The sequence below is a fragment of the Nuphar pumila genome, chromosome 8, assembly GCF_984573655.1.
Source record: "Nuphar pumila chromosome 8, dmNupPumi1.hap1.1, whole genome shotgun sequence".
Classification (NCBI taxonomy): Eukaryota; Viridiplantae; Streptophyta; class Magnoliopsida; order Nymphaeales; family Nymphaeaceae; genus Nuphar; species Nuphar pumila.
The window spans coordinates 799,960-944,138 of NC_143256.1; the positions used below are offsets into that span (position 1 = coordinate 799,960).

Here is a 144,179-nt window from a genome sequence, read left to right on the forward strand (position 1 = left end):
GTTTAGTTCTTCTATGCTTAATTTGTCATGTGATTATTCTTATTAAGTAAAACCTTCCCATGGAGTTGAATCTTGTGCTAAGGAGATATCTTGTTTTAGTGTTCACCCGAAAAGAAAATGTATATATATATATATATATATATATATATGCATGTGCTTTGGATTATCCTTAAAGATTTTGGTAGCCATTCTTTGTGTTGAAAGAAAAATCCATTAGTTTTAATGCATGAATAATGATGAAATGCCTAGGAGTACATGTGTTTTTTTTGTACAAATGGGGAAACTCGGTTCCTTTATCCACCGTTTTACCCTGGTAAGAAGTTATTCTCTAATCTACCTATGAATGAAAACAATATGTAGACATATTCCAAGATGAAATGTTGCGCTTTAGCCAAAATTTATGTGAGGTTATAGCCATCATTTTTACTTTAGTTTTGACCACCACAAAACCTCAATAAACTCTCTATGGATCTTATAAATCGGTTGTTTTTTGTAAATGAAAAATATATATTTTGTTTGCAAAATGTGATCCATAAAGAGATCGTGCTTTTCTTTTTTTTTAAAGCTCATTTTTATCAAACCTTGGTGTCGGTCTAGGAGGCTCAGACCAGGGTCTGAACCATATGGTTTAGACCAGGTCAGTCTGACCAGACTGACATGACCCTGGTCTGATCCCATTTGGGTCAGACCCGGGTCCATTCTAGTGACCGGGTGGCTGCCAACCTACTCGGCTGGGCAGAGTTGGGTGCAGTCCATCAAACTGACACATTGAAAAAGGTCTGCCCTAATATACATATGTATATATGTATTGAAAAAATATATATAATTCAAAATAAAATACATTTTTTTATCAATTGTGATGTTTGGAACAAACCAGTTTTAGTCAATGTTTGGTTCGGATCAGGTCTGACCAAACCAAATCAAACTCGAACCCAATCTAGGTGTAAACCTCAGTTGAAAGCCGACTGGACTCATTCGGTCACACTTTTTCTGGACCCAAGGTGAGATTTGGACCAAATGCATGTGTGTGTGAAAAAAATATATACATCCTAAAAATTTGTGAAGCGGTTTGTATGGACAAGAGTTCCAAACTCTTGTTGAAACACCTCAATCAGTGAGCTCGTGTCTAGCTCAGCCGTCTAATCCTCTATGATTCAGCAAGGATGACTTTATCACAAATTTCTTATATATATATATATATATATATATATATATATATATATATATATATATATATATATATATATATATATATATATATATATATATATATATATATATATATCTTGCACTTCCTTAATAAAGCAAATTGGTTGTCACTCAAGTGTAACCAGGGTGTATGTATATGTGTGATAAATTCAAGTGATTCGGTTGGTAATGAATCCGTGTTTGGAAAAATTTAGTGTTGACAACCAGTTAAGCTGTTATCATTGTAAAATTTTACTTTTTTAAGTCAAACTGACCTTTTGAAAAAGTTTTGAAAATAACTCGCCTTTGTTTTAAAATGTGAAAAAATTGAGAGATTGGGACTTGCTTGTCGGTACGAGGTTCAACCGTTCCTAGCGCCATAACCAGGGATAATCGAACCAAGGATCAATCATGTGTTTTGTTTTGTTTTGCTTTGCTCAACTGTCTAAATCGTTATTCTATTCCTAAATATGCAAAGAAGCAGTCATGTGCTATGACTTAGAAAAATGCAGATTGAAAACATGATGTATGCTTCAAATATCTGAAAATATCGCAAAAAAAAAGAGATGATTGGAAAATCATTTTTTAAACTTGAAAAACACTTTTGAAGAAAGAAAAACTTTGGAAAATCGTGAGCCAAACTTGGGAAATAATTTTGAAGAAAAGGAAACTTGAAAAATCATGAATTGGACTTGAAAAATATTTGAAGATTTTGAGAAAATTGATTTTGAGGAAAAGAAGGCTTAGAAAATGATGTTGACTAGCTTATATGATGAATGAAATATGGCTTTTGGAAAATCATATTTGGAAAAAAGAAATCCGAAACATCTTTGAGAAATCCTCTTTCTTCTCAGAAATCAAATTTGTATAAAATAAAGGGATTTTATGTGCCTTATAGAATTTGAACGAAATAAATTCGCTACATATCCCTGACTATGGCCACGAATATGTATTTAATATATCTCATTTGATTCTAAAAGAGAAAATACTTGGAAAAGCTTTTAAAAATATGCAATAGTTTTTTAAGATAGCCTAAGAGTGTAGGCCGTTTGTAACTTAAAAGAAGATGATAAATCTGAGTTTCGTTCATATTCTGACTATGGTCATGAATACGAATTCCACTGAGTTTATCAACTTCTTAGAAGAAGGTTCATGTGTCATTCGTATTGACCATTATGAATTTGAAATATGTGCATATGAATAACAGGCAATAACAGTGATATATTAAAATCAAATTATATGCAAATGCATCCTAAGCTAAGCAGAAAATAAAATGTTCTTATTTCAATATTACAATTATAATTTACATCAATAACTGAATAATAAACTGAAGAAAAGGAAAAGAGAAATAAAAAATGCAATCTTAAGCTTTCCTGCAAAATTAGCAAACTTGTTAGTAGACAAATGTAGGCTTTTCTGAAATTATCCAACAATATTTGAAAATTGAGGGATTTATCCGAATATAAGCCTTTTTCTATGCTTTCCTAAAATAAAACCAACTAAATAACATAATGGATAATGCATAACTAAATGAATAATAAAAATAAACAAATTGGAAATTCAGAAGTGGGGGGAAATGGCTAAAATACCCTTAAATTTTGATATTATGGCAAAATACCAAACCCTATCAGGAAATAAAAATCACATAATCGACTTAGATCACATAAATCAGGATAACTTTTCAGAAATTTTAGACGATTCACAAAGCAGATCACAGAAATCAGGATAACTTTCCAAGAATTTTAAATGATTCATAATGCAGATTTAGGCAAAACGTTTAACATAAAAGATGTAGAGCCAGATCTTATCTTTCCAACAAGCTATGGCTCATAATTTTATGTTTTGTCGTTTAGGAGAACATAATGAAATATTGAACACTACCAAAAGGCTTGGCCAAACGATTTTGACCAAACAACGAACACCGAAACTCAAAAATAAAAAAAGAATCTTAGATTTAGAAAAGAGGAACTTCAACAAGTAATGATTTCGATTTCAACACAAGCATCACTTCAATAGTTTGTAAACCAAACCAAACTCAGTTCTGAGCAACAAATTTCCAACAAAAATCAACACACGACCATACATTAACAGAAATGCTAAGAGAAACAAGTTTGTAAAAATTAGATAGATGTATCTGTTTGCAGCCAGCAAGACTCGCACTGCAGCTGCAACACCACACGGTTCAGCAACAAAATACCAAGGTTCATGGCAGCAACAAGGTGGAATCGCAGCAACAATATTCTCAGCCCACCAAGGCTCCTCATGACAACCTCAAAGATTGAACTCCACCACACGACTAGAGTTCTTCCAAGAAAACTGACCTCCCTTCTTTAATTTCCTCCACACACTCGTTCTCTTTTCCAGAATTTTCTTTTTCTCAAAACAATAGCCAAAAGTTGTTGGTCGACCTCCCCTCTTGGACTCTTAAACCTCAAAAATTGCTCTTTATTATGGAGGGGAGACCTTCCCAAGTCTGTAGCCAAAAAATAGTCACTCACAAGGCTAAATTTGAAATGAGCATTAAAACACCTCCAACAGCCACTTTGACTCCTGAGTCAAAGTTGGAATTCAAATGATGGCTAAATTTGTCCTTCAAAAATGGCACCACATAAGGTCTAAAATGGGTTTGGATCTTAGACAAGATCCAAACAATTTATGAACTAGACCCAAAACAAAAGGCCTAATATTTTTATTAAGGCAAAAAGAAAAAAGCTACCCTGCAACCTCGTACACCCTCTAGTGCCATAAAAAGATCCTACAAGGCACTAGAAATATCCGGATTCGTAGAATCCTGCACCTAAAAATAATAAAAATAAAATAAAACAAGAAAAAATATCTGATATGATTTCTCAATTTAACAAAATGGAATCAAAAATAAAAATTGTAATTTCTGAAAAGTAAAAGCAAAATTCTCATACATTGAAATATGATAATCAAAATGGATTTAGTCTCTCGGAGATCCAATTGGACTCAGATAGTCCTGCATGTCATTGGATCCGCGAGGTATTGCATCTCAGATCGGGTCTGGTGAGTTGGATTGGGATCCAACTCATCTTTATTGCTTTGATGATCTAGATGCTCTACATCAGTTTGGGTTAGCCTAACTAAGAAGGGAAGGAGGTGGCTCAAGGAGGGGAAGAGAAGAGGAGTCTAGGCTAAGGAGGAAACCACCACAAGGAAGGGGGGTGGGCTAGGGGGCTGGTGCTGAGAGAGGAGAGCAAAGGAGAGGAAGAGAGAGGCGAAGTTGAGAATGAAGAAAAGGAGAGGGAAGGGGGGTATTTATAGGGAGGAGAGGCAAAGGAGATCTTGCCAAATGGCAAGATCAACTTACCACTTGGAAAGACCAAGGGGGGGCACCCCTCTCTCTTTAAAACATAAGGCTCAAAACCATGAATTGCCATATGGTTTTGAGAGGTGGTTTAGTTAGGATCTAACTAGGTTAGTTTGCTTTTTGGTCTAGTTAGCTAGGTTAGTTTAGTTACATTTTTCTTAGTTACCATTTTTAAATAGATCCCTAGTCAAAATTTTATTTCACCTTTAGGTTTTTAATTAAGATATGATTTTAAATAAACAAGAGTTCTATGGGGTTTGACTGAATCTGGTCAACCAAGAGTGGGACAACTATGACCTTTACGTCATATTTATCCTTGAAATTCAAAAAAATTATCACTATGCCCCCCGAAACTTGCCGGGAGTGCTCCGGATGCATTACAACTCCGATTTTTTTTAAATCAAGACCGTTCTTTTTAGAATATCGATACAAATGCATTCCCATATTTAAAATTCTAAAAATAAATTAGAAAAAATATGATTTTTCCCTTAACTCTTTTTTTTTCCTCTAAAATGACATGTGTATATATATATATATATATATATATATATATATATATATATATTGACTCAATACGTTGAAATAAGAAATTTCTCTCTTTTATTTATTCAGAAATTTGTGCAGTTCTAACGAGATTCTTCATCAGTGTTGGATCACACATTAACATTGACTTATAATTGTCGTTGTTATTACTCAACTAAGGCCAAAAATTGGTGACCATTTTCTGTCACCGTTATAGACCTACAGCAGTGAGAAAGGTCGCCACTATTAACCCTCACCCTTATAGTGGTAGGTATGGCAGGTTGAGCCAGCGTGCCGGGTGTGGTTTCTTTAGGTTATAAATTCAAAAAAAAAATAAAGATAGTTAATTTATCTTGAATCGAAATTTCTTTTCTACGGTGAGTAATGAGTTTGAAAGTGAAACCCATGAGGGGCATCCCTTGTAGCAATGCTGAAGCTGGGCGTTCTCTCGGATGGGCAGAGAGACCTCAAGTTTTTTACCAACGGGAGGCCAGGCAATGTGTGGTTAGGCAATGGGAGTGTTTGGCCTAAAAAAAATACATGCATAATGCAGTCCTGTACATTGAAATAGGACCTCATGAGGAATGACTTGTTTTAGTGCATGAATTCTATTCTTGGTAAAGAATTAGTCTCTTAACCAATGCGAAAAATCGTGAGTTCGTAACTAAACATTTGAGCACATATTCGGTTTCAGTGTATATATATATATATATATATATATATATATATATATATATATATATATATATATATATATATTGTTTGAGAGCATACAAAGACATGACTTCATGATGAATTCCAAGATCAACATCAGATATATGCACCCTACACATACCCCCAAAGAGCTACAATCTTTCTTTCATTTTTGCTCTTCCATTTGGAAATGCTGATTCACTTTACCGGTGTTTGAATCCTTTGGATCTCAAATTCTAGGATATGAGGTGACGTGGGCATGCTGATGTGGTGCAGGCCACATTCCAATACCTTGAGTGATTCAAGCACCAATATTATATCAGGGAATCCCTGACATAAAGGGAGTGAAATACAGATCCGAGGATCTGTTGTCCTGTTCGGGGGAGAGGCTTTGTGTTTGTGGGGTTCAGACGAGAGTTTCTATGATATGAGATCCAAGGATTCAAATTCAGCTTTCTGCACTCATGACTTGAACTAAAATGGTGTCATAGTTGCTTTTTGTTTTGTAGCCCTTCAAGCAGTTGCTTTGTTGGACAAGTTCTTAATAAAATTAATGCAACTCTTACCACAGCGGTGGTTACTGATGTGGGTCAGCAGGGTCCTGTGTCAAGCTGAAGGCCCAGGATCGAAACCTGCTGGCTCATGGGGGCTGTCATTGCTTTTGTCATGGTTGGGGCACGTAAGGCTGGGTGGTCGTGTCCTCAGCCCGGAGTTTTACCTCTCAGGGAGGCTGGCTGTCCTTGGTCATAAATAATAATAATAATAATAATAATAATGCAACTGTCCATGAGTTTATGCTTGCATATTTCATGGATGAGTATTAAATGTTCTAATGATTTAATGCAATTTTGTGCACCCCTATCTCAGTCCTGGCAATATAGGCCTATCTGTCTTTGACACACCATGATCAGAGCTTGACCTGCACCAGCATGCTAATCAACATTCACGGTCTGATCCTTTTTTGGATCTAGCTGAGATGTTCTGCTTGAGTGCATGTTATCCATAATCAACTCTCAACAGTGATTCTAACTATCCAGACCTCAACATTTAAGCCTCATAGCGAACTTGTCTACAGTACATAATGAGCAACTTAAACTCATTGCATAAAATTGCAGATTTTTTTGTCAGTGTCAATCAGTATTTCGTTGAATTTTTTAATATTTGAGATTAGCTCCATGAAAGACCTTTTTTTCTTTGATGAAGAGTAAGCCAACCAGGATCAAGCCTCATTTGGCCCCCACCCTGGGTGCTTAACTTCCAAGAGTAAAATTGGCCCCACAATTGCACTCGTGATAAAGTCACACGCACGCCCTTCTGTGGTTCAACTTTTGAGATGTCGAGGGGCTCCAGACTCTCGACCCTCTATCCCAGACGAGATGGCCTCAGCCGCAAAGGGCAGGCCCATAGAAGACACGAACCTTGAAACACTTCAAGCAATTCCAGCTTTTAACTTCTGCCACATCTGGAATTGCAACTTAAGCTATGTTTGGGAGCTTTGCAATGGGATGGAAACAGGGTTTCAATGTCTTGCCAAAAATATTGTTTTGCCAATGTGAAGTAGAAAGATGGAGTTGACAAAAACACCTGATCCTGAAAGGTGTTGAAATGTGGTGTTGGGGCTGCCAACACCATTCCCAATGCATTGTTTCAGCAACACAACTGCTCCCAAACAGCAAGAGTATGAGAGCATGACGGAAACTACAACGCAACCTCTGATTCAATTCTCCCAAACATAACCTTAATCTAGTTATAAAATAGGTGGAGCTCTGTTACAAATTTTGAACTACAAATACTCGTTATCATCTATGGGAAAAGCAAAGAAAGAGACGCCAGTCAAGCACAACATATTAACATTACATTACAAAGGCTGGAAGCCCCCTCCCAACCTAATGAATAAATACAAATTACAATGTTTATGGCCAAAAAATGTGGCTGCTGATGTAGCTACTGTCATTGGACCCACAACTTACAAGAATCAACCACTTCTCGATTGCAATACTAAAAAATACAATACAATACACCAAACTACATGAAAGACCATCTTGATGAATGGGCGAGCTGAACTTGCATAACCAGCAAAAGAAATTTTCCGAGCAAAAGCTGTACATGGTGCAGTCTTTCGGCAAGGATCAAGATCTTTTAAATATTAATTTTCACATGCACACACTATATCTATGGGAGGATTACGTGGGACAAAAGATTCCAACCACCCGAAGAACTGACATCCAAGAAAAACCAAACCAATTCTATGGGAAATGAAAAATAGATGGGAAGATGTCATTGGGCCTTTGGACTGGAATGAGGGATTCAGAAAATGTGGAAAGACCGTGATGAATTGTATTCACAGGTGTTGCTAAGTAGAATTGGACCATGAGAATTTATGAGATTCTGGGTGAAAGGATGAAAAGGCCATTAAGAAAGTCTTCTTCGGGCTCATTCCTTACGTTGCAATAAGAAGACAAATCCTGAATTCTCACGGATCAAGGGTGGTGGGTCAACATCTGATATATCGATCTGCTGCATTGACTTGGAGATTTCATCAACCGAAAACGGTATGCTGCATAAAGTTGATATTGTAAGAAAACATTACCCAGATAAGGTTCAGACAGATTTATAGGAAAGCACTTACCTGGAGTCATCATCCAGTAGAAAGGAGCTGCTGACAGCATTATTAGTGTCTTCAGTCATCAGTATTCGCATATTTGAGATAACCTACCACAACAGAGGACCTTTTCATGAATCCTCAAAAATATTGGTATCGTCATAGGCGAGGACACGCATGACACTTGAGATTGATCAAAACTCAAAAATTGATAGTTTGAGATGTAAGGGAAGACTCAGAACAACTAGATATTTCATAATCAAAAGAGTGAACTCACTCTAGCTGCACGAGGAGTATCAACTAGAATGAAGATTTGAAAATTTTAACATAGGGAAGTACTGGAAAAGCTACAACAAATAAACAGTATAAATTTGCAAAATAGGGATGAGCCAACACACGAGCCAGGATGCAAATCTTGACTCAGAGACCAAGTTCAGGTCATTGGTTGCCAGGTGCTCGAAGACATGGTAGAGAAAGGTAGACCTCCGCGTTCTAGGTTTCTTTGATCCCATGAGTCACATTGTGACTTAAAAGAGATAATCAGGTGATTAGAGGTGCATGTCAGCTGATCATGGATCAGAGATGGGCAACAACAATTAGACCGCAGGTTCTAGAACTTACATCTGAAGACACACTATGTGTGCCATATTTGTCGTCCCAGTACATTGTACTAATTCTGTACAACTGTTGTATGCTCAGTACCTGATGTTGGCATGAGAAACAATGAAAATGAGATGAGAAAAAGAAACCGAAGAAAAGAAGCTCTATGTTTATATATTAAATTAAAAAAAAAGAGATAAAATTAACTCACTGGACAAAGATCATTAGTGATTTCTTTTAATGTCTTCTTTGGCTTTTGATGTATAACCTAAAATAGTTCACGATTTTAGTAAGTGATGACCCAAAGCAAGACATCCTTGCACAGAGCAATACAAGAAGAAACTCACAAGGAATCCAACTGCTTGTCTTATATGTTTGAGTTCATCCCAGGCTGAGCCTGCATACTGCATTCATTTCATTGTTACAAGTGACCTCTTAAAAATTGAAAAAAATAAATCAAAAAAACAATGCCAACCTCTTCTGTGGCATCATGACACCACTGTTCTAATTCAGCAAGTCCTGCCTTCACATATTCCCCATTGCTAAATGAGCAACACTCACGCCGCAAAAGAAGACTGCCACAATGAAATAGAAGTTAAATACACGAGTTTAAATTTGCAAATTATTTAGGTTATCTTTTTGGTACCTGTTGAAAAGTTGAACATTGATAAATGAAAATGTCTGGGTGAAAACCTTCCGTACTAGGAATGGAGGTACCTGTAAGTTCCAGGGTGAGAGGTTGATGAAAGAGTTTGTCAAGATCACTGAAAAATAATAAGCTACTCACATAATTAGCCCTCAATATTTTCAAGAAATTGTTCAGGTTTTTTACTATGCTTTGCCAGTGAGCAATCAAAGCCTGTTGAGCAACAGCATTAGCTTGAAAACGAGAACCTTTCACTAGACTTGCTCTAGATGTCCTTGGTGCCTGTAATCAATCTGAAACATATAAGCAATGGGAGGAAGACCATCCCTACAAACTAGAAAGTAATAGAAAGTTTGCAAAGATGTTGAATCACAAAGGCTTAGATGCATTGAATCACCTGTATACACAGACCTAGCAAGGGAGAGCTTTCCTTCTTCAGATTGTCACGAATCATCCCATAGATTTTCTCCAGATAAGCAGTAAGTTGTTGTTTGAAGAGCAAAGCTGGATACTTGGCTTCAACCTGACGTAACTCATTCAGGCCACCAATCATCCGACTGCTTAGATATGATATCCCAGCACTCTGAGGAGAAGCACGAATACCCTGAAACATTTTCAAATAAATGAAACATTACATGCATGAAGTACTTTAAAAGACAATTTATACTCGATCAAATAAAAAGGATTCTTACTTGAGACATTCTACCAAACAAGGAAGCAGCTGATCTCCTTCTCTGTGGAGTCATGCTAGCTGCTCCACTTGCTTTGAGTGTGTGTTGAAGGAGTAACAATAAAGTGGATGAATTGGACAACCAATATGCTAATGTATCATTGTTATCTGGTGCCTTAAGTACACAAATAGCAAATGTCAACAGATGAAATATTGAGATTGGAACTACCAAGAATGTAACATATTGTATCATACAGTACAGAAACCTATAATACCTCAATAGCTGAGCCTATTGTCTGAATAATGCGATCAAAAACACTAGTTCTCTCAACTTCAAAGGACCTCCAGTGTAGAAGGCATTTGTATATAACACAAGCAGCAATTGGTCTGGCCCCCGTGAATCCCAAGTCTTGTGAGATGCATTTGATCAACAAATCCTGGTTTTCCTGCACAATGACACAGAGAATCAAGAATAGGTCAAAGTGGTAGACAAGAAAAGACTACTCGTAAGGTCTCATGTATTAAAACATGTTGCATCAAAATTCTGTATTCACAATGACAACTAATGCACCAACTTGCAGCAATGTGTAAAATGATTTTATATCCTTTATCAAAGGCACCAACCTGTTGTTTTTCATTAAGAGACTTTTGTGGCTTCTCCTCAACTTCAAGATCCTTCATGTTTGGCACAGCATGGTTTGAATCCTGACAAAATTCTTAAGATTGTTCATAAGAGGCTATAAATTATCATTTAACCGCCAATTTATCTATTTATATTGTAATGAAACAAGGTGTGCACAAAAACAATGCCACCAAGGGGCTACAAGATGCACAATCACAAAAGCCACTTATGAGCAAAATACACAAAGCCACAAAGGGCTAACACAAAAGATAAAAATATAATCTTTATTGAGTTTAAATGCACACAAAATGCATCCATTACAAGGGACTCAAGGTCTCATATTTATACACAACATGGGGAGTGAGGAGATCCCAATATAGCTGTTGGGAGTGTTTATATATATATATATATATATATATATATATATATATATATATATATATATATATATATATATATATATATATATATATATATATATATATATATATATATATATATATATATATTCTTCTTCATGTATTTATATCAAAATACCCGATAGGGGTATTTTGGTTATTTTATTGTACATTTTATTTTTCTTAGGATTTTCCTTTTCTTAATTTTTTGTATTCTTTTTAGTTTTTTCTTTTTTTACTTTTAATGTATTGGGACCCCAATTATTTTGGGATGAAGGCGTAGTTGTTGTTGTTGTAATGTATTGGGACCATTGGGGGGGCCCACTCTTATCCCAACCACTATAATGGGAGCCCCAGTGGCCCCCCTCTATGAGTTCCTTTTTTCCTATAAATTGAGGGTCTCTCCCTCATGTAATCAAGCTTTGTTCTCTCTCTTTTTTTACTCATCAATAATATTTTCTTTGCCTTTTGGCATTTGCCTCTTAGTGGGCTTGTGTATTGTGCACATTATGTGCTTGTGCTAGTTGGCTCTTTGTTAAACTCTTCTAAGAGTTCTCTTGTAATTTGTACTTCTGCATTCTTCATTACATGGTATAAGAGCCAATTGGTTTCTTTGTAATCTTGAAAGTATTTTTAAGATCCTTGTAAGTTCTTTCTCATCTCTACCTCTCTTCTTCACCATGGTGCACGAATCAAGAGTTGAGCTATCCTTCAAGCTCAATGGTTCAAATTATTTGATGTGGGCATCGGCTATGGAGAACCATCTTCGTGGAAAGAAACTGTGGGGCTTCATGATGGGGACCACTCTTGAACCAACATTGAAACTCACCAAGATCGAAGGTGGTGTTGAAAAGGCTCTTGATGGTGAGGATCGCATTAAAGCTATCAACAAACATCAAACCAAGGTAAAAGATTGAGAAAGTAACCATGCCAAAATTTTGGCGTTATTCATGAACAATGTTGACATAAAGATTTGTGCCAACATTCTCAAGTTTATAATAGCCAATGAAGCTTGGTTCTTTCTTAAGAGTATGTATACCTAAAAAGGATCTAGCTAGACAATTTTTTTGTCAAGAAAAGATTACATCCACTAAACAAAGGGAGATGAGTGTCCGTGATTATTTTAGTGTTTTATCTTCCCTTTGGGATGAACTTGCTCTTCTTGAGCCCAAGTGGGTGGCTCCGAAAGATATTGAATTAAGAAGGGAACAAATTGAAAAAGAACATTTCTTTCAATTTCTTCATGGGCTTAGACCAGAGTTTAAACAAGGGCATCCCTTCTTCATAGAAGGGAGGCCTTACCTATTGAAGATGCCATTGCCGAAGTGTGCCAAGAGGAAACTCGTCTTGATATGACTCATAAAAGTGATGAAATCTTGGTCGTTACAAGGCCGGGATCCAATGTTAAGCCCTATAGGCCTCCTCACTTTGCCAAAAATAATGGCTTTAGAAAAGATGTTATTTGTCACTATTGTAATGAACCGGGTCATATCAAACTGGTTTGCCCTAAGCTTAAAGGAAAGGTAGTTGCGGTTGGTGAAAATGTCAAAAATAAAGAAGAAGCAACAATGGACGAGACATTAAGGATACTCTAAATCAAATCTCGAAGGCACTTCAACATCTCCTTAAGTGTTCATCTACTTCGGGTGCCGCCATCGCAACATCTTCATGTCCTCCAGGTATGTGGATTTTGGACTCCGGTGCTTCTTTTCATATGACACCATATAAAAACAACCTTTCTAATGTGTATTCCACCCCCACAACATCTTATGTATCAACGGCTGACGAGACTTCTTTGAAAATTAAAAATATCGAAACACTTGATTTAAAACATTCTCAAGATTTTTTTGTTCCAAAAATCAATTTAAACTTATTTTCGGTCTCTCAAATTACTGATCATGGTTGCAAAGTATTTTTCTCACCTAAAGATTGCACCATGCAGGATCTCCAATGGGAAGCTGATTGGGCAAGGCCATAGGAGGGGTGATCTATATTTTATGAATTTTTTGACTTTTCCATCCAAGTCTTTTTGTAATTTTGTAAATGTCAAAAGTATAGAAGTTTGGCACAAGAGACTTGGCATCCAAAATTTTCAAAGATGTCTTCTTTCTCTTTTTTGGGAAATTCTTGTAATGAAAAGATTATGACTTGTAAAGATTGCATCTTTGGTAAATTAAAAGTCATTCCATTTCCTCAATGAAGTTTTGTCTCTTCACGACCGTTTGAATTGGTTCATTTCGATGTTTGAGGTCCTTCTCCTATCATGTCTAAGGGAGGTTTTTTATACTATGTAATTTTTGTGAACGATTTCACTAGATACACATGGATCTTCTTTCTAAATAAAAAATCCAATGTGTTTTCCGTCTTTAAAGATTTTCATGCAGTGGTTAAGAATAAATTTCTAAGTAATTTATCTATTATAAGATCGAATTTTGGAGGTGAATATATGTCAAATGAATTTAAAACTTATTTACGACAAAATGAAATTTTTCATCAAAGATCTTGCCCTAACACACCGCAACAAAATGGTCTCGTGGAAAGAAAACATAGGCATATTATAGAAACAACTAGAACTCTCTTAATTTCTAAAAATATTCCAAAGTCACTTTGGGTTGAAGCCGCTTTAACTTCAACATATCTTATCAATAGAACTCCTTTGTCATCTTTAAAAAATGTTTCTCCTTTTGAAAAACTTTATAATATGTCTCCAGATTTCAAAAGGCTAAGAATTTTTTGTTGTAAATGTTATGTTCTTACTTACAAAAATGATAAGCTTTCTCCAAAGGCTATTGAATGTGTTTTTTTAGGTTATGGTGAAAAACAAAAAGGATACCGATGCTTTGACTTATTAAATAATAAACTTTATATCTCAAAAGATGTTACTTTTCTTGAATAAGAAAACGATTTTGCAAACAATGAAACAAAAGAAAACATTAACTATTCTTTCTTATTTGATTTACTACCCCGAAAAGATGAATCAAATCTGATTGAGACTCTTGAGTCTTTCAATAATGTTGAAAATCAAAATGAACAAGCTTTTAACATTGAAAGAAATGACTCTAAAGAAAGTTTAGATGAACATGTAAATAATACTCAAGTTTATACTAGAAGTGAAAATCCTCATCCATGTACTTTTGACAAATTTTCTCAAAACATGTCGTTAGAAGAATCATCTCAAAGAAGGTCAAATCGTATCTTTAAAGCACCAAATAGATTTGTGTCTTGAGTCTTTTTCACCACATTTTAGAGCTTGTTTATTAGCCATCCACTCTTTTTATGAACCATCTCATTACAATGATGCTAAGCAATATGCACATTAGAATGAAGAATGCACTAAAAAAAAGCTCAAACTTGGGAAATTGTTAATCCTCTTCAAGGAAAGAAACTCATTTGATGTAGATGGGTTTTTAAAGTAAAAACCAAAAGTGATGATTCTTTAGAAAGATATAAGGCTAGATTGGTAGTCAAAGGATATGCGCAAGAGTATGGGGTAGATTATAATAAGACTTTTGCCCCAGATGCTCGAATGACTAGTTTTTGAGCCCTCATTGCAATAGCATCTATTACAAAATGACCTATTTATCAACTTAATGTTAAAAATATTTTTTTGAATGGAGATCTTGGTGAAGAAGTTTATATGGATCCTCTTCCTGACATGAATTTAAATGAAAAAGTTTTGAAATTAAAAAAGACTTTATATGGTCTTAAACAAGCCCCAAAAGTTTGGTATGATAAATTTAACAATGTATTAATTAATTTGGGTTTCGTCTCTTGCTATACTGACACTGCTCTCTTTGTTAAGAAAAGAGGTGATTCTATTGTAATTCTTCTTCTTTATGTTGATGATAAGATCATCACGGGAAGTGATAAGCAGGGAGTAAATGACATTAAGTCTATATTAAAGAAAACTTTTGATATGTCGTATTGAGGTGGCTTATTCAACTTGTGAATACATTTTATCCCAAATGAAGCTGGTCGCGGACATCTTCACTAAGTCGGGGATTTCAGATAAAAAGAAAGTAAACACTCTCGAAGTTATAAATGTTAAATTAAGACTTGAGGATAGTGTTCTACTTGATAATCCTACCCCTTATCATCAATTAATTGGATCTCTTACTTACTTATTCATCACCCGACTGAACATTGTTCATGCGGTTCATGCAGCAAGTCAGTTTTAGCAAGCTCCTACTACAATTCATATGGCTGTTGTCATGAGAATTGTACGCTACATCAAGAACATCATCTCAAAAGGGCTTTTCTTATCCTCTTCTTTATCTTTTGATTTAACTGCTTATACTGATGCAAATTGGGGGGTAATCCCAATGATCGAATCTCAACTACTAGATTTTGCATTTTCTTAGGGGATTCGCTTATTTCTTGAATATGCAAGAAGCAGCAAAAAGTTTCATTATCATCCACAGAAGCTGAATATCGTGCCATGGCAATGACAACCATGGAAATTGTATGGCTTAAAAGTCTTCTCTGTGATATAGGGATTCTCATCTCAACTCCATCAAAGATGTGTTGTTACAACAAGAGTGTGATCTACATTGTAAGCAACCATACTTTCCATGAGCGCACCAAGCATATTGAAATGGACTGTCACTATGTTCGAGATGAATGCCTCAGGATAACTATTACATTACCTTATGTTACATAAGAATATCAGTTGGCTGACTTCTTCACCAAGGCGCTTTCGACTCCTCGCTTCTTGTTCCTCCTTAGCAAACTTTCGGTTTTCTCCCTGTAAAGTTTGAGGAGGGGTGTTAAAATATACCCTATAGGGGTATTTTGGTCATTTTGTTGTACATTTTATCTTTCTTAGGATTTTCTTTTTCTTAATTTTTTGTATTCTTTTTAGTTTTTTTCTTTTTTTACTTTTAATGTATTGGGACCATTGGGGGGCCCACACTTATAGTTGTTGGGGCTCCCCAACGGTGATTAATATGATCGTTGGGGCTCCCCAACGGTGATTAATATGATCGTTGGGGCTCCCCAACGGTCATTAATATGATCCCCAATGGGCCCCCTCTATGAGTTCCCTTTTCCCTATAAATTGAGGGTATCTCCCTCATGTAATCAAGCTTTGTTCTCTCTCTTTTTTACTCATTAATAATATTTTCTGTCTTTTGGCATTTGCTCCTTAGTGGGTTTGTGTATTGTGCACATTAGGAGATTGTGCTACTTGGCTCTTTGTTAAACTCTTCTAAGAGTTCTCTTGTAATTTGTACTTCTGCATTCTTCATTACAGGGAGATCCCAACGGTTAGAATTCTAGTTGTTAGGAGCTCCCAATGGCTATATTGTCAAGGACAATAATGCCCTTGACAATAAAGCAAATGACAAATAGAAAAAATAAAAATAGAAAAAAAAACAATTTAGCCCCTAATGGGCTGTTCCTATTATAAGTGTCAAAAGGCCAAAATACCCTTGAAAGGTAAAACATATTACAGACACAAATATATATATATATACCCATATTCTAACACCCCCTCAAACTCACGGAATCACAATCAAGAGTTTGCCAGGAAAAAAGTGGAATCTGGGAGAGGGTAGTGCCTTAGTGAAGAAATTCGTCTCAGAGGGTACATACGGTAAAGTCATGGTCTTATTCAGGAATTCTTCACGGACATAATAGCAATTCATTTCAATGTGCTTTGTTTGCTCATGAAATGTATGATTGCTTGCAATATAGAGAGAGTTCCTGTTATCACAACATAATCTTGAGAGTTTAGTTACGTAAACTCCCAAGGGTGTCAACGGACCTGATTTACCCGGACCTGACCTGAACCAAACCCTATAGGGTTCGGGTATGGTGATAAATAAGGAGACCCGATTAAGACCAGGGTCCAAACCCAAAGGTAGCCGGGTATAGTTTGTGAAATTTTATACTAGAACCGGATCTGACCCGAGTTTCAATCAAGATCCGCAATTTCTTAACATAAAAATGACAAAAAATATGGTTTTATAAGGTATGGTCTGGTTTTGCTTCATGTAGTTCTTATTGGGTCCGGGTATAGTTTTTCTTATAGTGGACCCAATTAGACCTAGGTTTGGACCCGATACCATACCCGAAAATATGATCCAAGTTTGGTTCCACCTGGGTCCGAACTAAACCTGACCCGTTGACATCCCTACTCCCAAGTCTTCTAGTAATTGTCTCAACCACACCAATTTAGAAGTTGTAGTGACCATAACATGATATTCGGCTTTTGTAGAGGACAGAGACACCTTTTGTTATTTTTTGTATCTCCAAGATATCAAGAAATTACTTACAAAAATATAAAATTCTATGGTTGATCGACGATCATTTACATCTTCTCCCCAATAACATCTAATGAGGATAAAGACGATAAAAATAAACCATGGTTAATAGTATTTTTAACATATCTAACTATCCTTATTACAACACTCATATGTGCTATAATGGAAAAATGTTGAAATTGACTAGCAGTATGAATAGCATGAGCAATATCAGGCCGAGTAATAGAAAGGTAAGTTAGAGCGCCAATCATTGTGCTATATAGAGTTGGGTCTTTCAGAGGTTCTCCATCATCTTTCTTTATTTTTGCATTGATGACCTCTGACATGTAAACTCTTTTTTCATCAGTAAGACCTGACCTTTCAATTATCTCAGTTGCATACTTAGTCTGAAACAAAACATACTCACGGGGTGAATAAATCACTTCTATTCCAAGAAAATATCGAAGAAAACCAAGATTTGTCATATCAAAGATGTTTTTGAGAAAATCTTTGATATAATTAACTCTCTATTTATCACCTCCTGTGATAATCTCCATGTTTATCACCTCCTATGATAATCATATCATCCAAATAAATGAGTAAAATGATAATACCTGCATCAGAAGACTTAACAAACAATGCAATATCAGTATAACAAGATCTAAATCTTAGTTGAACCATTACATTGTTAAAACAATCATATCAAGTCTTAGGAGCTTGTTTTAGACCATACAAAGCCTTTTGGAGACGAAGAACTTTCTCATATGTCAAACCTAACCCAGGAGGTAGTTCCATATAGACTTCTTCATTAAGGGTTCCATTAAGAAAAACATTTTTAACATCAATTTGAAAGATAGGTCATTTTCTAATAGATGCTATAGTGATGAGAGTTTTAATTGTGGTCATCCTTGATACTGGAATAAAAGGTTTTCTGGTAGTCTATTTCATATTGACTAAACACTTTAACTACTGGCCTAGTGTTGTATTTTTCTAGTGTTCCATCACTTTTAGTTTTGATTTTGTATACCCATCTACACCCTATGGTTTTGTTTCTTGTAGATAAGGAATGAATTTCTCAAGTTTTAGCCTTTTTTAAAGCTTCTAATTCATTATTATGGTTTCAATCAATTTATGATGATTTTTTGCCTCACTATAGGAGGATGGAGGATGATTCGACATAGGAGTGAATGGCCATAAGACAAGCTCTATAGTTGGGTTCAAATGACACATAGGATACAAACCTACTAGGTGCTTGGGATATTCCCGTAGATCTTCGAACACTAGATTTATCTATGTCTTGACTTTGAGAATACCTCTCTAATGCACATGGTAGATGGTCTTGAGCACGACGAGAATACATTTGTATTTCATTGTGAGGTTCAATAATAGGAATATCCAAGGTTGTCCATATCATACCGTATCATATGATACATATCGTAACTATGAAGAAAATTTATATGATATGCACATGGCGTACTTAAAAAGGAGCCAAAACGTAATCTTTTCATTTTTGGGTTTTAAAGACCTCTTGAGGGCCAACTCCCTCATTTGTGTAGAAGCTATTAGAGAGGTATCCACACACCCTAGGACTCGTGAGAGCAATTTGGGGATCAACCTGTGCGCAAGGATGAGGGATTTTGTGATTTCATGAAGAGTGCATTTCTACCATTTTTCCACTCAAGGAAGTGGGTTAAAGTAAAAAAAACTCATTCTTTGCTTCTTATTGAGCTTTTTGGGGGGAAGATGAAATCAAATGGTCTGGCATGGCAATGGGGCACTCAAATAATGAGTGAAAACCTGTTGAAAATCAAGTGCAACTATTGCCATATTGTTATTCAGGGTGGTATCTCTCGGTTGAAGCATCATTTAGCTGGGACACATCTAAATGTTGCGGCTTGCATGTCAAGAACTTTGAAGGATGCCGTGAAATGGCAATACCAGCAATTACTTACTGGTTTGAGAGAAAAAATATAAGAAAAAGAGATGAGAGGTAGAAATGAGGTATGTACAGCCCCAAGAGGACAAAGATGAGCTCCCTACTTCTGATCCTACAGACCCTAGCATAGCATTATAAGTAAGAAGTTCTACAGTGAAGAGAAAATGTGTGGTTAGTGCTAGTAGTAGTGTTGCGGGCAAAAAAAAAAGAGAAGAAAGAGTACGAGGGAGTTCTTCGAGAGAAAGTAGATCTAGAGGATCTATTAAGAGCTTTTTTCATCCTAGGACTGCTCCTATGGCACAACCCGGCATTCGTATTGCTATGACTCCTCAGCATTTAGTCGAGCAGGCGAATGTCGCGGTTGGGAGATGGTTTTATGATGCATGCATTCCTTTTAATGTAGCAAATTCATTTCATTTTCAGGTCATGGCAGATGTCATAACCAGTATTAAGCCTAGATACAAGATTCCTTCATATCATGCTTTGAGAAGAAAGATTTTATATGCTAATGTGAATGAAGTGAAGGCTTATTGTGATGAGATGAGACAGTCATGGAGAGAGACTGGGTGCAGCATTATGGCAATTGGGTGGACAGACAAAAAGTCGAGAACTTTCATAAATTTCTTTGTCTACTGCCCCAAAAGAACCATATTTTTAAAATCAATTGATTTTTCTGATACGCCCAAGACAGCATATATATTGTGGAGGGTTTTTTAACAGGTTATGGAAGAGGTTCAGCCTCTAAACATTATACAGTTCATTACTGATAATGCAACGAATTATAGTGCAATAGGTAAAGAACTAGCAAAAAATTATGTGTCATTATTTTGGACCCCGTGTGCTACCCACTGCATAGACCTCATGCTTGAGGACATTGGCACCATGGATGAGAATGAGATAGACATACAATTGAATGCGGCCAAGAAATTACAAAAATTATTTATAATCATGAATGGCTTTTGAACTTAATAAGTATACTAATGGTGCTGAGTTGATTCGCAGCACAGTTGCTACGAATTTTTTGACAGTACAGAGTCTTGTAAAGAATAGAAGTGCACTTAAAAGATGTTTTCTTCAGATGAGTGGAATGCATATCCCCATTCCAAAAAAAAGAAAGCCAAGAGAAATTGTAGATATTGTATTTAGAAATGAATTTTAGGATTCATGTGTTAAGTTGTCAAGAATAAATATATCTTTGGTGAAGGTGCTTCGAATGGTTGACAGTGAAGAGAGATCAGCTATGGGTTATCTCTATAAGGCATAGTTGGCAAACCCGACGAGTCGACTCAGGAATCGCCCGAGTCGACCCAGATAGGACCCCAACTGGGTCACGATTCAGGACTACCGATCCAACCCATTAAATAAATCTTTTTATCATGTATTTTATTATTTTAATGCATAATTCTTATATAAAGTCACTTATTATGAAGAATTTAATATTGTTCAATGGAAAATTTTAATAATCACGTATAATTATATGTTTTTGCAACTTATCTATTGACATATTAGCTTGAAGTTTAGTTATTTTCATGTCTTATTCATGTGTTGTCACTATAAAATATAGAGTCCCGACTCGTCCGAGTCACCGAGTCAACCCGCTGATTCGATGACCCAATAGGAGTCTGATCCGAGCCCGAGTCACGAGTTTGCCAATTATGCTATAAGGCAATGGATATGGCAAAAGAGGTCATTAGAGATAATTTAAATAGAAAGAAAAAATTGCATTTTCATATATGGAACATCATTGATCATAGGTGGATTGGGCAAGCTTCATCAACCACTTCATGCTGCAATGTATTATTTAAATCCTGCATTTAGATACTCCCCTACATTTAATGTGAACAGGGAAGTCAACAAGGGTCTCTTGGATTGCATTGAAAGGTTTAACCCTGATTATGGCACTCAAGGTCAGATTCATAAGGAAATAAAATTTTACGACAATGCATTGTATGATATGGCGAGACCTGCGGTAATGTGAAATTGTACCACGATGCGCCCAGGTAATTTATTTGTTTATTTCAATTTTAATTTCATATTGTTATTTAGTTATGATGTTTTGTATGATTTGTATCAGTTATTGTCCTATTGATTTCTCATTTTCTTGTTTTTTTAGATATGTGGCGGGTTAGGTTTGGAAGTGGTGTTCCAAACCTAAGAGCTTTTGATATTTGAATCCTAAGTCAAACATGCAGTGCAAGTTGATGTGAAATAAATTGGAGTGTCTTTGAGTAGATTCATACAATGCAAAGAAACATATTAGAGCACAAAATGCTCAATGACCTCATATGCGTTCACTACAACCTAACGACCGAGGCAAAGGTAATTTTAAATTTATAAAGTTTATTTGTTATATTCATGTGTTATTTAATGTTTTTTTATGCATACAAAACTCAACTAATTTTAAATTTTCATGTTATCTTTTTAGGTAAATACAAAAGTTGTCATCAAGGACACATAAAGAACAGTTTGATCTCATCAATTTAGAGAACTTCGATGTATTTGATGAATGGGTTCAAGAAGAAGCAAACCTCTTGAATGAAGAGGACATTCAATGGATAAATGTGGAGGGAGCTCAGAACGTAGATGACGAAGACACCACGTATATTGGACATGATTTGAATGTCGAAGGAGAAGAAGAAAATGAAGATGAAGAACAAGAATAAGATAATGATGATAATGATTATTGATGGTATTTCTTAAAAAGTTGGTTATGTATTGTAATGTGTAACTCTTAAGTATTCATAAACTTGGTTTTTTTGCTTTTTGATGAATCTTGTGGCATATTCTTAATTAAAGATATTACTAATTTGAATTGTTCTTGTGAGATTTGATGTGTTATGATTTTTTAGAATTTCTTATGATTTTTTTAGAATTTTTATGTTTTTTTAATTTATGATTTTTTGCAATACGATACGATACAATATGAAAAGTAGCTTATTTTGGGCCCGAACAATACGGGTTACGATACAATACATACAACCTTGGGAATATCACTTTCATGAGCATCATGAGTGTCATCATTGTCACTCTCATGCATATCATGAATATTATTATTTTCATTCCCATAATCATCAACAATAGCATGATCAACAACATTATCATATACTAAATCAAACAAAAAAGAGTAATCACATGGTTTCTTAGACTCACTTTTTTCCAAAACCATTTTCTTTTCGAAAAAAGTTACATTTCTTGCAACATAAAGTTAGTCATTTTCAATATCATAACACCTAACACATTTTTGGTTTTCGGCATAGCCTAAGAAAACACAGGACAAAAAACATTTACAACAAAAGATTATCAATCTTTTATATTCATGAGAGATTTTAAATAATTTTTCAATAAGATAAATATTTTCAAGAATAGTAAAAAGCATTCTATTAATCAAATAGACCGCAGTAAGAGCGGCTTCAGCCCAAAACCTTCTAGGAACATTTTTGGATATTAGAAGACTCCTAGTGGTTTCAATAATGTGTCGATGCTTTCTTTTGGCTAACCCATTTTGTAGTGGGGTGTATGGGCAAGATCTTTGATAAATAATCCCTTATTTATCAAAGTAATTTTTAAAATCATTTGATAGAAATTTTCCTCCGGAATCAAATCTAAAAATTTTAATGGAGGCTTTAAATTGATTTTTGACATAACTATGAATTTTTTTGAAACAATCAAATATTTTAGATTTGAGTCTAAGAAAATAAATCCACGTGTTCCTACTATAATCATCCACAAATATAATATAGTTAGAAACTCCTCCTTTAGACATAATTGGTGTCAGTCCCCATACATCTGAATGTATTAACTCAAATGGTTCTTTAGATACAAAATGGCAAAGTCTAAAAGGTAGAGATTTCATTTTTTCGAGAATACAATCTTCACAAATTAAATCTCTTTTATTACAATTTTCAAGAAAAGGGAATAAATACATTTTTGACATACTTGGATGTCCTAATCTCCAATACCAATTTTCAATATCTTTCTATTTAACAAAGTTATAAAAAAATTGATTGGATAGTTCTAAATTGTCCATGTAGTAGAGATCCCCTCTTCTATGGCCTAGCCTAATCGGCTTTTCGGATTGAAGATCTCGTACCACGCAATCATTAGATAAAAAGGTTGTTGGGGTGACGTGCTTTGTCTTACCACATAAGACATGGGACTACTTAGAGTCCCTCTCCTATATTACTAAGGAAACCCCAAATAGAGTTTTTCTGCTATGTTACCAAGAAAACCTCACTGACGGTTTCTCTCTTTGTTTTGGAAAGTTAGTGTGAGTCCACTATGTAAAGAGGTATAGAGGGTGGTTACAAGGTGTAAATTTAAAGAAAGGTTCTTTAAGGGTTCTTTTCACAAGGGTGAAGAGTTGCTTGTTCAGATTGCAACAAGGGAGGAGAAAGAAGATGGTGTAGATTTCTATTTCGACTTGTAGGGTCGAGATAATCCGTATTAGTTGCATATTAGTGTATTTTCTCTTGTTCTTGAGAGCCCTCTAACATTACATACTTGTCAGTTTCAAACTCGTACTCTCCCCATAGACGTAGGCAGGTTTGACAAACCACATAAATTCAGTGTCTTGATTGCTTGATTATTTTCTTATTCTTTTATTACATCATGTATTTGCATGCTTTCCCCTCCCTCAAACTAGTATCAGAGCAAGACTTGATCTTAGGGTTTGTTTACGATGGCAACGAAATAATCAAGTGTGAAGTACGAGATTGAAAAGTTTAATGGGAAGATGAACTTTGGGTTATGGCAACGTAGAGTGAAAGATCTTTTGACCCAACAAGGGCTGATTAAAGCCCTCCATGAGAAAAGTAAGAAACCCAAGAATATATCTCATGATGATTAGGATGATGTATGTGAAAGAGCGGTTAGTACTATTCGACTTAATCTTGTGGATGATGTTCTCTATAATGTCATGAATATAGACGCTGCCCTAGACCTATGGTTGAAATTAGAGAGCTTATACATGACAAAATCATTAACTAATAAGCTTTATTTGAAAAAGCAAATATATGCTCTTCAGATGGTGGAAGGGTCGAATTTGCAAGAACACTTGAATGTCTTAAATAGGATCTTGACTTAGTTGTCGAGTCTTGAAGTAAACATTGAAAAAGAATATTGAGTTTTGTTACTTTTGGCCTCTCTTCCTCCATCCTACGATCACCTAGTGACCACTCTCTTATTCGAGAAGGAGACTTTTGAGTTGGATGAGGTTATTGTGGTTCTTTAAACGAATGAAATAAGGAAAAAGTCCAGCACCAACTGACCTCAAGGAGAAGGGCTTATGGCAAGAAGTGATTTGGGTCAAGAAAGAAGTAGATCGAAGTCACGGGCTCCTGGAAATAGGAATCAGTCAAAGTCGAGAAGAAAGAGCACTCTTGCTATTACTGCAAGAAAAAGGGACACTTAAAAAGGGATTATAGGAAGCGCAAAGAAGACATTGAGAAGAAAGAGAAAAAGGGCAAGAGATTAAAATAGGCAAGTGTGGCAGCCGACATAAATGAAAGTGATGGTACAGATCTTTCAGTTTTTGCAGGTATGAATCAATTCTCATATCACTGGATTTTGGATTCTGGATGTTCATACCATATATGCCTGCATAGATATTGGTTTGATACCTATCAAGATTACGATAGTGGTTTTGTTCGTATAGGTAATGATGTTGTGTGTAAAATCATAGGAATAAGAACAATAAAAATCAAGATGTTTGATAGGGTGATAAGAACCTTGACTGATGTGAGATATGTCTTTAAACTTAAGAAAAGTTTAATATCTTTGGGTGCTTTCAGCAACAAATAAAATTCTTAAGGTAACTAAAGGAGCTTTGACAGTCATTAAAGGCCAGTTGATAAGGAACACAATTTCAGGTGGAGCAGTTGTGACCATCAATGAAGAAGCTAGTGCAGATCAGACCACTCTTTGGCATATGCGCCTAGGGCATATGAGTGAAAGAGGTATGATGCAACTTCATAAAAGAAACTTGTTAAATGGTGTCAAGTCATGCAAACTAAATTTCTGCAAATATTGTGTATTGAGAAAATAATGTATGGTGGCTTTCAAATTTGCAAAGCATACGAGCCATGGCATCTTAGACTATGTGCACACAGATGTATGAGGGCCAACACTGGTTAAATCTAATGGTGGGGTTGCATATTTCATTACCTTTGCAGATGACTACTCAAGGAAAGTGGGTCTACTTCATGAAGAATAAAGCAAAGGCAATATTTAAATTCAAGCAGTGGCAGGCTGAGTTAGACACACAGACATGAAAAAGGATAAAATACTTGAGGCCAGATAATGGAGGAGAGTATAAGTCTAATGAGTTTATAGAGTTCTGTAGAAACGAGAGAATCACTCGTCACTTTACCACACTAAAGACACCTCAACAGAATGGTTTGGCAGAAAGGATGAACAAGACTCTTGTGGAAAGGGTCTCGCACTGTGAGATTGAATGCAAGATTAGAAAAAAACTTCTGGGCAGAAGCAGTTAACATGGCTTGCTTTATTATCAATAGGTCACCATCTAAAAGAATTGAGTGTAAGACTTTAGAGGAGATATGAACCGGTAAGCCAGCTGATTATTCTGTTTTGAAAGTCTCTGGATGTTCTGCTTATATTCATGTGCATAGTGGACAATGTTCCAAGTTAGATGCTAAGCCTAAACGATGTATCTTTCTCAGATATGAGAAGGGAGTGAAGGGTATAAGTTATGGGATCTTAATTCCTATAAGGTCATCATAAGTAGGGACGTTGTGTTTGATGAGGAGCATATGGTGAAAATAAATAATAAAGATTACATGCAACAGAAAGATGGTGAAAAGAAACTGGTAGTTGAGGTGGAGGTGGATGGGACTAATCCACCAACAAGGGAAGATGTGATTTCTTCTCAAGAAGCTTCTAGCACGGTTCAAGAGCAAGAACAACCCTATAGCTTGGCAAGAGATAGAGAAAGGACCCATAAAGCTCTAACTATTGGTGTAGGTGATTCATCATGCTATAAAAATGCTATCAACTCAAATGATAGCAATAAGTGTATGTTGGTTATAACAGAAGAGATGGAGTCACTCTATAAGAATAAAAGTTGGGACTTGGTGGAGTTACCCAAGGGCAAGAAAGCTATAGGGTGCAAGTGGGTGTTTAGGAAGAACGAGGCTGCATCAGAAAAATATGGTGATAAGTTCAAGCATTGCTTGGACTTGCTTAATGTTTCAGATTAGAAGCATGGGCCTCAGGGAGAGGGGGCATTGAAGGTGAAAGATTTTTTTTTCAAGGATTATGGCAAGCCAAACACAAGGTAGAGATTGTTGGGGTGACGTAGCTTTGTCTTGCCACATAAGACATGGGACCACTTAGAGTCCTCCTATATAACCAAGGAAACCCCAAATAGATTCCTCCTATACTACCAAGAAAATCTCACTGACGGTTTCCTACTTTGTTTTTGAAACTTAGTATGAGACCTCTATATAAAGAGGTTCCAAAGTCTGAATTTTAAGAGAGGTTCTTTAAGGGATCTTGTTCAAAACGGTGAACCGCTGCTTGTTCATATTGCAACAAGGGTGGAGAAAGAAGGTGGTGCAAATTTTGGTTTCGACATGTATGGTCGACATAATCCGTATTGGCTGCATATTAGTGTATTTCTTCTTGTTCTTGATAGCATTATAACATCGCATACTTGCTAGTTTCAATAAAAATTTCTCTCGTACTCTCCCCATGGAGGTAAGCAGTTTTGTCGAATCACGTAAATTTGATGTCTTGTGTGCTTGATTACTTCCTTGTTCTTTTATTGCATCGTGTGTTAGCATGCTTCCCGCACCCGCAAAGGTAACCTTACATCCATGGTCAGTTATTTGATAAATGGATAGGATATTTAAATTTAGTTTAGGTACACTCTAATGTTTGGGACATAAAACTTTTGATTTTCAAAAATGTTTCATCGATGGTTGAAACATAAGAATCATTTGAGAAAATGTGACATTTGTATAGTATGAACTCATTAGGAGTCATATGGAAAGAAGCACCGGAATCAAGAATCCAAAAATTCTAAACGAAGTCTACAAGTTGAGACAGCCGCACCAGAAAGAAAAGAAGCTTGAGCCTTCAATTCCATAAGTTGAGAAAGTGACACTTTTTTAGAGCATTTATCTACACCACTTTTCTCGCTAGACCCCATAGAGGCCACTTTTTTCATCTTTTCGATTTTCTCTTTGAGCAAAATGGCTTGATGTGGCCCGGCTCATTGCAAAAGTGGCATTATCTTACCACTCTTGTATTCATGGTCATTTGAGCTTCTTCTATAGTTATTTGAACTTCTTTCAAAGTGAGGAGGCTTGTAAGTCTTTATGTAATTTTCGGGCCTTGACATAGCAAGCACCAATTCTTCATCCTTGACAAAGAAGGGTTTTTTCAATCTATTATCTTCTATAGTTAGTTCTTCTAAATATTCAACTATGAAAGGAACATCTCTATGAAGAAAGGCCGATTTTTTTCCTTCACATTCGAGTCTAATCCCATTTACAAAGTGATAAAAATGCTCTATGTTGATTTGTTTTTCACGAAGCTCTATGTCTGGACAATGCCACTTAAGCTCTAGAAGAGCTAACTCATCCCAAAAGAGAGAAAGAGCATTGTAATATTCTCTTATACTCATGTCTCCTTGGGTCATGATCCTCACTTTCTTTTGGAGGTTACAAACATGGGCTATATCCCTTAGGGAGTATATATCTTTGAGGTACTTCCAAGCACCACTAACAAATTCAAATTTTTCCAAACTATAGCACTTCTTTATTTTAAAACTATTAATGAGTCATCCCATGATTTTGGAATGACCCATTTTCCACTTCATCCATCTCCTTTCGTAGTCGGCAATGGTTTGTTCATTTCTTCTCCTTGAAGCGTTATTTCTTTGTCATTTTTATTCTTGGTAAGCACAAGCTTTGGTTTTTTCTCGGATCCGTCCACCAAGCCCCATAGACCCTTTTTCCAAATTTTATGTTTCATTATGGATGCCCACATCACATAGTTTGTATCATTGAGTCTCACGGGTACGGTGAGAGTCACTTCTCTTTCATCCTCCATAGATACAAGAAGAGAGAGAGAGATAGAGAAATATAGAGAGATAGAGATTGAAAAGAAGATAATGAAAGCGGAGTTCTTTTGGACACCACAAGTTCACGATCATATGATCCACGATCTCACGTCCACTCAAACAAGCTTCACCAAGATCAAAATTGCGACAAGCTTTAATGCCATGTAATGAAACAAGGTGTGCACAAAAACAATGCCACTAAGGGGCTACAAGATACACAATCACAAAAGCCACGTATGGGCAAAATACACAAAGCCACAAAGGGCTAACACAAAAGATAAAAATATAATCTTTATTGAGTTTAAATGCACAAAAACTGCATCCATTACAAGGGACTCAAGGTCCCATATTTATACATATGGGGAGTGAGGAGCTTGTTAAAACATATGTAATAATACCATAATACCCGATAGGGGTATTATGGTCATTTCACAAAGTACCCCATAGGGGTACTTATTTTGTTTCTCGTATTTCACTATTTTTTATTTTTATTTTTATTTTTTATTTTTGTATTTTTTGGATACCGAAAAGGGGCCCCACAATGGAGTCGTTGGGGCCCCCAACGGTCACATATGTGACCGTTGGGGGCTCCCAACGACTCTATTGGGAGCCCCTTTGGTCTCCTCTTCTTATAAATAGGGGGAACCCCCCATGTATGTTGTATTGCTCTTGAGAGCTCCTCTTCAATAATAGTGATATTATTTTTCATGTGTGTAGCCTTTTTATAAGGCCCTTTGTATATCCCTTAGTGGATTTTCTCTCTTGTGCTTGTTGCATTTGTCCGTGTGGGACATAGTGAATGCTTTAGCATTCTTGGTTTCTTCCGCTTATTTCATTACATGGTATCAGAGCCATAAGATCTTCTAAAGGTAAAATCTTGTCTCTCTCTACTTCCTTTCTTTCTCACATCTTCCTTGTGTAGCAATGGAAGTCAAGATCGATCTATCATTCAAACTCAATGGAAAAAATTACATGATGTGGGCATCCGCAATGGAGAATAATCTCAAAGGCAAGAAGCTTTGGGGTTATGTAATGGGAACCGTTCCGGAACCCCAACTTAAGCTCACAAAGATGGAAGGAGATCAAGAGAAAGCACTTGAAGGCGATGCTCGTCTCAAGGCCATTGAAGATTATAATCATCAAATGGAAGATTGGGAGAGCAACCATGCAAAAATCCTTGCATGGTTTATGAATAATGTCGAACTTAAGGTATGTGCAAATATTGCAAAATTCCGCCGAGCAAATGAAGCTTGGTTTTTTATGAAGGGTATGTTTACCCAAAAGGATCTTGCAAGAGCTTATTTCTTGCAAGAAAAAGTAAGAACCACAAAACAAGTCGACATGAGCATACAAGATTACTATAGTGCTCTAAATCCTTTGTGGGATGAATTGGCTCTTTTAGAGCCTAAATGGGTATCTATGGAGGATGTGGTTCTAAGACAAAAACAAATGGAACAAGATAGATTGTTTCAATTTTTATTTGGGCTTCGTCCCGAATTTGAACAAGTGAGATCCTCACTTCTCCATAGATCCACGTTTCCTCCCTTAGAAGAAGCTATTGCCGAGATTACTCAAGAAGAGACTAGGCATAGCATGGGTAAAAGCATAGAAGAAGTTCTTGCCGTATCTAAACCCGGCAATCATGTTAAAACATACAAACCACCTCATTTTGGTAAGCAAGGGAGTGGTGGAAGAAAAATGATTATATGTCACCATTGTTATGAGCCGGGACATATTAAACCCGTTTGCCCAAAGCTAAATGGGGCATTCAAGCCAAAGGTGGCTTCCGTTGAAGAATCCACCACCAAAGAAGATGACGGCAAGAACGGGGATCTCAAAGACACTCTTGGACAAATCTCCTTGGCTCTTCAACAAATCTTAAAGGTCACTTCTTCCACCTCCGGTGCCGCCATTGCCTCATCATCACCTCCCGGTACGTACTCTTGGATTTTAGATTCCGGAGCTTCTTTTCACATGACCCCTCATGAAAATGCATTAACCAATGTGCACACCAATTCAAAAATGTCTTGTGTCTCTACGGCCGATGGAACTTTTCTCAAAATAAATGGTGTTGGAACTCTTGATTCTAAAAATGTTCAAAATTTCCTTGTTCCAAAAGTTAGAATAGTTCCAAAACTAAATCTTAACATCTTTTCCGTTTCTCAAATAGCCGACCATGGATGTGAAATATCTTTCTCATCCCAAGGGTGCTTTGTGCAGGATCTCCGGTCCTGGAAGCGGATTGGGCAAGCCCATAGGAAGGGAGACCTTTATTTTATGGATAATTTAATGCTTCCAAATACCTCATTTTGTACTTATGTCCAAGACAAAAATATTGAAACTTGGCATAAAAGGCTTGGACATCCAAGTTACTCTAAAATGTATCTTTTTCCTTTTAGACACAAGTTTTGTAAAGAAAAAGATATCAATTGCAAAGATTGCATTTTTGGCAAAATGAAGTCTACTCCTTTTCCTATTAGATCCTTTGTGACAACAAGACCTTTTGAATTGGTGCATTCCGATGTTTGGGGGCCATCTCCGGTTCTATCTAAAGGTGGTTATTCATATTATGTTACTTTTATTGATGATTATACTAGATATGTATGGATTTATTTTCTTAACTTTAAATCGGAAGTTTTTAACTTCTTTAAAGAATTCCATGCAAAAATTCAAAATCAATTTCAAAGTCAAATATCCATTCTTAGATACGATTCGGGTGGAGAATACTTATCAAATGATTTTCAAGCATATCTAAAACAACATGGCATTTGTCATCAAAAATCTTGCCCAAGAACTCCTCAACAAAACGGTCTAGCGGAAAGAAAACATAGGCATATTTTGGAAACCACTAGATCCTTACTCATTTCCTTACTCATTTCTAAAAATATTCCTAAAAATTTTTGGGCCGAAGCCGTGTTAACCTCCACCTATTTAATCAATAGGATGCCATCTTCAAAATTGAATAATATCTCCCCTTATGAAAAACTTTTTAATATGACACCCGACTACAATCGTCTTCGGATTTTTGGGTGTAAATGCTTTGTTCTTTTACATAAAAGAGATAAATTGTCACCTAAAGCAATAGAATGTGTATTTTTAGGATATGGTGAAAATCAAAAAGGCTATAGATGCTTTGATCATAAAAACAATAAGTTATTTGTCTCCAAAGATGTAACCTTTCTAGAAGATGAAAATGGATTTGACATATTGGAAAAATCAAATGAAATTGATTATATGTTTATCAATGATCTTTTAGAAGATTCAAATGATGACTCTTTGAGTCATCCGGAAATTTTAGAAAATACTCATGATTCTCATGATGATGGTGTATCACCAACTAATGGTGACAATCTCCAAGTATACACTCGGCGTGAGGAAGCCCAACCTATTAGTGCTTTAGAAAAATTCTTGCGGCTTAATGAACCCCTAGAAGAAACCTCCCTTAGGCGTTCTTCTAGAGAATCAATTCCACCTAATAGGTTTGTCTCATATGAAACTCTTTCACCTAAATATAGAGCTTGTCTAATAGCCTTGCATTCTTACTATGAACCCTCCCATTATAATCAAGCAAAAAGTATACCTCATTGGGTTGAAGCAATGAAAGTTGAACTAGATGCTTTAAATAAAGCTAAAACTTGGGAAATAGTTCACCTTCCTCCAAATAAGAAAGTTATAGGATGTCGATGGGTCTACAAAGTCAAAACAAAAAGTGATGGTTCCCTAGAGCGCTATAAAGCTAGATTAGTTGCTAAGGGATACTCACAAGAATATGGCATCGATTATGAGGAGACTTTTGCTCCCGTGGCTCGCATGACAAGCGTTAGAACTTTAATTGCGGTAGCATCATCTAAGAAATGGCCTATATTCCAATTAGATGTTAAAAATGCCTTTCTTAATGGTCAGTTGAATGAAGAAGTATATATGGATCCTCCGCCGGGAATCAGTGTTAACCAAGGTCAAACCCTTCGGTTATTAAAAGCCTTATATGGTCTTAAACAAGCCCCTAAGGCTTGGTATGATAGATTTAGTGCTATCATGTTACAATTGGGATTTCGCTCATGTTATACTGACACTGCTCTTTTTGTTAAAAATGCAGGTAATAGTATCATCATCCTTCTGCTTTATGTTGATGATATGATCATCACTGGCAATGATGAAAGCGGTATTCTTAAAGTTAAAAATATGTTAAAACATAATTTTGATATGTCTGATCTGGGTTTTCTCAGGTACTTTCTTGGCATAGAAGTTACATACTCTCCTCGAGGGTATATACTGTCACAGATGAAGCTTGCTGCAGACATATGCTCCAAATCTGGGATTTCAGATGATAAAAAGGTGGAGACTCCCGAGGTTATCAATGCTAAACTACGACTGGAGGATAGAGTTCTGCTGGACGATCCTACGCCCTACAGGCAACTCATAGGCTCCCTCACCTATCTGACTATCACCAGGCCCGATATTGCTCATGTTGTGCACTCTGCAAGCCAATTTCAGCATGCTCCTACATCTGTGCATATGAGTGTTGTGCTTCGGATCATTCGATATATTAAAAATACTTTGACTAAAGGGCTATTCTTATCCTCAATCTCTTCCTTAGATTTACTAGCTTATACTGATGCTGACTGGGGAGGAAACCCAAATGATCGAATCTCAACTACTGGCTTTTGTGTATTCCTAGGAGATTCGCTAATTGCTTGGAGGTGCAAGAAACAGCAGAAAGTCTCATTGTCTTCTACTGAAGCAGAATACAGGGCTATGGCAACCACTATAATGGAGCTGGTGTGGCTTCGAAGTCTTCTTCAAGATATGGGAGTCGAAATTACCGGGGCTTCGAAGCTTTGTTGCGACAACAAAAGTGCTATCTACATTGCCAGCAACCACACTTTCCATGAGAGGACGAAACATATTGAAATGGATTGTCATTATGTACGTGATGAATATCTTCGTGGGACAATAACACTGCCATATGTCACTTCAGAATATCAACTTGCTGATTTCTTCACCAAAGCCCTGCCTGCTCCTCGCTTCTTGTTCCTCCTTGGCAAACTTTCGGTCATTCCCCCGTAAAGTTTGAGGGGGGGTGTTAAAACATATGTAATAATACCATAATACCCGATAGGGGTATTATGGTCATTTCACAAAGTACCCCATAGGGGTACTTATTTTGTTTCTCGTATTTCACTATTTTTTATTTTTATTTTTATTTTTTATTTTTGTATTTTTTGGATACCGAAAAGGGGCCCCACAATGGAGTCGTTGGGGCCCCCAACGGTCACATATGTGACCGTTGGGGGCTCCCAACGACTCTATTGGGAGCCCCTTTGGTCTCCTCTTCTTATAAATAGGGGGAACCCCCCATGTATGTTGTATTGCTCTTGAGAGCTCCTCTTCAATAATAGTGATATTATTTTTCATGTGTGTAGCCTTTTTATAAGGCCCTTTGTATATCCCTTAGTGGATTTTCTCTCTTGTGCTTGTTGCATTTGTCCGTGTGGGACATAGTGAATGCTTTAGCATTCTTGGTTTCTTCCGCTTATTTCATTACAGAGCTCCCAATATAGCTGATGAGGAGCTCCCAATATAGTTGTTGGGAGCTCCCAACGACTAGAATTCTAGCCGTTGGGGAGCACCCAACAGCTATATTGTCAAGGACAATAATGCCCTTAACAATAAAGCAAATGAAAAATATAAAAAATAAAAGAAAAATAAAAATAGGAAAAAAATTGTTTAGCTCCTAATGGGTTGTTCCTGTTACAAGGGTCAAAAGACCACAATACCCCTCAAAGGTAAAACATATTATAGACACAAAAAATATACATATACATATGTATCATAGTCACTTGTATTGTTAAAGGTAATTTCTCGATGAGGGTATTTCTCGGAGAGATTTTCAAAAGTTGATAAATCTCGACAATATCTCAGGAGTTTAAATTTTAAAAATATAAATAACAACAAAAAAACTAAGAAAATAATAAGTTTTGCATCATTTTTCTTCAAAAAATATAAAGAAACATGTTTTAAAATATAAATATATATATATATATATAGGAAATGCAAACTTAAAATTTAAAAAAAAAAAAAGAGTTTTTCCCAAAAATATCATGATATTATCGTGATAATATTGCGATATTTTGTCTTCTGGCAATATTTTGAAAATATCGTGAGATATTACCTTTAATATCAGCTACCATAAAATATCGGTATTTCTCACGATATTTTCAAATTATCGCTGATACCGATGATAGTGATACATATTAGGACACACACACACATATATATATATATATATATACACACCCATATTCTAACACATATAGCTAATAAAACTAACTGCATATATAGACAACACACACACAATATATATATAGGAAAAGTGGTAGTTGTCTAACACTTTTTGAGCCTACCGCCAGCCTATCACCAGTGAATAGGGGTTTTCGGGTTGTTTTTTGCAAACATGACCCTGCAGATGTGTTTGGCATGGTCAATTTGCTAGGAAATGACACTTGGATCATTTTTTCGATAAAAAGATGATTTTTTAAGCAGTGAACATTTTTTTAAATTGTAGACCGTTGATTTTTAAATCTTATAAAAACAGAATCAGATGATCCAAGAGTCGATTCCTATAAAATCAAGCATGTAGATCATATTTTAGAAAAAATCCTTCCCAATCCTGGTAGGGTTACTGTAGGCTCAAAAAGTGTTAGGCAGCTACTCTCTCTCTCTCTCTCTCTCTCTCTCTCTCTCTCTCTCTCTCTCTCTCTCTCTCTCTCTATATATATATATATATATATATATATATATATAGATAGATAGATAGATAGATAGATAGATATATTAGACACCATTACTGGCAATCTGATCGTGCGGATGTGTCAGACATGTTACATTTGTTACGAAGTGACCCTTGGTTCGTATTTTTTTGAGCCAAAAACATGATTTTTTATCAAATTTGAAATTTAAAAAACTGTGGGCCGTTGGTTTCTTAAAAGAACTGCTTTTGTTGAAATTGGATGATCCAAAAGGTGATTCTGACTAATTCAACCATGTAGAAGACATCTATAGGGTCAGAATTTTGAAAAAAATAATAATTAAAAAATGGTAGAAATTGGAGTGCACACTGTGCTCATGGAATAATCCATGGCATACCAGCCCCCTTACTCTATGTGTGTGTGTTTCTAACTGTGAACTAGTTTGCTTATCAAAAAAAAAACTCTGACTAGTTATGTAAACAGTAACAACATTAAACTGATTGAATGACCAAAACACACCCTCAAAAGCAATGTCATTTTTTAACATACAAAGTTACCCATTGGGGTAAAAAAGTCACCCACTTTTCATATTCAAATTAATAAAGTACATCTTGTTACTTTGAAAAGTGTGCTCAATCATTTTAAAACAAATGAATCATTCTATCTCTAATTATGTATTTTCAAAATGCCATTGCTTTTAAGAAATTTTGATAATTTGAACCAGTTGAATGTTGCCATAAATCCATATATACAGATTGAGAGATAGGTCTTTACCATTAACTAATTTTATGTCCAAATATCAGCATCACTGGCATAAATATATGGAAATTAGATCAACTTACTGCTACAATCTTCATTTCACCATTCGCTGGTGCCCTCTGTCATGTGACAGAAAAAATTAACGTTAAGTGCCATCAAGGGAAAGCAGATACTATACATGATACCAACAAGTGCCACATCACAGTTCAAATACCTGAATAATAGTTGTTTTTGGTCGGGCTGATGAAGCTTTTCCAGTAGGTGAAATGGCTAGTGCCTGCTGACGAAGTACTTGATTCTCTGATTCTAGGTTTGAAAGCTTATCTTCAAGCCTACATTTTGCAAGGAAGAAAATTTTGATGAATGGGCTAGAGAGAACTAAAAGGCATGATCAATACAACACTTGTAACAACTTAAAATGACTAAACACATAATAGGATCAGAAATCATGAAGCATAAAATTGAAAAAAATAAAAGGTTATAAGGGCACAGGAGCTTCGTTGCACTTCCAAGTATAGTGTGTGCCTATGTATCCAATTAAGTTACTTGTGTCATTCAATGGAATGATTTGCTTACAAAAGAACATTAACATAATAAACATGGCTAGAATATAAATGAGGGAAACCATTAACTGAAGATATAGTATAGGAACACATCATACCTTTGTAGTGAATCTTGAAGTTGATCAACTTTTCCTTCAGCATCCTCAAGCTTTTTAATCAAGTCCTCATTTCTCTGCTGAGCTTCAACACAAGCCTTTTGGGCCTCATCTGCTTTCTGCTTCTCTGACACTAGAGAAGCCTGTAATACCAATAATATAAAGGTCAACATGATGCAATAGCTGAGATCTCCGGTTAGCCAAAACAGAAGTGACTGAACTCTAGAGCTTAATATTTACTAATAGTTACACTATTATCGACCAATATAGAGCTACATTTGTTCAGCACCAAAAAATGGCAGTTTCTTGAACAGATAATGCTTAAGGGAAATAAGAAAAGAAAAATTGCATCTCCATCTATCAATTGAATATTTTGCAATTATCTGGCTCATACATTAGTCTCATTAGCCTCTTTTCATATATCAAAATAAAAACTGGACAAGTTTTCAATATAAACATTGAAAGAAAACTCTATCCATTATCCGGTTAATTAAGCCCAATGGCAGTATCACCACTACAATAGATATAACAACATATGTTAAAGGCTAGGATGCTGTCTTTCACAAATAAGAAACAAACCACCAAGGTGACCAGCTTTGAAAAATTACGAATGGATATCACACCGCATGATTGCATCATGAAAATATCCCCTGACAGATGACCATTTTGCAGACCATATCATATTTCATAAAATACATAAAAGCAGTTGGAAAGTCATGACAAAAAACAATCAGCATCATGCAAATGACATCAGACTTCAAGTGATTACTTATGGAAGTCAAAATTTGCTTTGTCCTTAAGGTTGTTTAAAGGAATTTCGCTATCCAAATTTGTGAAACACTAGCTAAATGATGCTTAAATAACTTTCCATAAAATCCTTTTTACTTATTTTAACTGGAAATTTTTTAAAGATAGGTTTGAAAGATGCATCATCTATTAGTATTTACTTATTTAACTGTGATAATTTTTCAAAGATAGTTTTTAAAGACAACACACCCTCAATTTCATATATTCCCCCACTTCCCAAATGATAATCGATCTTAACAGTTCTTAACCATAACGGAGATTGAAATCTCTCTCTCTCTCTCTCTCTCTCTCTCTCTCTCTCTCTCTCTCTCTCTCTCTCTCTCTCTCTCTCTCTCTCTCTCTCTCTCTCTCTCTCTCATACATGAATATCACACACGCATGCATTGCATACGTATATACACACATACAAAATGACTCTACTGATTAATCTTTTATACAGCTTTCTTCTTCAAAAAGGTATTTGCATTAATACTTTTCTTAGTATTGGTATGTTTTCATTTAAGCAAATAACAACAAAAATATATAATTTATTTATCTTTTGTGTATAGTATACCTATTGATCTCAATATAATTCTAAGTATAAAACCTCTTTATCAACTATATAATTCCACAGGGCCTGGACAATATTGATGAGCTGTTAGACTAATTCTGTATAAAGTGGTGAATTTTGGAAATCTCTGGTATTTGATATTGAACCACTAAAAACTATTATGCCAATAAAGTTAGATTTTTTATGTATTAAATGGAACAATAAAGCTTGAAATAGCATAGATATCTGTCTTTAATTATGACATGTAGGACTACCTTCAAGCCTTCCACCTCTGCAGATAAAGCTTCAATCTTTTTTGTATCTTGAACAAGAACATGTGTTTCTTTGATGACAGGAGGAGCATCTTCTATAGCTTTCCGAGCTGCCTCACGTTCTTTGATAATCATTGAGTTTGCTTCATCCAGTTGAATTTGCATGGTTTGTAAAGCATCATTTAACTTGGATACTTCTTGGGCTTTCGCTTCCTCAAGATCCACCTGCATGTTTGCATGACCATTGGTCATTGTTACAGTTAACTTCATAAGCACTGACAAGAAAAATACTCGTGATCCACTAAGTGACAGTTAAAAATTGAAGAAAATGGAGATAAACACTGAATATTATAAATGGAATGGCCTTACTTAATTGAAGTTAAATTAAAACAAGAAAATACTCCTACCCTAGATCGTTTCTCAAATTGCAAACGCCATGTTAGTTCCTCCACACGTTTCTCAAGTTTGTCCTTAGCTTCTTTGAGTGCCCCAGTTTCCCTTGCAGCCTAAAAAGTTTATATTGACAACCATCAATAGTTTGTGCAATATAATAAAACAGAGAATTCATTATTGAACTTGCAAATCCCCAATGAAGACATGCATGCAAACACACTATCACAGATTGAACCAAGCTAAATAATCAAAGCATTTGATGTTATGCATCATTGCTTGACTAAAGAATCATAGTTATGTATCATATCTAACCATTTTGAGTCTCCGAAGTTCTCTCCTGGCAACCCGTGATCTCCAGCCACATTCAGTAACAATAGCTGCCCTTTTCAACCTCTTATAATATGAATATTCTCTATAACAACGCCAATGAGCCTGCAAGCAGTCATGAAGAACAAACGGCTCAAGTTCTAAGAGGTAATATAAAATTAATTCAAAATTTTATCTCTTACTAGGCAGAAAAATAATATTCAAATAAAAGCCATTCAACAGTAAGCGAGCTTACCTGTATAATAACAGCAGCTCTTGTTTGCTTTCTAAACCTGAACTCATTGCGAGCAGTCATTGTCCTTAAAGCAGTCTGCAGTGTGATTGCAGATGCCCTCAGTGAATTATATGACTTCCTAGCCAGATATCTTCTTAAACTCTTCTGGATCTTCTTCGCAGCAGCCTCCCTTCTCATATACTCATACAATTTACAAGCCAATCTTCCTGAAGTTTATTTAATAAATCAGCTAGATTCATAAACATCAGCAAAATAATATCCAAATACAATCTTCATGAAATGAAAAAAAGGCAAAAAACACAACAAATGCAAGAGGTTACTTGATAAAGTTTCAAAATAACTTAAAACTTTACCTCTCCACCGTGATTGCAAATGAATAGCAGATTTACGTAGCAAAAGAAACTCTTTCCGAGCAATATGAGTTCGAATCTGTCTTTGAATAATTCTTGCTGCATTTCCTAGTACCCTTGCTCTGCATGCATCCAGCTCAGCCATCTGACCAGCTCTCAGGAAGACCTTTGACTTTCCAATCTGCAGTTGGCAATCACATGCGGATAAGGCAAACTAGTTTTCATAATGACAGATCAATTGCCCAAAAGAAGAAAAATCCTCACATAAAATGGGATTTCTCAAACTCCATTTAATCAACTTACAAAACAGCAATACAAGATCTTGAAGAAAAATTTATTACCTCAACAAAAATTCTCAGGAATGGAAAAAACTAGCATGCAAAGAAGATTGCAGCTGGTAAGTTTATGGGAAAGATTACCTGATAACCTTTGAGACCCATTTTATCTAGAATCTTTTGGCATGCAATTTTTTCATCAAAGCTGTGTAGGGAAAGAATACAAAAAGCAATCACTAAAACTGTAGTACTAATTTGATATAACGAGCATTTATTGCAAATCAGTAATAAAAACTCTATTGATAACATATTTCTTTTCTTCATTTTGTATAAGAGGTAGATTGCTCACTTTCCATCCAATACTTCTGGAGCAAGAAGACCAAATCGGTGAAGGAATTCATAGAAAGTCCGCCTGGTAGGATAACCAGCACAACTGATCCTTATGGCCTCAAGAACACCCTATATGTGTGAATAATGAAATTTTCTTGGTTAGTTGAGCATCAGATGCTGAGAAGAAGGATCAGAAACACTAAAAAGGGACATTGATTGTTCAGAGAGTCCTTACACCACAACGTAATTGCTGAATAATGTTGAAGTTCTCAAAAATTGCTGGCTTTAGAACATTGTTTGGTTTCACACATCGGATGTAGTGGGGCTCCATCGAGCTCAAGGTTTCCATCAGAGATTGAAGTTGCATCTGTATATTCAATTAATTGAAATTATGCATTAACAAAAGGGATTTCACATGGAATGCAAATTACTGTAGAGAATGCCAATCAAAGAATAGAATGTTTGGGTGATGACTCACAGAGAAATATTATTTAACAAGTGAACTGTAAACAAGAAATTTTGTGTATCTGATTAGGCTATTCTGAAATATTGAAGCTAATACATACTGATCTTCCAAACATCTATCTCAGTAAAAAAGCAATGTTATCCATTTATCCTAGATTTCAAACAAATTGATTTGTATGTTCTATACTCCAAAAGTCAAAATATGCAAGTCTGAGTATCTTAAGGACCTTCAAGTATCTATAAACAGTAATGAAGTTTGGGAGGTCATAGGCGATGCATATACAAGAAGAAAAGCATTGGCAAAGAATACAAATTACTTGACAAGATTGGAAAGGGTTGACAAGGTAGTCAATCCATAAGCGAGTAATATGTGAAATTGAGAGGCTTATCAGACAAGTTGTATTATTTTATTCAAAAATAATATGGCATTTCAACCTCATAGCTAGCATTCAAGACTTACAAAAAGGATTTAAGACAACCAACTAGCAACAAAAACAGGACAAAAATACATGACACAGTCAACTTGCATTTATAAGCATCATTATTGCTCGTAATATAAGAATTTTTAAGAGAATATTTCAGTAATCTATGAAAAGGGATGAATTCAAATAATATTAACATATAAAATATGATCAATACAATAACGCAAATTACATAGGTCCAATTATCCTCCAGCCAAACTTGAGCTACTACAGCAGTAGATTTTCAAGGATCAGTAGATTAAGCTTATAATTATGCTTTAACTAAATGCTCCAAAATATAGAAGATTCTTGCATATTGAAATAAATGGAAGAAAAAAAACCTTAAATCTTGATCCAATGGAAGAAAACTTCGATGACTTTGATGTCTCTTCAGGGGATGGAGGAAACAAGGATGTTACAAAAGGGCATTTGGAAGCACTCAATAGATCCTGATGTTCTGCCACCACATAGTCTTTGTTCTTGTCCAGAAACAGATCAGCTTGATATGTGACCTGCAGCATTTTTCAGGGAAATAAGTATCAAGCACTGAACTCATGATTATATCAAACAAAATAAAATTGAAGCATTCTTCCTTTACCTCTCCAGCATAGTGAGAGATGGTAAAATTGGTACGCGAAAGCTTTGGCTTGATAAACCGCTTATTGTTTTTGAATGTCTGGTAAAGCTTCTGGGCAAATGTTTCATGTGTTGACTTTGGAAACATGCTAAAATGCAAACAATTATTCAATAAATAAGTTCCAAATGTTAAGACCATTAGGAGTAACATCAGCTAATGCATGGTTAAAACACAAATTTTCTTTTGAAGGGGCAAAAGTAATTTTTTTTTTAATTAAAGTAAAAGGAAAAAAAGGAAGGTGACCCAAGAAATAAGAAAAGCACAAAATTCAAGAGATAAGTGTACCATGCTTCATCAAGCAGCACAATAATTCCTCCTGGTTTCTGTGTAAACAAGAAACATGTGGCATTTAATAAACAGGTGAATCACAATTCAAAGAAAAAAGGGAAAAAAAGTATACAGTCAATGTAAATTGACATTGACATGTTTAATGCTAGGAGCAGAAAAATGTTTCGTCATCATTGACATCAAGCCTTATGCTGAGTATGTAAATATTTTATTTTCATTGTTCAGCTCTAAACTGTGCATGTAGAGTACAAAAGGCCAACTAAGTCATTCGTGTTTCAAATTTGTATTTTGGGGAATATATTTAAGAAGAGACGAACATAATAATAAAAAAGAAAAGTAATTTAGCAACATGCATCAGTTAACAATGGTAATTCATTCTCCCATTTATTATACATAAAAGTTTTCATCGTGGTCAAAGAAAGCCTCCTCTAATATCACATAACTACAATGCATAATTTCAGTTAACTTCAATTGTAAAGCAACATGCCCCATAAACAACAAAGAATGACCGTGAATGCAAACACAATCTGGAAAATATTTTTGATAATCCATTCTGAAAGATCAATTATTACGAGATTGAAAGTAGTTACCATAATGACAATATCGATCCACAGTTGGAATTTTTAAAACTAGATGAACACATTGACTGTTAAAATGTATCTCCCAAAATCGTTGATGTAAATATAAATATATATACTTATATACATAGAGATACATATACATATAATATTTATATGTATATGTATCTCTATATATATATAAATATATATATTTATATATTTTTTCTTTTTTTTTACCCGATAAGGGTATAATTGTAATTTCCCTTCTTGCGCATATTCCATTTGGAATATGCTGTATTTTTCTTCTTTTTATTTTTTGTGTTATTTTTTATTTTTATTATTTTTACCTTTTCATAAAGGTGCATTGGGGGTCCCCCAATAGAGTCGTTGGGGGCTCCCCAACGACTCCTTTGAGAGCCCCTTTGCACCTCCTTCCTCTTGTATAAATAGGGGTGTTCCCCCTTTGTTTTCTTCAAGCTTGAGAGTCTCAAGCATTTGCTTCTTTCTATAAAATACATGCCATAGTGCATGTTTATTATTTTTACGCTTTTGCGTACTTTGTTCAAGTGTTGTGAGAGTGCCTTCGTGCACATCCTTTCTAAAGTATTTGTGCTTGTATGCGTATTGTCTTATCATAGACAATTTTACATGGTATCAGAGCAAGGTTGATTATTGAAGATCGTGGGATTCTCCTTTTTTGAGTGCCTCGAAAAACATGTCTTCCGATCTTTGAAGTTTGAAGTGGTGGATCTCTCTTCTCAAATATTTTAGAAGAATCTTGTGCAAAGTTGGTGTTGGAAATATTGTGTTGGTACGCTTTTCTCCCTCCCCCTTTGCTCTCTAATGGGCGAAAAAGAGTCTCATTTTGCTCTTGGTTTCAAATTAAATGGGTCCTACTATCATGTTTGGGCCGGAAATATGGAGGCTCGTATAAAAGGGAAGGGCCTATGGGGATATGTACTTGGCACAATTCCGGAACCGGAACCCAAGATTACCGTGGTAAATGGAAGCGAAATCAAGATTCTTGATGGAGAAGAAAGAACCAAAGCCCTTGAAGAATACTCCAAGAAGCACGATGAATGAGAAATGAAGAATTTCAAGATTCTTTCATGGTTTTTCTCATCCGTGGAAACCAAGATTAATGTCAACATTATTGAGTTCAAAAAGGCATCGGAAGCTTGGCATTATCTTGAAAAAATGTACACATCAAGGGATTTATCTCATAAGTATTATCTTCAAAAGAAGGCTATCTCCCTTACTCAAGGTGAAATGACAATTAGGGAATATTTTGCCGATCTTTCCTCTATTTGGGATGAGCTTGCAATGCTTGAACCAAAATGGAGTGGAGAGGCAATTGAGCTCCGTCACAAGCAACTTGAAGAAGATCGGTTCTTCAACTTTTTGAATGGGCTAAGGCCCGAATTTGAGCAAATAAGGTCATCTCTTCTTTCCTCCTTTTCCCCCCCTTCTCTTGAAGATGTTATTAAGACTGTATCATAAACTGGATCGGGTTTTCCAGTGTGGGTCGGGTTCTCCAATGTAACTTGTAACTTTATGTCTGGGTATGGATCCAAATACTTAGTCCAACCCAGTTACTGTTTTGTATATGTATATATAAACATAAAGTAGGGCATGACTTCAAGATGGAAGCCCCCCTTTGCTGCCGCAGCTCTCTCTCTCTCTCTCTCACGCCTCATTCTCACGTTCCAGCAAGATCGAGTGGGCCATTCTCACATGGTATCAGAGCAGTCTTCTGCACAGTGAATCGACTCCGAAGGGCGTGTCTAGCAAGATCGACACTGTAGGTGTTGTTCCGTCTAGGGCTATCCAGCGAGATCAACGTCCCAGGTGTTTCTTCTTCCAGGTTCTTCAATCTACCTCCTTTTCTATTTTCTATTTATGTCTGCATCCTCTTCCATTTCTGTCTTTATTCAGCTTTTCCCTCTCTGTTTAGTCATCGTTCCTTTTTTTGTTTTCTTCCAAACTATCGATTCAGATCTGATCATAGATCTGTTCGATCTCATCGATAGATTGGACCCTGCGTGACTGCTGCCCTCTTTATCTACCTTTTCTTCCTTTTGTTTATCACGTCTGATTTGGATCAGACTGTCGAACCCAAAGGCTATCTGAAATCCGAATCTGCCCAAACGTGGGTTCTGATATCAGATTTGGTATTAAGCTGAAAACAGCCATCAACTGTTTAGGTTCATATATTGTGCTTTGGTTGTTGCATCTGTTTCATTCCAGTCTGAAATCAAGATCAGATCTACTCCAAAGATCAGATCTGTTTTCTTAGTTGTTGTTGTTTCTTCGTCTGTCACGGTTAGATCTGAGTTCACTTCAGATCTGAAGCGAATCATATTTTTATTTCTTCCCGATCCAATTTCACTCGTTTATTCTTGATTTTTGGTCATTCCTTCAAGATCTAAAATACCTATTCCTTTATTCTTTATTCTTGATTTAATCTGGTTTGAATTTATTTCAGATCTAAAGTCATTCCTTAAGTGTGTCAGCTACTTTATAGTTCAGTTTTCATGGATTCTGTTACCCTGCCATCTAGTTTTCTAGGACAACTTATCTCAGACAAACTGAATAACAATAACTATTTAACCTGGAAGAGGCAAATACTGCCTTTCATTAAGAGCCTCGATCTCTATGGACACCTAGATGGAATGATCTCTGCACCATCAGAATTTATTGTGCAGGAAATTGTGGACGATAAGGGAGAGACTTCTAACAAGTTGATTCGAAAACTTGAATTCACCACTTGGAGAAAACGAGATCAAGCTGTTGTAGCCTACATTACCTCTACTCTTTCGCAAGAGGTTCTTGTAGGTATTCCAGATGAGTGCTCAGCAATGGAGCTGTGGGAACAACTTGCGAAGACCTATTCTCAAATCTCAGAGGCAAGAATTATGCATTTGAAGAGGGAGTTTCAACTCCTAAAGAAAGAAAGCATGACTCTTACAGAGTATATGAACAAGGTGAAGATCATCACAGATCAATTGGCTATGGTGGGCTGTGTGATTTCTGATAAGGACAAAGTTCAACAAGCGCTAAACGGGCTTGGATCAGATTATCATATGTTGGTAACATCTCTCTTGTGTCTTCCTTCACTTCCTAACTTTGAGGATCTTCGGGAAAAATTACTACAATATGAAATTTCCATTAAAGGAGAAGATGTAGGCAACAATTCAGGAAGCCAAGAAGTATTGTTTACAGGGACAAATTCAGGGAGAGGACGTGGCCACTTCCGAGGAGGACATGGACAGATAAGAAATAATCAAGGGGGGCGTGGATTGTTGCCCACGCCTAGCATGCCGTCAGGTAGTTTTTCGGGAAATCACAATTTCAAAAATGTTCCAACTTGCTATTTGTGCAACAAAAAGGGACATATCAAGGCAAATTGTTGGCACAACCCGCAAAACAAAGGGAAAATGAATATCACAGAATCGTCAAGCAAGGGAAAAACTGGAGGAACTCAATGGGATGAAGACAATGTCAAGAGTCTTTTAATATCAGCTTTGTCAGGATTGAATTTCAAACAGGGTGATCAGGGAACTTGGTATATTGATTCTGGAGCTGCAGCCCACGTGACAGGTGATATTGGTAAGATTTTGAAACCTATCCCTTATCATGGAAATGCAAGTATTAAAACTGGAGATGGAGCTCTCCATCCAATAACTTACACTGGAAACGTGAATATTTCTCTTTCCGATGGTTCCCTAAAATTGTCCAATGTTTTTCATTCCCCTAATATTGTCAAAAATATCATTTTTGTTTCTAAATTGGTTGATGACATTCATTCTTGCGTCGAATTTACTCCTTCTGTCTGTGTCAAGGATCCACTCACGAAAAAGACGCTCGTTGAGGGAGAGCGAAAGGGAAATATGTATATCCTCAAAGAGACTTCTTCACTTGTTCGTAGAGCTGGATCAAAATCGTCAATTGGTCAACCATTCAAATTGGATTCATCTAAGGATTGTTTGAGTTTGTCTTCGTACAATAAGCCAAATATTTGGCATTGTCATTTGGGTCATTGTAATAATTCTTCTCTTGAGAAATTTGTGTCAAGCGGTCTTATTTCAAGATCAAGTCCGCATAATAAGGTTGATGGTTTTCTTTGTTCTAGTTGTCAGTTGTGTAAGAGTCATGTACTTCCCTTCAATTCAATAAATGAAAGAGCTTCTTTTTCTTTTGAACTTATTCATTCTGATGTTTGGGGACCTGCTCCACAACCCTCTTTGTCTGGCAGTCGCTACTATGTCACATTCATTCATAGTTATTCCAGATATACTTGGATTTATTTTATGAAATACAAGTCTGAGGTATTCAAATTCTTTCGTTTATTTCATGCTCTTATTGTCAATCAATTCTCGACAAGTATTCAACAATTCCAGTGTGACGAAGGGGGAGAGTATCTATCAAAGGAATTTACTGAATTTCTTCAAAACAACGGGATAAGGCGTAGAATATCTTGCCCACACACACCACAACAAAATGGGGTCGCGGAAAGAAAACATCGTCATATTGTTGAAAGTGCCCTAAGTATGTTGCATGACACTCATATTCCTTTAAGTCTTTGGACAGAAGCTTTCCACTCTGCGGTTTATATAATAAATCGTTTACCGATGAAAATGTTGAATAATTTGACTCCTTATTTCGTGTTGTTTGGTACCCAACCTCAATACAGTCAACTACGAGTGTTTGGATGTGTATGTTATGTTCACATTGACAGTTCCCAACGTAACAAATTTCAGGATAAAGCTTGTAGATGCAGGTTTGTTGGGTATGCTGAAGAGTATAAAGGATATCGATGCTATGATCCAGACACTCGACGCATTAAAATATCACGAAACGTTGTCTTTGATGAGAACAATGTTCAGATCTTGAACAAAGAAGCAAGGGTTACTAAGAAGGAAGAAAGCTATCAGCCGTGGCTAGCGAATGAATTATTTGATCAGCTAGAGATGGATAACTCTGCTTCATGTCACACAGTGATAGATGAATGTGAGCCCATGGAAACCAATGCAGAACCTAGTGGGAACATGTTGACAGTTGCTCAAGGATCTACTGTGTCTCCCATCGCAGAAGAAACCTTGACATCTGGTACTGCTCGTCCAGATGGCAGAAGATTCAAAGGGGCAGTGTATGTCAGAAGAAGGGACACACCCCACATAACTGAGCATGTCAAACGTTCGGAAAGGATCAGACACCCTATTGAAAGATGGGTAAGCTATGAGAATTTTTCCACAGAAATGCAGTTATTCGTTGCAGAGATTGAAAAACAAGAAGAACCCATCGATTTCTCCCAAGCCTCCTTGTCATCAAAATGGGCAGATGCTATGAATGAAGAAATGGGAGCCTTGCATGAATGTAGGACCTGGGAAATAGTTCTTAGGCCTCCGGATAAGAATGTTGTAGGGTCTAAGTGGATATATAAAATTAAGTACAAACCTGACGGATCCATTGAAAGATATAAGGCAAGACTAGTCGCTAAAGGCTTCACACAAGCATATGGAGAAGACTATGACGAGACCTTTAGTCCAGTTGTAAAAATGGGAACCATTCGACTTGTGTTATCCTTGGTGGTTCAGCATGGATGGTCTCTAAGTCAACTTGATGTTAAAAATGCATTCTTACATGGTGATCTAAAGGAGGAAGTTTACATGGAGCAGCCTCTTGGTTATGCAGAAAACAATCCTGAGACACATGTTTGCAGGTTGCGACGAGCCATTTATGGACTAAAACAAGCATCTCGGTCATGGTTTGACAGTTTCTCCATTGAAGTACAACGATTTGGATTTGTCCGTTCTCAACTTGATCATTCATTGTTCATTTTTCGAGAACATCAGGTCAACACCTTACTTCTTATATATGTAGATGACATTATTATTACAGGAAGTTCTTGCAAGCATATAGAGGCTACAAAGATCCTACTGAATCAGAAGTTCAAGATGAAGGACCTGAGTGTCCTACGATATTTCTTGGGGGTTGAAGTGGATCGACAAAATACTAGCCTCTTGATGACCCAACACAAGTACGCTCTAGATCTTCTAGAGAAGTCAAGAATGAAGAACTGCAAGCCATTGAATACTCTTAGCGTGTTAAACCATAAACTCAGTGCTCAAGATGGGGAGATCTATGAGGACCCGAAATATTATCGTCGCTTAGTTGGGATGCTTCAATATCTTACTTTTACGAGGTCGGATATTGTATATGCAGTGAATCAAGTCTCTCAGTTCATGCACGATCCACGTACAGAACACATGAATGCAGTTAAAAGAATTCTTCGGTACTTAAAGGGTACTCTTGGAGATGGGCTTGTTTATCGTCAATCAAAGGCAAAAGGAGAACATAGACCACTAGAAGTGTATGCAGATGCAGATTGGGCAGGAGATCCAGACGATAGAAAGTCAGTCTCTGGGTATTGTGTGTATGTTGATGAAAACTTAATAGCATGGAGTAGTCGGAAGCAACGTGCTATTGCGCGTTCAAGTACAGAAGCTGAGTACCGATCCATGGCCTCTGCCACTGCCGAAGTTACATGGTTAAGACATTTATTAACAGAGATAGGAGAAAAAGTGAAGGTTGCGAATCTGTTTTGCGATAATCAAAGTGCCATTCAAATTGCTTTCAATCCTATCCACCATGGTCGAACGAAACACATAGAGATCGATCAACATTTTGTCCGACAGAAGGTAGAGGACAAAGAAGTTATTCCAGTCTATGTACCAACAGAAGATCAAGTTGTTGATCTACTTACCAAAGGACTTACGAGTGCACGGTTTTGGTATCTCAAAGGCAAGTTGTCCATGGTACAGGACCATGCACAACTTGAGGGAGGGTATTAAGACTGTATCATAAACTGGATCGGGTTTTCCAGTGTGGGTTGGGTTCTCCAGTGTAACTTGTAACTTTATGTCTGGGTATGGATCCAAATACTTGGTCCAACCCAGTTACTGTTTTGCATATGTATATATAAACATAAAGTAGGGCACGACTTCAAGATTGAAGCCCCCTTATGCTGCCGCAGCTCTCTCTCTCTCTCATGCCTCATTCTCACGTTCCAGCAAGATCGAGTGGGCCATTCTCACAGATGTTCTCACCAAATTAAGTGGTGAAGAGACTCGTATGAATTTATGTAAACAAGGACCAAATGTTCTTGCGGTTCCTTGTAGTATTGAAGAAAATAGTGAGGTTAATGCCGTATCAAGACCTGGAAACAATGTAAGAACCTATCGTCCCCCTCACTTTAAATTTCAAAATCAAGGTGAAAATGGTGGTCAAAGAAGAAAAAGGGATTATAGCAAAACTATTTGTCATTTTTGTAAAGAACCGGGGCATATCAAACCCATATGTCCCAAATGGAAGAAGCTCCTAGCCATGGCTACCACTGGTGTACCGCAGAAAGAGGAGGCATCTTAAAGTGGGACCCTCTCCATAAATCAAATAGTGGAAGCTCTTCAACCTCTTCTCAAGGGATCTACCTCCGGTGCGGCCGTATTCACTTCTTACTCTCCAGGTAAAATCTCTTGGCTTTTGAACTCCGGTGCATCCTTTCATATGTCCCCAAACATTTTTTCACTCTCCGATTACTCGAAAAATGGTTCCCTATCTTATGTCTCCACTGCGGATGGAACCTCTCTTGAAATTAAAGGAATAGGTAATTTTGAAACTCAAGAGTTTTTTATTCCAAAAATCAGATTTATACCTAAACTAAACTTAAATCTCCTCTCTGTTTCTCAACTCACGGACCATGGCTGCGATATTAAATTCTCTTGTGATAAATGTTTAATACAGGATCGTCAGTCCGGGAAATTGATTGGGGAAGGCTTTAGAAGAGGAGATTTATACTATATGGAATCTCTTCAAGTTCCAAAAGTTTTGTGTAATGTTGCCCGACATAAAGATATAAATGTGTGGCACAAAAGACTTGGTCATCATAATATCAGCAAGTTATCATATTTACATTTTGCAAAAGACCTATGTAAAAGCTTTTTTTTTTGTAATGATTGTATTCTCGGAAAAATGCGAAGTTTACCTTTTGAGCAAAGAACTATGTTCTCTTCTAAAACTTTTGAAATTGTTCATTCAGATGTTTGGGGACCTGCACCTGTTGTTTCAAAAGGAGGTTTTTCTTATTACGTAATATTTGTGGATGATTTTTCTAGATATTCGTGGATATATTTTCTCAAGTTTAAACATGAAGTGTTTTCGTGTTTTAAAAATTTTCATTCAATGATTAAGAATCAATTCAACAGTAACATAAAGATTTTTAGAAGTGACTCTGGAGGAGAATATCTCTCCAATCAATTTAAGGTATATCTTGAGGATCACGGTATTGTTCACCAAAGGTCTTGTCCTAAAACGCATCAACAGAATAGGTTGGCTGAAAGGAAACATAGGCACATTATCGAGACCACTAGGACTCTCCTTATATCTCAAAATATTCCTAAAAAATTTTGGGCTGAAGAAGCTTTTGCTTCTGTTTATTTGATAAATCGCTTACCATCTAAGATATTAGGAAAAACATCTCCCTTTGAGGTATTACATAAGCTTGAACCTGATTATAATAGGTTAAGAGTCTTTAGATGTAAGTGTTTCATACTTACGGATAAGAATGACAAGCTCTCTCCCAAGGCTATTCCTTGTGCCTTTCTTGGTTATTCCGAAACTCAAAAAGGTTTTCGTTGTTATGACCTTCGAGATGATAAGCTATATGTCTCTAGAAATGTAACTTTTTTAGAAAATGAGAGTGGTTTTGAAAAAAATGTTTCTCAACAAAAAAAATTTGATTACTCCTTATTCGACTTATTGTCTAGTAATGATGATATATCTAGTGATGATGATGTATCATTAAACCATGATGAGGAAAATGATGGAGATATTGGTGAACATAACTTAATCAATGAACAAGAAAGTAGAGTTCCAAGTGAGCCAATAACCTACTCTCGTAGAAACCAAGACACCTTTAGAAGTGCTATTGATCAATATAGTGAGCTTTCTACTACTCTTGACCATAGAAGATCTGAAAGGAATAGAAGACCTCCAACTCGTTTTGTCTCTTTTGATTTTTTTTCATCCCGATATAGGGCTTGTCTTAGTGCCATTCACTCTTATTTTGAACCAAGAAATTTTGAAGAAGCTAAAAAATGTATAGAATGGCAAGAAGCCATGCAAAGTGAACTTGATGCTCTTAAAAGGGCAGAAACTTGGGATTTCCAAACTCTACCTATAGGAAAGAAAACTATAGGTTGTCGATGGGTCTTTAAAGTTAAAACTAAGAGCGACGGTTCTCTAGAAAGGTATAAAGTTCACTTAGTTGCAAAAGGGTATGGGCAAGAGTATGGAATTGATTACGAAGAAACCTTTGCCCCGGTAGCTCGAATGGTCACGGTTAGGTGTCTTATTACTATTGCATCTATTAAAAATTGGAACATTTTTCAAATAGATGTTAAAAATGTCTTCTTAAATGGTGATCTTAACGAAGAAGTATATATGGATGCCCCACCAGGCATGATAATTCCTAAAGATAAAGTTCTTCGTCTTCGAAAGGCTCTCTATGGTTTAAAGCAGGCCCCCAAAGCCTGGTATGATAGGTTTACCAGTGTAATGCTGGAAAATGTTTTTTCCTCATGTTATATTGACACTGCTTTGTTTACTAGAAAATCTAATGCAGGGATTATAATTTTGTTGCTCTACGTTGATGATATGTTAATTACAGGTGATGATGTTCAAGGAGTCAAGGGTATTAAGTCCGTCTTGACTTCAAAATTTGAGATGTCAGACTTAGGTTTTCTGACATATTTTCTTGGAATTGAGGTTGCCTATTCGCAACGTGGTTATTTTTTATCTCAGTCTAAACTTGCCTGCGAGATTATTGACAGGTCAGGTATTTCTGATGACAAAGTATGTGAAACTCCTAAAGTTGTGGGAGCAAAAATGAAGATTGACGATGGGGTTCCTTTAATCGATCCTACTCCTTACAGGCAGTTGGTAGGTTCTTTAATGTATCTTAGCATTACTCGACCCGATTTGTCACATGCTATACACATCGTCAGTCAGTTTCAGCACGCTCTTACAACCGTTCATATGAGTGTTGTATTTCGCATCATCAGATATTTAAAGGGAACTGTGAATAAGGGAGTATTCATATCTTCTTCTTCTGAATTGAAATTGTTTGCTTATACTGACTCAGATTGGGGATGTGACCCTAATAACCGTCACTCCACCACTGGTTTCTGTGTTTTCTTAGGTGAGTTTTTTATCTCATGGCGATGTAAAAAACAACAGAAGGTCTCCCTGTCATCCACTGAAGCCGAATATAGATCCATGGCATCTACCACCATGGAAATTGTATGGATTCGACGCCTTTTGGCAGATATGGGAGTGTTTATCAGAAAACCAACAAAATTGTGTTGTGACAACAAAAGTGCAATTTATATTGCCAAGAACCACACCTTTCACGAGCGAACAAAGCATATAGAGATGGACTGTCATTATGTCAGAGAAGAATACTTGAAGAAGGTCATTGATCTGCCATACGTAACGTCTGAGTATCAACTTGCTGACTTCTTCACCAAAGCTCTATGTTCGCCCAGATTTCATTTCCTCCTTGGCAAACTTGCGGTTATCACACCGTAAGTTTGAGGGGGGGTGTTAAAATGTATCTCCCAAAATCGTTGATGTAAATATAAATATATATATATATACTTATATACATAGAGATACATATACATATAATATTTATATGTATATGTATATGTATCTCTATATATATATAAATATATATATATATATATATATTTATTTATATATTTTTTCTTTTTGTTTACCCAATAAGGGTATAATTGTAATTTCCCTTCTTGCGCAAATTCCATTTGGAATATGCTGTATTTTTCTTCTTTTTATTTTTTGTATTATTTTTTATTTTTATTATTTTTACCTTTTCATAAAGGTGCATTGGGGGTCCCCCAATAGAGTCGTTGGGGGCTCCCCAACGACTCCTTTGGGAGCCCCTTTGCACCTCCTTCCTCTTGTATAAATAGGGGTGTTCCCCCCTTGTTTTCTTCAAGCTTGAGAGTCTCAAGCATTTGCTTCTTTCTATAAAATACATGTCATAGTGCATGTTTATTATTTTTACGCTTTTGCGTACTTTGTTCAAGTGTTGTGAGAGTGCCTTCGTGCACATCCTTTCTAAAGTATTTGTGCTCGTATGTGTATTGTCTTATCATAGACAATTTTACATTGACATCTCAGCTGACAAAATCAACAAAAATACCATAATGACATCTCAGCTGGAAAAATCAATAAAAAATCCCATAATGTCCCATAATTCCTAGCATGTCACTTTCCTGTATTAAGAAGAAACAAGCTTCCTGTATCTAGTCTTTTTCTTCCTTTGGTTGTAATGCTTTTGAAGAATTGGCAATTTGCGTTGGTTATCCAAATTTTATCACTAATTTTCTGACATTCAATATAAGATTGTATGAATATGCGTGTTTTCTGTTTTTAATATTTTTATTGCTTCACTTCAGCAGAAAAAAATAAGACCATGCAATTGTATTGAAATATTCACAATGAAAATTTTCCACAAAGGTGAGTTTTGGAACAATTCTTCCTAGGAGCAATCCAAAGGCAAAGGTAACACACATTTGGTATCTGGTAATTAATACTCATATACTGAATACTAGGAAGGTGAGTCGTGAAGATGGAAGAGGGTATTGTTCCAACTTCCAAGGCACATGGAGGAGCTTGTCCTTAGAACCAAAACCAGTAAATGGCTAGTTGCAATCATATACTACATAGAGTAAGAATCTTGAGGAATTCAACTAAAGTGCTAGGATGAGAAAAAAAGCAGGTCCTAGGAAACAAACTAGTATGCTAGCCTTCCCATGCATGGCAAAGTAATTTGGTCTAAGGCAGATGATCAAATAGTGAAGAAGAAGAATATTCTTTGCAAAGTATTCTCTATTTTTTATCAGCGCAAAAATCAGTACCCATAAGTTTCTCCATAATTTATTTTATTACTTGAATGCTATGTCACATAGGTGCGGGTGCAGATGCGGGTGTGGGTACGGGTGCGGATGCGGCACTTTAAAAAAAACTTGGGTGCGAGGATGCGGGGAGGATATATATATATATATATAAAATTTTTAACAGTTTTAAGTTAACACTATGTGTATTTGTGTGCATTGCCATTTATGTATTTATATATATAATATAGATAAAAATGGACTTTATTAGGGTTAAATGAATCTGCTTTTGGATAGAAATGGACCTCAGTGTGGTTGACTTCACCTAACACAAAGGAAGCTGTGTCCAAGTGTCAGACCCGCCTGGGTGCGGGTGCGACGCGGGTGTGGTGCCCTGTTAGAAGAGTCTGTGTGACATAGCTTGAATGATGTAGGGAAAATACATCGTGCAAACAACAGCACCATGAAAACCAACATTATTCATGTTAGTAGAGAAAGCAGTTTAGTTTAATGAAACAAAAAAATAGAACAGCCTCGAACCTTCTCAATCAAATCCAACACATCTTGATTGTCAACAAATTCTATGTAGCTCCAGTTGATTTCCTCTTTTGTGTAATCTTCCTGCTCCATTTTGAACACGTGCTGCCACGGTATATAGTAGCTTAAGGTTATGGATTGCTGAAATATCAAACTACCAAATAAAGTCATTAGAAAGTACTCAGCAAGGAATATAAACCTGATTAAAATGTTGTTGCAACTTCTCATTCGTGTAGTTGATGCAGAATTGCTCAAAACTGGCCAGATGTAATTCACCGTTAAGTACCACAAAAGAGAATCATGGATCAAGACCATTTTTACAAGCTAGAAACAGATACGAAAGGACATCATACCTATTGTTCTTAAAACTTTCAAATCCATAAATATCAAGAACTCCAATTAAAGCCTTTGAGTTTGGGTCTTGGCCAATAGAAACATTAATTTTATCAACCAGCCTGTGTAAAAAAGCAAAGACATTCAATACATCCATAAACCAACATCTAGAACAAAAACTTAAATTTTTTATAGGGTAGCACAAACTACATAGACCTCAACAATGTTTCAAAAGTAAAGGAACTTACCAATCAAACAGACGAGAGTATAGTGTTTTGGCTAAAGCATCCCTGCTAAGCATAGCAGCAGCAGGATCAAGGCTTCTGGTGATCACTTCTTCAGGTGTAACCATCACACGCTTACAAAGTGCATCTTCCAAGCTTTGTGCATCACACCTGAAAAAGCATCAAGTAGAGCAAGATTAAAGTGGCAAAACTGGAGATAGAATGCTCAATAGTTATTTTGAAGAAGATAAACTTACATAAGCAACTTTGATGTCATTTGTAGGTGAAACCTAGACTGATCATCTTTCAATACAGAAGAATCTACTTCTTTGCCTTTGGCAAAATTAATATTACCAAGGTGAAGAATTGCAGCAATAACCCTAAAAATTGATTCCTGAAGAAATAGATTAATGAACAAATAGAAAATGCAATGCCAGTAAAAGCATAGTTAAGCAAATCTTCATAAAATGCATTTATATTGCAGTTGATCTTTAACAGAGAAAGTGTCAACCTGCTCTTGTTCACTAATTCCGACAACATCCATAGCTCTTCTTGTTGCATGGTACTCATGAGCATCATTGACACCATCCAGTTCATAGCAATTAGACTGATTGAGGTAATGAAAAGATTTTGGGTTGCTTAACTTATATTTTTCAATTTCCTGCAAGTTTGTGAATGCAAGGCCACTTTTAATAGGAGAATGGTTGTGAGCACAAATAAAAATATCCTACAAAATGAAAACATAAAAACCTCGGTTGGTGCTGCACAAAGGAGGTAAAAGCAATGGTAGTTTCTCTCAGGATCTGAAATTTGACAAACACGAGATCTTTCGAGAAGGTAAGTCCTAACAGCTGCTCCTGATATTCTTCCATTTTTGTCAAATTGAATTTCAACAAATTTCCCAAATCGGCTATGAGAAAAAATGAGAAAATAAGTATGAGCACCACAAATACACTTGAACAAGATATAGATGTTTCACTAAATGAACAATCACTTCATCACCATCACCTAATTGAAATATAATTGTCCATAGGAATGCAATCATAATGAAAAACTCACCTAGAGTTATTGTTTCTAACAGTTTTTGCATTGCCAAATGCTTCTAGGACAGGATTTGACTGTAATTTCATAAATAAAATATCAAATTCATCGCCGCTATTTTTAAACATTTGGTGAATTAATTTGTAGAAAGGAGTGTAATCTTACTTCAAGGACTTGTTGTTCAACTGTCCTTCCTTCTGTTCCACTTCGACCACCAAGATAAGCAAGATAGCGCATAAGCATCTTTGTAGTCTCTGTTTTACCTGCCCCACTCTCTCCACTTACCAGAATAGAATTGCTCTTCCCTTCATTTATCATTGCTCTGTTCCATCAAGAATAAGAAAAATAATCAACAGTATGAAAACAATATCCTACGTGCATTTACATAAGACTTTAGAAATGTTTGTGCACATAGTTTTCACACACACACACACACACACACACACACACACACACACATATATATATATATATATATATATATATATATATATATATATATATATATATATATATATATATATATATATATATATATATATATACATATACATACAAATATACATATATATATATAATATGAGAAGTGAGAACTAGGTGTGAACCGAGATTTTCATGGGTTTTGTTTTTTTTCTTAAATCTGACCATACAGATGTGATTTATATGCTTGGTTCTAAAGGTATTGAGTCTTGAAACATCCAATTGCTATGCATAAGCAGGATTTTTTTAAGGCTTGAAAATCGATGGCTTAGAATTTTTGTAAATATTCAAGCATTCAAAAATCATGTTTTTTTTTGTTGAAAAAAGATGATCCAAAGTCAATTCTTAGTGAATGCACCATGTTGAACACATCTGTAGGATTGGATTTGCGAAAACATATCGGAAATGACTAGTTCATACTCTAGTTCTCATATTTTAATGGCCCAATATATATAATCTAAAAGCTTATTCCAAATAAGCAGACCATTTAGATCTTATCCGCTAGGTCAGATTACCAAAAATAGATCTAGAAAATAAAAAATTGACAAGTTCAGATTGAACACACCCTCCTACTGTTAGGAGGAACCAATCACATATGTGTGCGCGCATGCGCATGTGCTCATAACATTTGCATGTATTTAGTGTGGATACTCAAACACAAGTACATAATTCACAAATCTAGTGTGCATATGTCACCTGTATGCAACATCAGCAACTGCAAAAACATGTGGGCTCAGCTCCCCGAATGATGCTCCCTTGTATTGCTCCATCATATGGACATCATAAAGGTGAGGCAGTCTTTGAAATGGATTTATTGCAATCAAAATATTTCCTGTATATGTCTGACAGAGTAATGGAGAATTAGTGTCTTCTATTATAATTAGTATGGATTTATATTCATTTAATTGAAAGAGATGCAGTTCAAGCTGTCTAATAGCAGGATTGCACTTAAACAAAAGAGAAAGATAAAGATGTTGCTTACGTAGATTTCATTAAGTTCATATCGTGTGGCCAAATTCTGAACAACACCAGGTTCATGCAAGTAAGAAAGCTTTGTCATGTCATCTACTCCCCCAGGAGGTGCCTCAGTGTCCTTAGGTAGAACTTTTGACAAATGCAAAATAACCTGAATATGTGGAAAAAATAAGTGACTGACAATAAACATTGAATACAAGGCATTGTCAAGAATCAAGATTAATATTGGAACAGTCTTACATGCAAAAGCCATCTGGATGATGCCATATCCCCATTGACATCAAACCAAGGTTGCTAGACTAGGAAGCGGAAACGGAAACGATACAGGAAGCGGAAGAGAGAAGTGATGCATTTTAAAATGTATAGGAAGCGGGAAGCGAGGAATAAAAAAAACAATATAAGAATTGAGTGGAAATCGAAATGGAACACAAATAAAAACTAAAATAAAAGTGACTATTCTTAAATTTCATGATTTTTTAGTGTAAGAATTAAATTTTTAACAAAATCTAAAAATGATGATTGCCAATTTAGAGAAATCACATGGAAGTGAGTGAGAAGGTAGAGAGGAAACACATGAAAAGTAGAGTGAGAGAACATATAATAAGAATAGATGAAGCATGTGGAAAGCATAAGAGAAGCGTGAGAGAATCGAGATTTTTGTCAAGTTTCGGAAAAGAGGAGTATCACGCTTCCGAAGCGAGTTCCCAGGAAGTGGGCTTCCCACCTATCTAAGAAGCTTTTGGTAACTCTGCATCAAACTCTCACATCAAAGTCAAGCATATAATTTAAAACAGGAAACTGCCTTACAAATTTCAAGCAAGGAGGAAACAAATGTGACTTATATGCAACTTAATTTACCCAGTCAATGAGGTGGTTTGTAATTGTTCCATAATCAATCTTCAAATGTTTGTTTTGATCTTGATTTCTTTTTGTGGAAAATATTGAAGTTAATCAATGTACTTTATATATTTTTCTGAGACTGCAATCTTTTCTCCAAACCACCTCCTTGGTAGTTTCTTAACCCTTTGTATTTTCCAATCTAATCTAAAATGTTTAGCTATTATCATCTTTCTGCACAACCTAGTGTAATGAAACACAAGTGCCAAGAACAATGTCACAAGTGACTACAAAGAGGGCACAAACACATAAACAAGATGCCACTAATGGGCAAAATATAATAAGCTACAAAGGGCAAATCACCAAACACACACAATATGAGAAGAGAGAACTAAAAATAAAGAATAATATATTGAAAATGCTTAAAAAACATTAAAAACATTAATTTCAAATTTCAATTTTAAATCTCAAAGTTCAATCCTTAATTTCAATTCTAAAATTGAATTTTCAAATTTCAAAGTTGATACTGATGATTGCAAAGCCACACAGTTATGGGACAGATTGGTTCGCACATATTCTCATATTTCAGAAGCTCGAGTTGTATTCCTCAAGCGTGAGTTGCAGATGATGAGGAAGGAATCTTTGACCGTCATGAAATTTTTGAATAAAATGAAAAGCATTGCTGATCAGTTAGCTGTCATTGGATGCCCCGTTAGCGATAAGGACATGGTTCAGCAGATTTTGAGTGGATTGGGGGCTGATTATCATATTCTCACGACTTCATTGTTGTGTTTACCTAAATTACCAAAGTTTGAAGATTTGTGCGCTAAGTTGTTACAGTATGAGATGTCATTAAAAGGTTTTCCAGAGGAATCTCACAAGCAAGGACACACTCAGGATGTTCTTGCTACAGGAATCAGCTATAGACGAGGGAGAGGTGGATTCAATTTTCGAGGACGCGGAGGACAGGGCAGAAATACATCAGGGGAACGTGGGCTTTTACCCACTCCTAATGTTCTGCCGAGTTCTCAAGGACAGAGAAATGTGCCCACATGCTACTTATATAACAAAAGGGGTCATGTTAAGGCCAACTGTTGGTTTAACCCACAGAATAAAGAAAAAAACCATCAAGGAGAACATAAGAAAGGAACTGAATCAAATGGAGAATTAAAAAAATTGCTTATGTCAGCCCTAGCAACATTGAATTTGAAACAGAATGAGGGGACATGGTATGTTGATTCTGGGGCAGCAACCCATGTTACTGGAGAAGCAGGTAAGCTTCTAAATCCTATTTCTTATTTTGGCAAAAATTATATAGTCACTGGAGATGGATCCCGCCACTCTATTTCTCATGTTGGCAATTCGGTTATCCTTATGTCCAAGTCCATTCTCAAACTTTTCAATGTTCGCCATGCCCCAAATATCAAAAAGAATATTATTTCTGTTTCCAAACTCGTTGATGATAATCATGTTTCTGTTGAATTTAGTCCTTCTTCTGTTCATGTGAAGGATCTCCACTCGAAGAAAACATTCGTTGAAGGGAAGCGACAGGGCAACATGTACGTTTTTCAAGAGGATCCTTCTATATGTCGTCAGCCAATTTGTAATGCCTTGAAGCCTCCGTCTGTGTCTTCCTTTGCCCCCTCTGATTTTGTCTTCAGTGTCTCAGATTGTAATAAGTCAGATCTATAGCATGGTCGGTTGGGTCACTGTGGTGATCATTTTATTAAAAAGCTTGTCACTAATAATCTTATTTCTAAGGAGAGTCTGAGTCTTGAAAAGAATAAACAAAAATGTTCTAGTTGTCAGCTATGTAAGAGTCATGTGCTCTCTTTTCATAGTGTTAATAAAAGAGCTTCAAGGCCTTTTTAAATTATTTATTCGGATGTCTGGGACCTGCTCCAGTTAATTCTCGTTCTGGTACTAGATATTATCTTATTTTTGTTGATAGCCATTCTCGTTATACGTGGATATTTTTCATGAAACATAAGTCAGAAACTTTCCTTCTGTTTCAAAGATTCTATTCTTTTGTCAAGAACCACTTCTCCGAAAATATTCAGTATTTACAGTCCGATGGGGGATGTGAATTTTCTTCTAGTGACTTTATTAGTTTTCTCCAAAATAACGGAATAGGAAGGAAAGTGTCCCGCCCACACACCCCTCAGCAAAATGGAATTGTTGAGAGAAAGCACTGACACATTGTGGAAACTGCAATGAGCATAATGCACGACAGCAATCTACCCATAAATTTATGGACGGAAGCATTCTATACTGCGGTTCATATTATAAATAAATTACCGATGAATATTTTGGAAAACAAATCTCCATATTTTACTTTACATGGAGTTCACCCCAATTATCATGATTTGCATGTGTTTGGACGTGTTTGTTATGTTCATGTTGACAGCTCATTAAGGCACGAATTTCAAGATAATGATGTAAAGTACATATGTGTAGGGTATGCAGATGACTACAAGGGTTACAGGTGTTATGATCCAGGAACAAAGCGCATCAAAGTCTCCAGACACATCATTTTTTATGAGATGAATTTTGACTCTCATCCAGAATTCACAAATTCCTCGTCGAATGCTGTTGAGTTCTATTATCCATGGCTGAGCTCAAAATTATTCACCGAAGCCGATATTAGTTGTCTTGCAGTATGTAGACAGGTAACAGAGAGGTTTGAACAACATGACAATTTGAGTCACCAAGAAAATGCAGAAACCTCATCACAACCAGGCAGGTACAAGGACATTATATATACTCGACGAGAGCAGCACAGACCAACGGGCAATATGCCTAGTCATGCATCCTCACAAAATCCTGATCTTAGAAGGTCTAATCAAATTTGACATCCAGTTGAAAGGTGGGTTAGTTATGAGAATTTCTCCATGGATTTTCAATTGTTTTTAACCGCTTTGAACAAAGAGGATGAACCCATTACCTTTCACCAAGCAACACATTCTAGAAGGTGGGTTGAGGCCATTAACGATGAGATGGAGGCACTGTATGAATGTGGAACTTGAGAGATTGTTCCAAGACCATCAAATAGAAATGTTGTTGGATCAAAGTGGGTATATAAAATAAAATACAAGCCAAATGGCACTATTGAACGCTACAAGGCGAGGCTTGTGGCCAAAGGCTTCACCCAAGAACAACTTTTAGTCATGTTATAAAGATGGGGACAATTCGACTTATTCTCTCCTTAGCCGTTAAACATGGATGGGTACTAAGTCAACTTAATGTTAAAAATGCTTTCTTCACAGTGATCTTAAGGAGGAAGTTTACATGGAGCAGCCCACAGGATATGCTGAAGGAGACTCTCAAAGGTATGTATGTAAGTTAAGAAGGGCAATTTATGGATTGAAACAGGCATCACGTTCCTGGTTTGACAGCTTGTCTGTGGAAATACAGAGGCATGGTTTCTCACAATCACTCTTAGATCATTCTCTGTTTATTTTTAGACAGAGAGATCTAGTCACTTTGTTGCTCATATATGTTGATGATATTGTTATTACTGGGAACTCTAGAGATCATATTGAAAAGGTCAAACAACTTCTAAGTCAAAGATTTAAGATGAAAGACTTAGGGAAGTTGCGGTATTTTCTTGGAATTGAGGTTGACAAAAAATCAGATGTCCTAATGCTCACTCAACATAAATATACCATGGATATCTTAACTAAGGCAGGTACGAAGGAATGTAAACCTCTGAGCACTCCATGTGTACTTCACCAGAAGTTAAGTTCAAAGGATGGAGATTTATATGAAGATCCTACACGATATCGAAGCCTGGTTGGCATGCTCCAGTATCTAACTTTTACTCGACCTGACATAGTTTACTCTGTCAATCAGGTCTCACAGTTCATGCACGAACCCAGGGTAGGGCATATGGAAGCTATTAAAAGGATTCTTCGATATTTAAAAGGGACGATTGGAGATGGTCTCTTGTATAAATCGAGTTTGTCACGGACAACGGAACATGAGATTATTGTCTACAGTGATACTGATTGGGGAGGAGATCCAGATGAACGAAGGTCAGTTTCAGGTTACTGTGTTTATATTGGGTTAAACTTAATATCCTAGAGCAGTAGAAAACAAAAGGTTGTTGCAAGATCAAGTACAGAAGTCGAATATAGATCAATGGCGGCGGCCACTGCTGAGGCCACTTGGATAAGGCATATGTTGACTGAAGTGGGACAACATATCTCTCGAACACTCTTATTGTGTGACAATCAGAGTGCGATTAATATGTTTTTCAACCCCATTCATCATAGTCGGGCTAAACATATTGAAATAGACCAACATTTTGTGAGGCAAAAAGTTGAAGACAAGGAGATTGAACCTCAATTTGTGAGAACTGAAGATCAAGTAGCAGACTTATTCACCAAAGGGTTAACGAAGGACAAATTTTGGATACAAAAAGGCAAGTCCATGGTACAAGGCCATGTACAACTTGAGGGAGGGTGAAAAGATAACATTAGTTCTGTCTTAGTGTCTTGAATCTGGACCGGATCCTTAAGATCCGGATCCAATCACTTGCATGTCTAATTTCCATACTTCACCTATAAGGTGGACATGTTGTAATTTTTATTATTGTTCAAGGGTAACTTTGTACCCTAATAAGTCTTGTAAGCTCTATTTATATTCAATGAGAATGGACGCCCAAGGTGAAGGTTTCTCTCTATTTCGTGTAGCCTCTCTCTTATCCTCACTTTCACTCTTCCCTCTTCTACAGATAAAAGATTGGAGATCTGAAAATCTAACAATTACATGGAGAGAAAAAAGCAATGGAGTCATGCAACCAGCTGTATCAAAGCCACAAGGTGGTAGGATTTCTCATTCATGAAGCAAAATGATGCTAAGCAGAACCAACTTGTGGGATGCGGTGCCTCTTTGTCCTTCATTCTGCACAGCCCTACTTTTTGGTTGATGAAATCACATTGATCCAAATCCATTATGAGTTTCCTCCACGCATAGTTCATTATGATGACCTTATTCAATCATTTTTTAGTTCGATCATCATTGTTTTAGTGCTTTTGTCCATGGATTGTGAAACTTTTGGATTAAAAATCTGGTTATGAAACTGGATAAAGAAATACTTATAGCTATGGACTCGTACAAAAAACAGAAAAGAACCAACATCCATACTACATGATGATCAGTTCTGTGCTTACAATTTCTGAAAGGAAACACAAGCAAAGACATGTATGATGCCTTTGTGTTCATTCAATTGATGTCAATGAATGATGGTCTTGATGTAGACTGTAGTCATGATAACATCACAAAATCATTAATCTATAAAGTGTGCCTGAGTCACTCATCATGTTGTCTGTATACAGTGTGTCACCAAACTTGCTGCATTTTGATATACTTACATCTTGCAGGCTTACATATGAATATAGCCAAAGGAGGACATCCTGTTACAACTGGAACTCTTAAATCATGTTCAATTACCAAAAAAAAAAAAGTGTCGTTATTATTCATCAAGTCTTTCAACATCAAATTTTTTATTCAAATTCCTAATCTCAGTTAGGTAAATGAATATGCTTTCACAAGAGTTAGAAAATTATAAATGGACTTCAAGTTATTATATACGAAATATATTTGAAAACTGATTCAGGATAGACCATCTAGCATGACCAAACAGGAATGCCTCAAAGGTCTAACTATTCACAGTATCCATCAAAGTTTTCAGAATTATGAATGGTCACGTGTAGCAATAACAGCTTCAGGCTTATGATTCGTTACACGTTTTCACATGAGCAAAGACTGCCAAGGCCACTTGTTGCCCTATCAAATGCAGATGTCAAATTTATTATGAAATGCCAGAAACAATATTTCTTAGCTAACAAATAAAATTTCCAAGAAGCGTTTTTCTTAGTTAAAAAGTCAACTGTCAGTATCAACTTAATAGGCTTGGATATTTCCAATGGATGGATCTAACTCATGCACACACAGCAATGTGACAATGAATACACATGAGCCATGCACACACACACACACACATATATATATTGCACACATGAAGATATTCATAGGTGATACATAGAGAAGAAGGAATAGAGATTTAAAACATATACAACATCCAACATGAGAAGAATTATGATACTGATGAACTTGATTGGAGATATAAAGCAACAAGGAGACATAAACCTTCTTGCCATTTGTAGTCTGAACATGGACATCATGGCCAGAAATCTTTATAACCTCTCCATCAACCCAGGCCAACACTGGGTCTTCAACCCATACCTGAGAACCTTCCACAATATTAACTGGAGCAGCCTGCAGTAATGAACAAATATTAGAACTGAGAAACTATCAGCTTCCTAGTCTGTATGACGTTGGAAGCTTTCAGTATGTTAATAAAAGGAGAGCCGGATGCCAGCACATATAATTGCTAGTTCATTTGAAATCACAATGAAACTCGCAGCAGATACTATGGTATTGTCATGTATGTCAGTACAAAACAGAGCAAGCTGAACAAAATAGCAACAAATTATATTTCCGAAATCCTCAAGTTCATAGAACAAAAACAAAAGGACTAGGTTTACAGAGATCTGACATGTTCCAAGAGCATTTGAATATGCCAGATCGACAGCCTCATTACCCCTTCCTCTAGAGCTAGTTGCATCTTCAACCTTATCACTGAAAAAGTTGTACCCCCTGTTTGATGATGATAGTGTGCAAGCATATGATGTTAACCCTTTCGGCCTTCCACAGTGTTTTCTTTATAATGCACCTGAATATGTTCACAATTCCTATTCTATCCTGCTTTCCTAAACAGCTATTCACCCATTTCCCTATCATTATATCTTTTAAATTGGGTGCATGCCCATCTTCTTCCATGGTCACTTCTGACATCTGGAGGATGCATTTTTTGAAGGCTCGACCTCGTTAGATTCTATGAATCTTTTTCCCTTCCTCTCTCTCCCAAGGCCAAGCCCCTGCACTTAATGACCACTCAACCTTTCTCCATAACCACACCCTGCAACCCCCTGGGGCACCCTAACCTTCCATCTCTTTCATGTTTCCTATTTGCTCAATGGAGACCTGGTTCTGTAGCAAGACAAGTGGTGCCCTGTCTATCCAGTGGTTCTATTGGAATGAAACATCCAGTTGCTACCTCGAGCATAATGCTAAAACACTTCATCTACCTCTTGCACTTATTACACTGCAGCCTCCTCCTATTGTTTTCACCATTCATCATCTGTAGTTTTACTACCAAAGAAAGAGCAAATGTAGGGTAGTCAGAGCTCGACAGCCCATGAACACTGACACTTCATCATCAAGCCAAAAGCGTTTATACCACAAACTATGACACAATAGTACCCTCAGCTCATTCTTGGGGTGCTATTTTCTAAGAAAAGAAATCCCAGCCAAACTGACCAATGCCATCTTCATAATGACATCTAGAAAGCTTTTAACCAAATCAACCCAAATCCAGTGTCAATAAATGTAACCCAAACTAGGTAGATGAATGTGCGCATCAGATTATTCCATCAAAAAGTTATGATAATCACATGTGAACTCAATCTGATATAGTAGCTTTTAGGCATTCACTCAGGTTGTGGTTTAACTACCAGATCCATATTAGGCAGAAGCTGCAGAACCAAACCTAAACCAAAATTTTCAAATCGGATTTCTAACCAAAACTAAACCAGTAGCAAAGTCCAACATAAAAGAAACATTGATAATAGTGGAACTAAAACTGGTTGAAACCTCAATGAATTGAATTAGATTCAAGTAGGTTAAATTTAAAAAGAGTATGCGTACAAGTAGAGAATCCAGTTAAAAACTTGTGCAAGATATGGAGACTGTTCCAAATCAGTAATGGAGACTCCCTGGTTCGGGTACTTACGGCTTATGGCATTATCACCAGAACATCCACAAGGTCCACATAGGGCTGGCAAATGAGCCAAATGAACCAAACAGCCTTTGTTTGGGATCAGCTCATTTACCTTTATACCCAGCTTGGGCTCGTGGCAAACTGAGCGGAGCTCAAGCTCGAGCATGAACCTGAGCTGCGGGTAAGATGAGCCCAAATTGGTTCATGCAGAAAGAATTTCACTGTGTTATCAACATGAGAACAATGGGATTTGAACATCGGACCTCCTTCTTGCATGCCATGCACAGTAATTGATCTTTGTAACATATTCTGCACTTAAATGCTATATATGACCTCTGCACGAGTTGAACAGAGCCAAACTGAGCACTCTCTGCTAGTGCTTTGACTCGTTCAAGCTAAACAAGCTGCTCATGGTTCAGCTTACTGAGGCCACTTGATGAGCATAAATGACTCCATGTGATCCAAACATAGCACAGCCATAAATCAGTATGTTTACCAGCCCTAGGTCCACACCCCATGATCTAGATTTTGGTGGGGAAGCAGGAATTTCCTTAGTATTGCAGTCTTCCCTTATTAAGGGTAGCAATTCAAGAGGAACTTAAAGATGAACAAAATGCTAAGCTGAAATTAGCAGAGTGCAAAGCCATATGTATGTGTGTGTGATAGAACCTGATTCCCAGATGATCGATTCTAGCGTTCTGGGCCTAACAGGGTACGGATCCAAGCTCGTGAAGGAACAGGCCTCTGCGGCTAGGGCTGGGCAGGTACCGGGGCGTCGCGGGGTTGCTGCAGCAGGCAGCAAGGATGCAGCAGTGGAGGCGAGGGTGCGGCTGTGGTGCAGGAGGCTGCAAAGTGTCCGGTTCAGAGTCGGACATGCTGCACCGGACAGGTGTGTCGCCGAGTAGGACACGGCACAGTAGGGAAGAAGGATTGGGTGTGTCTCAGGGCAGGGGCACGTCCAGTGAGAGGATCCGACCTAGAGAGAGGAGTGGATGACTAACCTGATGGGCACGGGGATCGTGGAGGGTAACGAATGTGTTGGCTGGAAGGGAGAAATTCATTCTCGACTAGCCGACAAAGGATGGGGATGGACAGGCGAATTGAGGGAGTACAATCTTTTCCTCAGGAATCAAACACACAAGAACCAGAATGAAACTCAAAGGTAGAACTCAATAAATCTCATTAAAGAAAAACTAAACTATGCAGGCTTATTTATAGAATACAGAAGGATAAGAAGATAAGTTACAGATTAGCTACACAGGAACACTCCCACCCTAGATGAGATTCTAGAGGGGGAATCCCACCATAGTACGAGCCTGGGTAGGACTCCAGGCTAGGCTGGACTTTGATAAATTATGCACATCCCAGCCTGGATAGGACCCCAGGTTGGATTGGACTCTAATAAATCCAGCAAAGTCTAATAAATCTCGTAGAGTCCCACTTGGAGTTGGACTCAGGCTGAGCGGCTCATCTAGTGGATCCTCTGGCAGAACGAATCTAACTGGGCCAATTCCCTGAGTCGAACCTGAAGAAGAAAAGGGTTTGTAACAATCCACCCCTCTCAGACACATCTTGTCCTCAAGACGGGAACTTGGGTTAACATCTCTGTAATCAACCTTTCTTCCAGGATCAAACAACTAGGTAGGATTTTCTCCTTTCGCCATAAGTCAGTCATCTAAGTCACTCTCAACAACTATGGGAACTGAAGTGTCCAGTTTTGAGTATTTTACGTTTTGCACACAATACAGGCCAAATTTGAGGTTATGGCTTACGTGGTCGGCTAGGAAATTTAATTGTGAATCCAATGCAACAAACCATGTCGTAAAATTCCTCAAAGATTGACGAGAATTGTAATTGTGTTGTGTTGGACAGGGTACCTCACTACAGTACCGTGGGAGGGCTGATTGTGATGTGCGTCGACCCACATCATGAGTGAGGAAGCTTATGATCGAAGTCAGGCCTCCCTTGTCGTCTGAAAAATATAACAACCACCTAGAGCTCTTTGGTGCTCCAGAATCCTCACATAACTCAGTGGTTACTTTCAAATTTCCCATCCGATCAACCACTCGGACAAAACACAAACCATTCAGGGAAGTTCTGCAATCCCTATCCTCAATGTGGTCATGTGTTTTGGCTAGGTACGCTACAGTTTCCCTAGTTTATTGGAGCTGAACATCCATCATGCTCGCCCGCAGGCTACTACTTAGGCTTTGATCATGGGAGGGATGATTGTCCTCTATTGGCTGCATGACATCAAGCATCTTGTGGGCAGCTTTTTCTTATGCGGATCAACTAAGAAATTGGGTAGCTTTGCAACGGTCTGTGCACAGTCCAACCCCGCACCTTCCTGAAGTGCTTTAGGCATTACATCGAGCATATGGAAGGCTACAAGATCATGCCCTTCATCTCTATCATGGTGATGCACATTCAGCTGCAAGGGATGTTCAAAGGACTCGCTAGGCGCAACTGAACTTGAGTGGCATGCAGTCCCACCCTGCTGACCTGATTTGAACATTACATCGGACACGTGGCAGCTGACGGTGTTCCGCCCTTCAGACCCATCTTTGCCACCTGACTTCAGCCATCTCGAACCTCCTGGAGTGGCATAGGAAGGAACCTCACCTAGTTCGAACATTTCACTGAACAGGTTTGGGGCAGTCCTTTCGGGCTCAGATTTGGCTGCCTTCAATTGGGATTTTGCATCAATGAGTACATATACAATGTTGGGAATGTGTTTCTTAATCTGGTTAGTCATCTGCATCATCTTGACAAGCTTCTTGTTGAACCTTTCGTCATCCTCTTTAAAGCATTCGTGATACTCCTTTATGTAATTAATGGGTTGGGGTATTTTGGCGTCCCTACTTTGAAGTCCCGGCACCATTCACGGTGCTCCTTGGTAACTACGGTTGTAAACGTCTAGTTGGGACTGCATTACATTTTGATTCACGTACGCCGAAGAGCCAAATCATAGAATCAATGCATATGAGAACACTTCACAAGTTAGTATGCCAAGGCTCTGTTTGAATCAGTGGTACCAACGCGTTGCATCTTCCTTTAGATGGATGGAGGCAATGGAGACTTTTTCTATTTTCAGGGTCTGCATCACCTGGAAATAATGCTCGACCCAGAATATCCGTTGGTTGGATCCTTGCCGACGAACGTGAAAAATTTGATACGGGGTGGTTTCATGACTCCAAGTCAAGTGTTGTTGGCTTGTAGGACAGACTGTTGTCGGTCCAAAGTTTGGGTGGTGCAGAGGGTTAGGCTAGGATTTAAAGCTGACATTGGGTTTGGTCGACTGGTGGGAGGTCTCAGGTACATAAAACAGATTTTCTAAGATTTTTTAGGGGTTTTAGAAGGTCAAAAATAATTAATTTCTGAGACTTGTCAGGACATTACAGGTTTAGTCTGGGAATCGGGCTCTGACAGGTTCCAAAGATTTGACCAGATCTCAACTGCCGGAATGAATTTTTGGGATCTGTAAATTGGGTCTGAAAGCTTAAAGGTGTATGCTCCTACGATTAAATTTTTTGGATTTTTGGCTATGAGACCATGCGTAGGGAATTTTTGGAAGTAGTCAATCGAAAACCGATCAGGATCCATGCGTGATTTCTAACAGGGTCTGGTAAAAACACGATATCTACAGATCGAAAATTGATTTTCACGATCTGTAAATTGGGTTCGGTCTAGGACAGGTAGAGCGATTTTTGGGGGATTTTTAAGGCTATCTAAATGCAAAAACAAGAATTTTTAAAACAGGACTGGGTTGAAGGCCTGTGTTGAACCTTCCTGAAAACAGACAAAATGAGGTGTGTCTTCCGAACGTCAGATCGAGGGGATCCAATATCGTATTCTAACGAATAAATATTTGATTTAGAAGTCTAGAATCTAAAGAATCTGTTACCAAAAGTACAAATACAGTAGTGATCTTGTGAGATCACTTGGTGGGGAGATCCAGACGGTGGTAGCCGCGGTTGGTGATAATCACCTTTGATGGCGGCTGAATCGGACGAGCGAATACATGAAGAACTTGGGCCTTTGTTACAGAAGTTAAACGACGTCTCTGGGGTCCGAGGAAGACCTGCTCTGATACCAAATGATAGAACCCGATTCCCAAAGGATCGGTTCTATCAGTCCGAACATAAGCGCAGATCCAAGCTCATGAAGGAATAGGCCTCTGCTGCTAGGGCTGGGCAGGTCCCGGATGTCATGGGGTTGTTGCAGCAGGCAGCAAAGACACAGCAGCGAAGACAAGGGTGTGGCAGCAGCAGCTACAGCGCAGGAGGCTGCGGAGTGTCCGATTCAGAGTCAGACACGTTGCAGTGAGCAGGCGTGTCGTAGGGTAGGACACGGCCACAGGAAAATTATAGGGGAGAAGGGTTGGGAGTGTCTCAAGGCGGGGGCACGTTGAGGGGATCCGATAGAGAGAGAGGAGTGGACGACTCACATGACGGGCGCAGGGATCGTGGTGGGTGATGAATGCTTTGGCTGAAAGGGAGAAATTTGTTCCCGACTAGCTGACAGTGGATTGGGATGGATGGGTGAATTGAGGGAGCAGAATCTTTCCCTCGGGGAGCAAGCACACAAGAACCAGAATGAAACTCAAAGGTTGAACCTAATAAATCTCATTGAAAAAAACCTAAATTATTCAAGCCTATTTATAAAATACAGAAGGGTAAGAAGATAAGCTACACAACAATACTCTCACCCTAGATGGGATTCTAGGGGGGCGTCCTACCATAGTCCCATCATGGGTACGACTCCAGGTTGGGCTGGACTCTAATAACTTCCCCAGATCTCAGCCTAGGACTCCAGACTGGGCTAGACTCTGATACATCCAGCAGAGTCTGATAAATCTTGTAGAGTCCCACTTGGAGTTGGACTCAGGAGGGCAGTTCCTCTGGTGGATCCTCTGGCGGAACAGATCCAACTAGGGCGGATTCCCTGAGTCGGACCTGAAACAGAAAAGGGTCTGTAATAGTGTGCACATGTGTGTATGTGCGCAATTATACATCATAAATAGGATTTCGATAGTATGGCATCTTTAAAAAGATAGTGTCTAAATATGGTTAATGATGTATGTGTCCTAATGATCAACATATTTTCTTATTTTTTCTTTTCTTTTAAAAGCAATCCTAAGGAATAACCATGGTTCAAACATGGCAACTTTTACGATCCACTGGAATCCTGAGGTAAGATGTTGACAAGCTAACATGAGCCAAAGATGTTGACAAGCTAACATGAGCCACTGGAATTGATCGAGTAGCATTAGTAAGAAGATTTAGAGAGATTGCAACAGCTTGTCATAGAGAAAATATGCACAATTTAGTACACGAGGATTTGATATTATGCATTTTCTAAAAAGGAGATATATTATGTTAACATCGTTAACTTATGGTTCATAAACAAGATGAAGCAATTATTTTTTTGACTGATGGAAGTGAGAAATTTCATGCTAAGGTAGTTTATAGAATATAGAAGATAGGTTGGCCACTCAAGAACAGCCTAAAGATTCAACATAATGCCTACCATTCGCTTCAAGAGTGCAGCCCCAAAGCAACATGACACTTCTCCATTGATTTAGGTGACTTGCATGGTTTCCACCACCAAGGATATGTTTCAGCAATTTGTCATGTGACCGATAAATATGGCACACAAATATGCATGCGCAATGTGGCCAATATAAGCATCACAATCAAAATCAAGTGCATAGATTCACACATGCATTGCAACCAAAATGAACATTATAGTAAAAAGTTTACAAATTGAAACTGTGCGTCATCAAGGATTGAAGCATGACACACATCAAAGCAATGAATACTAGCAACCAAAGAAACTGGAAATAAGCAAACAAGATCATCTCAATTGAACTCAAAACAAAATTTGCCTCTGAATCTGATAATAAAAGACCAACTAAAAGTGGGAATGTCCTGTTTCCTTATCCATCCTCATTATCAGGATTTGCAATATGACATATTTCTAATCTGGCAGGGGTCTGCCTAACCCAGCTTGCTAATAAAAAAAAAACAGTTCCATCCCCAATTTCCAATTTCCCAGTGAAAATGTTCAAATTCTTCTTATGATCAACAATGAAATACAAAGAACAGATGACGCAAACAGGACATAGGAAAAAACACCGATCCCTTTGACAATTCCCAAGCAAAATTCGACGTGACCGAATCGCGCATAGAAATTCCACTCTGGGAACCACGAAATCAACACGTTCCATCAATCCATCGAATTAGCAGTACTGATCGGTGCAAAACACTTAAACAGAAAAAGGATCGATAAGAATTAGGGTTTCCAAATAAGGAACTCACCATCTTCGATTACGACGACGACGCTCCAGAGTCCCGATGAAGTAGAAGACAACAACGACGACGAGAATGAACCACTCGTGAGTACCGATCGGGGAGAAACGGATGGATCATAGATGGGTTGAAAGGAATTGGGAAAACCGGGAGGGCGAAAAGAGAAAAGGGGAAGGGGAAGAGGAGGTTATATACAAAACACCCCCCCAAAAAAAAAAAGGGAAAGGGTGTCGTGCTTTGAAGGAGAAACTAGTTTCTTAATCAGGATGCTGACGGCGAAGTAAATTGAAGCTTTCGGAGAAATAAAAACAAGAAAAAGAGGGAACAAGGAGGGAAAAGAAAAAAGGAGGTGGCGTTTTCGATATATAGATATAGATATAGATACATTTTTTTTTCTCTTCTCCTTCTTCCTCTTCCTCCTTTGTGATCGTGTTTAGTCGTTGTTGGTGTGGTTGTACATTTTCTCTTTTCCCTGAATACGAATTTCTTTTCTTTTTCTTTTTCTTTTTCTTTTTCTTTTTCTTTTTCTTTTTCTTTTCTTTTTTTCTTGTTGGTTATGGGTTTATTAGCAATGAATTAATAATTAATGCAGCGGGATGCATTTTTGTGTCGTGGTGAGTTGTTAATTTTTTTATTTTTTTATTTTACTCTCTTTCTCTCGATACCATGGCCTTTCTCTCTGTCTGTGGGACATTCGTAACTGGCACCACTGTAACGACGCCGTCGTGTTTCCTTTTTTATTTAAAAAACTGAAGTGTTTTGTTGAGAAGGTATCTGCTTGCGAAAATATAGCGCAAGGCACTGCTGCCGCTGAACGTGTAACACGTGTGAGCTTGTTGGTAAAAAAAATGAACGAAATGACTAATTTGTCCTCCGTAATCTTTTAATTTCTGACCATGGTTATAGGTGCATGTCTTGATCGATGGGAGTGGCGGTCTGCCGTACATCTGCAGATCTGACGGTGGAGGTCTACAAATGTTTTACTACCCCGCAAGGGTAGTCAATCTTGTTGCGTAGGCTCTTCGGTCTTAAGCGTTGAATTAGACGGGTTGGGTTGGCCACGTCCTCCTGGTCTATAGATCCATGTTCATCTCCTATCTGGCGGTCTATGCTCCAACCCAAATCGAATTTTATCCAATTCCAAGGCATAAGAGACCAATTGGCGAGGAGTGGACGATTAGGTGATCCAACGATCAAGATTATTCAGAAAAATTGCCAATTCGTTTTTCATGCTCAATAAACAACGATATAATATTATATATAGGATATATTTTGTCATGTCAGCATTACATACAAGTGACTCTCTTTTTTTTCATTCTTTTGTTGTTTTCGTTAAACCAACCTTACACAGATGTGATCTACATGTTTCACTCAATGGAAATCGGCTCTTGAATCATCTGATTATTAGGTAGGATTTTGTAAGGCTTCTTTAGAAATTCATGGTCTATTATGTGATACTTTCCTAGGTCATAAAATCGTGTTTTTGTCAAAGAAACGTGATCCAAAAGCTAGTTCCACTATTTTGAATATGCTGAATTCATCCATCAGGCTTGTTTGGATCAAAACTTTTTCTCCGAGGCATTTAGGCATTTGTACATAATGGCATCACTATCAAATATTATCCTTATATATATTTGTAATGGCTACAGTTGCTTGTACATGTTTTTTCAACTATTTTTTAGATCTCACCTTTTAAAAGCGGTCTATATAGTTTATTTAGTACAAAACATATTTTTTTATCATACTTCCGCAACAATCAAATTGGTTTTCCAAGGGCTTAAAAAATCAACAGCCCATAGTTTGTTGCATCACTCAAAAAATCATATTTTTACATAAAAAAGAAACGATCTAAAGTGCAATCTCTAGCAAACAAACTATACTGGCCCATGGTTGGATAGTCGGCTTCTTGAGTTCTTCTAACTTTGGGGGTCATACGATAAAGAGTCTTAGAGATAGGGGTGATAACAAGCACCAACTCTATAGTAAAATCAATATCTCTTGAAGGTAGTAATCCTAGCAAATCATTGAAAACCACATTTGTAAAGTCTCAGATGACCGCTAACTCTCTCATTGAAGTGATAGTAGGATCTATTAGGAAAACACTAGCCAGAAAAGCTTCACACCCTTTCTCAATCAATCATTGGGCTTTGAGCGTTTAAATCATTTTGTTTGTCTTAGTCGACTTACCGACCTTGTACTCAAATTCAGGTTAATCGAGTTGGATAAACAGTATTTTTCTCCCATAACAATCCATATAGGCATAGTGCTCATACAACCAATCTAAACCCAGAATATTTGTAACACCCTCAAAATTTTAACCTTAATTGTTTTTTCAATATTAAAATTTTGAGATCAAATGTTTTTTTTTATAAATATAAATAAATCAGATCTTACAATACATAAACGATTTTAAAAAATAGTTAAGACTTTAGGCGGGGTCATACTAGAGATAAAAATCAAATCAAAATGTATGGGATGTACACATTTCAACTCACGTACAATATAAGACTAAAATATGAAGAGTTAATTCTATTTAAAACCAGAGTATAAAAACAATGGTCCAGTCTCTACATGATCAAGTACTTTAAACAAAAAGATCTTGTCTACCAAAATCGTAAGGTAAGAGTGGACCCTCGAGGATGCAACTTGACTAGTCGTTCGCTTTAGCTACTCATCATACTTTACATACATGACATGCTTTACACAATTATCATTTTTATACAAGCATTTATAATAGACATGTCAATCACATCAATCATGCAACATTCATTTCTTATAATGCATGCTCAAACATGTACTTGCAGCAAACACACTCCATATTTCACTATCTAAAATCATGGCAAGCATGATCTCTTGAACTACAACAAGAAAAACTTTTATTCTCATATATTCAAATCATGCTCACCATGATCTCTGAACTACAGTTACAACAGTCTTAAATATCTACAACTAAGTGTCATGTGTGCACATAACGGTGTGGCATACACGCACTTCTATTCTCATACATTCAAATCATGCTCAGTATGATCTCCGAACTACAGTCACATCAGTCCTAGATATCCACAACTAAGTGAAGTGTGTGAGCATGAAGGTGTTGCATACAATAAAGTCTTATTTTTCATAATAATTTAAATATTTAATAATATTTTATTTAAAATAATTCTTAAAATAACTTTTTTACCCTTATTGATGAGAAAGAAATAATTGAGCATGTAGAATACCCATAATTAACAGTTAAAAGATAAAAACACATTTTTTACTTGAGAATAAAGATGGTCTCTTTATTTATTTTTAATATAACAAATTTACAGCTTTTACAATAATACCATACCCAATCATATCTAACACGATCAAGTTGGTAAAGAGGTTCTACCTAAAAATAATGACTTTCATATCTCGCAGGTATGTGTGAGTGATTGTTCTATCGCTCGAGGATGTCACTACTTTCAAAATATATCCCATTATGATAGATGTCAAATCAATCATACTAGCAAAATGTGTGGACACGAAAGAATGTGTAACACCCGTATCAAAAAGTACCATAGCTTCATATTTGGCAACGAGAATAGTACCTTCAATGACATCTATATCTTCTTGCAACTCCTATGTGGTAATCGTGTACACACGACCAATGACCCTCCTTTGTCCATGTTATTGGGATTGTTGTTGTCGCTGATGTTGGCGCTACTGTAGTCGCTACTGTTGAGGTTGTTGTTGTCCTCTTGGTGTCTCGTTTGCTCCTTCTAGTGCCAATCTTTTGGGACACTCCCTGATGAAATGTCTCATCTCACCATAGTGTAGGCAAGCTCCCGTGTCTCTACAGCCTCTTGCACTTCAGACACTCTTGTAGTCGACTATGGATGATTAGCTCCACCTTGCTGCACTCTAGGATTTTTAGTAGGCGGTGCCCTGCTCATTCCTGCAATGGATCTCTGTGACCTGTTTTCATTACCTCATGGTGTCTCGTTTTATTTAGGATTGTTAGTTTCATTTATATTATTTATCTAGGATTGCTAGTTTATTTTCTTGCTCATTAATTAGGATTGTTAGTTTATTTTTGTCATTAGGATTTGTAGAACCACATTACTTGCGAGCCCTAGAGACCAATTTACTTTTCCTGCACATCCCACCTAGTAGGTTACCCCTTAGTAGACGATTGTGCATGATTGGTACCATGCACTTAGTTTGCTTTCTTCAAAATATTTGTTTGGGTGCAAGTGTGTGGTGCGTGTTTCCTGCTTTATTTATTTCTTTTATTTTGCCTGCTTCGTGGTTTGTGGTTGATCACGTGTGTATGCTAGGTTTTGGTAGAACACCTTTCTTTAGGACGGTTGCTACACTAATCTATCCTCAGATGTATGCAAGGGCGACACTTGCTTGACCTCGAGCTTGTTGAGCTAGTAGAGGACCCTGAGTCTATCATTAGGAGAGCTTGTCGATCCGGCCCCATGGCTGAGGATCAACAGCTGACCCGTCCCTTCCAGGAGTATTTCATTCCCACTGAATACATTCTCACCTCCTGCATCGCGAGACCCACTGTAGGAGCAAATCAGTTTGAGATAAAGGCCAATATTATCCAGATGTTACATTCTTTTTATGGCCTTAGTAACGAGGACCCTTACTGCCATTTTGACGAGTTCCTCGAGATCTGCTCTACGGTGCAGATCAATAATTTTGGAGATGATGCATTGAGGTTGACCTTGTTTCCGTTCTACCTCAAGGATAAAGCTAAGCACTAGCTAAAGGTTTTAGATACAGTCCAGATTACTACTTGGGAACGAATGCAAAGCGAGTTTCTCAAGAAATACTTCCCAATTGGTAAGACGAACAAGTTTTGAAAAGCCATCACCAATTTTTCCCAGATTGAGGGAGAATAGTTTCATGAGACGTGAGAGAGGATGAAAGATCTTCTTCGAAAGTGTTCTCACCACCAAGTGCCCCGTTGGCAACTAGTGTAGTACTTTTATGATGGTCTGACCGAGAAAAATCATCAGATGGTTTATGAAGCTTGTGGGACACTTTTATGTTAAAGTGTGAGGACGAAGCATGGGTTCTGTTTGAGAACCTTAGCGAGAATTCGATGCACCATGCTTCGGCCTCACGTTCTAAGAGAGTTGCATCTGCTTATGATGGAGCGAAGAACGCTGGGATTTTTGAGATAGGGACACACCTTGAGTTGCAAAACAATGTTGACATGCTAACCCAGATATTGGATCAGTTGTTGTCAAATCCCTCACCAGCCATACAGGTGTGTGTGTTGTATGCTAGCTCAGCACACCATGTCTTTAACTGCCCTGCGGTGCCGCAATACCTTGAGTTTGTTCAGGAACAGACTCAGACGACGCCAGGTTGCTAAACCCATGCTCAATCCTTATTCCAACACCTATAACCCAGGTTAGCAAAACCATCCCAATTTTTCATGGAGGAGTCAACGACAACAACAACCCATCTCTTCCTAGAACCAACCTAGGCAAGGCGATTATGCGCTTGGTTTTCGGAGATCTAGCTACCCTTCAACCTAGTCCTCCTTTAGTCTGCCTCCATCCCAAGAGCCTGCTTCTAGCCAGTCCTTTGAGGACAAGATGTTGCAGAATTTCTCATATATCAAGGTGAACTTGAACTCTCATACGCAATCCATTGCCAAATTAGAGACGCAGATGGGACAACTCATCGAGATGCTAATCTGGCGAAGTGAGGGGACACTTCCTAGTGAGCCTGTCATCAACCCGAGGGGCATGAAACCCATGTATTCTGGCCTACACATGACTGACTCACACCACAAGCAGATCCAGACTATTACTACTATCAGGAGTGGGAAGGAATTTCATAGAAACAGAGAGACTGCAGAAGAAAGAGAGAGCCAAATTGTTGAGCAATTAGTCCCTATTGAGACAACCTAGGAAAGTGGGAGGGCTCCTCCATCTGAGCCTTCCAGATCATATATACCTAAGGCCCTCTTTCCTAAGACTTTAGAGAGACCAATTTTTTTTGCAAGCAGAGAGCAAAAATGCAAGAAATGCTTGAGATATTCAAGCATGTTCATATAAAGATCTTCCTACTCGATGTCATCCAACAGGTACCTATGCAAAGTTTCTTAAAGAACTTTGCACCGAGAAAAGAAAATCAAGATCGTTGCCCAAGAAGATCTTTCTGACTAAGCAGGTGAGCTCGGTGTTTCGACACCAAGCCCCACCTAAACTGAAGGATCCAGGGACACCGATCATCTCTTGTGTCATCAGAAACATGACCATCGAGTGTGCTTTGCTCCATCTTGGGGCCAATGTAAACATATTGTCGAGTTCTCTTTATAACATTTTTTGGATTAGGGATTTAAAACCCACCATGACCATCCTAAAGTTAGCTGACAGGTCTACCAAGATTCCTTAGAGAATATTAGAAGATGTGTTAGTCAAGATCGAGAACTTTTATTTCCCTATTGATTTTCTCGTTCTAGATATGAAAGGTACTGATATCACTCATCGGACCCCCATCATTCTTGTCAGACCATTCTTGGCCACTGCCAATGCATGTATTGACTATCGTACTGAGGAGATAGATGTTTCTTTTGGCAATAAGCGATTGCGGATAAATATATTTGATACTGCCATGAGAGCGAAAGGAAGTGATGAATGTTTTCATGTGGAGGGCAATCATCCTCAATGGAAGCATTTTGATCCATCACAGTTGGAGAGATGCATGTATGATACTTCGGTTCATGGCTCATTATATGAGAAGTGTCTCCACAAGTGTTCAAAAGATTTTTAAATATGTGTGAGGGCTAATCTCATTCCTAGTAGAGAAAAGAGCCATTTTAGGGTCCAGATGGGTAAACTTTTAGGAAACATAGACCATATACTTCAGATCTTCAGATCGAGTATGACCATCAATCCATTGATTTGATGGTCGATGAAGGGTAACCAGAGATCCGTCTGGCTGAAGACATAAAATTTAACGCTTTATGGGAGGCAGCCCATACTGTTGTTGTAATTTTAGTCATCCAGTAGTTTTTGCTTTTTTTTTTTATGAGCATGTATGATAGATCATGTATGCATGTCATTCTTTTTTTAGATGATTTATGAGTGACAGGTAATAGGACAGATTTCATAGCACTGCTTAGGTGACTTCTACTCTGTCCCTTGCATATCTTTTGTTTCATAGTGTGCATTCATCTAGTTTCATGCAAGCATGGGAGAGTGCCGCTGAGGACAGTGTCATTCAAGCATGGGAGAGGGTGTAGTTTACACACCCATATTTTTCTTTTTGTCCATGTATTTGCATGGATGAAAAACTCATAAAAAATAGGTTTTTAAGGAATGAGTTTGATCTTAAATGAATGTTTTACACAATCTAACATTTTAGAGATTTTTTTAAGCCCCATGATTTTTTTCTGACACTAATCTATAAAACTGTGGCCACTTATGTGGATTTCAAAGAAATGATGGTAGATGCATGTTAGAGATTTATTTTGAACCACAAGTATGAATATGCATAATTTATTTTTGAAAAACTAAGCAAATGAACAACATTGAAAATAAGAGCTCAAAAGTGAAAAGCGCATATGCTTAGTTGTTTGATCTCTTCATATTCTCCAATAGCTGGGCTCAGACACAAGTTGAAGTGTTTGATTTCCATGCCAAAAAGGATAACAAAGGAAATCACTTCTATGTCTAAGTTGATATCTGCGGCCTATTTTGTTCGAGCGAGTAGAGCGTGAGGGGTGTTTACACCTGGTGCCCTAAAGCCATTTGGTTTGGGAGCCACCAGTCTGAAAGCTCATTACATGGACTTTATAAAGAGCCTAATAGATGTTGACATTGCACATGACAAGAAGCAAGCTATACGTAAAACTATAAAAATTAAAGGTTTAGTGACTCGAGCAAATAAGTCTGAGGGATACTTTGTATATGGTACCCTAAGGTCGTCTGGCGTGTGAGTCACTCACCCAAAGCTCATTACATGGGTCACGAAAACTGAAAATTTGAAATAGTGCTCAAAAAAAAAAAGTGTGGGAAAATTAAAAATCTAGAAAAAAAAAATCAAGAGAATAAAGATAAAGTTCACTGCTTAGAAATAATTTTTGAGAAACTTGTGTAAAAAACATATAAGTGAGGATAAGTAAACAATGACGTGTATATTTGATTTTCTGAGAATAAAGCATAAATGATTACGATATTTAGAAAAGTAAAGCAAAAAACTTTATTCTGTAAAGACTCTAAATATGTCTTAAAAGTGTAATGACATGAAATATTTGTAAAAACAAACTCCTTAACTGACTAATGCTTAGTGAAGTTAAAATCGTTATGTATACATGACAGAGATGTTTGTGAGTAGCATCACTACAAACCCTCATGAGACCTTACTTATCCACTGAGGTAACCCGGGGGTTTAAAGAGCTTGTTGCATACGCTAAATGCAACCGTTATTCCTACGAAAGTGAGTTAGGATTTTGCTTTGTTAGTCGCTTTTCGTTATTCAATGTTAGTTTGCTCGAGGACTAACAAACAATAAGCATAGAAGAATTTGAACACGCACAATTTCTGTATTTTATTCATACTATTCTATGCATTATTCATCGAAAAATTGCATTAAAAACTCATTTTTATCAGTGTTTTTAAGAAACTACTTTAAATTCGAAAATAAAGGTAAAATCGCATATTTCAATCTCTTTCCTGTATTTTTCAATGTTTTGTTTTGTTTAAAACTTTTTTAATTATTAGTCTAATTAGTTTAGAAGTGTTTAACTAGTGTTTTATTCTGTTTAGAAGTGTATTTTATAGAAACATGTTTTTCTAGAAGAAGGCTTTTCAAAATTTTCAAAACTTAATTGGAATTCTTCAGAAAATCGTGTATCTTAAATTTTGTAATATAAAAACTCACTTTATAGCCATAGGGCGTCTTTCCCTTGGATTTCACACAGCCTCTATATCCCTCCCTCTCTTCTCTTCTTCCCTTGTTTCACTCTTGATTGGTTTTCCCCTCGGTTATTCTTTCCCTCCTTGTTTGATCTTACTTCTAATCCTTGCTTTCGTCGGCTTCTTCTTGTCCCCATCATCGGAGCTATGTGCAACACAGAGGAAGACCATGTTCTTCTTTTCAACCCCTCCATCAGAGGCGAATCGTGAGGTTTACTTCTTCTCCCCTGTCTCTCTATAGTTTATTATTTAGATTAGTTTTTTTTATTATTTCATATAATATAGGAATAATATTTCATTATGCATATAACATAGTTTAATCACTACATATAGTTTAGATGAGTTTTGTTTTTATACATTGCAAAATAAAAATAAAAAAATAAAATAGATTAATTTAGTTTTAGCCAATTTCCTCAATTTTTGGGCCCAATCGTATTATTTTAAGTGGATCAATGCATGTAGTTAAATATTTTCCCTTATTCACATTATATTTTATTTAGTTTAGGTTTAGATTTAGTGTAGAATTAATTTAGAACATGCTCTTTATTTTCAGTATGTGTTAGATTAATTATTTAGATTAAAATAAAAGTAGTTGATTTAGTTTTTTTTGTTTTCTTAATTCCTTTTAATGTTCATGATTAGATCTTTGATTATTTTCTCAATTTCCTCAACTGCATAAAATAAGTTAATGTTATTTCTTGTTATTAGTTAGTTAATGTTAACTTAAATTCCAGAATTTTGATTATTTAGATTAGAAATTAAATAGTTTAAATTCTCAATCATCATTTTTAGTTAAATAGAATAATCTAGTCGATTTAGATAGTTTTAATTGTTCTTTTAATTAGTCATTTTGATTAACGCTTTATTGTTGTTTTATAGTAATTAGATCAATAACTAGTTCAATTTTATTAGATTAACTTAGATTAGTTTGTTAAAAATTAGTCTAGAATTAATTATTTAGCTTATTTCCTTCTTGTATTTCAATTATCATTTTTTAGAATAGTTTCCATTATTTTTCAATCACGTTTTGCTGTAGAAGAATAGTTTCCGTCAGTAAGTTGGTTTAATTGATTCATGATTAATTAGTTTGAATTAAGGTTTGACTTTGCTTTGCACAGTTAGTTAGAAATACATTAGCTGATTCTTGTTTTCTTCTTTTAATTCATTGTTGATTAGAGTAGATAGCATTTAATTATTTTAGCTTGTTAGTTAGATTGAATTCAGTCTAGCATATTTAGTTAGTTATCAATCTAGATAGTTAGTTGGTTAGACGTTTCACGATTCTTGAATTTAGTAGTTAAATAACAATAGCCGGTTCTTATTTTATTTCTTTTAATTCTTTATTAATTAGTTAGTGGTAGATAGCATAAGTTAGTTTTCATTGTTAATTCAGATTTTGTTATTAGTTTATTGGTTACTTACGTACAACAAGTGCTAATTAGTTATATTATTAATTAAATAGTTAGATCTTTTATTACTTATATTCTTGTCATATGGTTAGTGCCTTTTTGTTTTGTTTGTTTTTTTTATTTATTAGTTAGTTAGCTTGTTATTTTGTCTTGTAGTGATTTAGTCGTTACGTGTCAGTTACACAATTTATTACATGTTAGTTTATTCTTTACGTGTAGTTAGTTTGTTAGAGTTTGTTAGATTAGTTTCTTGATTTTTCTTGATTGAAATATTGGATTTTAGTATCGTTCTTTGTGTTGTTCTGCTCAGTTTGTATTTTTTTGTTTTGCAGAGAAGTAGTCGGACATGCTATAGGCCTTCAAAAGTACCCCCAAAGAGCCCTCTGAGGTCCCCAAAAGGTCCTCTCAAAAGGCCCTTTAAGCCTTCAAAAGAGCCCTCAAGAGAACCCTTCAAAAGGCCTTTAACCAATAAAGTTTAAGAACAATAAGCAAAAGAGGGAAACAGTGAAGATAAAAGTGACTAAAGCGCAAGCAAATGAAGACCTTTTTTTCTTTTTCTTTTTCTTTTTCTTTTAGATTAGGTTTATTTAATTCATTAATTTGGGTATGTAATAAAATCATTTATTATTCTTTTTGAGCCCTTTGCAAGTGGGTAACACATTGTAATAGTTAATTATTTTTATTTATTTTTTATTTTAAAGGCAATAAAGCTTGCAATTTATGTGAAATACAAAGTTTTCTGCCATTCCCTGAGTTCGACCTGGATCTCACCCTAGTGTGAGCCAATTTTTATTATTTGGTGTCTGGTTTTCACAAAACTGTTTTTACCAAAAATATCTTTTTAAAAATCTATTTCATAAAACTCACACCATCTCGTACGTTTTGATTTGATTGTTATCTTTAGTGTAGCCCCGTCCAAAGTGATAACCATTTTTTAAAATCATTTTCGCATTATAATATTTGATTTACTTATACTTATAAAAAAAAATTGGTCTTACAATTTCAATATTTGAACAATAATTAAGGTTAAAATTTTGGGGGCGTTATAAATAGTATCAGAATAGTTTGGTAAGAGTGGCCATGAGATGCGAGTAAGACGACCATCATAGGTAAGGTATCCGTTTCTAAATCCTGTTGATACACATATATGAAATGTGTCAGTATTAAATGTGAAAGACATGTATGATATATGCTGTTTGAAATGTTGTTGATGTTAATTTAGAAATATGCCTAAGACTAATATTTATTGTGAGATCCTTTCTTTGACAGATGGTTTAGGTAAGAAGAGTCAATGACCTGATGAATACTCTCATCTGTTTAAATGATTGTATAAATTTTGAGGATAGTTTTTTTTTTAAGTAGGGTAGGATATAAAACCTATAATTTTAAGGATTATTAATAAATAAAGAACTCATTTTTTATCTCCAAATTAGAAATATGTTTCTAGCTTTTGAATTTTATTTATTAATATATTACATGTTCATTTGTTCATTTCTGGCCAATCAGGATACAATTTGCATTTATACAACTATTTTGTGCTATAAATCACTATTTATATATAAATTATATTTAAATATATTTTTAATAGAGTTTGTAAATTATTGGAGTATATTTGTGTGTTATGCGGCTGTTGGCAATGGTTTATAGGGTAATTTGTCATTTTTGGCTAATCTTGGTATAATTGGTATTTATGATCGTACACAAAAGGTTCGTTGTATTACTTGGGTAGCGGTCTTTGCGGACTTCAAAACCCCTCAGTCTTTTGGGTTTCGATTAATTGTTCTTCACATTATTAAAGTAAGTTTCAATAACTAAACATTTAGTGATCATGTTTAGGCACTAATTGCGTAAGCATGATGTTATTGTACTAAATACTTCACTAAATAGAAAATACAGGTTATGCGTACACACCACATGTAGTTGTGGATATCTGGGAGTGCTATGATTGCCTATATGTTTAACTGATTTGAGGGCAGGATATACTAAAAATATGATAATTATGCTAAATATCAAAACAATTATAAGTCAATGTGTATTGAATGCAATGCAATGCGAAATGCAAATCGGGTAAATGCCTGTGATAAGTACGTGTTGTAAATGCATCACTCAATAAATTTATTTTTATTGTATGCAACACTTTCTTGCTCACACACACCACTTAATTGTGGATCTCTAGGATTGTTGTGATTGTAGTTTGGAGATCATGCTGAGCATGATTTGAATGTATGAGAATAGAAGTATTTTTTTTGACGTAGTTCGGAGATCATGCTCGTCATGATTTTAGATAACGAAATATGAAGTGTGTTTGTTGTAGGCACATGTTTGAGCATGCATTTGTGTGAATGAATGTTGCATAAATTGATGTGTTTGACATGACCATATTGAATGCTAGTGTGAAATAATAATGATGTAATCATGCACGAAAGCATGAGTAATAGAATCATGTTCATGATAGAATTATATAAATACCATTATGCATGAATTGATACTTCTCGTGCTCTCATAAATGAACCACGATTTGTGTGAATGCTATATATATATATATATATATATATATATATATATATATATATATATATTATGTGTGAGACACATTATGCATGAAATGCTTGCTTTGCATATTGATTCATGTGGTGAAACAATGCATATATGACTTGAATCATGTGTGCATTACTCGAACTATATAAGAGTTACATATGTTGATGTTTAGTTGCTTCGTATTATGAAATATGCATGTTCATGTATGCATTCATAGAACTCATATTTTGTTTACGCATGCTTCAAGGTTCAATTTATGAAATACAATATTCTTTATAGCAATAATATAATGCATAGGATAATATGCTTTATGATATAATTTAAATGCCACGTGATATGAAATTATGAATGCTTGCGATAAATGTTTAAGTTCAATAGTGAACTATGGCTTATGGAACCTTATTGATTAAATGTATGATTTTATGATTTAGGTATCATATGAAGTGATGTATGATGTGATGCATATTGATTGTATACGTGCTTGTGCCCGTGTTGGTGGCTATTAACCCTGAGAGTGGTAAGTTGTATTGATGCATGTATCACAATAGTTTTCACTAGATATGGTACCCGTTGAGAAACTGTTCCTAAAGGATTCTATGTGAGGGTGTGCATGACTAGATCAGGTAATCCGACTAGAGTGGTAAGTCTATGTGAGGAAGTGCATTGTCCAAAAGCAGGTAGCCCGCGAAGACAATATAATTTTGTGAGGAAGTGCATTGTCCAAGACCAGACAAACCATTCGTCTAAGGTGGTAACTCTTTATGCGGTTGTATATTTTTTAGACCAGGCGATCCGGCGTGGATCTTGTAAATATTTATATGATTAAATAAAATATTATGATGAATTGTGATGATCTTCTGAGTTGATTGAGATAGCCAATTATGAAAATATAGATTTGACTTTTCTATAGATGAGGAAGTGCATTGTCCAAGAGCAGGTAGCCCGCGAAGACAATATATTTTTGTGAAGAAGTGCATTGTCCAAGACCAGACAAACCATCCGTCTAAGGCGGTAACTCTTTATGGGGTTGTATATTTTTTAGACCAGGCGATCCGGCGCGGATCTTGTAAATATTTATATGATTAAATAAAATATTATGATGAATTGTGATGATCTTCTTAGTTGATGAGATAGCCAATTATGAATCTATAGTTTTGACTTTTCTATTATAGCATGATTATATACTGAACTCAGATGTGAGAATCAAATCGTTATTGATTTTAGATCTTTATATGAGGTTATGTTTGTGATGCTTATGTTAGCATATAGGTGAATGACACATCACGACTATAAATAACTAGTTTTGACTTATTAGGTGAATGATACATCACACCTATATAGTTTTATTGCAAATGATTGCATTATGATTGTCTGAGTGAATATATCATACATATGTATCATGATTGATGTGTATCATGAATATCTAACTGAATTACTTTGAAGGTATGTGCATGTGTTTCACGCTTGAATGGTCAAATGTGATTTGACTTATTGTTTATAAGAATTACGAATGCATATGAAAATGATGCAATGATCTGAATGTCTTAGATGCATGTATATATTTAAACGATGACTTGTATGTCTTAAATGCATGTGAATTATGCTTTATGATGTGAGTTCATGTTGAATAAAATGTTAAGTGATAGAATGCTTTTAAGTGCCTTATGTTTAAATGTTTGAAATAAATGACTCCTAGGACGTTGTTCTCTTGTCTATCACTTGACGATTGATGAATAATATATTATATCTTTATCTTTAAATGCTTGATGTGTTTTCTTTAAGTTTGAGTTTTGGTTGCTTTACCAGACGTTAGCGAGTCTGACCCTGTTTTATGGGAAACAAGTAATGCAGGTAAAGTATGCTGAGTAGTTGGAGCAAAGGACTGATCGAGCTGCATCCTCGAGGGTCTATTCTTACCTTGCGATCTTGGTAGATATGATCTTTGCGTTTTAAGTACTTAATTACGTAATGATTGAACTATTGTTTTTATACTCTGATTTGAAATGAAATTAAAACTCTTTATATTTCAGTATTATATTGTACATGGTTTGAAATGTGTATATCCTATACATTTTGATTTGATTGTTATCTTTAGTGTAACCCCACCCAAATTCTTAATCATTTTTTAAAATCGTTTTCGTATTATAGGATCTGATTTACTTACACTTATAAAAAAAATTGGTCTCAAAATTTCAATATTTAAACAATAATTAAGGTTACAATTTTGAGGGTGTTACAATATGACCTTTGCCTTTTGATGAATGAATGTTAAAGTAAAAAATGTATAAATGTGTAATGATGCATGACTGTTAAATGTGCAGTTGAAGTATGTGCATCCAAGAGTCTGAAAGGGGCTCAAATCTTTAAATTGGATTTGTAGTGTGAAGTGCATGGACTTAATGAATTAAAAATGTTAACCATGTGACACTAAAATATGATGCTTAAAAGGGGAGGGTAAGTGGTACGTGTGGCTTCATGGATAAAGTTTTTTTAGCATGTAAGGTTGCTCCTCCTTAGCCACAAAGATAAGTGATGCCTCCACAATAGACTGCAACGTGGTTGGTAAGAAACTCATGAGTCTAAGTCTGATGCATCAGTCTAGTGGTGTTGAGAGCTTTCTCTCAATAATGGTCATCCCTCACCCGGGACTAGTGAAAGGTGTTTGACTAGGCTCAAACCGCAATTGTATGAATACACTGCTTGCGCCATGGCCCAGATCAAGGTTTAAGCCGGTGACCGTACCCACGGGGCTAAGAAGTGAGAACTTAAATTGATTGTGCATTTAGTTAGTCATGGCATGGATCATTTAAAAAGAAAATCTAATTGAAGATAATTAAGCCACTCATGCATAAATGGCCACTCATTTTGCAATGGTAAGTGCATACATCCTTAACTGCTCATGCATATTTAAATCATTTTACAGAGCCATCTACTATGTATAACAGGTCAAGACTATCATGTAACTATAGCCTAAAAACTGAGCTCTGTTACTGTGGGCTTTTCTCACTCAAAGCACACTCTATTAGAACAAAACAAGATGCTAAAATTAAGCTTTGGATATGTAGAACATCTCAGTATATTTATTTATTTTTTGTCGATATGTATTCTAGGTGATACATAATTTTTTCTAAAACTGGTTGGGTCATAGACGGGAACAAAATCATAGAGATGTCAAACTCATAATGTATTCATAAACCCAAGGCTAAACATGATATTAAAACATAACCCACCCTAGATATTGACATTATAAACATAATTGCAGTATTTTACAATAAGTATTTAGTCCTTTTCATGCTAACCCAACCATAGAATAATCACATATTTAATTTGTAAATCATAACTACATTATGGATCAAACTAACAACCTACATCTAACATTAACCACATGAGAAATCAATCAATCCATAAAATCCTAGATTTATAGATATAATGTCATTTTTATTCGCTTTACTAACATGGAATAAATCAATTGACATGCTCATATTAAGTTGATTCAAATATGAAACATCAGACTCCAAAATTGATTTTGCCTAGTCCTTTCTACAACACGGTTTTTATATATATTAGCATAGATCTAGGTAAGAACAATGTTACAAATTAAAATTCATGCTCACATTAAACCAATACATCCTACTTATATTAAATATGCTGGACAAATCAAGATCTATCATAAAAAAATAATGATCCTAATCTCTCAAACCGATTTTTGCAACAAGGTTTAAAACTAGCTTTTTCCCAAATCATTTTTCTTAAAACCAGACTACTAAAACATTGTTTTGGGTTTTCAAAATATATTCTCATGTAGATCCATAGCCATAGATGCTTCTAGGCTAGATCACATGTTGATCCATACCATGGATCAGTAGATGGTATGCCTCCTAAAACCAGAAACAATGCAAGTAAAAACCTCTTATCTCAAAAATGTCTTCTCCTCAGCAAGACCTTCATCTTTTCTCCTCAAGCACCACCTTTCGAGTTGGTTCAGACCTTATCCAAGGTAGTTGCAGGTCTCTAATGGAGGTCTACACTACTTTCAAGGCTGAGAGAAAAAAAATGTGAGGAGGAAAGAGAAAGAAAGAGGAGGAGAGAGATTTTGGAAAAAAATCTCAAAGAGCCCAAATAAGGGGGGACGTGTGAGCCTCCCTCTTTATGGGTTTACAAAAAATGTTTTCTTTCTTTATTTTCCTCTCCAACACTCCACCCTATTGTTTTAAAAAACTAAATTCTAAAATCCCTAATTCAAATCCCCAATTTCCTCTAACTTTCTAACTATTTAATTTACACTATTTTCCAAGTAGTAAAACTTATAAAGTATAGAATTCCCAATAATATTTCATATAATCATGTATATATTTTACATGTGGCTTACCTCTTAAAGATGATCCAACCAACACACAAGAGGGTCCACCAAGGGGGGGCGCCCCCTTGTGTTTGTAACTTACCAAAAAAATTTATAAAACTCCAATTCCTTTAAATCTTCCTTCTTTCGTTATTTATTTAGAAAGTTTTAACTCTTGCTTTCTTTATTATTATTATTATTTTGAACTAATACCCAGTCACAATAGGGGCCCCACTAGGATGGGGTGTCCCCTTCTAAGGTGTCTCTTACTTGACTCAAGATAGAGATTTCCCCTTACAAAAATCTAATTTTCTCCCTTCTTAATTAGACCTTTCATTTTAATTTAGGAAAAACTTAGATTTCTTTTGACTTGGATTTAATAGACTTTATTATATATACTTTTTTTTTTCATGCAGGATGTCCATTAGGTTGGGCCCACATAGGGGGTGTCCAACCTATAGGACTCCAAACACAATATAGAATTAGTTTATTTTATAATTTTAATTCCATAAATTTGCCTATTTGGATTTTCCTTAGATTTTTATCTTGGATTTCAAATCCAATTGAGATCCAATCTAACTTAGGCAAACCATGCCCCGTCCATATCCATACTCGATTAATACAACCCATATCTAAATAAAAAACTAAATTCATCTTAAATTTCTTTCAAATTAAATTAAATTCCATATGTGATTTAAATCCAATTTAACACCAAATTTAAATTCAATGTTAAACCCTTTTTAGATTATGACTCAATTCAATATGTAACTTCGAATACAAATTGGCATTAGATAAATTTTCAATTCCACCAAATTAAAGTATAAAATCCATATTTTAATGATTTATTAATTACTAAAAATTGCAAGTATTACATATATTGGCTAACTATATTTTGATAAACAAATTAATCCATTAAAGAAGCGTTACTAACTATATTTTGATAATTTGTTGCCGAAAGAGTTTGATTTAGATAAAGATGTATCTGAACATCAATGGTGTGTGGAGAAGTAGCTTCAACTATCATACTAAAGGGTGCGAGAAGGTTTTTTACATGCATTACCAAAACTTTTAAAACCACGATGTAGCAAAACAACATCATCTTGAGGGATCCAACTCTAAAGTGTGGAAAGGTTTGCATATTTTTCACCATAGACTATTAGACAATAAATATTGGATGTATATTTCTAAGTAAATAAATGTTCAAATTTTTAGATTTTTGTCTATTAATTGATCTTCCTTTGGTTAACAGTGGGTGTCAAAGAAAAGTTCAACGAATAGAGCAAAACAGACGGTCCAACATATTAGTGGATCGTCTTCGTACCTCTAGAGGTATCATAAAAGAATAAGTTTCTTATTCTCTAAGTTTATTTTTTTCAAATAGTATAGTGATTAATATGTTTTATCTAATAGATTCTTATTTTGTTATTTGAAGACTAAAATATGGGCAGAAATCGATGACGAGTGCGTTTTATAAAAAGACGCGTACCCATTCATATCACACAACATTCATTTATAATAAAACATAAGACACCTTTGTAAGTAACTCACACTTTATAGTGCCACATTCATTCATTCTATTTTGTACATTATCATTAGTTACTAATAACCAATTATTAACAATGCGCAAACAAAGCTGCAATCTATAAAGATTAAAAAGTCAACATCTTCTTTATATAGAAGCCCGCCGATGATGCAGCAAGTCGTCTTTGCTAAGGTCTTCAGAGAGTGGTACAAACATGTGAAAGGGATGAGTGCATTTTTTTCTCCATCCAAAATATCCTACTCTAGTCAGGCCAGAATTTCATAGCTATCTACTTAGTTGGAAGCAACATAGATAAAGGTTCAAGAATTAAGAGATGAAATAGCGCGTGAGAGAAGAAACTACAAACTCATAGAGGAGATGCAAGCCTTCATAGATACAAAAAGACAAAACCCCCATCTTAGATCTAAAATTTTTAAACTCTTTGCTTACATGAGAAATATGTTTTGATGAATTAACTCTTTACTATAATTGCTATAAGTAAATTTTTGATTTATGTGAGTATTATAAGTATATATGTTTATTACTGGCTTGAAGATAATGAAATAGGGTTTAAGAAGTTTGTATTTAAAGTGTGTTTGTGGCAGGCTTGGAGAGGATGTAGTGGGTTTGTATTTGAAATGTGTTTGCTGCAAGCTTGAAGATGATGTAGGGGGTTTGTGTTTTTGAAGTCTATGTTTATTTTTTGAAGTGTATTTGAAGTTTTTGTAGAAGGTATGTTTGAAGTGTATGTCAATAGTTTGAAGTGTGTTGAATGTTTGAGGATGTATGTTTGAAGTTGAATGTTTGAAGTGTATATTTGAAGTGTAATGTTGTTTTGTTGAATGTGTTTTAGTTGTTAATTTTAGTATATTTAAAGTTTTCGTAGAAGTGTAGATTTGAAGTGTATGTATTTGAATGCAATTTTTTTTTAAAACTAATTGGTAGTTTTTAATTTGCAGGTTTATAGCCTATAGCGATGATATTTTTGTCTCGCCGTTATAGGTAAAATCCTTTTTTTGCCATTATAGTCAGCCTATAACGACGAGTTAATGCTCACCGCTATAGGCTATAACGATGTCACATGAATGTTATAACCTATAGGTAGCCTATAACAATGATCCTGAGATCTCATCGTCATAGGGTATCTCGTCGTTATATGCTACCTCATCGCTATTAGTGTTCTTAGTTTCGACAAGTAATCTCGTTGGTGTTGGGTCACCTTTAACGGTGACCTATAAATGTCACCGTTATTGGTTAACAAAAACCATTTCTTTACAATGACTTATTGGCCAGATTTTTTGTCGTTATAAAACAATAGCCGCTACAAATAGAGCAATAGCAATGAGAAAAATTCCGGCTGGTCCTTGTAGTGTGGTCTTCTGTAGGCATATAAGATGTTCCAAAAAAATTTGAGACCCGGAGGTGGCACAGTTTGAAAGAAAAGTTTATCGCAAAACAAGACAAAAAAACATGCTTGGTTTGCATAGCTGTTTTGACACGTTATAGTATCTTATTTTTAGCTCTCTAAATATACGTGATTTGGTGTCAAGATTTTTTACACGTGTTGGACCATATAGTTATCATCTTAAAAGAGGAGATTTCTTTTTTCTTTCGTCGCCTGAAAATGAAAAAATACTCATTCATTCTCATAAAGGGAAAAAGGTAAATAGATTAAACTCATGACAATGAAAGTTACTAAACTCAGAATGATGAAAGTTACTCTTGTAATTTGATTGATAACGTAAATTAAGTAAAATGACAAAAAATAACGCCAAACCGATTGAACTCTTAACGATGAAAGTTACTCTCGTAATTTGATTGATAATTTAAACTAAGTTAAAGGACAATAATAAAATATAGTGGCTTATTTGATAGTCTAAATCATATTAAAAAATTCAAAATTGCGAGGTCTGATTATAGAATTACGGAAAAAAGGTTGACCCTAAATATTCTTTCAAATGTTTGGTGACCAAAAACTAAAAAAAATTCATGTTTTTGGTCGTTCATGCAGCTTAAGAACCAGCCTTCCAAACGGGGTTTAAATCGTTCTAATAATATGGTCCGGACAGTTTCACACTGAGCCCTTGCTTGGGGAGAAATAGATCACACGCAGATGGACGGCCCATATAGTCGCGTCGACACGAAGCGAACGGCGAGACCGTGTATAAAAGCCAGCCCCACAGTGTTCCCTCATTACCTCAGACGAGCGCCATCTTTAGTTCCCTTCGCCCGCAAAAAAACCCTAAGCCGCGAAGGCGATGGTGAGCTCTCTCTCTCTCTCTCTGATGAAGATCGTCCTCTCTAGCTTTTTAGGGTTAGGATTTGGAGTTTTTGATTGATCGTCCCGATGTTCTCTCTAACTTCTTCTTTCTCATCTTCGTCGTCGTGTGGTTTTAGTTGGTTGCTTTTTTGTTTTTCATCTTTACGGTTTTCCGATCACGATTACTAAAGTTTTTAAGTTAAAATCCTGATTAAGGTATTGTTATATGTTTTCTTATTGTTTTGGATGATTTCATCTGATTTTCTTCTCTGTCTCTTCTAGTGTTTGTGCTAGGGTAATGGGTCGTTGTTAATCTCTCGGTCTTGTCTTTTTTTTTTGTTTTTTTTTTCTGTATTTTGGTGATATTCTTCTTCTTTTCCAATTCCTGTTGGTGTTGGGATTTCAGGCATTGCCGAATCAACAACAGGTTGACTACCCAAACTTTAAACTTGTTATTGTTGGTGATGGTGGAACAGGTATTGTTTCTAGTTTGGTGTTTGGTGGTTTCTTTCTATTATTTTGGTTTATTTTTGGTGTAAGCCGACTCATTCTTTTCATCTTTAATTCTTAACCAGGGAAAACTACCTTTGTTAAGAGGCATCTGACCGGGGAGTTTGAAAAGAAATACGAGCGTAAGTCTTAACCTTTTTTGTCCTCATTCGAGCTTGAACCTATACTTAACAACATTGCCATGGTTGACCTTGTCTATCTTTGGATTGATAGAACTTGACTGGACGATGACTGAGTATACAAGTTGTCTAATGCGTTTTTGCAGCTACGATTGGAGTAGAGGTTCATCCGTTGGACTTCTTCACAAACTGTGGGAAAATCAGATTTTACTGCTGGGACACCGCTGGGCAAGAAAAATTTGGTGGCCTTAGGGATGGATATTAGTAAGTATCATTACATGTATAAGTGGTTTCTTGGTTATTTTCCTTTGAAATTAACTCTATTTTATCGAGAATCATTAATGATGCTTTGTTAAAAATCCTGGGGTGCGCGCTTATATTTTTTATGTCATTTTAAATTTGAGAGCTGTGCATCAGAATATAACTTTTAGTTGCCTCGTCCGTTCACATGACTGTAACTGTTTAAATATGGGTTTTTCTGTTTGTGAGATTATTTTGTGTTTGAGTGGAAATGGTTTTACTTCGTCAACCAGTTGCAATTATCTGCCTTCATTATCTTACAAATGCATTGAGTTGTGTTGAATATGCTATTTGGAATAATGTAGAAATTTCTGCTTAGACTATGCAGGCAGTTGCATAGAGGTTATTTGTTCTGAAGCATGCCTGACACAAACATATCGAGTTGGTTGAATATTTGAGGTTCATTTAGGATCACATAAGGAATTGTTGGATTTGATACTTTTGTAAAGAGCGGCTACTCTCGATGACTGGGATTCCATTGCTAGTAATGGTTTCGAATGTCATGCCTGACATATCATTACTGAATACTCCTATGTGAGCACCATATGTGGTGCAGTTCATTTATGATTCTGCTGCCTGAACATTATAAACCATTCACTTCTACATCTTACATTTTATTAGTTTTTGGGTTCCTATCTGATTTGTTGGAATTCACTTCTACATCAATTCCAATTAACCAAAGTTAATATATCCATATGGATCTTTTAGGTGTATGAGATTTTGCCATTATTGTTTGTCATGGGAAAACCCATGTTTTTGTCGATGATTAATTATGAATGTGACTTTCTGCACGGGTCTGGTGTTGGGGTGAATATGATATTGTGTGTTATTGCCATGAATTATGCCTCATGGTTCTCCCTATGCTGCTGTCTTGTTAAGCAACTTGTTGTATTTAATCTGTTCACCAGGTTCCCTAATGAGAAGTCCACCCACTGTTGCTGTTCCAAATGGAAGTCATAACCTACACTGTGCTCTTGAATTTCCCTGAAAACCAACCTGGGACTGAGTCCTCGTGTGGGCATTTACCAAAAGTTGGGATCTAAGCACATGCTGTGGCAGATGGTGTACAAATTTGCAGCTTGTAAAAGTTTAGGTTCTCATCAGCCACTAAGGGCACATTTGCAACTCCCTGTAAAAGTGGGATTTTCTCAAGTTCTTGTGGTTATAAGTCAGAATAACAAAACTTTCACAGAGCAACAGAAGCGTGTCATAGTTAAGAATCACAGGCTAAGGGATCACAGCTGTGATTATAATACAGCTTTAATTTGTGAAAAGGTTGGTCACAATTGTGACCAGGAATCAGAGGCTGAAGAATCACAATCACAGCTTTGACCAAAACACATTTTCCCTAATAGAATTTATTTTCAAAATCTATTATGCAAACAAAAGCACTAGCTTGATCAAGATCCCTATTTCCCTTGGTTTTGGTTGGATATTGTGATGTGAGTTTGTGCTAACTCTTAATATTCCTTTGTCCAAACATTCACCTTGTACATTTTCTATTGTTTACTTTACTTAATCCCAAACTCCCTGCTAAATAAGTTTTGAAATAATAATAAAGTCCATAATTCTTTCTATAAAACCTGACAACGGGTAGAGCCTTACATTTTAATGAAAGAGAAGCATCATATTTTTAGTTGACCATTATTATGTGTTTTGGAAAAAAGATTCCAATAATATAAGGATTGCAATTTGCATGTTACAACTTGTTGAGTTTCTTGTTGTTCCGAGAAATATCATAAAGGCCCTTGCCCTCCTCTTCCTCTTCTTTCTCTCCCTTTCCTTGGCCAAAATACTTCCCATGGGAGGTGAAGACAAAGAACTTATGTTCTTCAAATGCATTCTGATAATTAAATCACATAGATCATCTGCTGCAAGTAGTTAAATCCCATGTATATTCTCATCTGCAGATTGTATGTCTTATAACCATTTCAGGTCATTTATGAGCTGCATTAAGTTTTATGTTTTTGTATAAGTTTTGATTAGTCGATTTAGCTGTGTGTGGATATACTTTATGGTGTATTTGTCAATTTTCTTGCCTTGGTATGTAATATTTGACTGTGGTTATTTATGGAACTGCTGTTCTGTGTCTGGGTCACAACTTCACACTTTAAACCAAAATTTTCACATGAATGATTATAAATTTTCACACGAATCCTGAGGTCACCTTACTGTCTGGATTTATTTTCTTTTGCTCTGGCACAATTTTACTGCATTGCATGCATAACAGTTCTGGTGATGATACTATTGATTGATGGACACTCCTGTGGTTGTGTTTTGCAGCATTCATGGACAATGTGCAATTATCATGTTTGATGTCACTGCACGTTTGACCTACAAGAACGTCCCGACCTGGCACAGGGACCTCTGCCGGTATGCCTTAGATATACATTTTGAAGCTTCATCCCTTTTCTATGCATGGTATTAACAATCTCATTGTCAAATCAGGGTCTGTGAAAACATCCCTATTGTTCTGTGTGGAAACAAGGTGGATGTGAAGAACAGACAAGTGAAAGCAAAGCAAGTTACTTTTCATAGGAAGAAGAATCTCCAGTATTATGAAATTTCTGCCAAGAGCAACTATAATTTCGAAAAGCCTTTCCTTTATCTAGCGAGAAAGCTTGCAGGGTAAATTCTTGTTCTTTTGCAATTTCTTCAAGGAAAGGCTGTTGCTGATCTGTTTTCCTTGACAGGGATCCTAATCTGCATTTCGTTGAGTCTCCTGCCCTTGCACCTCCAGAAGTGACAATTGACATGGTGACCCAGCAAAAGTATGTCCTTTTTGACTAATCACTTAATTAGAGGGTGAGAGGTTGAGCGTTGTGCTGCTCAGGCATGTCCGACAGCACTGACTTAGTTCATGTGTCGGCCAACCATTTCTTGAGTGGGAATGTTTGGGCACCAAGCGCAGCATTGAATATGTTATATTTCCTTAATGACATGTATAAGGGCATAGAGGCCTGGTAGCACATCCTGAAGTTAGCCTTGTTCTGTGCGTATGGTGCTCCCTTGGTCTAATTCATCTGAATCTGGGTCTGGCCTGTTGGTTTAGCACTGGGCATGCCAACCTTGGACCTGCAGCAAGTCTTGCTGCTGTTCGTGACTAATGTTGAGTAGTTGTCTCATGAGCTTTTTTGTTTAGTTCGGATGAGTTTTCTCTAGTTGTTGGTAGCTCTGCTTACTGGCTAGGCCTGAAACTAAGAGGTGAACATTACATAGCCAGTTGCCAAATTGATATGCTGCACCTACTCGAGAACTGGGTTATGGTGCTTATGGTGTCTCTTGCGCATTTGGCAGTATGGCCATTCATGGTTGGTTGTGCAAAGCCGATAAATTCTGGTTTAACAAGCTTTGGTTAAAGACTATGCAGCTCAGGCAATATGCAGGTGTTTGATTAGTTTAATGTTGAAAATTTGATAGGCATTGGTTTGTGTCTCTTTAACTACAAGTTTTTGTGAGTGGCTATGGTGGTTAACTTGCTGAATTTAAAGATGTTGCATTAAATAGAATGCTCTTTACGATAAGATCTGGTACTAATATGTTCCATTTCCTGAATGTGGTGTTGCTGTTCAGGCATGAAGACGAGTTGCTGCAGGCAGCTGCTCAACCTCTTCCTGATGACGATGATGATGCATTCGATTGACTACTTGTCTGTAGTCTCTGATGATCTGAGGTTGCCTTCTTTTTTCTTGTCTTGTTGCCTGTACTTGGTCTGCGATACATGAAAATTTTTACTACAGACATTATGAAAATTGACGCTCGAGTTTCATAAGAGATGTAATTAATGTCTGGGCCAAAAAGAAACAAGGCTTGCGTGGATGGTTCAGTTGATTTACAACTGGTTTTATCGTTTTTTATTTCTCGAGTGATTTGAAGCTTTGCATATCCCAACAATCAAGTATTTGGTATATCTGAATCATTATGGACTATTTTGTGCGTCAGTGGTTCGTTCTGTATAGTAGTTGTTTGTTCCAAATTTAAGAGTTTTTGTCATTTGGCCTGCCAGAGGGGACGACCTACAGTAGCATCGATAATGTTAATGTCCAATGTCTGGCAGCCTGGCAATCAATTATTTGCAGCCTTGACTATGAAAATGTATGTTGTGTTTGAATCTGAACAAGCCTTGGCTACAGAAAACGTTGTTCGACTATGTTTAATGTGTAACGAACAAGAGATTTCCATGTTTTATGTAACCGAGGAGGGGTGCAAAAGTTTTGGGACATGGGCAAGGATTGCTAGTTGATCCTTGAGTTTAAACTACAGATTTGTAGTAGTAGTTGAAAATATGTATTCCACATGCATCAAGCAAATATTCTCCTAGTATTCCACACCCAAAAGAAGTCTGAGTGAAAACAAGTTTGGACCCTAAAATAATATATTATTGGCTCTGTTAGAGTTTTGGGTGTGGTACAACCGATGTTCATCCGTAGTAATCAACAGGGTGCTGGTTACTTTCTCCCAATACGGTATCGGCCATGATGATTATCACTTGCATGTTGCCAACCCCATGCCTGCAACGTCTCATATGCTTTTGAACTCTGTGATAAAGATAGAGGGACGAGCGTCCGATGCGTGTTCATGATGTTTGTGTTTTTTTTTTTTTTAAAATTATTTTTTATTTTAAGATATTGTAATATATGGAACAGCGTAATGTTGAGCACCTAAAGTGTTTGACGTTGCGTCGGGTGCTTGCAATTTAAAAAAGGCCTTTAGGGTTTTCTTTCCTACTTTTTTTAATTCTTTATCGAGGCTCTGAACTATAATTCGATTCCTCTGGTTGGTTATGGACTCCAGTGTTTTTTGTGCTGGATTGACGCGCTGATCGCATCCTGACGGTTGTTCAACGAGATGGCCGTCCACTGCTATGCTATATTTTCATTGAAATAAAACTAAAAACAATTAAAAGAACATTACAAATATGAAAATAATGTTCGTATGTATCCTGGTGGTTTCAGCAGGGACACGGACCTTTATTGTGACAGTTTTCATATGTTGGTGTATTTATTTTCTCCTTTAGGGCGTGTTTACAACACCCGGAATTTTTTCTATAGGGAAAATTTATCATAGATAAATGGGGGCTCAATGAGTTTTTATCTTCGCTTTTTGAGGAGTACGTCCCCAAAAGCAGGAAGTAACGGGTTCTTATCTTGTGTTAGATGCTGTGCGTGAGACCCATACAACGAAAAGTTTCCCATTTTTCAGTGGAGCCCACATTCCTCCATCAAACACATCCTCCGCTTTTCCGCCATTTTGGGGAAAAGTTTTCCTTAGCCGGGCATCAAACGCACCCCCAAGGAGAAACTTTTGCTGCCATCTGACACGTCCTCAAGGAAGATTTTAAAACGTTTAGTTAGTAATTTATCTCATGCGAAATTAAGAAGACAGGCTGATTGATCTTTCGCTTCTATATTGGACGATGAGCCCGTTTTGCTTAAGAATACAAAAGCGTGATGGGCCACAACAATGTGGACATCCAGCCAGGTATCGGTTCCGAGATGGGATTGGCTTGAGCATGACCCGTTTCGTTTAGCTAAGCAGATCTGAAGGGTTCTAGCCCGAGTTCAATCATACCCCATGTCGGCCCTTATCGTAACACTTCAAAAAGTTTAACTCCTAAAAGTTTAGGAAAAATTTAAATTTTTTTGTAGTTGATCATTTTCAGAGTTAAAAGGAAAGTACAATGAAATATTTGTTCAAAAATATGAAGTTAGCGAACTTTGGACAGGTTACTGGCAAAGTACCCAGCTGAAAGGATTGCGTCCCCAAACATCTCGGATTTGGGTCCGAATATGTAACGCCCCAGATTTCCAAAACATTACTAAGTCAAAAATTCATAAATTTTTTTTGCAGCGAAACTTAGAAAAGGTTTTAGCAACAGAAATGAACGATAATAAGTCATCGATTTTAGAAAACTCCAGACAAGTCACAGGTAAATGGCCAAACACTCATTGACCACCAAGGCGTTTCATTTATCAAAAAAGTTCTTTATTACAAACATCACTACTTGGAAAAAATAGTATTCTATGAAATTGGTTTTGTAAAGGAAGCGGTGCAACACTGTGTAGAGAAATCCTGAAACTCGATGATGCCTTGCTCCGCATATTACATCACAAGTTCAACACTTGTATTCCCTATTAAACGGGGTCAGAACCATTACTGGTCTGGTAAAAAAATATTCAATCATTTCAAGTATGAACTCATAGAAATGCATAGACCACTCAGGATCACAGTTCGCAAGAACGACGCTTAAGACTTCACGATATAGCGTATATCGCGAAAGCCTTCTCAGGGCTACGAGTTGAATAATTCGCTCAAGTCTCCAAGACTTGGCACATATCATGTGAGCCTCTTTTGGGCCTAAATTGAAACATCAAGCTCAAGTATACAAGACTTGGCACATCCGTATCCCATAAATCTAAGCGCGAGCTCTTCGAGCTTAGTTTAGTCATACATATATAACATGAGTCTTTGCCCTATCAGTCCAATAGTATACCGATCTTGACACCTTTCATAAGGTTATGTAGGACTTATCGTAACAATGCACATTAATTCATACATTCATATATCGCTGAACCTAGAACTAATGCATTGTTTCGATATTAACCATTCACCCCCAGGTACATGAGAGAAGCTTGAACTTTGCATAAACACAACGTTCTGAGGGTTTATTATTCTATGTATTTTAGATACTCCAGAGGCCTGTTGACTCTATCCATGATAGAGCAGTTGAACTCATACTCGGATAACCCTATCAGGTCATTTCGAATGCATCCTCTACTGCAATAGTTGTGTTCAATCTTTAGATCTTAAGGATAACTTCGACCCTCAAACCTTCTGAGTGACGGGAGATCCCTTGAATTCTATAATTTATAATAAAATATATGTCACTCATGACTCTACCATCACCGTCTGCCACAGTGAACAATAGTCCTAAAGGGTTCTGACGGTCTAACCGTTACTTGTAGGATATTTGAATGATACTTGAGCAAATTAGTGCATCATGCACTAAGGAAATATGTACCCCGACTCCATTCAGTATTCTGAAGCACGGTCCAACCGTGTGGTCCAGAAAACCATTAAGTTTTATTCATATGCATGCTTGACTCTACTTTCGACATCTACGACTATCACAAGCACCTCACCTCTTTCAGGTAGACAAAGAACTCTGGCTCTTCGGTCCTTACGAGTCTAGTTGTGCAACAATATTTCTCATAAGCATGCATACAACACAATCTCAATGGATCGACTGCTCAGCTTATATAATCGCAAAGAGCATTTAACCTAGTCAAGACACATCCACTACTTTGGCACTTCGACCCTTACGAGTAGGATGCCCTTACAGGCAAATGTGGAAATGAGCCATTCTGGCAGTGTTTCGACAACAGGGTATCAGTGTGCCATTCAGGCAGATCTTCTGCCAAACATTTCAATAACACTTTCTATACTTAACGGAGGAAGCGTGACGACCATTTCTATTCATAGAAAGTATTTGTCAGAATTTTGGTAGCACCTCATATATATGATGGAGTAATATATTACGTTCTTTCTAAGATTTATTGAGCTTCTTCAAAAATTTTGGCAACACTTTCTTTCTTTGACTGAGAAAGCGTGTGTTTCTTTTAAGCTCGGTGAGCATCTTTTCAGAAATTTCAGCAACACTTCCTCTCTTTGATGGAGGAACGCTACACTTAACTCAGGGATGGATGCACACCGTTGTGCGTACTTCACATCCATTGAGGTTTGTTGGAACCTTGGGCCTTAGCTAGGCTATGCACAAGTGACTTAGGTTCTTACGAAAAAATAGTTTTGTGCAATAGCAAAACCTTTCCAATAGGGGTTTCTTTCGTCAAGTAGAATCTTGATCGAGGTATGACATATTGAATCACATTGACAATTTGGAGTTGATCTTCATTTGAATGCTCATTTATGCGCAACTACATGTAATATAAGTAAGACCCTATGCTATATAGTGCAACAACATAAATAAAAACATATTTAATGTTCGGTGGGAAAAACCAATCTAATTAACTTGTAGAAAGCAATATATATATATATATATATATATATATATATATATATATATATATATATATATATATGCAGAAAGCAGGAGCTTTGACATCGTTCGACATGCCGACAATCTTAAATGCATAAAGTAAATTACACAAATCAGGAGTGAAATGACAATCTTAAATGCATAAAGTAAATTGCAAAAAGCAAATTGCAAAAAGCAAGAGCCTTGGCATCATTCGACGCGATGACAATCTTAAAAGTATAAGCAAATACATACATACATACATACATATATATATATATATATATATATATATATATATATATATATATATATATATATATATATATATATATAATATGCAAAAAAGTAGGAGCTTTCGTATCATTCGACGTGACAACAATCTAAATACATATATACTACATAAAGCAATAACTTTTATAGTAAAATATCCAATGATAGTTGCAAAAAGATGCGCATGAACACCAAAGTATCCCAGAAGGCATAAACTAAGGACTAGGGTTCGATACTACTTTCAGAACGTATATGATATATTTTATAACACATAAATTAGCAAATACTTGAGAGAGAGTGATCAACGAATCAAACTTACACTCTGACTAGTGAAGAATGACTTCAGTTGCTTAGCCTGCTTTGAACGGGGTTCAAACCTTCTTTCGAATGACTAAACTAGGTCAGATGAGTTTGACCTAGTTAAGAAAGAAGAAGAGCAGGTCAAGCTACTAAACTCAAGTGGTTTGGACCAAACTGGATTCGATCCAAGTCAACTGGGTTAGGTGGGTTCAGACTTAGCCCAAGTGGGCTAGGTGTAGGTTGGATGAATCAAACCAAGGTTATGACCAAAATGGAGTTTGACTTGATCAAGCTTGACTAGACCTAGTTGGGCTCAGACTAAGTTAGGCAGGCTCATACCAGGTCATGCAGGCTCAGACCAGGTCATGCAGGCTCAGAAGAACTAGTCTAGGTAGGAGAGGTTTTAGAGAGAGAACAAGTAGAAAAAGAGGGGTTAATTTTCTTAAAAGGAGAGAGAGAGAGAGAAAGAGAGAGAGAGAGAGAGAGAGAGAGAGAGAGAGAGAGAGAGAGAGAGAGAGAGAGAGAGAGAGAGAGAGATCCTATTCATAGGCCAAATAAGCAAAGCTTCCTTTGCTTTTCTTGAATTTTCCAGATTACCCCTTTTACCATTTTGCCCCTCTCATTCAGGATAAAGATCGAAGGTTCCTTTTGGGCAGAGCCCATATTTTTAGATCTGTAAAAAGAAGTTTTTTCTTGAGAATGTCTAGTTTATGCATGCCAATTTTTAGAAATTTTCATTAAATTTTCATTTGTCATTCAGATAAAAAATCAGAAACCTGTTGAATTTTCTTTTATAGGCTTTTACAGATTTTTGATCAACTTGATTAGATGAGATCTCCCTAATGAGAGATCATTTTCTAGATCTGTAAATTGAAAATGTTTCATGGTTGAACCAAGCAACTTCTCCCACAAATTTGGGAGAAATTGAATCAGTTTAGCTCTTGAAACTTAAAAATTACAGAAACTTGTTTGTCAAAGCTCAATTTCCTGATTTCAAAATTTATTTCTCAATGTTTTAATCATATCTCAAGTTTTAAAAATGATTTTCGAGATCTGTAAAATGGAGATGCTTTATTGAAAAGTTAGAAATCCATGAAATCAATTTTTAACTCAATCTGAGTTAAGTTAAACTTCCATTCATTCAAAATACTCTGATAGAGTCGATTTACATATCTCAATTTTGAAATATCTTGTTTTACTTAAATAAAAAAACCCAAACTTGAGTTTTCTTCCAATATTTTCTGCATTTTTTTGATTCTAGGACCCTGTTTAGGTTATTAGGAGTCTTCAAATCAAATTCTAATATGTTTATGGATTTTTCTTTTATTTTTTGGGACATAAAAAGACTAAATTATGATTTTTTTCAATTTTTTAATAATTAAAGAAAATTCATAAATGCCTACATTTATTTCAAACATGTTTTCTCATTTTGTAGAATTTTCCTTTCTTTATTTTTAATTAATGTAAATTCATTCAAGTGTTGTAATAATAAATTAATGATAATTTTATTTTATGATTAGTTTAGAATGAATGAGCATATTCGTTTAATTTTCCTTCAATTTTATTTGTTGCATTTTTTTCTTAATTTTCTTAAAAATACTATAGAAACATGAATGACACGTGCACCATTTAATAAAGGATAAATAATGCTAAGTAAAATTCATATTTACGGCCATAGTCGGAATATGAATAATACTTAGAATTATTATTCTTTATTAAAATACAAAAATTGACTTACACTCTTAAGTCTTTTTCAAAAATCATCATATTTCAAAAAAATGTATTTTCTTCCTTTATTAGAATATAAAATAAAGATTAATTCAGAGTATATTCATGGCCATAGTCATAAATATACGAAAATTTAATCTTGTTTTAATTCTATAAAGGCACAAAATTAAGTTCATTCTTTATTAGAATTTAAATAAAGATTAAATTAAAATATGTTTGTGGCCATAGTCATGAATATATTAAAATTTAATCTTGTTTTAATTCTATTAAAAAATGAAATTTGCTTTTTAAATTTAATTTTAAATAAATTCTTTTAATGTATTCATCATTTAAGATATAATTGCATCATTTTTGTAATTATTTCAAGTTATTTTCAAATCTCCACGTAATTTTTGAAATAATTTTCAAAAAAACAATTCTCATTTCTAAGTTCAAAATCATTTTTCAATTTCCATTCACAAATTTAAACTTATTTTCCAAATCCTTTTTTAATTTCATTCACTTTTAATCCTATTTCAAATATTTTTTTTCAATTTCTAATTTTCGATTTCATCTCTAAATTTTCATTTTTCGAATTCCAAATTTCAATTTTGAATTTCATTTCAATTTTAAACATCAAATTTCTAATTCTTTTTAAATTCCAAATTTCAAAATTTCATTTCAAATTCAAATTCAAATACCAATTCTTATTTTTCTATTTTTTTCAAGTTCTAATTTTAATTCCATTTTCAAATTTTTGATTTCCTATTTTCTTCTACTTCAAAATTTCATCTTAAATTCGAATTTCAATTTTAAATCTCAAAGTTCAATCCTTAATTTCAATTCTAAAATTGAATTTCAAATTTCATATGATTCCTAAATTCTATTTTTTTATTAAATTTCAATTTTAAATTCAATTACATTTTCAATTTAAAAATTCAATTCTTCAAATTTAAGTTTAAAGTTCAATTTTTTATTTCATTTCTATACTTCTAATTTTCAATTTTAATTCTGAATTCAATTTCAAAATTCGATTTCTAAGTTCAATTCTCAATTCAAAAATTCAATTCCAAATTCAGTTTTAATCAATTTAGACTTCAAATTTCTTAACTTAGAATTTAATTTCAAAATTTTCAAAATTCAAACTTTCAAATTCATTTCAATTTCTCAAATCTGAATCGATTTCTGAACTTCAAAGTCATCTCTTAAAGGATATTTTCAAATCTATTTGAAAATCACTTGGAAGATTCAGATTTATGAAAAACTTTTAAAAACATACACATTTTCAAACTCAAAATCACAGCACAAGCCTGATTCAATATACATTTAGGACTTAGAATAATTTCTGAGACAAATTTAGGCAAGTCGAAGGCATAAATTCGATCCTTGGTTCAATTACCTCTTGTAAATGCGTCAAGAACGATTGAACTTCGTACCAACAAGTGAATCCCGTCTCCTCATTTTTCTGCAAATTTTTAAATGGAGGCAAGTAATTTCAAAATATCTTTACAAAAGGTCAAGTGAGACCTTGCGAGAGTTTTTCTCTTTCTTCCCCTAAAAAAGAATAAAAGTTTTTTTTTGCAAGGATGACAACCACAATAATGCATATGTTTGTTGAGAGAGAGATTAGATTCAAGTTTAAGTCTTAGTCTGCATCAACATCTAAATGCATTAAGTCAAAATTGATCAAAAACCCTAATTGTATACACAATCATAACCAAATTTTCCGAGCGGTGACTCTCTATCTTTACCCTCTCCTCTTAAAACTCCATTTTCTCTCCATCTAGTTCTCATTTCGATCATCAATTTAATCTATCATTCTTGCCCTAATTCGTGTCTCCGATCATCAATGGACGCCGCTTCGTTGTTCTCCCACTTGGAAAATGTCAAAATCAAAGGCCTCAGTCGAGACTTCACAACCTTCCTTCAGCCTCTCCTACAACACCAAAAAGAAGAAGAAGGGGAAGGCGACAACGACGAAGAGGACTGGTTTTGAGACCCAGGATACAGAACTTTGTGTGCTCGCGACGAAATTCCTCTCTGTCATCTCTCGCTTCCTGAAGATTTTCCCTAACCTCCTCTCAAACTCGTCATTAGACGGAGATGATTATTGCCGTGCCATACAACCCTTTGAGATATTCAAGATGGCGTTCAACTGCTTCAATTGTATATCCCCTGACCTTAATACAAAATCTTTCGAGGCTGAAATGCAGAGGTATCTTCTCTTCTGTGCTTGAGGAAAACTAGAGATTTCCCCCCTGCTTCTGGGTTATGCTGGAGGCCACATTGGGAACAGAGCCACCGCCTAGCAGGGACTCTCTCTTTCCCTTCCCTGTGCAGTTCCAGCCGAGCGATTTGTGCTCAATTTGGAAGCCTGCTACATGACCACAGAGAGCCCTCTTTCAATTGGCTTTCTCTTGCTTGTGGTGTTTAATGTCACGACCCCTATTTGCATTGTTTTTTTTTCCAAAAACCTAGCAGATACCTTGCTTGGAAGCTGTAGTTTTTGGAGTTTGCTGCCACCCTACAACCACCATTGATGACAATAAGTGAGTTCTTCCCTTCCCACCTACTACATCATCAAATTCCTTTTTAGTTTAAGCACTTCTCTCATAGCCGATTGACCCTAACTAGGTTTTCTGTGATTTTTGTATTTCCCTCTGCATTGAGATGTGTGCCCCTTAAATCTGGGCCGTTTTCACTCCAACAATGTTTGAGGTATGCATTTAGCATTCTTTGTTGATTTTTCATCGATTGTGTCGGTCTTATTTTGTGTGCCCAATTCTCAGCATTGGGAATTATGCCCGGCTATTGACGACACCCTTGTCAGCCTAGACAATATGTGTCTCTTCCGTTTAACCACCTTTTTCTTCAAAATTTTCTTTTCAGATCAAGTTTTCAAGAGGATTCGATATTTCTCTTGAAATTAGGTGCCTCGCTCTTCATGCCAATGCTATGGCTATGCTTTCGACAGCATGCATACATGTGGAGATGCCCCACAGAACTGTCCAACCTTGTTTTGGATTTTTTTAGTATATTATTTTGTGGCCTTTCACCAATTGGGTTACCGATTTGTATTATAGTTTTTATTGCTCGTGTACGAAAATATATTATGATGAATTTATTGTTATGTGTGTAGCACTGTAGCACTCTTTTACTATAAGAGGATGCTCAATTGACCATATTCTTGTGGTTTGCTTGGTGTTGCGTGTTGCACATCAAGTATTGAGTGTTTTGCCTACACAATAATTTGTTGTGGTTTACGTGGAACCTCTTAGTTTTCGAGTTCTGCTATGCTTTTCATCATATCTCAAAGGTAGGATTCTTAAACTAAATTTGTAGAATATAAATTCTTGTTGTTTGGTATTAATGTAGTATATTTTAACACTATGTTGCGTAAGAATAATAGTGTAGTGCATATTTAGCAAATTAAATTTAAAAATACCTAATTTGATGGTTTTGCATGAAATAAATGAGCAAATGTGTTAATTTTGTTATTAACATGATTAATGTAGCGGATTAACACTGTTCAACATGTTGTATAATTCTGAAATTTGATTATGTCTTGAGAATTTTGTTGCATGGTAAGTGTTCAGTGAAATGCCTACGTGAGATCGAATTCCAGTTTTGAATGTAGTTTTCTAACACGGTTTCAAAAATGTCTTCAAAAGTCGAATATGCATGTTTGAAACTTCATTTTGAAGTGAGTTTTGTACACGTTATAAATATGCTTTTGATTTCATAGTTTGCGTCATGAACATGCACTTGAGAGTGCGCGAATGTACGAAGTTAACCATGCTAACACATACATCGCTAGTATGGTCATTGCAAGTGCACGTGCATGGTTTATGTTTGCAAATGGAATATGGTTAGATGCAATTATCAATTTAGTTGTAATAGCACAAATACTTTGAGTTATATATATTGCACTGTGCCAATTGATTTGTATGTACGAAAAAGAAAATAAATGATACTTATTGCTAAATATCGCTTGTGGCTAGAAAAGCTATGGGCATTAAATGCAATACATAAAAATGCAAATCGGGTAAATACCCATGGTAAGTATGTGATGCAAATGCATCACACAATAAATTTATTTTATTGTATGCAACACCTTCATGCTCACACACTTCACCTAGTTGTTGATATCTAGGATTGTTGGGACTGCAGTTTGAAGATCATGCGGAGCATGATTTGAACATATGAGAATAGAAGTGCTTGTATGTCACACCGTTATGTACACACACACCACTTAGTTATGAATATCTAGGACTGTTATGATTGTAGTTCAGAGAACATGCTAAGCATGATTTAAATGTATGAGAATAGAAGTATTTTTCTTGTTGTGGTTCAGGAGATCATACTCGTCATGATTTTAGATAGTGAAATATATAGTGTATTTGTTGCAGGTACATGTTTGAGCATGCATTGTGTGAAATGAATGCTGCATGATTGGTGTGATTAACATGTCTATTGTAAATTCTTGTATGGAATGATAATTTTGTAAAGCATGTCATGTATGCAAAGTATGAAATATGAATGTATGCGTTGCAATGAATGAATCATGTGTGTGAACATAAATACGTTTTAACATGTATCTTGTTTGTGTGTTGAATTATGATGTAACATGTATCATGCATGATAAATTAAGTCATTTATGACATATTTCATGCATAAAAACACATGATAGAATCATGCATAATTCATGTTGTATCTGAATCATACATGAAAACCTGTTATAAATGGATCATGCATGAAAGCATGTATAGATGAATCATGACATGATATGATCATGCATAAAAACAAATATTAATATGTCATGTAGTATGCATAAGGGCATAGTTACAAGATAACTTATAACATACATGAGAACTTGTAAGATTAAGTCATGCTAATGGCATGGACTGTTCAATCATGCATGAGGGCATGAGAGGGTTATCATGTGAGATAATGATACTTGAATGTGACATATGACTTAATAATAACTATAACTCTAGACAATAAATTCATTGGAGGCACCAGTGAAGCTAGGCTCTTAGAGATGGATAGGTTTTATCCTGATCTTATGAGATGGGTGGGTTCAACCCGATCTCTTTGTCCTCTTGGGAAAAGGAATGGTGATACAAGCCTCATGGGATATTTTGAATTTTTGATAGTTGAAGGTGCCTCTTGTCCCCATCCTACGAAGGTTAGGAGACATGTCTATCAATGAGTCATAGGTGGTAATACCACAACTCTGCAGAGTTAGAGATGCATGCTCGATTTTCGCCAATAATTTTGATTTGATGTAGGCCTAGACTTAGGACCATGGGTCCGTTCTCCCAACCACTGCATTGCATAGTTGAATCGCTTGGAAAAGAATCAGTTAAGCCATGGGAAAGCCAATAAAATATATAGAATAATAAATACTCTTATAATTGTTTCTGGATGTCTATACCATCTTTTGTACCAGATGGGTCTAAATAAATAAGAAAAACAATGAATTAGATTTTTAGAATCACTGCTATCATATGCATAAACATATAGATATGAACATGTAGAGACTACTAAGGTTTGCATATGTCATTGCATATGAATTTTACATATAAATAAAAAATACATGTTTATAGTCATATGATTGACCTATTGATGCAAGTCATAGACTTATTTGCAGCACGTGAGGTGCTTGTGTATATGAGCCACATAAGAAAGGTCGAGTTAGGGCCTATTCCTTATATATCTTAATGCAAAAGTGCATTAATATTTGGAGAATGAACATGAAAATTGATAATTTAAAGAATGCATATTATAATTATGTGTTGGACATGAATATGCGCTTTTAGGAAAAAAGAATGTGAAAGTTTACATTTTCATAGACTGTTATGTCATATTGCACTTGAACGCATACACATATCAAGTACGCTGAGATGGTTGAATGGGATTTTGACCTATTGGTCATATGCATTCTTTTATAAGCGTATGCTATATTTGTAAGGAACTTTGATGTCCTGAATTGTTTGAGAAGCATGTGTGTGTGTTTCACGCTGGACATGATCAAATGAGATTTGGCGTAATTATGTTTATGCAAATGTATATGAATTAAGTATTGTCATTTATTTATGTGAATATCTGCCATGAACATGAATGAATGTAATGTTTAGTGCCATGGATACGAATGAATGTATTGTTTGATGCCATGAATGAGAATAAATGTGATTCTAAATGTTATGGATGCAACTTACGCAATATTTAATGCTATGTAATGAATAGTTATAAATGTGAATAAATGTTATGTGAATGTTTTGGATTCTCTTGACCTTCAAATTTATAAATGATGAGAATCATACTTTGATTGTACAATTACAAACTTTATATGTATTCTTCAAGTTTAGTTTTGGGTTTCCTACGGGCAAGTGGCTGATGCCCTACAACATTATAGATAATCTCCTAGAGGATTAATGTAAAACCCATAATTTTTTGATATTTTATGATAAATAACAAAAAATTTAAGGCTAAAATATTATTTGAAATTAAGATAAAAATTAAATTATAATTTGAACATTAATCATCATTCAAAATAAATTTCAAGTTGATAATTTATTTTGAATTAGGGTTTTAATTTTTAATCAGATTTAATTTGGATTTAAGCTGAAATTAAATGAAAAAAAATTGAATTTCAATATTAATCTGGTTTCAAATTTAGTGCGTATTTGAATTGGGAGTCTCATTGGATTTTGCTTTCAATTTTTGGAGTTTTATCAATTTTGGATTTTGATTTAAAAATTTGAATTCAGATTTAATAAATATGTTTTGAATATTATAATTAGATTTGAATAGGATGAGCTGCCCCATCCTATCTGATGCCTCCTTGTTGAAAAAATTCCTGGATCCAAATTGAAGCTTGGATTATGATTAAATATGATCTTAGTTTCAATAATATTTTGACATTGAATTCATCTTTATTCCTCATAAAAATATCAAAAATTTATGGGTTTTACATAGTCTCTGAGAAACTTTCTCTTAGTCATCACATCGTCTCTTTTAGAGAGGAATTATTAGTTTTTTAGTGTATTAAAGTACATGGCATAATAAACTCCCAAATGATCTCAGTCTGTCTCTGCAATTTTGTCTTGTATGTACCTGCAAATAGGCTAATATCGAAACAAATACTTGATATTGACTATGTTAATTGGAATAGAAATGATGCTCGGCTTGTGCAAATTTATAAATTGTATAGTTGCATGTTTGTGGTATTATTATTATGATTTACGTATATTTGAATGCATGATTATGCATATATATATATGTGTTAGCTCTTTACAAATATGTGACACTATTGTACCTATGAGGCTTTCGTAGGTCTAACCCTTTTTATGGGTTTTTAGGTGATGAGTAGACAGCTGCTACAGGCGATGGCACATTGACACGCTGAAGTCATGAAACTACTCTCTTTGTATGTTTGCTCCTCAGAACGTTTTTGGTGTTTTGAATAAGTACTTTTGTATTAAATTATTTAAATCTATTTTTTTTGTTTGAATCATTATGTATTTGAATGAATGTGTGGAGATTCTGTAAGACCCACAATTTTTTAGCAAAATTTTTTGAATAAATTCATGAGGCATTTTCATGTGAAAATAGCATATAAACCCGAAATGCAAAATGAATCAGTTTCAACGAAACAATTATGCTTAGGATATATGTATCCTTGCGAATATATGCTCAAACAGTCATGGAGTCATAACTTCCTCCCTAAGTAAAATTAGTAGATTTTTACTTGCCAACTTTCTTAGTTTCGTCAATACGAAGAGAATGATGTACTAAAAAAAAAAAATCATTGAAGCCTGAAATTTTTGCGAGACTCACAAAAATATTGTTGAGCCCCACAAAAATATTCCTCAAAAAATATCTTGTGGGACCCCATTAGAGCGAGTTGGTTTTAAGTCAGAATAATGCCTATAATTAAAAATAAATAGTGTCTCAACTTAAAATGCAAAAAAAATAAATAGAAATGCTCCATAGAAATAAATGACAATTTACATGAAGAAACTAGATATGCAGATGGAGATGATCCTTTTTATAAATATCGAAAATGATCTCCCATTAAGGAGATATGATTCTAACAAAATGGGTTAAAAACCAAACCTTAAAAGTGACATAGTATAACAGGGTTGCTGTTTTTGGCCAAAAACAGATTTGAAAACACCATAAAAATTGATGAAAATTCACATGAAGAAACTAGACTCAATGCTAGAGGAAAGACTTAGAGGGTGAGGCGGAAATAAGACTTCTTAGAGGCTATGAAAAGTTGTTCTGGATAATCTGGAGCACATGCTCCTCTGAGATGGGGTTCTCATTTTGTTGCAGGTGTCTCTCCACCTACGAATGAAGTCTCTGGCTTTCTCATTATCATTCTGCTTCAGATTGCAGAGATGATTGAGAATAGGCAGAGCCTCAATATTGAACAAGAAACGTTTAATGAACAAGTTGACCACTTTATTAAACTCTCGTAGTTCGATGGGTTCGACGTACCATTTTGTCGCAATACCTTCCAGACTGCAAGGAAAACATATGAATAATACCCTATTGTCCCTTTTGAATCAGTTGCATTCTGCAAAGAACATATCTAGACGAGCCTTGGGGTTGCCGGTTCCATCGAATTTGATAAAATTTTGGAGAAGATCTTCCAAATTGCTATCCCCTTCCAAGCCGGGGTAAAAATCTTTGCTTGTATAGACCTTTTTGCCTTTGTCTCGAGCCTATAGATCTCTGACCATGCAAGTCATTTTTTTGAGTTGTATTTGAACCAGATCTTTCACTGGGATCTGAAATTTGGGTTTGTTCACCGGTTCAGGCTCTTCATCCATTTTCTTGGACCAATACATGGGATTTTGAAAAAATGCTGGTTGTTCTTCCTCTAAATCTGTCGAATCTGTGTCTTTAGGAGTGCTGTCATGCTGAACTTTCTTCTTACCAATCCTGATATGTTTCTTTACAGGCTTTCTTTTGATTTTGTTCTTGGAAGACATTTTCCTTGGACCTGACCTTGCATGTTCTGATATCTTCTTTGCCATCATTTTCTGGAACAGATTGTACATGGCTGGATCAATATCATCTTCCACTTCTTGGCCACGTCCACTGGATGATCTGGGAGAGTTCATATCTTCTACACTACTGTCACTATGCTGCGACATAATGATTTTCTTTCCAGTCCTTGTCTGAACCATGTCACAATGCCAATGTTTCCTGCAGAATAAAGGGATGGTTTTAAACTGATAGAAGATTTTGAAAATGTAAGTTTGGTAAAGAAAATGATGAATAAGCAAGATTTGGAATCAAGTTGACAATTGGAGAAAATATCCCATTACCAAGGATTGGGTCATCACGAAAGTTGTGACAATTGCGTTATCGCTCCCATGAAGGAAGTAAACAACCAAAATAGGCCTTGTTACCCAGGCAAAGTCGTCAACTCTGATGAAAGAAAGAAGATAGAAGATTTGGGCTAACAACTTTCCACTGCAATAATTCAGAGATTTATCGAAAAATATGAGGGAAAAAAATTTAGGAGAAAAAAGAAAGAAAACACATGATTTTTTAAGGAAAATAGTAGGCAAGATCAAAATAGGGTTTGAAAATCGAGATCCAGAAGAAAAGAAGAAAAGAAGAAAAGAAGAAAAGAAGAAAAGAAAGAAAATCACCTGAAATTTAAAAAAAATAGAGGAGAATTTAGAAACGGATTTCTAGGGTTTTAGAAAATATGATATGAAGAAATGAAGAAAGAAGAAACTATACACCTGAATTTTGAAAATGGAGAGGAAATTTTGAAGAAAATATCCAGGGTTTTGAGAAAATTATTCCGAAAAATGTATAAGAAACAAGCAAGTATCACAAAATCATGATAAAGCCGTATAAATAAGGATGCACAAAAACACTCTCTAAAAGCTGACTCTAAATGCACAAGTTTGAAATGGCTGTAGGATCCTGATCATAACTCTAAGACTTATATCATCTGAATCCAATCAATATATGCCAATATACTCAAGCTGAAGCGCAAAGTACGTGGCACATAAAAAAATATCTTCGGTTCTAAGGTAATGATTTCTCAACATCCATGAGCGCCTGCCGATATACTTTGGACTATGACCCTTAATACATGGCAGGGAAGGGGTATTATCCCAAATAAGTGACCCAGTTGTGAGTTTTTTTCCTGAACTATGGTTCAGTGAGAAAGCCCAGCAATGTGAAGACCAGGATAATATAGGTGGAGGATGTTTTTGAAATATGATCAACATGCAAGAATAAATCTAATGCAAAGTCCTAAAGAAATAGAATTTTGAAAATCATAAAGAAGCATAGACTTGTACACATTGTTTGCATTCAATCCCTAGATTGAAGAGGGTTGTATTTCAGACCTAAGTCTAAGTGAGCATGAATAAATCTCTTCAATTTGGTCCTACCAAACCATACTTAAGCCTATATGCATCATGTCAGCTGAGTTAGAGTCTAGGTTCCTAAGTTTTGCATGAAAATGAAGCTGACATTTGTGAATAATGACTTAGACAAAATTTAAACAAGGCAAATGCATAAATTCGACAGGACGAAGACTAGTCCCATCACGGTCGCCAAACCTGTGATCGTTGCAATTTTTTTTCCTTTTATTCTTTTTTAGGGGAAGAAAGAGAAAAACTCTCGCAAGGTCTCACTTGACCTTTTGTAAAGATATTTTGAAATTACTCGTCTCTGTTTTAAAATTTGTAGGAAAATGGGGAGACAGGATTCGCTCGTCGGTATGAGGTTCAACCGTTCCTGGTGCCTTTACCAGTGGTAATTGAACCAATGATCGAATTTATGCCTTTGACTTGCCTAAATTTGTCTCAAAAATTATTCTAAGTCGTAAATGCACATTGAATCAGGCTTGTGCTATGATTTTGAGTTTGAGAATGTGTTTGCTTTTGAAAGTTTTTCAGAAATCTGAATCTTCCAAGTGATTTTGAAATGGATTTGAAAATATCCATTAAGAGATGACTTTGAAGTTTAGAAATCGATTCAGATTTGGGAAATTGAAATGAATTTGAAAGTTTGAATTTTGAAAAATTTGAAATTGAATTTTAAGTTAAGAATTTTGAAGTCTAAATTGATTAAAATTGAATCTGGAATTGGATTTTTGAATTGAGAATTGAACTTAGAAATCAAATTTTGAAATTGAATTCAGAATTGAAATTGAAAGTTAGAAGTTTAGAATTAAAATTAAAAATTGAACTTTGAACTTAAATTTGAAGAATTGAAATTTGAAATTGAAAATGTAATTGAATTTGAATTTGAATTTGAAATTAAAAAAAAAGAATTTGGAATTTAGGATTCATATGAAATTTGAAATTAAATTTTAGAATTGAAATTAAGGATTGAACTTTGAGATTTAAAATTGAAATTCGAATTTAAGATGAAATTTCGAAATAGAAGAAAATGGGAAATCAAAAATTTGAAAATGGAATTAAAATTATAATTTAAAAAAAATGAAAAAATAAGAATTGGTACTTGAATTTGAAATGAAATTTTGAAATTTAGAATTTCAAAAGAATTTGAAATTTGATATTTAAAATTAAAATGAAATTAAAAATTGAAATTTGGAATTCAAAAAATGAAAAGTTAGAAATGAAATCAAAAATTAGAAATTGAAAATAAATATTTAAAATAGGATTAAAAGTGAATAAAATTAAAAAGGGATTTGGAAAATAAGTTTGAATTTGTGAATGGAAATTAAAAAATAATTTTGAACATAGAAATGAGAATTGTTTTTTTAAAAATTATTTCAAAATCATTTGAAGATTTGAAAATAACTTGAAATAATTAAAAAAAAATAATGCAATTCTATCTTAAATGACGAATGCATTAAAACAATTTATTTCAAATTGAATTTAAAAAGCAAATTTTATTATTTAATAGAATTAAAATAAGTTTAAATTTTAATATATTCATGACTATGACCATAAACATATTTCAATTTAATCTTTATTTAAATTCTAATAAAGAATAAAAGTAATTTTGTTCATTTATAGAATTAAAACAAGATTAAATTTTTGTATATTTATGACTATGACCATGAATATACTCTGAATTAATCTTTATTTTAGATTTTAATAAAGGAAAAAAATCATTTTTGTGAAATATAATGATTTTTAAAAAAAACTTAAGAGTGTAAGTCAATTTTTGTATTTTAATAAAAAATAATAATTCTAAGTATTATTCATATTCTGACTATGGCCGTAAATACGAACTTTACTTAGCATTATTTATCCTTTATTAAATGGTGCACGTGCCATTCATGTTTCTGTAGCATTTTTAAGAAAATTAAGAAAAAAATATAATGAATGAAAATGAAGAAAAATTAAACTAATATGCTCATTCATTCTAAACTAAGCATAAAATAAAATTCTTATTAATGTATTATTACAATTCTTGAATGAATTTACATCAATTGAAAATAAAGAAAAAAAATCCTACAAAATGAGTAAACATGTTAGAAATAAATGTAGGCATTCATGGATTTTCTTCAATTATTGAAAAATTAAGAAAAATCCATAATTTACCATTTTTATGCCCAAAAAATAAAAGAGAAATCCATAAACATATTAGAATTTGATAAAATTGACTCATAATAACCTAAAAAGGGTCCCAGAATAAAAAAATACAGAAAACGCTTAGAAGAAAACCTGAATTTGGGTTTTTTTATCCAAGTAAAACAAGATATTTCAAAATTGAGATAGGTAAATTGACCCAATCAGAGTATTTTGAATGAATGAAAGCCTAAAATAATTGAGATTGAGCTGAAAATTGATTCTATGGATTCCTAACTTTTCAAGAAAGCATCTCCTTTTTATAGATCTCAAAAATCATTTTTAAAACTCGAGATATGATTAAAACATTGAGAAATAAATTTTGAAATCAGAAAATTCAGCTTCGACAAACAAGTTTCTGTAATTTTTGAGTTAGGCTTTACCAGTGGTAATTGAACCAATGATCGAATTTATGCCTTTGACTTGCCTAAATTTGTCTCAAAAATTATTCTAAGTCGTAAATGCACATTGAATCAGGCTTGTGCTATAATTTTGAGTTTGAGAATGTGTTGGCTTTTGAAAGTTTTTCAGAAATATGAATCTTCCAAGTGATTTTGAAATGGATTTGAAAATATCCATTAAGAGATGACTTTGAAGTTTAGAAATCGATTCAGATTTGGGAAATTGAAATGAATTTGAAAGTTTGAATTTTGAAAAATTTGAAATTGAATTTTAAGTTAAGAATTTTGAAGTCTAAATTGATTAAAATTGAATTTGGAATTGGATTTTTGAATTGAGAATTGAACTTAGAAATCAAATTTTGAAATTGAATTCAGAATTGAAATTGAAAGTTAGAAGTTTAGAATTAAAATTAAAAATTGAACTTTGAACTTAAATTTGAAGAATTGAAATTTGAAATTGAAAATATAATTGAATTTGAATTTGAAATAAAAAAAAAGAAATTGGAATTTAGGATTTATATGAAATTTGAAATTAAATTTTAGAATTGAAATTAAGGATTGAACTTTGAGATTTAAAATTGAAATTCGAATTTAAGATGAAATTTCGAAATAGAAGAAAATGGGAAATCAAAAATTTGAAAATGGAATTAAAATTATAATTTGAAAAAAAAAATGAAAAAATAAGAATTGGTACTTGAATTTGAAATGAAATTTTGAAATTTAGAATTTCAAAAGAATTTGAAATTTGATATTTAAAATTAAAATGAAATTAAAAATTAAAATTTGGAATTCAAAAAGTGAAAAGTTAGAAATGAAATCAAAAATTAGAAATTGAAAATAAATATTTAAAATAGGATTAAAAGTGAATAAAATTAAAAAGGGATTTGGAAAATAAGTTTGAATTTGTGAATGGAAATTAAAAAATAATTTTGAACATAGAAATGAGAATTGTTTTTTTAAAAATTATTTCAAAATCATTTGAAGATTTGAAAATAACTTGAAATAATTAAAAAAATAATGCAATTCTATCTTAAATGACGAATGCATTAAAATAATTTATTTTAAATTGAATTTAAAAAGAAAATTTTATTATTTAATAGAATTAAAATAAGATTAAATTTTAATATATTCATGACTATGACCATAAACATATTTCAATTTAATCTTTATTTAAATTCTAATAAAGAATAAAATTAATTTTGTTCATTTATAGAATTAAAACAAGATTAAATTTTTGTATATTTATGACTATGACCATGAATATACTCTGAATTAATCTTTATTTTAGATTTTAATAAAGGAAAAAAATTCATTTTTGTGAAATATAATGATTTTTAAAAAAAACTTAAGAGTGTAAGTCAATTTTTGTATTTTAATAAAAAATAATAATTCTAAGTATTATTCATATTCTGACTATGGCCGTAAATACGAACTTTACTTAGCATTATTTATCCTTTATTAAATGGTGCACGTGCCATTCATGTTTCTATAGTATTTTTAAGAAAATTAAGAAAAAAATATAATGAATGAAAATGAAGAAAAATTAAACTAATATGCTCATTCATTCTAAACTAAGCATAAAATAAAATTCTTATTAATGTATTATTACAATACTTGAATGAATTTACATCAATTGAAAATAAAGAAAAAAAATCCTACAAAATGAGTAAACATGTTAGAAATAAATGTAGGCATTCATGGATTTTCTTCAATTATTGAAAAATTAAGAAAAATCCATAATTTACCATTTTTATGCCCAAAAAATAAAAGAGAAATCCATAAACATATTAGAATTTGATAAAATTGACTCATAATAACCTAAAAGGGGTCCCAGAATCAAAAAATACAGAAAACGCTTAGAAGAAAACCCGAATTTGGGTTTTTTTATCCAAGTAAAACAAGATATTTCAAAATTGAGATAGGTAAATTGACCCAATCAGAGTATTTTGAATGAATGAAAGCCTAAAATAACTGAGATTGAGCTGAAAATTGATTCTATGGATTCCTAACTTTTCAAGAAAGCATCTCCTTTTTATAGATCTCAAAAATCATTTTTAAAACTCGAGATATGATTAAAACATTGAGAAATAAATTTTGAAATCAGAAAATTCAGCTTCGACAAACAAGTTTCTGTAATTTTTGAGTTAGGCTTTACCAGTGGTAATTGAACCAATGATCGAATTTATGCCTTTGACTTGCCTAAATTTGTCTCAAAAATTATTCTAAGTCGTAAATGCACATTGAATCAGGCTTGTGCTATAATTTTGAGTTTGAGAATGTGTTGGCTTTTGAAAGTTTTTCAGAAATATGAATCTTCCAAGTGATTTTGAAATGGATTTGAAAATATCCATTAAGAGATGACTTTGAAGTTTAGAAATCGATTCAGATTTGGGAAATTGAAATGAATTTGAAAGTTTGAATTTTGAAAAATTTGAAATTGAATTTTAAGTTAAGAATTTTGAAGTCTAAATTGATTAAAATTGAGTTTTGAAAAGGATCTGGATCCGAAATTTTGAAAAGATTGGATCTCAATCTCGATTTGAAGGAAATTGGTTTAAAAATGGGAACCGAACCCTGAATATGGATTTTTGAAGGATTTTAAAAATGAAAACCCCCAAATTCATAATAAAATTGGGATTTTCTTGATTTTGGATCTTGGATCCAACTCAGAGGATGAAATTGGATCTTGGATCTAGATCAGAATCCAAGAAATGAATACTGAATCTCAGATGTTAGGACGAATCAAAGTTCAGAAATTGATTGAGTTGAACTTCTGAACAGTTCAGAAGGTGGATCTAGATTAAAATGGATTTAAAATGGCTTAATTGGATCTTAGATATTTGATGAGATATTCCAGGTTAAATGAATAAATTGGAGTCTGGATATGGATCTCTGAATGATACAAATAAAAAATCCAGGTTCAAAAAGAAATTAGACACCAGATCCAGCATTGGATCCAATATTCGAATTGAAATGGAGCCGATCTTGGATATTGATAAAATATTGGATAAAGGAATTAATCCAAGTTTGAATTTGGGGTCTGTCCCAGTTCAAAAATTGTTGGAAGCAGTGTCCCAGATAATTTTATTTTTTTGGGTCTTCTCCCTGCAGGGGCAGAAACACAGTACTAGACTGGTCTGAACTAATTTAAACTGGATTAGGTTGGAATGAACTGAATCTGAAGGCAATTATACTGAGATGAACTAAATTTGGAGCTAAAACACTAGTTCAACCAACTGAAGTCAGCTCGGTCTGGGCTGTATTAAGCTCAAATGAGCTAAAATGAGTTGAAATGAGCTAAAATGAAGGTCTATGTATGAAAGAGTGACTTTGAACTGACACTGAACCATTCAAACTCCTGGTGAACTTACATTTGACTCAATGAGATGCGATCTAATGGATTTGACTGACTCAGAGACAGTTTGGTTAGGATTCGAGCTAAAATGAGCTTATTTTGCCTGAAACGAGCTAAATTAGCTCAAAATGGTAAGAAATTGTAAGGGTTCGCTCCTCGCAAACTTAGGAGAGCTAGAAATGGTAGACATTTTAACTTCTCTAAACTTGAGATAAGTTTGGTTGAACCTAGCTGACGAAAGGTCTAAGGGTAATCTAGGAGTAAAATGATAATTTTATTAGCTGAACAAGGTAAAACTGACCTCTAGACTGGGGTAGACCTAAGAGAGACTCTATATCGCCCTGCAGAGGACTGACATTTGTGAAATGGGGATGTCTCGAATGGACTTGGAAAATTTACGGTGTTTACAAAAGCATAACTCTATACATGGTACGCACTCTTTTTGCATAAATTAAGCAACCAACATGTTAGATGTAACCATGTGGATGTGTTTATTATGATTTTTTTACTACTTCTATAGGTTCAATTGTTATCGTTATGTCATAAAATTCAAATTTTAAGATTGTGAAAAATCAGTAGCTCACAATTGATGAAGATAACTATAATTTTAAAATGATTTGAAAACAATCATGCACGGATCAATTTTAACACATGAAAATGAAAATAGTAAATAAAGTATCATAACTTACGGTGATATGCTCGTAATTTGCATAGATCTGATCCTCAAAGTAAAAACTAACAAATTTCCCTAGTTCAACATACTTTATTTACTATTTTCATGGGTTAAAATTGATCCCAGCATGATTGTTTCAAATCATTTTTAAATTATAGTTATCTTCATCAATTGTGAGCCACTGATTTTTCACCATCATGTTAGTGGCTTGATTTATGCAAAAGAGTATGTATGTAGACTTGTGGTTCAGAACCACAGTAATATATATATATATATATATATATATATATATATATATATATATATATATATATATATATATATATATATATATATATATATATATATATATAGGAAAATTAAAACCTACCCATTAAAAAGCATGCTAAACCTACCCAATGAAAATTTTTGATATTTTTTTCAAATTTCCGAGTGTACTTATGTGTTCAGCATGATTGATTTACTAAAAATTGATACCTGGATCATGAATTTTGGATAGAAAAAATAGCATTTGGAGCCTCAAAAATTTATGAAAATTGTATGCCTTTGATTTTGAAACTTATAAAGCCCTGTCATGCACTGTAATCAAATGCTCCCAGAACTGATTCCTATAAAAACAAGATCACATCTGTATGGTCAGAATTTTGAAAAAAAATACCACAATCCAATAAAACTTGTGGTGGGTAGGTTTGGTATGTTTTTAGTGGGTAGGTTTTCATTTTCATATATATATATATATATATATATATATATATATATATATATATATATATATATAGATTGGGAAAATTTTTTTTTTTTTGGAAATTGCTGAAAAAGTACCTCCCTTGCTGTGTTCCTTAAAGCCCCAAGTCTCCCTTGCCTACCAGGGAGTAGGCCCAACTTTTGCCTCATGGCAAAAGATGCACGCCCATGGGTTTCAAGTTCATGATGTTCATCAACTTGGTAACGTTTACCAGTTGCCCTTACCCGATGAGGAGAGCTCTGGTGGGAAATTGCACTCTAATTTCTAAACATTGTGGGTTCAATTTCTGGTCTACATTCAGATTATACCAGTTTCAGTTTTGGTAGATCGATGTACACATTATAAAACTTAACCTAGGTATGCGTAACAACCAGTAGTTGGGAAAGATTATTGTTGAATATTTTAAAAATATAGAGTGTTATTTATAAAAATATACCCAAAAACATTCCATATTTTAGAATCATAATAGAAAGATTTGGTAATTCAAATGCATGGTTCATTCATTTTATGATTAACCAAAAACATACCTATCGTTACCTAGTACCCAAATTGTTCTTCCTTATTTTCACTCAATTTTACCCTTATGTACAGAGAAAGAGATTATTAAATGTAACATAGGTACAGAGAAGCATGACGAATGAGGGTCAGGTTGGGGGCGAGCTTAAAAGTTTTTACTGGAAGGCGATGTCTGGAAACGCATGATGGGTAGAGGAGATTCCCTCTCAATATTACATTCGGAAAACAAACTGAAAAGTTTGTACTGCTACAAGAAAATATGGAATAGATGATGTGTGGCATAATAATTAAGAAAAACAAACATAGCTATTAATATCAGCAAAATGAGAAAAAAATACACAAACCTTTGGAGAACTAGGCTGAGACATGGAGGCCAACAAAGATTCAGTGGCATATGTTGATCTCGTTATCCTACAGTACGCATGGATGGGACCTTGTCCGAGGCACCATTCTAGCGGTCGTTTGTGCATACAATCTATCAGAAAACAAGTCTTTTTTCTTTTTTTTTGATTTTTTTTAGATCTGACTGCAAAGATGTGATCTACAATAGGAAATAGGTTTTGAATCATGTCTTTGTAACATGTAAATTGGGTTTCCAATAGATTCAAAAATCAATCACCAAAGACATGAGGTCAAATTGAGATGATACACCTTGCACTAAATTGAGAGAGAGAGACTTCAATGACATGGCTAGGAAAGGTCTCAAACCCGGAATGATGATTTGCGGCAGTGGACGTGAACTCGTGGCTCAATGAGCCGAATCTGTGGGACAAACCTAATGGTTGCAATCTTGTCACCATTGGCATGCAGTAACATGCAGCAGGAGAGGTCCCGTCCCCGCCGATCTCCCTTCCATAAACATGGCCAAACCCATGCGCACGCGATGCTTCTCTCCATAGGAATGGGTGCCGTCATCCGTTCTCCTTCCCAACAGACCGCAGAACGCCGCTAGCACGAGGCCACCATCCATTGGGCCGAAGAAGCCACGACGCACGCGCTTTTTGTTTACCCAAAATGCATCGGAATTCCGTTAGAAGGGTGCATTTCCAAATGCTCCGGTAAAGCAAAAACAAAGCGGCATCGGATCGGGCGAAAGAAAGAGTCTCTCTTTCTCTCGCACATTCATGGCATTTTCAGAAAGGAGGGGAATGAAAAGCGTGGCTGGATTCCTTTACTCACTGTCCATGACAAACACCACAACAAAAGCAAGCTGTACAACATACAACTCTCTTTTTTTTCTGAACAACTCGAACATCTAACTCTAAAAATGTCGCGACGCATGCAATCTACCGAGAGAGAGAGAGAGAGAGAGAGAGAGAGAGAGAGAGAGAGAGAGAGAGAGAGGGACTCGTGAGGAGAGAGATAGAGAGATGTACTCATGGATCTTCTTCCACAAACACCATCTGAAGTTGGAGAGAGAGAGAGAGGTATTCTGTTAAATTTGGGGTGACAGAGCGAAAGTGAGCACGCATAGCTTCAAGCATGAGCATTCATGAAAGAAACACCATGTGTGCTCACTCTCTTCTGTCACCTCCAATACTACAAGAAAGAAAGAACATCAAAACCCAGAACGCCCACCTCTTCTCTTCTCTTCTCTTACTGCTGAAAAAGAGCCAAGTCGGTGTGGGTATAAATATTTGTTACAAGGGATAAGAAAGAGGAGATCAGTATCCACATTGGTTGAGAATAAAGGCGATTAGTCCATGCGCCTCCCTCTTTTCAATATAAAAATACAAATTTTATATCCTTCAATCAATTGATCTGATGCCATCTCATATTTTATTGTGGGGCTCACTAACGAACCTTTACGCTTACCAATGCTTTGGCCACCACCCTTAATCTCTTCTGCTTGCCTATCAAATTCTCATGCAATGAAAATGCTTTCACGGTTCCTTGTTATCTATGTCACACGGACACATCATTTTTTACTCTGTAGTTAATAACTAAAAATGTAAACGAGTACTGTTCATGTTGGGGGTAAAGGGTGCTACCAAAACCGAAGCAGGTTATATGCCCCCCGGAACACGCAGGTGCGTGTTCTCGTGTCTGAATGAGCGCTACGTATGTAAGCACGTGGGGCTTGTTTTCCCGTGTGTGTCTGCATCACTTAACATCGAAGTTCGATGTGTTTGCAAAGACTTAAGTACCTTTTTCGGCCATTAGTGCCATGAAACAACATTTCAAGTAAAGGACAAAAATGTCCTTCCGTCAGAGTTTGAAAATACTTAAGTACCCTTTCCCGCCATTGGCGCCATAAAACGATGTCTCAATTAAAGGACAAAAATATTCTCCCGCCAGAAAGAGTTAAAATCATCATCATTTTCGCCCTAAGGAGTAAACTCCTCTGCTTTAACAAAAGCTCCTCGCAATATGTCACCCTAAACGTTCTGGATCACCCTTTGACGATGCACCATCTACTGTAACAAGAGCTTCCTTTGATGATGCAACCTTTGTCGTCGTTTGTTACCGCCGAAGCGTAGTCGAAGCACCGTTGCCACCATCAACTGCATCTACCTTCTAGGTGTTTCTCCTCCACTATCGGATTAACAAAACTTGTGTCCTAGAAGGTGATTTTTGTGTAAGTTTTCGTTATATAAACAAATCGATTTGTAAATCCGAATGCTAAATCTTACAAGTGGTTGTACTATACATGCTAAATAATTCCTATTTTCATACTTAAACAAGAGTCGTGAAAGGCAACAATATGTACTTATGAAGGTTAAATTTCTACAACGATTTATAAGTTTGAAATTAACAAAGAGTTATACATTTAATACAATAGCGATTTGTTCGATGCAACAACGATTTATACGTTTGAATCAGTAGCGATTTACGATTTATGATTCATGATTTATACATTTAAAGCAACAACAATTTATACATTTAATGCAGTAGCGATTTATGATTTACAACGATATGTACTTATGAAGGGTTCGATTTCTATAATGATTTGTATGTTTAAAGGAGCTCTTTGTGCGTTCGATGCACCAACGATTTATACGTTTGAAGTAGTAGTCATGTATATTTATGATTTATGAAGTTACCATAATTTGTACTTAAGTTTGCTAAATTGTACTATGATGTTTACTTAAGAAGTCAAAACGTTACAATGATATGTACTTATGAAAGGTGCAATTTGTACAACGATTTATACGTTTGAAGCAACAACGATTTATACGTTTGATGCAGTAGCGATGTATAATTATGAAGTTACCTCGATTTGTACTTAATTTTACTAAATCGTACAACGATATTTATTTATGAAGCCAAATATTATGATGGCTTATAATGTTGGTGATTGTGTAACGAATGTGATAATTTATAATAATATATACTTGGGAAAGTGGTTGTAACATACAATGATGCAGTTAAATTTATGTGTTGTGCAGGTTAGCAATGACTACAATTCATAAGACAAGAAAGCCTTCGCCGTTTGAGGGGATGACTCTTGGAGAAATCATCCGCCAATCTGATATACATGAGGGTTATGTAAAGAACATTGAGAATGAAAAAGACATGAATAAATTGTTGGATATTTATTATGCGGAGCCTGATCTATCAGATATTGAAGATGAAAAGCAAACAAAGAAAGATGAAGAAGCACTAAGGATGAAGAAGAAGAAGAAGGATGACGTAGAGAAGGAAAAACAAAGGAAGAAGGAAGAGGAGAATGAAAACTACGCACACTTATGAGGCAAAAGGATTTCTTCCTGCCGACCATGCAAAATTATATCTATATGCACATCATTCTTCATGTTATTTGTCATGATCGTCAGTTGCATTGCACTATACTATGCATCAAGTTGTTATTTACCATGTCAATAAAAGAAACGACTTATAATATATGTGTGTTGACAATAGTGATTCAAGAGACAACAATTTAATGACATCTACGACGCTGTGAAGCGATTTCAATTTTAATCGCTAAATGAACAACGATTTGAATACGCACATCGCCACCGCAATCGTGCAACAATGTAAATATCGCACGCACATGTTTCAATATCATAATACAAATATCATACAAATCGACACTAGCAAACACATAATATGTTACAAATCAATATACATATCGCATAATATATTATAAATCAATACGAAAATTCAGCATAATAGCTTACAAATCGATATTAACAAACAAAACAATATCTCGCAAATCGATAGTATGTTACTACAACCGCGATTTGCATTATATTATTCCAATATTTTCTATACAAAGGCAAATCACAAACATCACAACCAGAATCCAGTTCTCACAAGGCATATCGATTTTTGACAACGAGCGGGATGTGAAATGATGTTTCTTTTATAAATGAATGACAGATATTTTCGTAACAAAGACAATTCATTGTGGCGATTTATGATTTATGATTTATGATTTATGATTCATGATTTATACATTTAAAGCATCAATGATTTATATATTTAATGCAATAGAGATTTATGATTTATAAAGTTACCAAGATTTGTAATCAAGTTTGCTAAATTGTACAACGATATTTAATGTTGAAGTCCAAATGTTACAACTATATGTACTTATGAAGGGTACAATTTCTACATTGATTTGTACGTTTGAAGCACCGTTTTGTAAGTTTAAAGTAGGAACCCTAAACCCTAACCCTAAACCCTAACCCTAAACCCTAAACCCTAAACCCTAAACCCTAAACCCTAAACCCTAAACCTTAAACCCGAACCCTAACCCTAACCCTAACCCTAACCCTAAACCCTAAACCCTTAATATCTTACTAAACCCTAAACCCTTAATATCTTACTAAACCCTAACCCTAGACCCTTAATATCTTACTAAACCATAATGCTAAACCATAAACTCTTAATATATTACTAAACCTTAAACCCTAAACCCTTAACCTAAACCCTAAACTCTTAATATCTTACTAAACCCTAACCCTAAACCCTAACCCTAAACCCTTAACCTAAAACCCTAAACTCTTAATATCTTAGTAAACCCTAACCCTAAACCCTTAATATCTTACTAAACCATAATGCTAAACCATAAACCCTTAATATATTACTAAACCCTAAACCTAAAACTTATAAACTAAACCCTATACCTAAACCCTCGATTATGAAGATGATTCATTATATCGATTTATAAGCTATAAACAGGAATTTTCATATCGATTTGTATGATATTTGATCATCGATTTGCGTTATACTATGACAATATTTTCGTAACAAAGGCAAATTAACTAAACATTACAACAATTTTTATGATATCAATAGGATTTGTCATATCGATTTAAGAAAATGTTTTGATTCTTAATATCGATTTAAGATATTGTTCTGAATCTTAATATCGATTTTTGTGCTGAATCTTGATATCGATTGAAGTTATTATTTTGATTCTTAATATTGATTTATAAGTTATTGTTATGATTCTAAATATCGAGTTATATGCTGATTCTGTATATCAATTTATAAGCTATCAAAAGGAATTTCCATATCGATTTGTATGATGCTATGACAATATTTTTGTAACAAAGGAAAATGGACTAAACCGTTGTCACTGAACAAATCGTTATAATGATTGACGTTCGTAAATAAAAATCAAACAATCGTTTAGCGTTGTGTAGAGTAAAAATGCCACTGATTTGCTTTTACGAGTTGTTCCTATCGCGATTTACACAATTGAGTTAATAAACGTCTGAAACAGTGAAATATGAAACGTAAAAGCAATCTATTAGTAATGAATTGCTTTGCATAAATTTTGATAAATGGTTGAAACGATTTGCACAAACGCGCTCTGTACTCATGCACCATATTTTTTATCCAGATGTGGCCGCCATAGATGTCATTGTGTAAATCGTTATACCATCGTGATTTACACAATGACATCTGTCTTTTAGACAATGAGCTTTGTCTAAGTGAATGACACATACCATCGCGATTTACACAATGACATATGAAGGCCAGGTGCTATCACAATTTGCTTTTATAAACACATATCGTTCTTGTCGTAAGTTCGTAACTACAAATCCACATGATTTAAGACCACATTCATATACAAAAAATATTAGAATTTAGATACAATACATCATGACCAATGGTTTGGCTTAGATACAATACATGACCATCATCAAGAAAGAAAACATATATCATCATAAGTATGAAACCCACGTCCAAATTAGTGATGAGCTTCTAATGCAATCCAGGTGCGGGAATGTGGAAAGCTATTTATGGGAGGACATTTTCGTCAAACACATATCTATCTTTATGAGACTCCCATTTTTACGAAAGCGATCACCAAAATATCCATATCGTTTATCATTGAGTTCATTTTTTGCTGCAAAGCGATTCTATTTGTAGCTGCGGATACATCCTCTCCAAGAAAATGAGTTCATTAGTAATGACATGCCACTGCACCATTTCTCTCTGGCTGAGGCTGACAGACTCGAGCAATGATGCACCTTGAGAATATGCTTCACAAACTTCAGCTCAGACACTGTCCCCTTGAAGAGCCGATGAGATATATCATAGATCTCTTTTACGTATTTGTCATAAAGTATATCGAAGACAAATACGTAAAAGCGACTTATGATATAGCCCATCTGCTTCTTCAAGGGCTCAGTGCCTGAGCTGAAGTTTGTGAAGCATATTCTTAAGAATGCACCACTGCTGGAGTCTCTATCAACCTCAGCTCGAGGAAAATGGTGCAGTGGGCTGCCATTACTAATGAGCTCATTTTCTTAGAGAGGATGTATTCGCAGCTGCACATAGAATCACTTTGTAGCAGAAAATGAACTCGACGATGAACGCTATAGATGTTTTGGTGATCTCTTCTGTAAAAATAAAAGTCTCTAAAAGATAGATATGCATTTTATGGAAATGTCGAAGGAGAAGAAGAAGAAGACAGAGGCAGAGGAGAAAAAAGAAGATGAAGAAGCTGCATTGCCGCAGAAAAGAGGAAGAGATGTTAAATAGACTAGGGTTTTACACCTCAACAACGGGTCGGGTCGTGTCGGGTAGAGTTTTATATATACATGGATTTCACACAGAACTATGCGAAAAATTGAAGGATTTTCTAATTGAGGAAGATACAAAAACCCATAGTGTAAGATTACCTAGAAAGCTATGAAGGACGCGAGGCCCCCAGGAGTAAGAGAAAGTCATTTTAAACATCTACCTGTTCTCAAGGATAACGTGAAGAGAGTTACGTTCTATTGCTGAGAGAGAGAGATAACAATTTTTGGTTCAACTTTCAATTTCTATTTTTTTGTGTACAGACAATTGTAACAAATTTTGTAAGACTGTGTATAAAATTCACATTGATCCATAAACCAAAATTATGAACCTAGCACACGTGTGTTGAATACGCAAATTGCCACCTCAAGCTCCCAAATCGCAATAATGTAAATTCCGCAGGCATATTTTTCAAAATCATAATACAAATATCTTGCAAATTGATACATCTTATAATTTATAGGATATTATATCGATTTTTGTGAGATATTGTTTTGTTTGTTAATATCGATTTGTAATATATTATGTTGAATTGCCGTATATCGATTTGTAAGATATTATGTGTTTTCTAGTATCGATTTGTGAGATATTGTTTTGGTTGTTGATATTGATTTGTAATGTATTATGCTGAATTGCCGTGTATCGATTTGTAATATATTATGTAGAATTGCCTTATATTGATTTATAAGATATTCTGCTGAATTGCTTAATATCGATTTGTAAAATATTATGGTGAATTGTCGTATATCGATTTGTAAGATAATATGTATTTTCTATTATCGATTTATGAGATATGATTTTGTTTATCAATATCGATTTGTAAGCTATTACGTTGAATTGTCGTATATCAATTTGTAAGATATTATGTGTTTTCTATTATCGATTTGGGAGATATTGTTTTGTTTTCTACTATCAATTTGTAATATATTTTGCTAAATTATCGTATATCGATTTGTAGGATATTATATTGAATTGCCGTATACCGATTTGTAATATATTATGCTGAATTGTCATATATTGATTTGTAAGATATTATGTATTTTCTATTATCGATTTGTGAGATATTGTTTTGTTTGTTAATATCGATTTGTAATATATTATGTTGAATTTTTGTATATCGATTTGTGAGATATGATGTGTTTTCTATTGTCGATTTGTAAGATATTGTTTTGTTTGTTAATATCGACTTGTAATATATTTTGCTGAATTGTCGTATATCGATTTGTAGGATATTATGCTAAATTTCCGTATATCGATTTGTAATATATTATGCTGAATTGTCGTATATCGATTTGTAAGATATTATGTGTTTTCTTGTATCGATTTGTGAGATATTGTTTTTTTTGTTGATATCGATTTGTAATATATTATGCTGAATTGCCATATATCGATTTGTAAGCTATTATGTGTTCTCTAGTGACGATTTTTGAGATATTGTTTTATTTGTTACTATCTATTTGTAATATATTATGCTGAATTGTCGTATACTGATTTATAATATATTATGTTGAATTATCGTACATCACTTTTGTAAGATATTATGTATTTTTGAGTATTAATTTGTGAGATATGATTTTGTTTGTTATATCAATTTGTAAGCTATTATGTTGAATTTTTGTATATCGATGTGTAAGATATTATGTGTTTTCTAGTGTCGATTTGTGAGATATTGTTTTGTTTGTTACTATCGATTTGTAATATATTTTGCTGAATTGTCGTATATCAATATTTATAATATATTATGATGAATTGCCGTATATCATTTTGTAGGAACTACCTCATTATCGAATTGCATTTCGTCTGCTGGAATATTCAAGTCAAGAGTGAATCCAATGTCTGCACCCTTCTTATCATGTGCATCTTTAGTGCACATATTCAATTCTTCAGGTGCGTCGATAGTACGGATGTTCGTTGCTCCATGACTTCCCAATGATTGAGATACATCAGTTGATATGCTCAATACTGTCATGAGCAAAATATCAATTTGCGTTAGCCAGCGCATACGTTTACTACGATTTATTCAAGATGCATATAACAATGACTATCAATTAGTTAAGCATAATAGCTTACAAATCGATATTAACACACAAAATCATATCTCACAAATTGACACAAGAAAACACATAATATCTTACAAATCGATATACGACAATTCAACACAATATATTACAAATTGGTATATGACAATTCAGCATAATATCTTACAAATCGATATATGGTAATTCAACAAAATATATTACAAATCGATAGTAACAAACAAAACAATATCTCATAAATCAATAATAGAAAACACAAAATATCTTACAATTTGATATATGACAATTCAACATAATATATTATAAATTGATATTAACAAACAAAACAATATCTCACAAATCAGCAATAGAAAACACATATCTTACAAATCAATATACGGTAATTCAATAAAATATATTACAAATCGATAGTAACAAACAAAATAATATATCACAAATCGACAATAGAAAACACATAATATCTTACAAATCGATATACGACAATTCAACATAATATATTACAAATCAATAATAACAAACAAAACAATATCTCACAAATCGATAATAGAAAACACATAATATCTTACAAATTGATATACAATAATTCAACATAATATATTACAAATCGATATTAACAAACAAAACAATATCTCACAAATCGTCACTAGAAAACACATAATAGCTTACAAATCGATATACGACAATTCAACATAATATATTACAAATTGATATCAACAAACAAAACAATAACTCACAAATCGATACTAGAAAACATATAATATTTTACAAATTGATATATGTCAATTCAACATAATATATTACAAATCGATATTAACAAACAAAATAATATCTCATAAATCGATATGCATGTTACTACAACCACAATTGGATTACATTGCATATACTGAGTGAATGGACGATACTGGATGGGGTAGAGGCCTTTGCTCGCATATGTTACCAAACATTCTTGTCAGAAGATCCCACCGCCTTACAAATATCTTCAAGTTTCCAACCGTTGAAATGATATAATCTACCTGCAATAACAAAACGATGCCTTAATGACACTCACGATGACACGTTCTTCAACAATAACATGATGACATGGTAAGGTACTCACGATGCTTTAATGACACTTGCTGAAATGTTTGTGCATCATTACATTTTTCCACACTGCCTAACGAAAACAAAGAAGAAGAGAAGACTGTAAAAAGAGATGTCTGACAAATCCCTCTTTGACGCCCATCAATGAGCGAACCAGTCGTTCGATTTATATTTTTCTCCACGAGGTAGGAACGAAACAGGAAAAGTTTTCTATCTAACACAAGGCAGGAACGAGAAGGCAGCCATATGTTATAGCGCATGCTAAAAATAAAGGAGGAACGCGCAAATCTATATACGGGGAGCGGGAGGACATTTTTGTCCAACGCATATCTATCTTACGAGAGAACATTTTCGTTAAAAGCATATCTACCTTTTTAATATGCTATTTTATTATAAAGTCATCGTGGGCAACATTGACATATGAATTATTGCGGGTCCCAAGATATCCCCGGAACACGCGAATTTGTGTTTCGGGGAAAACACACAACACCCTCTCTGCCAAAACCCACTAATGACATGCATTCAAATTTGAATATATATTGAAGTAAGATAACTATCAGATTCAGTTGAAAAATCCTAAACTGAAGCAGGATCCGATTATTAATCAGATTACATTTCCTTTACCGAGTCAAACTATTTGTCTCCTTTACTGAGTCCAACCATTTCGGAGTTAGTCGTGACATGATATGGAGATGCGACAGGTGACAAATCTATGGCACATATTAAATATTCTATTATTGTTAATAACGTTTTAGTAGTTTTTAATAATAATATCAATAAGAAAAATGTTTTTATTTATTAAAATGTCAAAAAATATCTTTTAATCAATTAAATAATAATTAGCTGAATCTGGTGCCGTGTTTTTGCAAACTTGCATCTCAATCTCGTATCGAGTCGTGCTTTGTGTCTGTGTCTTTGTGACATAGGTTGCTAATGCCTATGCCTCAAATCATGCTGTTATATTTATTGCATTATGGGGGCATCTATCAATTATCTCATTTTGATTATAACGCTACGAAATGAATAGTAAATTCATATAAGGCCGGGTGCATTTTTGGTAATATACAAAGCAATAAAAAATTATTGATTTGTCAACCAATAAGAAAATCGCTAGTGGCGTTCTTGGGATGCCTTCCCTGATTGGACCACACATCAGCGTCCACCGGAGAGGAGGGGGGGTGGTTTTTTAAAGGTGCTAGTGTTCCTTTTTCTCTTTGCAACATTCAGTAAACTATTGAAAGTATTTTGGTTGGAGGGAGATATGCAAATCATTCAAATTTTATGTTTCTAAAAAAATCATTCAAAATCTATGCTTCATAGAAGAATCATTCAAAATCTATGCTTCCACTGATAAACGTTATGGTAATAGTTTAGGAAGAATTATTTTATGAAGGTGGTGGAGCCAGTCGCCCACCCCAGAATTTGAAACCGAAAAAAAAAAATACTGCGCCTCCAGCGATATTTCGTAAAGAAACAAAGAATCTGATTTTAACTCTTGTATGATAATGCCTACCGCTATGTGTGTTTTAATTTGTCTGGTGTGTGACAAACATAAAATAAGTGTATGTTTACTTTTAATCCAACAATCTGTTCGAGGATCAATAACGCACGCTTGAAATTGAAAAATTGTTAGTGTTGGACCTGACCTGTTCTGGATATTATCGTTCGTGGTGTGTTGTCATTTAGATGTAGTTTGTTTTAGGTGGCAAGCACTCGCCCAGGACAGCGATCAGCAAGTGGTGCTGACACGTTTATGTCTTCCCGTGGCAGCGGTATCACATACACCCTAAGCTTCCACCTAATCTGGACCAGCGTCTGTCACTCCCCGAGTTTTAACCGGGTTCTGGATTGTGCGTTTTAAGCTTTAGAAACTGCTTTTGGAAAGCAACGTACACTACAACAAAGCAGTAGATTAGCGACGACCACCTTCCGTCGCTAATCCGTCGCTAATCCGTCGCTAACCATGTTAGCGACGGATTAGCGACAACGCGGCGACAGTATGCTTACATCGCGAATATTTTGACGCTAACTGGCGACGGAATAATTCCGTCGCCAATCCGCCGGTACTAAACGGCGACCACGGCGTGGCGACGGATTTAATTCCGTCGCTAAGCCGTCGCTAGATTAATATGAATAGCGACAGAATCATCCGTCGCTAATCCGTCGCAAAAACGAAAAAAAATCAAAAAAAATTTATTTAAAAATTAATTACGGAGAACTGTACAATTTATATTTCCTGTACAATTTATATTTCCTGTAAATAAAAAACAAACCACACAAAAAAATTCATATAACAAGTATCTATAATAATTAATCGTTCCACCTTAAAACTAAGAAGTTTAATTATTTACAATTCAACAATTACAATTAGGAAAAATAAAAAAAATAGAACTTCTTCAACAAAGTCCTCTAATCATCGCCAAGATTTTGTGCGTCTTCTTGTTCATTGTCTTTATCTGTCCCTTCAGCTCCACTACCCTGATTATCGCTAGCAGCCTACACAAGAAAAGAACAGTCAGTATTGATAAACAAAATATAATGAAATAAATTACACACTATATGTGATTCTATCATGTGCTCATGTGTGATCTAAGGCAATAAAAAAACTCTATATGTGATTCTATCATGCTCATATGTGTGCTAAGGCAGTCAAAAAATTGAATATGTGATTATAGCATGTTCATATGTGTTCTAAGGCATCTAAAAAAACTCTATATGTGATTCTACCATGCTCAGATGTGCTTTAAGGCAGGCAAAAAACTATATATGTGATTCGATCATGCTCGTATGTGTGCTAAGGCAGTAAAAAAATTGAATATGTGAATATAGCATGCTCATATGTGCTCTAAGGCAGGCAAAGCCAAAAAATTTATATGTGATTCTATCATAAATGATATATAACATGTTCATATGTGTTCTAAGGCAGTTAAAAAACTCTATATGTTATTATAGCATGCTCATATGTGTGCTAAGGCAGTCAAAAAACAGAATATGTGATTATAATATGCTCATATGTGTTCTTAGGCAGTCAAAAAACTGAATATGTGATTATAGCATGCTCATATGTGTTCTAATGCAATCAAAAAAACTTTATATGTGATTCTATCATGCTCATATGTGCTCTAAGACAGACAAAAAGTTAAATATATATATATGTGATTCTATCATGCTCATATGTGTGCTAAGGCAGTCAAAAAATTGAATATGTGATTATAGCATGTTCATATGTGTTCTAAGGCATATAAAAAAACTCTATATGTGATTCTACCATGCTCAGATGTGCTTTAAGGCAGGCAAAAAACTATATATGTGATTCGATCATGCTCGTATGTGTGCTAAGGCAGTAAAAAAATTGAATATGTGAATATAGCATGCTCATATGTGCTCTAAGGCAGGCAAAGCAACTTTATATGTGATTCTATCATGCTCATATGTGTGCTAAGGCAGTAAAAAAATTGAATATGTGATTATAGCATGTTCATATGTGTTCTAAGGCATCTAGAAAAACTCTATATGTGATTCTACCATGCTCAGATGTGCTTTAAGATAGTCAAAAAAACTATATATGTGATTATACCTGAGAGGGACCTGGAATCGAAGATCCCCTATCCTGAACAGCGGCCTTGATCTCATTTCGGAGAAAGGGGGCGACGGTGTATTGGAAGTAGTTATTCAGTGATTCATTAATGATCTCGCGTACATCATCACCGGAAAGAATAGTCGGCTGCTTGGAGCTTATATCGGCGCAAGAAGTTGGTGAGCCGTAACTGGAAGAACCAATAACTGGTGAAGTGTTCATATTACTCCCAAACCCGAACACGCGACCTTTTTTGGGTTCACCTGCTGCAGTCACCCATGCTGTAGGATCAAATGATGGATGCTGAGTAGCGTCTTCACCATATCGCTCTACCATTTGTTGCTCATATGCCTCCTACAAAATAATGTTTAAAGTATTCATTAATAATTAATGATAACATTATGATGACTTGCATATATATTGCAATGATTATTAATAGAATTAATACATACCGTTGTCGTTCTCGCCTTCTCTGATATGAAGACTCCCGTGGTCTTCCGTTTATGTGTTTCTACAAACACATCCTTATATGGTACACTGCCTCCTTTTTCTGCTTCCTGCGAAGTTAAATGACAAAAGATTTAGTACACAAATTTGCAACTATACTTATAAAATTAATATTATATATTGATGAGTTACCATTTTCTTTAGGTGGCTCCCAAATGTCTTAGATCCACCTGTGTGTAGATGGGCTTCGGGCATCTTCGATCGATTTTGTGAAGCCTTCGCAGAGCGATTTTTAAATGCATCTCCCGCCCACATATCGCACATTTCATCCCAGTAATCTCTCCTGATAGTAATAGGACCATGGCCCTTCCACAATAATGGATCATCTACTACGCCAGATGCTTTTTTTGCTGCAGTCTTCATAGTGTGCAGCATGTCTGCAAATCGATTGGCAGCCACCTTCTGCCACACCTTCCTTGCATCATTTTCTTCCACCGTAGTTGCAAAGCGATTCGAAGCCTACAAATATTTTCAGAAAGTTAGTAGACATTGCTTAAATAAATTAAATATGAAACACATTAACTATGAGGAACAACTGTATACCATGAATGAGGACCACAATCTGTCTAATACCTCCTTTGGGTACTCTTTCCATTGAGCAACTGGTCCTGGTAGATGTTGAAGAAGTGAATTCCTAATCTCCCGTACTACTTCTTGTGGCTCAAACCTCGTGCTGCACATGAATTGTTACACAGTAAATATCAATATAAAATATTTAAAAGATATGCAATAATTGAAAACAAAATACTTACGGTCGATTATCGATATACACTATTCGAATGAGTCTTCTTGTGCCAGCCTGTGAAGACCCTGTTTCCTGTGTTGGCTGTTGACTTGTGCGATCAACTGGTGTAGGTGGGTCGTGTACAGGCGCAACATCATCTGTAAAAAAATACACACCAAGTTCTCAGAATGTGCATTTGAACTAATCAAGCATCTAATTAGTTATATGATATACCTATCACAGGAGCCCGTGAAGATGAAGGTTGAGCCTGGCTACTACTGGATGAGCGACCACTATAACCTCCACGAACCATATTCTACCAAATAACATATGTCATACAATACATTCAAATAATTCACATCAAGTATTACAATGCATTCAAGTCATTCACATCAAGCATTGCAATGCATTCAAATAATTCAAATCATTGACATCAAGTATTGCACTAATTCAAATCATTCGTTAATTGCATAAATTATAATACATTCAGATAATTGAAATCATTCACATCAAGTATTACAATGCATTCGAATCATTCGTATCAAGTATTACAATACATTGAAATAAATTTTTTAATCATTCACACCAAGTATTGCAATACAACTCACATCAAGTATTACAATGCATTTAAATAGAGGTTTCTAGTATAAGATTTTGCTCACTAGCTTGAGAATTCTTCCTCGTCACTAGTTTGACTTTCTTCTTCTTCTTCTTCTTCTTCTTCTTCTTCTTCTTCTTCTTCTTCATTGTTTGCCCATCCACTTGGTACATCATTTGGATCACATTCCTCTATGAATGTTTCATCAGCCAATGGAGATATGACATGCATATCATGCGCAACATCGTGACCATAAGCGAAGTCACAGACATCATCTGATTGATAGTAATCACTGTCTTCAGCTAACTCATCTTCTTGTAACTGATCATACTCGGGGTATAGTTTGGATTTCACCTTGCAAACTGCCCACCATTCATTTCTATCTGACTTTTTTATACTCGGATATGAAGTATAATAAACTTGTTGAGCTTGCGAGGCTAATATGAATGGTTCATATGTTCCAAACCTGGATTTATGATTCACCTCCACAATGCCTGAAGCTTTGTCGAGTCTTGTTGCAGTTGGATCAAACCAATGACACTTGAATACCGTAACCCTGTTATTCATGCCTAAGTAAGTCAACTCCATTATTTCCTCTATAACACCGTAGTAATCATGTTCATTTTCACCGTAGCTGCTACCCTTGACACAAACGCCACTATTTATCGTTGATTTGTTTATACCGTAGTCTTTTGTATGGAATCGATAACCATTTACGATATACCCGTTGTAACATTGCACAACTTTGGTCGGACCATTTTCTAAATCACATATTCCTTGAACTAGAACTCATAGCAGAACCCAGTTCTGTTCCTGCAGCATCAAATATCAAATTCGTATATGGATTATCGTGCACCACATTCACCCGTGCATCAAAATCGTTTCTAAATTCTTCTCCATGAAACGCCCAGTTCTGATAATCACTCACAAAACCCTTCCTGTATAGGTGATGTCTAACGCCATGAGGTTCTACAAATCGATTATTCTTACAAATCTTGCAGGGACACCTAATCCGACCTGTGGGATCTACCGTACTGACACTCGCCGTTGCAAATTCAATAAAACTATCGACACCATCCATATATTCATGCGATAACTCATTGTCCACTATCCTACGGTACATCCATTCACGGTTTGCAGTCATTCTGTCGTATGATGTTACGAATAGTATCCTAACGAATTAAGAAAAAAAGAATCAGAATGCGACGATGAAGAAAATATCAAATTTATCATGCAATATACTATGTCAAACAATAACAAGAATTTTGATGCATGCATTGATAACTTAATATTTTCATGTGCAAACTATTAATGACATGATACAATCATTTGAAGCATGCTTTTATTATAAAATTTCACATGGAAGTCAAAATCAAATTGAAAGTAACTACATGCAAACATTGATACAATTACATCAAACATTGCAATACATCATAATCATTCATATCAAATAAATGGCAAACATGTACCTGCAGCAAACACACTTCAATATCTCACTAACTACTACCATGCTTAGCATGGACTCCGTACTCCAAAAATAAGAACACTTCCATATTTCTACATTAAAATCATGCTCAGCATGATCTCCGAACTCCAACAAAGCAGTCCTAGATATCAACAACTAAGTGAGTGTGTAAACAATAAAGTGTTGCATTCAATAAATTAAATAACATGTGATACGTTTGCATCACTTACTCACCACGGGTATTTACCCGATTTGCATTGTTTTTGTCATTTACTTACCACAGGTGGCCGAGCACGAGTTGGTTCCGTTGAAAAATCTGCACAAAAACAAAACAAATTAAGTAACAAACTAACTAATCATGAAACAAGATGAAACACTAATTAAAAAAATTAAAACAAATTAAAACAACTCTAACTAATTGAAAGAAGAGAAAAGAAAAATAGTATATATGTTAAGCCAAATCTAACTAGAAGATGCTAATTTAACAAACCAGCTATAACATGTTGAACCAGTCGACTAACATAAAGTCATAGACAATTTCTAATCTGAACTACTTAGCAAAGGAATAGTAAATCAATCAATTAGTTTACTAGAAAAGATGTGAACTCCGTTTAACCACCACTATCATAAAGAATTCAAATAGCCCTAATCTAACTAACTGATTGTGAGAACATTAAATACCAATCTATCTAAGAAAAATATAATTATAAAAGACTAATAGATTGAAATACTCTAACTAACCAGATTTCAAGAAAACAAATTGAAGTAAAACTAACTACCAGTAGACATTAACAAACTAACAAATTGAACAACATGGACAACTTGTATATATACATTACAAAAAAAATTTCAACTTAAAATCCATATGGACAACATATATGCAAACTACACTTAAAACCATATGGACATCTTATATACACATATTACAATTTTTTTTTTCAAGCTAATCACATGGACAACATAGGGATCACATAATAACTTTTTTTTTTTTTAAAAAGAGATCACATGGGCAGCATAGGTATCCATAACAAAAATTCTTTTCAAAACAGATCACATAGGCAACGTAGGTATCTCATAACAAATTTTTTTTCTAAAAACAAACACATAGGCAACATAGTATTCCTACTAAAGATTTTTTTTTCAAACTGATTTACATAGGCAGCATATGCATTAAAAAACAGATTTTTTTGAAATCAATTCACATAGACAGCATAATATATCTCATAACAGATTGTTTTTTTCAAAAGCAATACACATCGGCAGCATGTTATTCCTACTACAGATTTTATTTTTCAAACGATTCATATAGGCAGCATAGGCATTCAAAAACAAAATTTTTTTTTTGACAAGTCACTTAGGCAGCATAACGCAGGGGGTCGACCCCCCCTGCCGGAAAGCACGGCAGGGGGTTAAACCCCCTGCCTTTCCGGCATGGGGGGTTGACCCCCTGCCGTGCCTTTACGGCAGGGGGGTCGACCCCCCATGCGTTTCCGGCAGGGGGTCGACCCCCCATGCGTTTTCGGCAGGGGGTCGACCCCCCATGCCGGAAAGCACGGCAGGGGGTTAAACCCCCTCCGTTTCCGGCAGGGAAGGGGCGTACCCCCTGCGTTTAGAAGAAGAAGAAGAAGAAGAAGAAGAAGAAGAAGAAGAAGAAGAAGAAGAATATTACCTGCGCTTCGCCGGACGGTGGCGGGAGGTTGACGGGGAGCGGCAGCTGGCGAGCGCCGGCTGGCGAGCGGTGGACGGGGAGCGGCGGCTGGCGAGCGGCGGTGGCCGGACGGTGGCGAGAGCCGACGGGCGGCGGGAGGGAGCAATACAGCGAAACAGGGAAAAGAGAAAGAGGGATGGGATTAGGGATTTACGCGACATTTAGCGACGGCTTAGCGACGGAAAAATTCCGTCGCTAAGCCGTCGCGAAACCCAAATACCAAAAAAGCGACGGAATATATTCTGTCGCTACGCCGTCGCTAATTAGCGACGGATTAGCGACGACAGAGTTCCCTCTCTAAATCCGTCGCTAAAATGGTGTTCTTGTAATCAAAAGTAGCGACAAAAACATGCAGTCGCTAATCCGTCGCTAAGTAGCGACAGATTAGCGATAAAAGTCGTTTCTTCGCTAATCCGTCGCAAATTAGCGACAGATTCTATCTCTAGCTAATCTGTCGCTAAGTAGCGACGGGAAAAATCCGTCGCTAATTTCCGTCGCTAATTAACAATTTTCTTGTAGTGGTAATGTTCTGGTTCCTTGCTGTTTATTTGAGCTGAATGTATGCAAGACTCATCTCAAATGATTTGAGTATATTGTGATAAATATTGTTGATTTTTTTTTTACATTGATAACCAATCGATTTCAATATAATTCAAAGGCTTATTTAAGTTTGATCTCTTCACGAACGACTGTGCCTCCAACAAATTTTTTTTGGCTCCGCCATTGATCCGAATAAATGGATCGTCCTTCAAGACCATAGTATTGTCCCCGAGACCCGAAGTCTGCCCACCCAACAAAAAACTCCTGGCTCCGCCACTGGTCATGTGCTTTTGGGTGATAACGTTAAAAAGGTCCCTTTCTTCTCACTTGAAGAAAGTTAAGAAAAGTTATAAAAATGCTAAAAAAGTTTTAAAAAGAAGTTTGTAGAAAAGTTTAATAATGGAAGAGAATTTCTGCCTTGACTTTTAGTGCCTAGCTAGGCAACGGCACATGCTTGGTTCTTCTACCTGCCTAGGCCTATCATGTTCATATCATTTCAGAATAATGATTTTTATTTCTCGTGGTTTACTTTATTTGGTATATTGTTATGTGAAAAAAAAGTGGTCTTCCCTCCCTTTTTCTGCAACATTTTGACCATATCTTCGTGATGATCATGATCCATAATCATGAAAAACAATGAGTGCTCGACATGTTCTACTTGGTAGCTAGTTGTTGAAAGAAGAAGAGATCAGAGTCCGAAATTTTGGAAGTGCAGGCATTTGAATCCCTCCATTTTTTCAGCTGATCTCCCGTGAGGGAGGTGGTGTTTACTGGTTATCTAAAAAACAAAAGAAAAAATATGAAGCGGAAGTTATTTGCCAGACAATGAAAGAAAGACTGCTTTTATGCTCGAAGCATATGGCGTGCGCACACTGCTTTCGAATTGTGTGATGTTTAATCATTACAATGTTTCCAACTTCTTTTCTGCGATATGGTTAAGATCATACTCGCAAATATCTGCTGATATTATATAGAGAAAACAATATTACATTTTTCAAATTAATACTACTGATTTGAAAATATCACACTTTTATTGCAGCAATCCATTAGAGTTTTATTTTTTTTCATATTTTTATTTCTATTTATATTTATATATACTGATGTGTTCCCAATATTTTTCCCAAGAAACTAGATTTTTCAAGATATTGCAAGATTTTTCCTCAATATATTGCAAGAAAGGGATTTGTGGCTATGGTTAAGATGGTTGAATGCGAGAGTAAAATATTGGCAGGTATTGGATCAAACGTTAGGAGAAAGATTGAGTTTG

The 144,179-nt window shown here is 35.4% G+C and overlaps 2 protein-coding genes across 3 annotated transcripts; one reads left to right on the forward strand and one right to left on the reverse strand.

Annotated features, from left to right (window-relative positions):
* Window positions 1-7,570: 7,570 nt before the first annotated feature.
* On the reverse strand, window positions 7,571-73,518 carry LOC149829423 (myosin-17-like). Of its 2 annotated transcripts, none has more exons than XR_016433703.1 (39): window positions 73,202-73,518; window positions 65,189-65,317; window positions 58,206-58,349; window positions 57,920-58,065; window positions 56,909-57,065; window positions 56,762-56,820; window positions 56,453-56,612; window positions 56,214-56,363; window positions 55,960-56,096; window positions 55,727-55,873; window positions 55,499-55,600; window positions 55,345-55,402; window positions 55,149-55,250; window positions 42,068-42,105; window positions 41,744-41,870; window positions 41,487-41,657; window positions 40,455-40,586; window positions 40,239-40,348; window positions 40,034-40,094; window positions 39,618-39,795; window positions 39,265-39,470; window positions 39,015-39,134; window positions 38,717-38,815; window positions 38,313-38,534; window positions 36,705-36,844; window positions 36,258-36,375; window positions 36,127-36,162; window positions 10,877-10,957; window positions 10,528-10,698; window positions 10,275-10,427; window positions 9,994-10,186; window positions 9,724-9,864; window positions 9,583-9,653; window positions 9,412-9,511; window positions 9,284-9,340; window positions 9,148-9,204; window positions 8,958-9,038; window positions 8,364-8,446; window positions 7,571-8,291 (listed from the first exon to the last, which is right to left on the reverse strand). XR_016433703.1 is itself a non-coding variant. In XM_090015930.1 (39 exons), the coding sequence occupies exons 1-39, from the start codon at window positions 73,202-73,204 to the stop codon at window positions 8,168-8,170; spliced, it is 4,578 nt and encodes a 1,525-aa protein (XP_089872056.1). In that variant the 5' UTR covers window positions 73,205-73,518; the 3' UTR covers window positions 7,571-8,167. The 2 variants fall into 2 exon arrangements, 1 of the variants encoding a protein (XP_089872056.1); XM_090015930.1 differs by having other exon boundaries at window positions 9,980-10,186.
* A 20,585-nt stretch (window positions 73,519-94,103) lies between these two features.
* Window positions 94,104-99,040, forward strand: LOC149829424 (GTP-binding nuclear protein Ran1A). Its single transcript, XM_090015931.1, has 8 exons — window positions 94,104-94,173; window positions 94,579-94,648; window positions 94,748-94,804; window positions 94,948-95,065; window positions 97,385-97,474; window positions 97,550-97,729; window positions 97,795-97,872; window positions 98,675-99,040. The coding sequence occupies exons 1-8, from the start codon at window positions 94,171-94,173 to the stop codon at window positions 98,742-98,744; spliced, it is 666 nt and encodes a 221-aa protein (XP_089872057.1). The 5' UTR covers window positions 94,104-94,170; the 3' UTR covers window positions 98,745-99,040.
* Window positions 99,041-144,179: the final 45,139 nt, after the last annotated feature.

Coding starts and splice junctions, on each gene's coding strand:
- LOC149829423 (XM_090015930.1), bottom strand. Junction 39,796..40,033: donor TGGGTCTCAAAGGTTATCAG/GTAATCTTTCCC, acceptor TGCCAACTGCAG/ATTGGAAAGTCAAAGGTCTT. Junction 39,135..39,264: donor GAGCTGCTGTTATTATACAG/GTAAGCTCGCTT, acceptor GACTGCTTGCAG/GCTCATTGGCGTTGTTATAG.
- LOC149829424 (XM_090015931.1), top strand. Junction 94,805..94,947: donor GTTTGAAAAGAAATACGAGC/GTAAGTCTTAAC, acceptor GCGTTTTTGCAG/CTACGATTGGAGTAGAGGTT. Junction 95,066..97,384: donor GGCCTTAGGGATGGATATTA/GTAAGTATCATT, acceptor TGTGTTTTGCAG/CATTCATGGACAATGTGCAA.